General features: G+C 40.8%; 7 protein-coding genes and 1 non-coding gene across 25 annotated transcripts in view; 5 read left to right on the plus strand and 3 right to left on the minus strand.

Annotated features, from left to right (window-relative positions):
* The window catches only part of si:dkey-237i9.8 (platelet endothelial cell adhesion molecule), a 31,369-nt gene extending 14,035 nt beyond the window's left edge, over positions 1-17,334 (plus strand). Inside the window, exons 8-15 of one of the 12 annotated variants that reach the window (XM_034188062.1) lie at positions 1,581-1,859; positions 2,526-2,627; positions 2,709-2,739; positions 8,405-8,481; positions 13,256-13,345; positions 13,795-13,851; positions 15,348-15,370; positions 17,115-17,334. In XM_034188062.1, coding sequence (XP_034043953.1) covers positions 1,581-1,859; positions 2,526-2,627; positions 2,709-2,739; positions 8,405-8,481; positions 13,256-13,345; positions 13,795-13,851; positions 15,348-15,370; positions 17,115-17,234 — 779 coding nt within the window. In that variant the 3' untranslated portion in view covers positions 17,235-17,334. The other 11 variants (XM_034188063.1, XM_034188064.1, XM_034188065.1 and 8 more) reach the window with 11 other exon arrangements.
* Positions 17,335-28,412: 11,078 nt separating this feature from the next.
* On the minus strand, positions 28,413-28,531 carry LOC117527164. The gene has a single exon (XR_004565456.1). It is a non-coding gene; the product is annotated as a 5S ribosomal RNA (ribosomal RNA).
* A 7,337-nt stretch (positions 28,532-35,868) lies between these two features.
* Positions 35,869-51,504, plus strand: p4hb (prolyl 4-hydroxylase, beta polypeptide). Its single transcript, XM_034187429.1, has 11 exons — positions 35,869-36,010; positions 37,924-38,130; positions 41,026-41,159; positions 41,468-41,605; positions 44,295-44,399; positions 44,499-44,624; positions 44,751-44,951; positions 45,058-45,178; positions 47,193-47,374; positions 49,413-49,523; positions 50,796-51,504. The coding sequence occupies exons 1-11, from the start codon at positions 35,869-35,871 to the stop codon at positions 50,868-50,870; spliced, it is 1,542 nt and encodes a 513-aa protein (XP_034043320.1). The 3' UTR covers positions 50,871-51,504.
* Positions 51,505-54,464: 2,960 nt separating this feature from the next.
* ppp1r27b (protein phosphatase 1, regulatory subunit 27b) lies at positions 54,465-59,123 on the plus strand. Its single transcript, XM_034187430.1, has 3 exons — positions 54,465-54,948; positions 55,031-55,181; positions 58,958-59,123. Exons 1-3 carry the CDS (start codon positions 54,729-54,731, stop codon positions 59,079-59,081), a joined length of 495 nt encoding a protein of 164 aa, XP_034043321.1. The 5' UTR covers positions 54,465-54,728; the 3' UTR covers positions 59,082-59,123.
* Positions 59,124-61,559: 2,436 nt separating this feature from the next.
* Positions 61,560-62,751, minus strand: anapc11 (APC11 anaphase promoting complex subunit 11 homolog (yeast)). Its single transcript, XM_034187431.1, has 3 exons — positions 62,584-62,751; positions 62,398-62,512; positions 61,560-61,816 (listed from the first exon to the last, which is right to left on the minus strand). The coding sequence occupies exons 2-3, from the start codon at positions 62,504-62,506 to the stop codon at positions 61,671-61,673; spliced, it is 255 nt and encodes an 84-aa protein (XP_034043322.1). The 5' UTR covers positions 62,507-62,512; positions 62,584-62,751; the 3' UTR covers positions 61,560-61,670.
* Positions 62,752-69,245: 6,494 nt separating this feature from the next.
* LOC117525902 (rho GDP-dissociation inhibitor 1-like) lies at positions 69,246-85,910 on the plus strand. Of its 2 annotated transcripts, none has more exons than XM_034187849.1 (6): positions 69,246-69,369; positions 76,941-77,129; positions 82,958-83,041; positions 83,265-83,341; positions 83,495-83,558; positions 84,259-85,910. In XM_034187849.1, exons 2-6 carry the CDS (start codon positions 76,943-76,945, stop codon positions 84,453-84,455), a joined length of 609 nt encoding a protein of 202 aa, XP_034043740.1. In that variant the 5' UTR covers positions 69,246-69,369; positions 76,941-76,942; the 3' UTR covers positions 84,456-85,910. The 2 variants fall into 2 exon arrangements, with proteins under 2 accessions (XP_034043740.1, XP_034043741.1); XM_034187850.1 differs by lacking the exon at positions 69,246-69,369 and adding an exon at positions 76,690-76,815.
* Positions 85,911-88,561: 2,651 nt separating this feature from the next.
* Positions 88,562-120,209, minus strand: ppp1r12c (protein phosphatase 1, regulatory subunit 12C). Of its 3 annotated transcripts, none has more exons than XM_034188119.1 (20): positions 119,897-120,209; positions 109,981-110,155; positions 109,770-109,900; positions 108,954-109,072; positions 100,548-100,707; positions 100,312-100,456; positions 100,100-100,174; positions 99,787-99,866; positions 97,249-97,361; positions 97,091-97,158; positions 94,758-94,885; positions 93,889-93,976; positions 93,175-93,292; positions 92,354-92,460; positions 91,523-91,572; positions 91,220-91,265; positions 90,923-91,027; positions 90,369-90,419; positions 90,165-90,215; positions 88,562-89,519 (listed from the first exon to the last, which is right to left on the minus strand). In XM_034188119.1, the coding sequence occupies exons 1-20, from the start codon at positions 120,073-120,075 to the stop codon at positions 89,433-89,435; spliced, it is 2,076 nt and encodes a 691-aa protein (XP_034044010.1). In that variant the 5' UTR covers positions 120,076-120,209; the 3' UTR covers positions 88,562-89,432. The 3 variants fall into 3 exon arrangements, with proteins under 3 accessions (XP_034044010.1, XP_034044008.1, XP_034044009.1); XM_034188117.1 differs by having other exon boundaries at positions 90,914-91,027; positions 119,897-120,208; XM_034188118.1 differs by having other exon boundaries at positions 90,914-91,027; positions 92,354-92,454; positions 119,897-120,207.
* Positions 120,210-139,447: 19,238 nt separating this feature from the next.
* LOC117526821 (nicotinate-nucleotide pyrophosphorylase [carboxylating]-like) overlaps positions 139,448-144,179 on the plus strand; it is a 13,064-nt gene continuing 8,332 nt past the window's right edge. For 3 of the 4 annotated variants that reach the window (XM_034188892.1, XM_034188893.1, XM_034188894.1), the window contains exons 1-2: positions 139,448-139,566; positions 141,626-141,906. In XM_034188892.1, coding sequence (XP_034044783.1) covers positions 141,683-141,906 — 224 coding nt within the window. In that variant the 5' untranslated portion in view covers positions 139,448-139,566; positions 141,626-141,682. Of the gene's footprint in view, positions 139,567-141,625; positions 141,907-143,307; positions 143,611-144,179 lie in introns of those variants that run through there. The other variant, XM_034188896.1, reaches the window with a different exon arrangement.

Genomic DNA, 144,179 nt, shown 5'->3' on the forward strand with positions numbered 1-144,179 from the left:
CGTGTCAATGGGCAACATACTTTCACGCATTAACATACGTCGCATAATGTGTGACCATTTCCCCGCATGTAGTATGTATGCTTATGTACAAGTTTAATCTTCACTTTTGGTATCTGACACCTTGAGTATGGATGAGTCTGGGTTTGTTACCCGGAAGGGTTTTGAGTTTAAAAATTTGAATGAAAGCTGATTCGTATTCCCCACTGAGCACCTCAGACAACCAATAAGGGTTGCCAAATGTCATAGTCTGCAAGCAACCAGTATGTGGCAGAAAAAATACACTAAAGATTTCAACAGTATGATATTATTACATTTTTATGGCCATAAATTCACAATGTGGCTACTTTTAAATTTTTTTTTTTTTTCTGTGAAGCACAACACAGCACAAAACAGAACTGACATGGATCAAATATGAAGATATCCACCAAGTAAGGTGAAACCGTCCAGGGTTTTACTCCCTCTTTGGATATTTTTGCACCCTTACCTTTAATATTTGGGGAATTGCTTTTTTGTTCCCCACCTTAAATATTTTTTCAGCGCATGCGTCTCAAGATAATATTGTTTTGGTTTTAAAAAATTAAAACCTTTATGTTAACATTCATATCATCCAAAGTCCAATATATTCCCCTATTGTCTTTTTTTGTTTTTAAGTGTACATTATAAATTTGGCTAGAGCTAGGGATAAGGTTTAGGGTTATGGTTGGGTTAGGCTTATGATTGGGTTAGGGTTAGGGTTATGGTTGGCTTTGGATTGGGGATTAGGGTTTCAGGTTATCGTTGGGTTAGGGGTTAGGGTTATGATTGGGTTATGGTTTAGGGTTAGGGTTATGATTAAGTTAGGGTTTAAGTTAGGGGTTTATGGTCGGGTTAGGGTAGGGGTTTAAGGTTATGATTGGGGCAGGGTTCAGGGTTATGGTTGGTTTAGGATTATGGTTGGGTTTGGGTTATGGTTGGGTTAGGGTTAGTGTTTAGGGTTAGGGTTTAGGATTAGGGCTATGATTGGGTTAGGGTTTAGGGTTAGGGTTATGCTTGGATTAGGGTTTACAGTTATGGTTGGGTTAGAGTTAGGGGTTAGTGTTATGATTGGGTTAGGGTTTAAGGTCAGGGTTTAGAGTTAGGGTTATGATTAAGTTAGGGTTATGGTTGGGTTAGGGTTTAGGGATCGGGTTAGGGTTTAGGATTAAGGTTATGGTTGGGTTACGGTTAGGGTTAGTGTTTAGGATTATGGTTGGGTTAGGGTTTAGGATTAAGGTTATGGCTGGGTTAGGGTTAGTGTTTAGGGTTATGGTTGGGTTTGGGTCAAACTCTAGGGGACAGCACCATGGCCCAGTGATGAGCATCACAGCAAGAAAGTCTTCAGTTTAAGCCCAATCATACCAATTCCCCCTGTACATCTGGAGTAAAATTTGTGACAAATTAAAATGTGGATTCGTACAGTCAACAAATATACATCTGAAAGTGTCAGTCTAAATGTTTTTTTTTCTCCTGTGGAAGTCCTTATTATATTCTATTGTGTTGCCACAGTAAAGCGTCCATTTGTGTGGGAGTTATTTGTGAACAAATCAATCTGTTTGTTCCAGTTCCTCTTTCCCACGCAACTCTGACCGTTACCCCGGTTCCAGAGGATGTCACTGAGGGTCAACATCTCTTCCTGATCTGCAGTGTTAAAGGCACGCCTCCTATCACATTTAAATGGTACCGTGTTGGCCACGCCCAGCCGCTGTTCACCAGCACCTCCAGTGGCATCACCCTGGACTACCAGGTCCCCGTGTTGACAAGAGAGCACAGCGGCACCTACTACTGCGAGGCCATCAACCCCGCCATGAAGGTCGTCCGCAGCCAGTCAGTTACAGTCAACAGTACGTATCCGTGTCATGGACTCCACATATCAGCGGATCACAGTCCTCGGGACCCTCTTTGCATGTTCTCCCCGTGTTTGCGTGGGTTCCCTCCGGGTGCTCCGGCTTCCTCCCACATCCAAAGACAAGCAGGTTAGGTGGATTGGACACTTTAAATTGTCCGTTGGTGTGAATGTGTTTGTTTGTCTCTATGTGGCCCTGCGACAGACTGGCGTCTTGTGCAGAGTGTACCCCGCCTCACACCCTATGACTGTTGGGATAGGCTCCAGCTCCACATGACCCTTAATTGGAATATGTGGGTATAGAAAATGAGTGGATGATAATGATAACAGTAAAAATATAATAATAATATGCTACTGTGTTCCATTACATCATTGGAAGAGCCCAGAATTTTGTTGGGAGTTATAACTTGCACTTCTACCTGTGCCCTGTGAGTGGCATTGTCTCTCAACCCAAACTAGGGTACACCTTTACTCGAGATGGTGGCGGTAATGCACCAAACACAATTACGCCAACCCATAATACATTGTTCAGAGGAATGGTTGAAATTTTCTCCGCATGAACAATATTCCTTTAGAAACCATTCTTCTTTTGCATTGTGTTTTTGTTTGTCGCTCATAAACATCCTTTGTTCTGATGTGCATTGGCTCTGCCCTCTCTCTGTAGTCCGCTTGGCGATGTGGAAGAAAGGGCTGATTATCGCCTCCTGTCTGCTGGTGGTGGCAGTGGTGGTGCTGTTGTGCTTGCTGCGCTTCAAAGCCAAGAGAGGTAAAAACCTCCCGGTCTTCCACTCAGATGTGACAGTTTCTTCTTCCTTCTCCTCTTCTCACCTCTCCTCTTTTATTATAGGTAAAAGAGAAGCAGCGGCTGAATTGTCAGTGTGAGTTGGCTTGACTCATTGCTTCCTCTCAATCAGATCGAAATGTTCAGTTTTTGACCGTTTCTGCTTTTATTCGCAATGTGGAACAAATGTGCAATAACGTGCTTCTGAAAGGTTTTAAAGGGGTCATAATATGCTCCACCTTTCTCGTAAGCTCATATTGACAGATTGCAGTCATGCTGTTGCCTCAGTAGGCGAGCTAGTCCCCTAACAGAGTCCACAACTTACCATATTTTCTTGACTATTTGTTACACTGCGGTATTTGTCTAGTCTGTCCAAAAATGCACCATGGAGAGTTTAAAAAATCACATATATGTCACATCGCCCTGGAAGTCATATTTATTTTTGAAATGTGGTGCTACTGCTTCATGCTACTGCTTATTTTTATTCTTTATTTATTTCTAATGCAGACACCACATTAGTAAACAGAAGCAAATGGGTTAATTAAAGGTATTGTATGAGGTACAAAGAACTCAAGCATAAACTGCTTCTTGTCACTACTAAACAGATGAAAGCATCTGGTCAAAGCTAAATATGTACATGTTTACCTCATTAAATGTAATTAAACATTTTAAAACTCCTATACATTTTTAAAGCATTATAGTTAGCCATACCTTAGCCTGACTGTCCTCCTTACTCCAGGTTTGACTGTCCCACAAAGTGAAAATAAAGTGGCAAGTTTTATGGTTACTCCCCTTTTTATTCAAAAGTCTGGACTTTCAGTTTGAGAGCATGATTCATTAAGTTCACTCGTTCTTTAAGACCCTGCACATCATCCCCATTCACATTTTGTTGATTTTTGTTTTACGGGTGTTGGCATCCATCTTAATGGTGCAGTACCACCACCTGCTTCTCCAGACTGTAGATTGGATAGTACCTCATTCAGATCAGTATATAGGAGTAGCATGTTATGCATGGAGACTGTACCATCTTATGGCCATGGATGACAATGCGATATTTTTTGGCATATAGGCAGTGGTGGGCACAGATAACCAAAAAATTAACTTTGATAACAGATAATCAGATAACTGAAAAGTTATCTTTGATAAAGATAAACCGATAAACCACCCAAAAATGTATCGGAAATTACAGATAATCGATAACCGATAAATTCCAGTATTGTCTCTGGTACATTTGCAATTACTAAGAAGCTGAAATTGACTTTTAACATGATCGCTTTTGAAACCATCAAAAGCGACAAAAGACCCAAAGAGTGAGCCAGTATTTCCATGTTTGACCATGCTGCCTCCTGTAGGAAGCTGCACAGAAGAATCCTGAGAGCACCCACAAAATCAGCTCTCTACTAATCATAATGCTCCGGTCAGGCGGAGGTCTTGAAAAATAAGGTCATACTAACTTATGGTTTTGTGAAAATACTGATAGAATGGTGGCCAAGTGGTTAATGCGCTTGGTTTCAGTTCAGAAGGTTCCGGGTTCAAATCCCACCCCTGCCACATTTCTCCATGTAATGTGGAGTTGCGTCAGGAAGGGCATCCGGCGTAAAACTTGTGCCAATTCAACATGCAGGTCCACCTTGGATTTGCTGTGGCGACCCCAAGTGCAAACAAGGGAGCAGCCGAAGGGACTTACTTACTGATAGAATAACTCCATTAATGTCAGTTCTGTCATTTGTACAAAGTTAAAATATAACATATTTTAGGACTCTGAGGAAGATGTGACTCTCACATCGAAACGTCAGTCCCTTTGAACATTTTTTTTTCAGCACCTTATTAAAGACTTTTTGCACTTATTTCTGTGCTGCACCAGTTATTTCTTCTTTTTTAAAAATAACATATTTTTAATGTTGAATAATGCACTAATTCTGAGGTTTTGTAACAAACACAGACCGTAAAGCATTCTGGGTAAAAGTTCCTCTGCTAAACACTGATTGGTTCAGTCATTCATTACGTAAACCAACACGTTAATGTGACGTGTGTCGTGTGTTGGTTTAAAGATAAATGTGCTTTTGTAAAATATTCCATTTTTATTTGTAAAAACAGGCATTTTTACGGAGCCCTGGAAGTGTCATCACAAAATGTTTTGCATGTGGAGAGAATGTGCGCACGTTTTATTAGTGCCGTAAAACGTGCACTCAATATTAGTAAGTAAGTAAGTAAATTTATTTATATAGTGTCTTTCACAGACATAAATCACAAAGCACTTCACAGGTTAAAATGCAATAATAAATAATAAAAACATAGATAAAACAAAGGACAAGGTTAACAATTGGTCAGTTCTGAAAAGCCTTATCTTGACACATAAATGTTGGCTTTACACTGTGCGTGTTTTGGCCATTTTTCAGATGATTTTTCATTTGTGAGAGAATTTTTTGGACCGAGTTTCAGGTTAATCGCGCGTCCTGCATCGTGTAGTGGAGTAACAAGCTTTAACATCTCACGATCACCTCCTGCTGCTGAAGAGCTACAAGCATCCAACCGCAGAGCTGTCTTGTAATGTTTATTTGTTGTTGTTGTTTTGTTTTTAAACTTAATTTGTAAAAAAAAAAAAAAAAAAAAGCCATTTGCAAAGCCAAAAAGTTGATTTGACCACCATCTGATAACTGGGTCAAAATAAATAGAACACTGCTATCTACTGGTACCCAGACACTTGGTACTTGGGGCGAATACTACCATGAACACTACTGGTCAGTAGATGGCAGTAGCGGCTTTGAAAACTTGCCAAACAAAATTCCAGATAATCTGTGTCTGCTACATTTAAGATGCGTGGAATTTAACAAACGCAAATACAATAACGTCTATAAACCCAGAGAATATATTCACGAGAGTTTTAAGCACTGGAGTTTAATGCTGTTGTCCGTGGAGCCTGAACAGAGTGTCTGAAATGCATTTGTCCTGTCGTGAACGTCTGAGATTACCCTATGCTACCCATAATGCATTGCTGCCGGGCACAGCATGTGCTCACAAAACCTTAAAAATTAGCACATTACTTTAAAACGAAAATATATATCTGATACTTTCACTGAACCATCCCTTAGTTATGCTGCTATAGACGTAGACTGCTGGGGGGTTCCCATGATGCACTGTTTCTTTCTCTTTTTGCTCTGTATGCACCACTCTGCATTTAATCATTAGTGATCGATCTCTGCTCCCCTCCACAGCATGTCTTTTTCCTGGTTCTCTCCCTCAGCCCCAACCAGTCCCAGCAGAAGACTGCCCCTCCCTGAGCCTGGTTCTGCTGGAGGTTTCTTCCTGTTAAAAGGGAGTTTTTCCTTCCCACTGTAGCCAAGTGCTTGCTCACAGGGGGTCGTTTTGACCGTTGGGGTTTTACATAATTATTGTATGGCCTTGCCTTACAATATAAAGCGCCTTGGGGCAACTGTTTGTTGTGATTTGGCGCTATATAAAAAAAAATTGATTGATTGATTGATTATAAAACTTTAGACATGACAGTAATTTTAAATAACTTGTCCAAAATGAGTAGGTTAAAATTTGAACCATAAGTTAAAAATGTATGCCTCTGGATGACTTGGGTGATATTGCGATTATATCAGTATGGTGTTAAAGGAAATGATTTTTTTTTTTTTTTTTTTTTTTTGGGTCACCAGTTTCTGAACTGGGTCACTGGTTTCTTCTGAAAACAGCTCTCTTCTGTTTGCAGAGGGTAGAACAGTATACCTATTAGGAAACCTTTAACAGGTAGGTCTCAACTGCTTTTAAGTTTTAAAAATGTTTTCAACTGTTCAGCTTGGTTTACTACGTTATCGGTCTAAAAGTTATCAGACAGCAATTCATCGGAAGATAATTAGTCCGATGATGGTTTTTAAAGTTATCTAAAAAGATAATCCGATAATGAAAACATTATCTTCGATAATTATCTGTTATCTGATTATCAGAAGTGTGCCCACCACTGCATATAGGTCACTTCAACTTGCAAGTCACAGACCCAGCCAAATACATACAATAACAAAACCCAACATATAATCCAGAAAATACTTTTTTAGATTTCTTGGATGACCCCCAAAACACAATCACCATGTCCCCCTCCCCCGCCCAGAAAAATGGCTCTAAGCCAAATATTCAAGATGGTATCTAAAAGGGCCACCAAAATATCATGTTTTATTAATATTATTTCTGTTGTTTGTTCCTATGATGTATTTTAGTCTAAAATGGTCATTTTGCTTTTAAAACTCTGTGATTTACATTATCTAGGCACACATGTATTTATTGTGACCTAAAACTTTATTTTCATGAAATATTTCTGAAAATGAAGCCCTTTATATGTTGTTGAATGCATTTTAATGAAAAAGCATATTTTGGGGGCTATTTTGGACACCATTTTTGTTATGTGGCTTGAGGCCAGTTTTTATTTTTGGTATCATCCTGACTGTGTTTTGGGGTCATATAAAGAACTTAAAAAACTTGATTTGGTTTTGTTCTGTGGGGGTGCAATAGGGGTGTTCCTAGCTCACCTGCTAAGGGTCCAGAATCCAAAACTCACCTGTCTTGTCATCTCCTTGAACATCTGGATTTGTGTCAGGAAGAACATCAAGTGTTGGTTTTTACCAAATTAGCATGCAGATCCATACTGGATTGGTTGTGGCAACTCCACACAAAAACCAGGAGTACTTGACATTAGCAACCCAATATAGATCACTTCCAAGACATGTAGAAAGTGTATATATATATATATATATATGTATATATATGGATCACCAGGAGTCTTTTCAACAAACATTTTAGTTAAATAATAAAATAACATCCCTAAAAAGGTTTAAGGTCAGTAATCAAAAGCTAAGGCACTCTTGGCCACACCCCCTAGCCAGTCATGTGGGTGTCTTTTCCACAGTGCAGACCACCTAAGTGGATGTACCTCACATGGACTTCAGTGACATACATAATGTAAATCTAAAATAAGCTATTTCTGACCTACGACCCCTTTAAAGAATCAAGTGGGACATTTTGCATGTTTGAATATTTTTTTAAAGTACAATGTCACTTTTTTTTTTTTTTTTTTTTTTTTTTTTTTTTTTTACAATTTGTCTTTTTCAAATATTTTTTGTAATCAAGCCTCTGGGTGGTGTACTCAGCTTTGATACATGTATCTTTTGCAACAATTCCTTTTTTGAAAAATGAGTTTAGCAAGGTTATCTAACAGTGTCAGTAGGGCGGCAATTCCAGGAATTAAGAATCCTCAGTGTGCACAGAACAGCCAAGAAATACATCTGACAGCTTAATTTCATAATCATCAACACTTCATTGTGAAAACATACAGCCAACTCTCAGTCATTATATTATCATATATACTATTTTTAATAGTTCATATCAGTGCTGCATCCTTTTTTGAAGATGGCATCAGTCTGTTTCTTTACAGCAGCTGTAATGCGCCTTTATGCAGATGACATTACAATGTGCACCACCAGACGTTAGAAAGTAAATTGGAAGCAAGAAGAATTGGGAAAGGTTTTGTAAGATTGTATACTTTAAATTTTTATTTTTTGTTTTGTTATGTCTTGCACAAGGTTGACAAGGTGTGCTACAACCTCCCACTAGGAGGGAGTAGAGAGATTTTAGCTTCACCTTTTAAAGTCTGTGGTTCAAACACGCAAAATTTCCTTTAAAAAAAAGTTCTGTCTCATTTGGTGTCTGAATTTTTTTTTCTCGACTTTGCTGCTTCTCAAGTTGGCTTTATTTTCACCATTTCTTAGAAAACCTTCAAGCCCTAAATCAGATGGCTCTTTAGTGAATCTAACCTACGACACAGAGGTTTATAACGAGGCCACAGGTAGTTTACTCTTCTGGCTGTCGTCATCAGTCATACATTAACAGCCATTTGTCTGTTTTTTTTTTAGACATTTCCCTCAACAGTCACATCATGACTCACATTCCATCTACTAATACATATGCATGCAGTGGTGCGAAGTTTTTTAAACGTGTTCTCCACATCTCTCTCTGACATCATTTGCATGCACACTGAGGTTTTTATGGATTAAATGGGAACATCATAGGTTTGACCTGATTGTCACATGTTGCAAACTGCTTAGAGTCCTCGTTATCATCTTCTTCCAGACGCAGCGCCACAATATGATGGCACAGAGGGGAGAGTGACCAACGGGACGCGAGATAGTGTGGCCTCACTTCCTGCTGACAACAGCATCAGGAGCAGCTACAGTATCCCGGCTACAGTATAGAGACGCCCCTCAATGACCGGGCTGTGATTTCTGCGAACAGTCAAAAACTGTTTCCAAGAAATTTAGAAAAGCAATTTTGAGCACCAAAAAAAGGGAAATGGGAACAGAGACACTTTTTGATGTTATTCTCTCTGCAGAGGCACATTCTTGTTAAACTGGAGGGGGTGTGTTTCAACCAAATACTGTGTGAACTAGGACCCGCTGCTCCCTCTCCCCTCCTCCTGCAACCTTTTTTTTTTTGTAACTAGTAAGATGCATGGTATCATGGGCAGACCGTAAGTGTGTTGCAACGTATGCGATGCAACAGCAAAGCAGGATTTGAGTATATAGAGTTTAAAGGGGTCGTATTATCCAATGTCTCAGAAAACTTTACAACCAAGAGTGGTTCTCAATCCTGATCCTGAGGAACCCCTGTGCTACACATTTTCACCTCCCCCTGCTTCACCCGTGGCAGCTTAGCTTAATCAGGTGTTTTCCACTAATCGACATCTAATAGAGGCCAGATTTAGCTCATTAGCTGTGTGAAGACAGAAATTTAAAATGTGCAGGGCACTCCAAAAAATGTAATCTTTGGGTGCATAATTCTTTAAATGGAAAGGAAGTACAGCTTGCCATGCCCACTATTCAGGTCATGTGTCCATCTGTCCCGCAAACTGTGCACAGTGGACGTGCCTCACACAGCTAGCAGGAATCCAGATAATGGGCTTATGTCGTGACATATGTAACAAAGGTTTAGAAGGAGTTGATTCAGGCATAAATTTGTTTATAACCTGCTACTTTGTACATACAAACGCACAGCATTGTGGGACTTTGAAGATGTTGAACATTAAATCCCAATTTCATATATTTGCTAGTGGTAGCTATAAACTGTTTTTGCACAGTATGACCTCTTTAACGTAATAGATTTTATTCACTGTTAATGTTAATTATTAAGTACTGAAGATAAAGTTAAAAAAAATCCCCAGTTTCATACATAATTATGTGACTAAATGACAGTTGTGCAGATGTACACTGAATGTAGATTTTCTGTCAAATTTGGTTTAGTTGCTCTGTGTTGATTGTTTTTCTTCCTCTGAAAAGTAGGACAACAATTAGGTCACAGCTATGTTTTCTGCGTTTGCATGATTGCATGTCATGTTTATGGAGGCCAAGAGAGGCCACAACACTTCCAAATTAAGACCGCACGAGCCAGTGTATGTGCAGCAAGTGCACTGTGGATCTTTGCAGTGTGTTTATGCTTTTGCGCGTGTTGTGTGAATTTGCAGCAGGCAGATTAAACTGTTGCATGTGCACCAGGTTATATTTGTTTGTGTTCTGCTGTTTGCAAACATTCTCGCCATTTGCAAGTCATTTTTTGATGCATTTTTTAAAAATGTGTAAACATTTGCTCGTGATGCGTTAGCTTGTTCGCATTTGCTAACAGTCTTAATTTGGAAGTGTAGCCACTCACGGCCACCGTACCCCTTTGTCTGATGTGTGCGTTTATATATGAGTTTGTTTGATTTGTACATACATTTTATTACTCATCACAGGAAATGTGTGTATATATTTGTGGTTGATCTTTTTCTGATAAAATATAGAATGTAGAATAAAGACACTAGTTTTCTTTAGCAGCGTTTTAGTACCGTTCATTTTGCTGCAGCTGCATCAGGTTTAAAATGACAACAAATTAAAAATGTTGAATTGTTGTATAATGCAAAATTCCAGAGCAATTTTTTTAATGTTTAAATGAACTGGGTAATTTTAAGAAATACAGGCCAGCTAAGGTCAGAATACCACAGTAACATACATTCAGTCCACTTCCTCCAATGGAATACTGCACACCAGAGACTTCCTTAAAACTGAAACAATAGAGTCTCTGGGAAGTTTCCGATGTTGGTATGCAGCATGCTGCGGGGGGGGGATGTTAAAAATGGAGGCTTTGCAGTGGGTGGAGCTTATTTTATCTCAGGCTGGACAAGTAAGTGCAAGTAGGGGCAGTGTTAATCACACAAATGCAAGGTGATTTCATGAACTACAAATTCATTTTTGCCAGAATGTATCGGGCCTAATATTTAGCACTACTGCGTCACAATGAGAAGATTGTGGTTCACGTCTGACTCCGTCCTTTCTCTGTGGAGTTTCCATGTTCTCCTTGTGTTTTTGTGGCTTCCTTCCATGTGCTTCCAGCTTCTTCCCACTCCCCATATACTGTGTATAGTACAGTGTGTTTTTTGACAGATGCAACTTACACTGCAGAAAATAGAGGTGCACATAACTGGTGCTCATCATGCTCATGTGTGCTAAACATTGTTGATGCACAGCAGACAGCACACAGAGGGAAACACTTTTCCTATAATCTGTCATTGCTTTCCTCCTATGAAGTGCTTCCCTTGTGTTTTCTGCTGCACATCATTTATTTTTAGCATGCACAAGCACCATGAGTACCAGTTATGTGCATGCCTGCGTATATGTGCTGACCTTGCAATAGACCAATGACACTTAACTGGAATAAGGGGGTTTAGGACATGCATGGATGTATTGTGCAGCCGCTGCTGATTTATTTATGCGAATCGCTGTGTAGATAAGAGCAACAAAAAGTGTCTCTGATCTCTTTGTGATTGATGTTGGAACAATTAAGAATTCCCAAACGTACAGTCGTGCACCTGTTCAGGTACAGTATGTGAGGCGGCGCAGAGATCTGGTTTAATGTTGACGTGCCGGCTGACCTGTGCGTTTTTGTGTGTCACAGCAAGGGTGGAGCGAGTCACAGTCAGCGTGTGCAGCGAGCAGCTGCCTAATGCAGGTGAGCCAAGGTCACATGACCAAGAGAAAGTGGCCGAATGTGACTTCACATTAGTGTTTCAGTCTTCGCACTGCAACTGGAAACAGTTCCTTAAAATAGCCGTTATAACTGAGTTTGACCTTTCAAAGGTCATGTAACCAATAGATATTTGATGCATGACTTTGTTTGTGTTCCACAGTGGCCGTGTGTGTCTTTAGGCAGTTCATCCAAATATCCCGAATAGTTTACATATGCACTGGGCCAAACACTGACCCTTGGCCTGTGACCTTGACCTTATACATATTCTTCTAAAAATCACTGTGGCTTGAGTTGCATTGTTTGCGCACACACACACACACACACACAATAATTAAATGCACCATTTCATTGTTGCAGTGTCCGGTCTAAATAGCGCTGTAATCTGCATCTGTAAATCTGTTAATTCCTGGAAAACCTTTGTCTCAGGCATTGTCATATACGAGACAGAACCTAAAGAAAAGTAGCAGGGGATTTTGTTTGTTTGCTTGCTTCATTTTTAGGGTAATATGTTCTTTGTAACTTCATAATCGATCAAATTTCTGTGATAAAATAGAATAAAAGTCCTACATTTTTTGTTGCAACTGGAATGTTTGGACATTTCATACTTTTTTTTTTTTTTTTTTTGACCCATCAGCAAAACATGTTTTCCAAGGTTTCAAAATATTGCAAAACAATTTTGTAGCACTAATTAACAGTGTTGGGTTCATCCCCAGCCACACGTTCTGTTCATTCTGCAATTCCGACTTTCCTGTTGTACATTTTTGGTCATGCAGTGGTCATTCTCCCCACTGTTGCTAGCCTAACATTTTAGCTAACACTCATATGGTCAGTGCTGCATCCAGCGGGTGGCAGACATGCTGATGGGATATTACACAGGCTACAAAGTGTTGCATTTTTGATTGATCTGGTGCATCAAAGTTAAGGTGCCCTGACACTTGCATGACTTTGATCCGCGCACTTGCACACACATCATTGTGACGATCCCACCTGTGTTCCCAGCTGGATGCCATGCTTTGTTCCACTGGCTGCCACGCGTTGTGCACTGGATGCTGCGTAATTATTTTGTAGCGGATTAATCATTTTCTCTCCGAGTTAGCTGTTGAAAATGGATCTAATCGCTTCCGGAATCACAGAGGAGTGCTCCAGCTGCTGCTTTTCTCGTGCGCGCACTTAATGAGGTGGAGAATGTACTTGGAACCATCTAAAAAGGTCATTATTTGTCATGTTTATATTGTCATGGCTTGGTAAAACAGTTGCATGTTCTTTCAAAGTCATGCAAGTGTCAGGGGCCTAAATATAATGACTTCATCTTCACTATGCTTTCTTTTAATTTAGTGAGTTACCAGATGATAGTATTTGTTGTTTTTGACTTATTGATTACACAAGCTCTCTGGGATGGACTAATTCACTGACGCTACATGTTGACTGTGCTGCACTCTTACAATGCATGGAAGAAAGATGCCTCATAGTGCTTTAAAAATTTATCTCACATCCAGATTTTAGGGGAAAATCTGCACAGTGAAACAAGTCGTGCAGTGTTAGAGATTTTTGTTAATGTTCTGCAGCCAGTGAGCAGGAGGTCATCATGACGCACAACACGCCTGAGGTGGAGTACACGGAGGTGGTGCATCCTAGGCCTGCAGACCCCGCCAAAGGTGAACGTTACACACACACACACACAAAATAAACCTCCTTCCATGCTTTCTGCTTCTCAGTCACCCAGGCAGACTTTCCAACATTTTCTCCATTTAGCGTCCTCAAAAAATATCTTCCTTTGCTTTGCCAACATTCCTTTGTTGCAGATAAGATAGGCCAACACTTCCTGGGAGGGGCCTAATTACCCATAATTAAGACATCTCCAGGATTTTGCAGTGATGATTACCGTGCTGAGCACAAAAATTAAAGAGTTCATAAACAGGAAGGGTGGAGATAAATTCCAGCTGCTTTCTGATATCAGCCCCCGCTTTGCTTCAGGTCCCCGGAGGCCAGAGATGGTGATCATACAAAACGATAACTTGACATCTGATTTTGGTTAATTGTAATAAACAGTATCTGTGTTTGATGTCTGTTCACACTGCTGTTTGTTTGGTTTTGTTGTGAACAGTTCCTCTGAGGAAAGGCACGGACACGGTGTACAGTGAGCTCCAAAATTCTCCACAGGGTGAGTTTCAGGATATTTCTTCACAATCAACCCTGATGTAATGTAATGTGGGATGGACTGCAGAATGTAATCATATCCTGTTTCTACTTGCAGGAAATTTTTGTGGTTATAGTGCTCAAACGGCCCATCTGAGTCTGTCTTTCTTATTCCAAAGAATCATGATTTTTGAACACTTTTAATGGTTAGCTGGAATATTTACATGTGATTCAGACAACAGCTGAAGCAATTCAGAGGTTATAAGCCTCTTTAGTACGGTGGTCGTGAGAGGCCACATCTCTTCCAGCATTATTAAATGCAGAAAATATTTATAAATACAAAAAAAACCCTGCTTCAACAAGTGGTTACATCAACAAAAGTTTAGGAAATTGAAAAAAACACTTGCAGAGACATAACATGTAGCAATTTAATTTGATAAGGTAATACACAAAAACAAATACTTTGCGAAGCTTAACAACGCAAGTTAAGAGCTCAAAACTCAAAAAGAAGTTTCTGCCCAAAAAAACTTTAACTGACTTCTGTTCTTCCATGCTTTGCAAATAAAATAATAAAACATTGAAATATAGTTAACATAATATAAAACCATCTAAATCATAAAAAAAAGTAAATAAATAAACTTACTTGGCTCTGCTAACCAGACAGAGATCAAGAGAAAACTGCATTACAATGAACAGTCTGTCAGGTACTTTTTGTTTTGCATTTGCAAGTGTTATCTTATTTCAGAAGTGTTGGTGCACCATATGGCCTCTGCACTTTTAGAGCTCTAGTTGTTTTAAATAACATTTCTTTTGTGTTCCATTGAAACATAATACCTTAGCACTATAAACTCATCTGTTGCATAATCCGCCCCCAAAAAAGATGATTTGTGATAAAACAAGAACCAACATTAATCTTTGTATAATCTGACCTTTTTAACTTCAAAGTTCTGGTTTTATGGTTTGGAAAGTAGATAGCAGTAACGTTCACACCGCTTCCTTAAGTATAACTGTTACCATCCTTTAACTTAAAAAAAAAATCAAGGAATGAGTTTGAAAACAAAGATAAACTGCTTCAAATGTTTTCAACTCAATATTAGATGTTTTTGAACTGGTTTTAAACTGTTAAACTGGATTTAATCCAAATATGAGATAATCCGTTGACATCTTTTTCAGTTTGGTCCATTTGTTCAATACAAGTAATTTCAGTTTGTTTTTGTAGATCTGAGAGTTTTTTTTTAAGTATTTCCTAAGTGATTAATTGCTTAGTTATAAAAACTAATTGACTGATAATCAATAATAGATTGAGTTGATTAGTTTACAGTCTATCGATTAATTTGCAGTATAGCTTGTCTGTCAGTTTGAGGTAATAAATTAATCAGATGACTACTTTGCAGTAATAGATTAAGAGATTGATCATCCTGTGCTAATTGATTAATTGATCAATTAACTTGCTATAATAAAGGAGTTGTGTGAACAGACCTGCAGCTGACGTGCACAGTGAACACGTGTTTTTGTTGACAGGTGCTGCAGATCATCGCAACTGTGTGAGTAAATAAATTTGAATAATTCTGAATCTGTAAAAGTTGTAAACAGGATCAGTATTGATCGTAGTGTATTGGATGTGAGAGTGTGTAGATGAAATCATATCTGATGTATAAAAACAAACTGATGAACCGAACGGTACTTTGTGCCCAAAGGAAATCATCTGTATTTTTCGAAATTAAAGAGACATTTTTTTTTGGTACCTCCAAATTCTAGTTTTTAACCCAATGTGCTGTTTTTTGTTTTGTTTTTGAAACGGTGAATATGTAAACAGAGACTCCGCCTCCTGATGGTCTCAGTTTGAACTGAAATGTGCCCAACATCAACCTTGTCAAGAGTTTTTAGTCACGTCTTTTGACTGGTTCTCGAGTCCTCCTGCGAGACAACAAAACCCAACCTATCTGGTGGAGGAAATGTCTCAAGCCATCCTCATGTCCTGGCACGGTTACCCAGCTGGTCACTGTGACCCGCTGCAAGAAGCCAAAGGGAAACAGCCATCAGAGTTTCCACATGAGAACAAAGGCCGCAGCTTCCTGTGGTGCCATCAAATTAGCCCGTGTGAGACAGAACGCTGTCCTCCAGTACGCCTGAAACTAGCGCCGCTCCTGACCGCTGCTCGCCGTTTGTCCCTACATGGTGTCAGAGTCGAGCCGGCCAATCAGTTAAGGAGAAGAACTTGAAATAATAAGATAAGGATGTGAAGTCATGATGTAAAAATGGCGCGTTGTTTCATCAGTGCATCATCTTGATGACAGAGTCCACAGTTTGGTCTGAACGCAGCTTTGTTGTTTGTCTGCTGCCCCTCAGGAAACAAAACACCAACTCCATTTTTTTCTTCTTTCTTTTACTTGTTGCAAACTTTAAAAAAAATGTGTTGTTTTTCATGTTAAAAAAAATAATCTCCCAATGGAACAAGCAAAAATTTGATTAAAATTTCTTGAAACAAGGTCTTGAAATTATCAGGAAAACTTATTCTGAGCTAATATTAGGAACTGTTACATCTTTTACAAATAACACAGTTCCTTAAAAAAAGAAAGTTTGTTTTGGCTCAGATATGACTCAAAAGATGTTTAAAAGACTCTCATTTAAGATATATGTATTCAGTGTCTCTTACTGAATTTTTTTTTGTCTTATATTAAATGATTAGATATTTTGACTAGCAATTAAGAGAAATATAATTTGTAAGATTTTGTGTTTTTGCAGGGCAGCACTCACATGCAGGCGCTGCCACAACAATAATGTACATGGGGGATAGAAAAGCGCAGGGCACAGAGGGAGTGCTGCTTCATTCTCTGCACATGGTACTATTAATTCCGTAAAAATTTTCCTATAAAATCATTTTTAGTTACTGTGTTTTATTTAAAATGCAACTTAAGACACCTAAAATGGCATATTCTACTTAAACTCCTTGAATTAAAGCTAACAGTCTGTGCTACAAACAGATCTTGATTGTATTATTTTAACTCCATTGGGGTGGTGTCTGGAAGCAATATGACAGAACTTCTCACTGCAAATACTTATGGACCTGACAGTACATGCAGCAGACTGGTTTTTGAAACACAGTGCAATCAGAAAACGAGGAAATGGAAGTGATTTGGAATCGGATCCCAAATTGTATTGAACTTTTCACCGGTTGTCAATTTTTCCACATTTTACCAAACCCGTCGGGTTTTTGAGTTATTGCGCCTTGTATGCGAGTTGGGACGTGATGTCATGGCGTTTGATGACATATGTTTTGTGCGTCAGCAGGGTTCAGGTGAGTATGCTGAGCTCAATGGTGAACAACCTGACATCAGCCATCACAGCCAAGAGGTCAACAATGTCCAGGGGCCGCCACCACCACCACCGCCACTGCCCCGTCTCTGAATTAGTGACAAGCTTCTTTTATTTGTGCGCTGACATTCCCACTTCTCTGTCACACTGTAAATATCTTTTCCCCAATAAAACCATGTTTCTTGTTCTTACACTGAGGGCCTCATGAGTTTTCTGTGGACATTTTAACAATCTTTTTTTTTTTTTTACAAGAGAGGTCAGCTGTGTTTGTGTTGTTAGAATCCTTATTTTTGTAACCACAAAATTAATTTTTATTTTAACTTAACTACATTTATTATTATTATGATTATTATTATAACTACTGTATTTTCCAGAGTATAAGTTGCTTTTTTTAATAGTTGGAGAGGTCCTGTGACTTATATGCCAGTAAGATTTATATGCCAAAAAAAATTGCATGTTTGTTATTAATAATAAGAATTATAATTATTTATCTAAGGCTTTTCCATGAATCAAAATGTTAAACAATATAAACTCCAATAATGAAAGAATAAATGCCAATAATACAAAGTATACTGCAGTAATGCACAAAAATTTGAAATTACAGCTGATAATACAGAAAAGGTGCAACTTGTACTGCATCCAATTTATATATGTTTTTCCTCTTCAAGAGGAATTTTCTTTTACAAGTGTGACTTACACGCAAAATAAATATGGTATTCTTATTCTTCTCATTATTATCATCTAATGTATCTTAAATTTTACTTGAATTTATTGCACTTTAAATTTATAGTTGTGTGGTTACATTGTATTAGCCAGTATGTTAAATTCTAATGTTAAATATAAATTCTGTTTTGCTCGAACAATCTGACTTTCTGATTGTTGTCCACTAGATGGTGACATAATACTTTTTATTTCACACTTTTCTGAGGTTGTTTTTGGTTGTTTGTTTTGGCACATGGATTATTTTTTTCTGTCACTGTTTATGTTTACTGTGTGATGAGAAAATTTTAAAAAGTTATTTTTTAGAAAAATTGAACAAATGTGCTGCATAAATGAGCCATTTAAACAGAAACTGAAAGAAACATCCTTGAAGTGTGAAGTACCACAGGCAACATAAGACCCTTCATATAATAATTCATCACGCATGACAGAAAATTTGTCATAATGAAACAATTTCACTATTTTATTTTTTTATACTTCACTTTGAACTGTTTTTCTGAACAAGCAGCAGAAATGGAAGAACATGGCAAACCAGCTCATTTCAACCAACATGTAAGTTGAGCCACACCTGCTCCTAGTTTTCATGGAGATTGACCAACCATCTGGCAGGTCTTTCTGATATTATTACATTATTACTAAACAAAGTTCTGGTGCATCAAAGTTCACCACATTTGAATTAGTATATATATATATATATATATATATGTGTGTGTGTGTGTGTGTGTGTGTGTGTGTGATGACAACTGGTTCTATTTATGTTTACGTGTAATTTTTCTTTGTATAAGTTGCACCAGGGTATAAGTCACTTCATAAGACTTCAAAACTATTTTAAGGATAATGCCACTTAAAGTACGAGTAATTGTGTTTTACAATCATTTTAATATACCATGAAAATTCAGTAAGGGATGTCTTCTATAATATATTCCATTTCCAAGGTCGAACTATATTAGTGTATACTAAGGTATAACTTTTGCATAGGGTGGTGGACAAGTGGTTTGTGGGCTTGCTTTCAGTGCAGAAGGTTCTCGGTTCAAACCCCACCCCTGCCACATTTCTCCATGTGATGTGGAGTTGCATCAGGAAGGACATCCGGCGTAAAACGTGCCAACATGCAGCTCTATCTTGGATCTGCTGTGGCCACCCAGAGTGAATATGTGTACACACACATATATAAAGACTAAAAAACTGACTGCGTTGTGGTATTAATGTGAAAAAAAAAGAAAACCCCAACCGGGCTCACTTCTGGTTAATTTGCAGTAAGCCGATGGATGTTGCATCAGAAATAGAGGAAGGTAAAGTTGATGTGTCACTGTAATGTGCAAGGACACTGAGCAAACAAACGGCTGTGAGTGAGCTGATCACACACACACACACTGATCTAATCGTTTAGTGCAACTGATTACAGTTTGTGACCGTGTTGGCACAGCAGAAACATAAGCTGGTGACTTAGTCCATGAATAAACATTGTATTCATTATTGTGAATACATATAACCTACTCTAATTAATTAGACACAACTTCAGGTCTGGTGGCACTGCCCTGATCAAAAGGCCGTGAAGGAAGCATAATACCAGTGTACGTGTTCTGATGGTAGGAAGAATCTCACGCATGAGAAAATACAACCTCCACATAAGACGGAACTGGGAATTAGTGGAATCGAACACAGGGGGCCTCATTGGAACAAAAATTCATTTTAAAAATCCTGTCAAATGCTGTTTCTGAACCCTTTATTCAGCAACAAGTTACTCAGCTTGGTATACATTTATCCCAGACCATGATTCAGCAAAGGTGGAACAAGTGTGTTCACTTTTTTAGCGACAGACGGTTGTGTGTTGGGGGGTTTGGCTGGATGTTTTTGTGTTGTTTTCTTTTCTTTGCTTTCCCGGTGGTATGCAAACTGGTTCTTGTCTGTGGAGAAGGTGCTGGCAGAAGAGTCCTTCACCCTCATCAGCATGATTTGCAGCACCTGTGGATGATGCTCACGTGCAAACTTAAAGACTTTCAGCTGAAGCAGATAATGAGATGGCGTTCTGCATTTAAGCCATGAGTGATTCAGGCAGAATTGCCAGGAACTCGACCTTGTGACGTTCGTTTGTGAGACGCTGAGGACCGCGCCTAGGTTTGACACATCATGCCTGTGAAGGAGGACGGGTGAGGGACACATGCTGTCAGCACACATCAGAGGTGATTGATTGTCTGAGTAAGTGTTAATAGTAATTTGGTATTTTGTTACGCAGTATATTTGAACATTGATGAGAATTGTGCAGCTCGCTTCTCACTGCCGTGGCGTGCAGACTGATGATCCTCCACCTGTTGTGAGAAGCTGCTCATTTACATAAAGCTTAAATTCAGAGCTGAATGTGTTGCTGATAGTGTGTGCCTTTGAAGGATATTAGTTGTAGCTGTTGACTTACCTCACCTCTTCTATCCTTCACAGAGAGTGAGTTTGTCGTGTCCACCTGGGGGGTGTTTGGCGGTGAATGTGAGTCCAGAAGCGCCGGGTTTCGATCCCTTTGGGCGCTGGAGAGCGCGCCGTCCTTCACTCCGCCAGACAAACCCTATTTTATGTTGTACACTGAGTATTGCACAAGAGGGGAAAATAAAATTGTTTTGTTTTTGGAACCGCTTTCTGGTTATTTAGCGCTGGGTTCAGTCAGACGCAGGTCCGCTCCTCAACCCGCGTCGACACATAACACAGACATTTCAAATGTTTTCTGTTACTTGTCATCATAACATCATAGCATCACATTCAAGACTGTACAATATAAGTTCAAATTCTTAATAAAAAAGGTTACAAAATATATTTTTCTCTGTAGTATATTTTGTGCTAAAATATGGACAAAAAAAAGAAAAACGGATGGCATTGAAGTTTTCAAGTCTACCTCATTGAAAAGGGGGTGTTCACAATAATAGTAGCATCTGCTGTTGATGCTACAAACTCAAAACTATTATGTTCAAACTGCTTTTTTAGCAATCCTGTGAATCTAGTATTTAGTTGTATAACCACAGTTTTTCATGATTTCTTCACATCTGCGAGGCATTCATTTTGTTGGTTTGGAACCAAGATTTTGCATGTTTACTAGTGTGCTTGGGGTCATTGTCTTGTTGAAACACCCATTTCAAGGGCATGTCCTCGTCAGCATAAGGCAACATGACCTCTTCAAGTATTCTGACATATCCAAACTGATCCATGATACCTGGTATGTGATATGTAGGCCCAACACCATAGTAGGAGAAACATGCCCATATCATGATGCTTGCACCACCATGCTTCACTGTGAACTGTGGCTTGAATTCAGAGTTTGGGGGTCGTCTCACAAACTGTCTGCAGCCCTTGGACACAAAAACAGCATTTTTACTCTCATCAGTCCACAAAATATTCCTCCATTTCTCTTTAGGTCAGTTGATGTGTTCTTTGGCAAATTGTAACCTCTTCTGCACGTCTTTTATTTAACAGAGGGACTTTGCGGGGGATTCTTGCAAATAAATTAGCTTCACACAGGCATCTTCTAACTGTCACAGCACTTGCAGGTAACTGTCTTTGATCATCCTGGAGCTGATCAATGGGTGGGCCTTTGCCATTCTGGTTATTCTTCTATCCATTTTGATGGTTGTTTTCCGTTTTCTTCTACGCATCTCTGGTTTTTTTGTCCCATTTAAAGCATTGGAGATCATTGTAGATGAACAGCCTATAAGTTTTTCCACCTGCGTATAAGTTTTCCCCTCTCCAATCAACTTTTTAATCAAACTACGCTGTTCTTCTGAATGATGTGTTGAACGTCCCATTTTCCTCAGGCTTTCAAAGAGAAAAGCATGTTCAACAGGTGCTGGCTTCATCCTTAAATAGGGGACACCTGATTCACGCCTGTTTGTTCCACAAAATTGATGAACTCACTGACTGAATGCCACACTAGTATTACAGTGAACACCCCCTTTTCTACTTTTTTTTTTTTTTACTAATAGCCCAATTTCATAGCCTTAAGAGTGTACATATCATGAATGCTTGGTCTTGTTGGATTTGTGATGATCTACTGAATCTACTGGTACCTTGTTTCCCATGTAACAATAAGAAATATACTCAAAACCTGGATTAAACTTTTTAGTCACATAGCACTGCTTTTATTCTGAACACTACTGTATATATACGAGGTCTGTTAGAAACGTATCGGACCTTTTTACTTTTTGCAAAAACCTGATGGATTTGAATCACGTGCTTGCATGAGCCAACCTTGAACCTTCGTGCGCATGCGTGAACTTCTCACGCCTGTCGATTGCATCATTTTCTGGTAAGCAGCCTTTGTGTGAGGTGTGTGTCGTGTGCTCGGCGTCTTTTTCATTCCAAGGAAAAAGACGGAACGACTGGAGCAGCGCTGCATCAAATTTTGCCAGAAACTGGGCGACAGCCAGGTGGAAACCATTCGGATGATTCAGACGGCTTTCGGTGATGATCCTATGGGCATCACACAGATTAAGGAGCGGTACAACTGGTTTAATGATGTCCGCACAACGGTGGAGAGCGAGTCACGCTCCGGTCGGCCATCAACATGCAGAAATGACCAGATCATTTCCAAAGTGAACGCTGTGGTGATGCGGGACCATCGTGTGACTGTCCAAGAAATTGCGGAAGAGGCGGACATCAGCACTTTTTCGGCACATTCCACTGTGACAGAAGATTTGGCCCTGAAAAGAGTGGCTGTGAAATTCATGCCGATGGCTTCGGCACAAAGCTGCTGACGGCGGAGCAAAAGCGCCTTTGTGTTGAAGTCTCACAGGACATGCTGTGACATGCCCACCTCTTCCACAATTTCTCAGATAGTCACACGACTGAAAAGTCACCGAAAGCCATCTGAATCATTCGAATGGTTTCCACCTGGCTGTCGCCCAGCTTCTGGCAAAATTTGATGTGGCGCTGCTCCAGTCATTCCGTCTTTTTCCTTGGAATGAAAATCCGCCGAGCGCACGACACACACCTCACACAAAGGCGGCTTAACAGCAAATGATGCAATCGACAGGCGTGACAAAGTTCACGCATGCGCACGAAGGCTGCTTTTCTAACAGACCTCGTGTATATATATATATATGTATATATATATATATATATATATGTATATATATGTATATATATATGTATATATATATATACACACACACACACGAGGTCTAGTAGAAAAGTATCCGACCTTATTATTTTTTTCAAAAACCATATGGATTTGAATCACGTGTGATTGCGTCAGACAAGCTTGAACCCTCGTGCGCATGCGTGAGTTTTTCCACACCTGTCGGTTGCGTCATTCACCTGTGAGCAGGCTTTGAGTGAGGAGTGGTCCAGCCCCCTCGTCGGATTTTCATTGTCAGGAAATGGCGGAATGATTTGGGCTTTTTTTCCATCAGAATTTTTTCAGAAACTGTTAGAGACTGGCAGCTGGAAACCATTAGAAAAATTTTTGAAAAAAAATAATAAGGTCGGATACTTTTCTAATAGACCTCGTATATATATGGGTGATTCTTTAACTACGGGCACTATTGGCCTTGTAAATGTAATTTCCACCACAGCATTGCCTTACAATATAAAGCGCCTTGGGGCAACTGTTTGTTGTGATTTGGCACTATATACATGTGCTCTGATGTCACTGTTTATCTCCATAGAAACGACCCAAACAATCTTTCATACAAACTGTTTAAAGGGACATTACAGTGTTGTGGTGGAAATTACGGCAATAGTGTGGGACAACTACATTTTGTTTAAAAAAAATCACAACAGTTGTATGACATTGAATACCCCAATTATGTTTTGATTATTTTACTGATATGTTATTCAGAGATTTTTTAAAACATTAGAAAAAACGTTTCTTTACCATTCATTTCTATCATTGAAGATCAAAAGTCTGGGTGTGGGACAAGCACAAAACGGCAATATTTGCATATAATGATGCTGAAAAAAAGGTGAAAAAGTCATCATAGACTACTAGAACAAATTTCTTAACACACTTTCATTGTAAAGATAACTACAAAAGTGTGAAATTTCCCTTTTTCTGTTTTTCATACAATATGATCAAAGGACATAATACTGTAAGTGCCCGTAGTCTAAGAATCACCCATATACATATATATATATATATATATATATATATATATATATAAAACAAAAAAAACATGATAAACACACCTCTAAAGGAAAAAAACTGCATTACATCACCTGAGCATTAGCTCGCATGCTATGGTAGCAACCACGAATATCTCCCTCACATGACCAAATACAGAAGAAATATACAACAAGACGGGAAAGTTAAGCCACATTTAAAGAATGTAACTAAGGATGACGTTGGAACTTTTTGTATGTGCTACAAATTAGTGCAGGCAAAGGTGAAGCACTGTTTGACAACATTTCAAAAACCACAGCAACAGAGAAGACATGCTGAACACTGCCACCTGCTGGACAGTTGAGGAATGTGCATCCATATCAAATTATGAATTTCATATTTTAAAGGTCAGCCCTGGTTCTGTATGTACACAAGCATGTACACTTGTTGCGTTTATACACAATGGGGAATCGATTATGTTCTGCAATACACAGAAAGTACCCCCCCCCCCACCCAAAAAAAAGCATTATAAAAAGAAAATAGGACACACTTTTCATACAGTTATTCTATTCCATCTATCTAATGGCTGATAAAGCTGAGTACAGACTCAATTATGTATAGTGGAGTTTGTCAATAGGACGCAAACCGCACATATGACTATACAATCAGGTCCATAAGTATTTGGACAGTGACACACTTTTTGCCTCCACAAATAGTTACTAAAAAGAGACAATACTAAATGCAAAGCATGCAGCCTCAAGATTATTCAAGGTCAAATCTGATGGTATATTGTGAAAGCCCACATGTGACTTCTGATCCATGTCTAAGGGCCTCCCTCCATGGGCGTGTCTGGCACCGTTCAGCCACCAAAAAGTATCAAAGCTTGAGTGCCCTTAAAAGTGATGAGTTGTATGAACAATAATCTATATGTTTGTCCAGTTACCTATACTCCCTGAAAAAGAACCTACTGTGAATGGAAATGGCTGTAATTGATAAACAGTTAATGTGATGTTATCCTTAAAACCTTTCAGATAAAACAGCAAGAACGTCTTGATTCTTTCAATTTAGCTTCATTGTGGTGTCACTGTCCAAATACTTATGAACCAGACTTTGTGTGTGTGTGTGTGTGTGTGTGTGTGTGTGTGTGTGTGTGTGTGTGTGTAAACAGAAATAATATTTTAAGAATTGGAAATACACACTCTGACAGTGGCCTCTTTGTGTTATGATAAACTGTCTCGTATTTTCTGTTTCTGTCTCATCGTTTCAGGTTTGACTTGTACGTATACTAAAAAGAAACTTTTATCTGTGGTATGACTTCTGCATGAACTGTACTCATTGTTCTTTTATAAATGCCAGTGTGTGTGTGGGACAGAGCACACGCATAGTTTTTGCAAAAAAAAAACTAAACAAAAAACTGTATGAGGCCTCTGGTTGTCATGGCAACTGTGCTTGACTTTTGAAAAAGAAATATGTATGAGGTGAATCTTCATTTCTTGTTAAGGTTTTCTCTTCCCGGCTACAAACATTAAAATTCTATTAACGTTAAATAACATGTCGTCATCGGAGGGTTGAAAACAGAAGCGGAGCCGTGCACGCTCTCAGCCTGTTGTATTCCACGAATTCATCGTCGTTGTTAGTGAGCATCCGGAACAATTACATTTCTGCTTGTTCAGCCCTGTTCAGTGTGAAGCAAATAAAATTTTAAGCATAAAATATAAATATCTGTGTATTATATATATTGAATCTAATCTCCCACTTGCACTTTTCTAAGGTTCTTGATACAATAACTTTTTAAAGTGGTTGTTAATTTCAAAGTGAAAACAAATCTCAACATGATCAATCCCATCGTCACGTCTTCCAAAGAGGAAGCAGGGACTGGGGACTCAGAGGCGGACTCGTCCATCACCCAGGCCGAAGTCACCGAGGTGGTCAGCAACCTCTTCAGTGGCAAGGCTCCTGGGGTGGATGAAATCCGTCCGGAGTACTTAAGTCTCTGGATGTTGTGGGACTGTCTTGGTTGACACGTCTCTGCAACATTGTGTGGCAGTTGGGGACAGTACCTCTGGATTGGCAGACTGGGGTGGTGGTCCCTCTGTTTAAGAAGGGGGACCAGAGGGTGTGATCCAACTACAGGGGGATCACACTCCTCAGCCTCCCTGGTAAGGTCTATTCCAGAGTACTGGAGAGGAGAATTCGACCAATAGTCGAACCTCGAATTCAGCAGGAGCAGTGTGGTTTTCGTCCTGGTCGCGGCACACTGGAACAGCTCTACACCCTCCATTGGGTGCTCGAGGGTTCATGGGAGTTCACCCAACCAGTCCACATGTGTTTTGTGGATCTGGAAAAGGCGTTCGACCGTGTCCCTCGAGGCGCCCTGTGGAGGGTGCTCCGGGAGTACAGGGTCCGGGGTCCTTTGTTAAGAGCTATCTGGTCCCTGTACAACCGCACCAGGAGCTTGGTTCGCATTGCCGGTAGTAAGTCAAGCCTGTTTCTGGTGCACGTCAGCCTCCACAGGGGCTGCCCTTTGTCACCAGTTCTGTTCATTGCCTTTATGGACAGAATTTCTGGGCGTGGTCAGGGTGTGGGGGGGTCTGGTTTGGGAGCCACAGAATCTCGTCTCTGCTGTTTGCGGACGGTGTGGTTCTGTTGGCTTCGTCAAATCGGGGCCTTCAGCGTGCACTGGAGCGGTTTACAGCTGAGTGTGAAGCGTCTGGGATGAAAATCAGCACCTCCAAATCCGAGGCCATGGTTCTCGACCGGAAAAAGGTGCTTTGCCCTCTTCAGGTCGGTGGAGTGTCCTTGCCTCAAGTGGAGGAGTTTAAGTATCTCGGGGTCTTGTTCACGAGAGAGGGATGGATGGAGCGTGAGATCAACAGAGGGATCGGTGCAGCATCTGCAGTGATGCGGTCGCTGTATCGGACGGTCATGGTGAAGAGAGAGCTGAGCAGGGGGACAAAGCTCTCGATTTACCGATTGATCTACGTTCCGACCCTCACCTATGGTCATGAGATTTGGCTCATGACCGAAAGAACAAGATCGCGAGTACAAGCGACCGAGATGAGTTTCCTCCGCAAGGTGGCTTGTCGCTCCCTTAGAGATAGGGTGAGGAGCTCGGTCACTTGGGAGGAGCAGGGAGTCAAGTCGCTGCTCCTCCACGTCGAAAGAAGCCAGTTGAGGTGGCTTGGGCATCTTTTTCAGATGCCCCCTCGACGCCTCACTGGAGAGGTCTTCCGGGCACGTCCCATCGGGAGGAGGCCCCGGGGAAGACCCAGGGCACGCTGGAGGGACTATGTCTCACATCTGGCTTGGGAACGCCTCGGGGTTCCCCCAGAGGAGCTGGGGGAGGTGTGTGTGGATCGAGAGGTCTGGGTGGCTTTGCTTGAGCTGCTGCTCCTGCGACCTGACCTCGGATTAAGCGGAAGAAAATGGATGAATGGATGGATCAAAGCCAAATAAAATGCAAAACAATGAATTTTGCATAATTAATATCCATATCTTTTAATTAGAGCTGCAACAATTAATTAATTTGCTATAAAATAAAACTATTTTGATCATTCATTGTTTTATATCCTTTGTTTTAAATCATGACTTTCTTGATTTAAGATTTTTCAGTGTGAATATTTTCTGGCTTATTTTACCATCTGCTTTACTCCTATCTGGCAACAACTGAATAACTTTGGGTTGTGATCAAAGCAAAATATTTGAAGGTGTCATCTTGGCCTCTTAAAGCACCGAGTGACATTTTATGGACCTAACAACTAATTAACTAATTGAGAAAATAATCAAATGATTAACTGACTATGAAAATAATCATTATTAGCAGCCCCACCTACCATTTTTACAGACAGTTGTCACTAGAGACTGGATATATTGGTTGGCTGATAATATCAATATTAGCCTTTCACTATCATTATCAGTAGTGTTGTCGAGGATATGAAAACTTTAATTTACCAAAAATGTACCTTGCCAACAGAAGATGCTCCAAAGGCATTGTTTACAATGCTGTCAAGCATGACTGGAACCCCATCACCCCTTGGTCATGTTAGCTACAAGAGACAGGGGCAAAGCATTGTGATACAGTTGAAGAGATCCTTCTTTGTCTATTATAAGGTTGGAGTTGACAATTGGTGTTTGTAACGTTTTCTTTATTAAAGCATGGTTGTCATGCTACAATTTTCTCCTGTATGAATATTTAGGTTTTAGAAGCTAACTCCTATAATATTATCAAATCAAATCAATTTTATTTATATAGCACCAAATCACAACAAACAGTTGCCCCAAGGCGCTTTATATTGTAAGGCAAAGCCATACAATAATTCCGGAAAAACCCCAACGGTCAAAACGACCCCCTGTGAGCAAGCACTTGGCGACAGTGGGAAGGAAAAACTCCCTTTTAACAGGAAGAAAACCTCCAGCAGAACCAGGCTCAGGGAGGGGCAGTCTTCTGCTGGGACTGGTTGGGGCTGAGGGAGAGCTTACAGCACCTGGTATTCCCAGGCGGTCTCCCATCCAAGTACTAACCAGGCCCGACTCTGCTTAGCTTCCAAGATCAGACGAGATCGGGCGTTTTCAGAGTGGTATGGCCATAAGTTATAATTATGTAATAACTATATTTCTTATATATGTTGTTTATTACCCTTATTGTGTAAATATCACTTATATACATGATGTCCATTTTCTTGAGCCGCTTGGGTGGGTAGGGAGAGTTCCCATGGGATAAAAAAGCTTTTCAACCTAAGTGGCTCTACTCTACTCTTCTGTTCTACTCTTCTTTTTTTTTATATTTAGATATACCTTAGTATACACTAGTAGAGTTCTACCTTAGAAATGAAATGTATTATAGAAGACATACCTTACTGAATTTTCATGCATCTTATCACCAGATGTATTTTTGCTTCAGAGTTTAACATCCATAAAATGTCCAGTGAAAACTGAATCCTCCCTTGTTCATCTCCATACAACCTCGGAGCCCGTCCATGAGGAGACGAGTTTGGGCATATCCACAAAAGTTTTGCATTGTGTCAACATTTTATCCACACGGAACTGGCATTTTCGGAGCCCAAAAAAAAACCCACTACTTTTTAAAAACTGGTCCCAGAGTGGAGGTGTCGGTGTGCAAGGTTCCCGGTGTCGCAGACTGAACAGTCCCCCCTAAAAAAAATTGATCCGCCTTGCCTTCACTGTGCATACGTCATTTGCACTTGATCTATGTTGAAACTTGTGCCAAATCAACATGTAGATCGCCTGTGGCGACGTTGAGTGAAAAAACGAGGGAGCAGCCGAAGGGACTTACTATACAGGTTTGGCCTATATACTACACCATTTTCGATGGTTTCTTGTGTACTTTTTGAAAACGACAAAGTGAAAGATCATATAGGTAAAGATCTGTTTCCAAGTGGACAAGGCACCAGCTGCAAGGAGGATGAGTCTATGACGACTCCTGGAAGGAATGCCAGTCCACCACAGGTTACTTCTCCAGCCAGGGCTGGAACAAAGCAGATGAAGTGTCTTAAGATATAGTTCAAATGATCATTTTTGTGTTCATTTCAGTTTCATGTTCTTTTGTACCCTGTTGACCTGTGGAGGTACAGTGTACCTCAGTGGTGAACCTGCTTATGTAAGCCACATCTGAGTGCTGCATTCCTAAAATAACACAATGACCTGCTTTTAGGTGGTCTGGCGTACACACCTTTCTTGAGATGGATGACAAGAACGTACTAACTTTGTACTTGTTCACACCTCCGTTTTAGGGTGGGGCATTTCGTATTGAAGGAAAATGGGCAGTGGGCATGAAATTAAAAACTGTTGGACAGAAACTCTATACTTGTGATGCGCGGTGCGCTGTCTGCACATGATGGAACTTTTTTTTGCAATACAAACAAAATATTTGTCTGACATTACACTAAAATGAATTTGAATAATTAGCATTAGTTGTAAAATCTAAATCATTCTGTAAACTGAAGCAAAACCCTGACAGTTACATTTAGTCTTGAAGTTCTGGTTCCTCTAATAAGACTCACAAGGTGACGTGGCCAAACGGAGAAAGACACTTTCACAATGCATCAGCCAATAAGATTTTCTGCTATGTCACACCGAAGTGTGTCAGCAGTTACAACCTGTATGCTTTGGATTTAATAAGGATACGGTGCTTTTTGTCCTTCATAGACAAACATACAGTAATACACTCAGTGGGATGCCTATGTTGCATTGTATCTACTGTTTAGTAAAGTCTATTACAGAATAACCACACACACAATTTTCTCCGGACACAGCCGGTCTGTTACATGAGCCATTAGGAATGTGATGGAGGCTACAGGCCCTATTTTGAAAATCTGTCAAGCATGTGGGGCAACTCCATTTTGCTGCTAACGCAGTGGTGTAATCTGAGCGAAAGTAAGGCACAAAGGGTTTGAATTTTGTCACTTAATTAGTCACAAGTGTGTTTTGGAAGTAACATGATGTTAAATAGTAAAGGTGCCTTGGCTCTTACACACATTTAACCCCCGCATTGCTGCACAATTCGTGATAATGCCACCTGCTGTGTTCCCAGCTGGATGCCCTGCTTTGTGCCGCTGGATGCTGCATATATGAAATAATTATTTTGTAGCAGATTAATCATTTTCTCTCTGCTTTTGGCTGATGAAACCACCTCTAATCACTTCCGGAATCACAGAGGACCTTTATAGCAGCTTTTCTCTCGTGTGCTTCGTGAGGTGGAGAACGCATTTGGAATAGTCTAAAAGGTAATTATTTGTAATGTTTATATTGTAATAGCGTGGTAAAACAGTTGCATGTTCATTCCTTCTTATGAGAATCTGTAAAATTGTTTATGATAAATTTAACATCTCGTCATAATCGTTCAGATGAGCTGTGCTGTGATGCGGTGCGCTGACGCAATGACTCGCACTCACACTCAGTGTTTTTGAATTGCTTGCGCAATGTTCACGTGAAGTTCACGTAATTAATGCGTGATAGAGATTTTGAACATTTCAAAATTTTCTTTGCACACTTTCACGAAGCTGCGCACAGTTTACAACAGTTTCCAATGAGTTTACAATTAATTTACTCTCTGGCACGGCAGACTGCATAACAGTGCATGACTCAAATTCGTGTCAAGGCACCTTAAGAATACTTGTAAGAGCTGGGTCCACTTGAACCTGATGCACTAGTATTCCAATGGTGGACTGACTCACAAGTGAGAGGTTTTCTAAAAAGCAAAAGGATCAGCACTCAAAGCTTCAAAGCATGTGAGCAGTTCATTTACAGCAGTGCAGCAGTCATTCACCACAGCTCCCTGAGGTGATGCAGTTTAACACCTGCATCTCCTCGATAACCCATCATGCATCTGAGAGTAAAAAAGTCAGATGTGCCAGTCAGAAACTAGGAAGGCTGTGCTGTGCAACATTTAGTGCTTTGTGGAACATAGGGCCCTCTATGTTTTGTCACCTTCCCTGCATCTAACAGATCACACTTTGTCCTAATTCTTTGGTCCGTTCAGTGTGAATCTCAACAAGAACGTCACAGGTTGTGTCTGCAACAATGGAAATCAGTTTGGCTCCATGTTGCTGCTTCATGTGACTGACAAAACTTCTGCTTATTTTTGTGTTTTTCCTGTTACCATAACCTGCACCTGTTTAACCTGCCCGGCCGTATCCTGCACATTCTGGCTTAACCACCTCTCTGATCCTTATCATTCAGTCCTACAAATGCAACAAACACTAATACTGCAACACTGCAGTAATTATTGGAACCTGTTCAGTGTTGTGTTCAATCCTACTAAATTGTTGAGGGATTATTTTCTGGCTATATAATACTCAAGCAATTAGGACAGTTAATATCCCGTTGTCCAAATAACCACATTAATCAGACACTACCAGATTAAAGTTCCTTCTAAATTTCTCTATTTGAGAGAATGGATCAAGTCCTGTCTGCACCACAACTTTACTTTCCTGGTCCAGTTTTTATCCATATCAACAATATAAAATGCCTCTCAGAAAATGGAATGACTTTTTCCTACAAATCCTTTAGTAACTCCATATGAATTGTACAGAAATCCAATTAGTGTCATAGGAATTCCTATAGGATTCCTGTAAGAGGTCCTGTGGGAAGCCTATCTGGTTGGATTTATGTCCATAGAACTCATATAGGATGACTTCCAGAATTTGGAATGACTTTTCTCAAGAATCCTATTCCATAAATATCCTATAGATTGTGAAAAGCATTTCCTCAAAACCTCAAGTGGTGCAGGTAGCCAGAGATTCCTCTAGACACGGAGCACAGACACCGTGGTTCCAAATCTTACCGAATGTTGTGTAAGTGTAAATATGAATATAAATATAACAATTTATTTGCATTTTATCTTTATCAGTCAATCCCCGAAGAAACAAGATACCGGTACTTAAAAATAAGGCAAAGGTACCCAAAGTCCATGAAGATTTGACACAGTTTGCTACTTTTGAACAAAAGAAGGAAAAGTTTTGTTCTTTTCATTTTATAACATTGATGTACTGAATAAAACAGAGTTGCATAATCTCCAGTCATGACTTTTTTCTTTTCTTTTCCCCAGGCAATAGCGGATCATGAGGCACCCCAATAGTGCTGTCAGCCTAGTGGAGTTCCAGCAGAATAGACATTTTGTGATGCACTTGCAAAGGGTAAGACATTTAATGATCAAGATTCTATATTCCCAGTACATCTGCCTGCAAAATACTTCCTGGAATGGTCTGAAACCTACATGAACCACAAGACCAACAAGTATTTTGAACTTCCGTTGACACAGCGATGTCTTACTCAATGGCTCTGGTCTGCAGAAGCTTATTTGATGACATCACTCGAGTTTAGTCATTAGGCCAAGTGGTTAATGTACTTGGTTTCAGTGCAGAAGGTTCCCGGTTCAAATCCCACCCCTGCCACATTTCTCCATGTAATGTGGAGTTGCGTCAGAAAGGGCATCCAGCGTAGAACGTGTGCCAATTCAACATGAAGATCCACCTTGGATTTGCTGTGATGACCCCGAGTGCAAACAAGGGAACAGCCGAAAGGTCTTACTTACTCGAGTTTAGTCATTATTATTTGGGTATTGGGAACAAGCCCAAATAATCAAAAGCCCCCAAAACAACAAATACTGCTAAAAAATTATAATGTTGACAAGCAACCGATGAACTAGTTAGTTAGCACACATACAGACCCTGTCATACAGACTGTAGCCTTTAAATATGAAATTCACATTGATGGATGCACATCCCTGAACTGTTCAGCACGTGGCAGCACAGCATGTAATGTTTTGAGTTAGCCGCCACTAATTTGCAGTAGCAACCATCCCCAGCCACATGTTCTATTCATTCTTTAATTCTTGTTTGACTTTCCTGTTCTGTTTGTCTCATTCCGTATTATGTGAGAATCACGCTTCTCCTTGTAATTAATTGCTAGTTTAGCATGTTCTCTGCATACTTTTGAGATCTTTTAGAAATCTTGGATCTAACATGAAGGTGGAGTGCCCTGACGTGCGCATAATGTGCTCACTGTTTCAGCCGGTGGCAGACAAACTGCATGAAAACTGGTTGCAATTTTCATAGCTGGCAGACACATCTATTGGGTATTACAAAGGCAAACCAAAGTTGCTTTTGTTTTTGTTCTGGTCATCATTGCATTTTTTTTTTTATTCGTGAGTTTCAAGATTATAGCATTTATTGTTTTTGAGTTATACACTGTCTGGGATGAACAAACACTCATTGTCCATGTGCTTGAAGACAATTTCAACCTAATCAGTTCCATTTAAAGAGACTGAACGACACTTCCAATTTAACTTCAGTATATCATGGCCTACACAAAGATCTGTGGTGGCCATAGCCAGGTAGGGGTCAACGGAAGATTATGCAAGCAAAAATGCTTGTCGTATTGAAATAACCATGTTGTTTGTCTGCTCATAAATATTCTACAAAGGCATAACTTGGACTCTGTGTGACTGAATGTTACAGAGTTATGGGGTAAAAACAGCAACAACAGTTCAACTCTTCTAGTCAGTGAAATTACCATTGGACATTCCGACCTCTAGCATGGGGAAAAATGCCTTGAACGCACTATCGGGCCAGGATTTTTGCTTGGAAACATGTAAGGAAATTGAGCAACCTGTGGTATCCAAGTTGACGTCACAGCCACGGCAGCAGCGTTTGTGACGAGTGAGACAACAATGGTACTAATGATGAAAATTCATCTTTAACATGATTTTTTAAAACAAGACATTACTGCTATACATAATACAGTATATTCACATTCTGTGTACAATTAATTAACATCACCACACATCAGCAAAAACGTTTGATGATTTCACTGCGCCCAAAAGGGGGAGGGTCCACTGGTCCTCCTAACTTCATTTTTGATGGTGTATATTACAATCCCAAACCGATTTTAAAGTTCACAAATAAATGTAATACTTTCAAGTAGCTAACAAACTAGATCCAGTTTTGTTCAATTTACAAAAATTAAACATATGATTCTGCTGATATACACCATTAATCACCTTTCATTGGACTGTTGTCTATAAATCTGTTGAATTGAAAATAAACAAATAATGGTAATTCACCTTCTGTGTTTTTTTAAACTGTCACACTTTTGTAACATTACTTCACCTACTTTAATGCAACATATAGCCTACCATAAGTGTAAAAACAACTTCATCATGCTCTCCTTAATACTAGGACTAGTGGGAAGTTCCTGGTCAAAAGATAAGATTAGCCTAGCTCTACTGTAATAGGCTAAGTAGTTGATCCATATTTGTCTCCGAGGTAACCTCATGAATGCACTTTTTCTGGAAGTAGTGATGTTTTTTAATGACTGGTGTTTCCAACCATCCGAGGGTTCTGAACGCAGCATTAATTTTTGACTCTTGTACAAACTGAAACTGACCCCTGTCACCATTTTTGCCATTTTTACCCCATAACTCAACAACATTCAGTTACAGATAGTACAAACTATACCTTTTAGGAATATTTATGATCATACAAATAATGTGGCATACTTTAATATGCTTGGAGTATCTTTAAATTTTTACCCTTGTTTAATCCTTCGTTGGCTGCTACATGGCTACAAATACACCATACATTTTGGTGCAGACCACCAGGGCATACTGGGGATGAATTCTAAGTACTGACTCGGCTCCCTTCGTTCATATTAAAGAGCCGTTCAAAAGAATCGTCTCGTTCGCGAACGTCACAACACTAATTGTTTTGGGACCGACAACCCGCTTTGCTCATGGAGAACTTTATTGACAATTCAAATATAATAATATAAAAGACATACACAAAATACACAGTAAACCATAAAGAAAGTGGGGGAAAACAAATTGAAAAAAGAACAAGTGGTTACATATACTCTAGGGGTTTTCGTTAAGTTTACAGTCTTAAAAAAGTTATATATATTTGTATCCAATTTTCTTCTTCATAAATTTAAGTGATTGAAAGAATAGACAACGTTGGTTTGGTCTTAATGCATTTGTTTTTGCGAATGAAAAACTTACCCATCATTAAAGAAACATTCAAAACTGAATCTCGTAGTCTATATAAGACATTCTTTGTCCAGATGAGACAGATGAACACCAGAAACAAAAATCCTCCCACTCGTTCGCTTATAAGAGGAATACCTGGCAACACGGTTCCCGCGGCCCTTTCACTTCCGGGTGCACTCCGCAGCGGTCCAGTCACATTTCAACACGAACTGCTTACGACTTGATAAATGCGCGTGCGCAGGGCCGCTGACCCCTCCGGTTTCTTCGTGCAGTGCCACGTTAGTAGCAGCTACTCACCAACGATAAAAGAAAAGAAGAAAGAAAATTGCAATTTTTTTTTTAAGGAATCAAAAATTAACTGAACCGCAGTTAACCGCGTCCGCAGTTCTCGTTTTTCCACTTTACGTCTATATTCGACGGCGGCTATGTTGAAGTTTTTCTTGCTGTTTTGCGCGCTAGCTGCGTCCAGCTGGGCTGACATCGCTGAGGAAGACGATGTCCTGGTGCTGAAGAAAAGTAACTTTGATGAGGCTTTGAAAGCTCATCCCAACATCCTGGTCGAGTTTTGTAAGTAACCGATAGCAAAATAAACCAGCAGTGTAAGCGCTCGCATGCTAAGTGGCTTGTTAGCAAATATTAGCGTTAAAGTTTGACACGTCTCCTGCCGTGAGTAGGAAATGTATGGTTATTTCACTATCTTTTAACTTGCTCTGCAAACTGAAATAAGGAGAACATGTTCGCTGTAGTTTCCCTTACTTTTCGCACTTTCATTCACACTCTTCTTTTTAGCCGCTAGCATTTCGCTGCCCTTGTCTTACGTTGCCTTCAGGACAGTCGGACTTTGCGGGCTTGACGACTTTAATTGTCACAACGTGTTGACACCTTTCTAAAGGTTTCCTAAAAGCGTTTATGAACGTGCATTACGTGTTCTCACTCGTTTCAATTGGCCGATGTGGTTATGTGGCGTGGACTTTCACTTCCAGTGAGACATGCCCAGATTTGCATTTATCGCCACTAATTTCAGTGTAATTTCCGTTGTGAAATTGTTGGTTGTCTGCGATTTGTCAACTCATTTTTAATGCCCCCGTAGGCCCACCCATCCCGCTGTACTTCTGTCAAATTGTCTTGCGTGACGCATCTGCAGTCCAGTCAGAGATGGCTCCAGGAAAACCTCTGCGATTAATTCATTTGTGGGAGGGATCAGGATTGCATGTTTTCCCACGTATTTCACAGCTGGGCGGGATCTGTGTGGAGTAGGTTGACGTGTACTTTACAAACGTTCAACTGTGCTTTTAGTGAGTGGAGTACAAGGAAGTTTTGTCCTTGGTAACTTTTGCAATGCAGGTCGTGGTTTGTCTTTGTTGCATCCAGCCTGAAAACTACAGTTGGACTTGACGTCTCTCAAAGTTCCCACCCATACATGCAGGTTTGCATGTTTGAACCCACAGGCTACAATTGGCTGACATCAACCCAAACAGTTCTCTACCTTCCACACTGCCTTTACTTTTCACACTTGTCATGACTCAAGATGGTAGTATAATCAGAAATCAGTCATTACAAACACATGAAGTTTTTTTGGAAACTATGATTTTGGGGTGAATACAGTTTAAAGTGTTGTGCCATGATTTTTTTTTTTTAAAAGGAGTTATGCTCTGCACAAACATCTTGACGGACTGGGAATGCTGCTAGCTGGAAGTTGTGATCACGTGACTTCAGTTTGGTGCCCCTTTTCTTCCTGTTTTTCTTTTTAACTCTTGTAGGTTTGGTTAGGAAAACTAGTTGCATTAGGACACATTTTTCTGTGAGGTATGAAAGTAACTGACATGACCAATATGTGGTCACATGACAATCAGGGAAACTGACTGGTGTCACAGCAGCCAGAAAAGGGTCTGCTGTTTTGTTTCTTTTCCCCACTAAACCAGGTAATGGGGATCCTGTGCCAGCTTAATATGACCTCAAATGTCCTAATTATACCATTTTCAAATATGTAGTCTTTCACTATCTTCATGCCTCTTCTGTTTTGTGTGCTGAACCTATGGAGCGGTTTATAAAATGAAACTGGTCTGGTTGAGTTCAGTTGAGGCTTACAAAGTTTGACTCAAGACTGTTTGTTTGCTCCCAGAAGTCTACAGTGTGAGAATTCCTATCTCTGATGTTAACTCTGACACTTTCATAGATGCCTTCAAATAATTCATTAATTCATGTAATCACTGTTAAACAACAAAAGTATCAATGCTCTTTTTGTTTCATTCAAGATGGTAGTCATGGACTTTCTCTATTGACTGTTCATGAGATTTTGCAGAATGCTTCTTGGTTCTTAATAGTACTGCCTCCCATTGTTTTTGGGGGAAGTTAGTGGTTAAAAAGCATGTGCCATTTGTAGACCACTTTTTAAAACAATTATAGCTATTTCTTCTTGTGCTTCCCCACACTGTCAGTTAATGAATATCTGAGGTTAACATTTGCTGGTATTCCTGCAGATGCTCCGTGGTGCGGCCACTGCAAGGCCCTCGCTCCTGAGTATGCCAAGGCTGCCGGCATGCTGAAGGCTGAGGGTTCAGATATTCGTCTGGCTAAGGTGGATGCCACAGAGGAGACTGAGCTTGCCCAAGAATTTGGCGTTCGGGGATACCCCACTATAAAGTTCTTCAAAGGTGGGGAGAAGACCTCACCAAAAGAGTACTCTGGTAAGCATGGGTGTTTGCCGCCTTTTTGCAGACATGCTTGTAGAATAAAAGCTGACCTAAAAGTTGGGATGCTGCCTTTATGGAAGCAAACATTAATGGAAAGCTGCTCTCGTGGTCTGACTTGGAGGGAGGGCAAGTCACAATATATTAAGCTGACATCCAAAATAAATCTGGAGTTCCCTTATGCACAGTCAAAATAAGGTAAATGTGAGGAAGCACTTTATAAGGAGCCTCATCTCACTTATTCACTGTTTGCATAAGATGGAACAAGTGCTGTAAAAAGGCAGTTATTTACATTTGTATGAAGTGCAAAGGGTAAAAAATATACATTTGGATCATGTCATCTGAAGTAAAAATACTGTATGGGGAAACTCCTGTCCTTAATTCACCTCTCAGTGAGATACTATAGCTCACTGGTCAGTCGCCCTGCCCCTGGAGATCACCTGCCCTGCATGTTTTCCATGTGTACCTGAGGCAGCCACAGCTGAGTAAAGTCTGATTCCCAGATCGTGACCAGCTGAGCACACATGACTTGGTGAGCAGCAGCTGAAGGAGATTTGAAAACATGCAGGGTTGGTGACCCCTGCTGGAGCTGTTGTGGTGACTGTGAAATGCTTAAGTATCTCAGCACTACAGCGTAAAGGATTAAAAACTGTCAATTTTCTTTAAAAGATTGTCTACATTTCCTGTTTCGGATGACAGTCTGCTAAATAGTAAAATAACTGCTTGTTTGTAGGTTTTGTAAACAAGAGCGTCTTTTTTCCTTGCTTGATAGCTTTGTGGTAGTTGGGCCGTGTTTTTTTTTTTTTACCCTCTTCTGTCTATCATTTCATGAAATCTTGTGGTTTGCTCCCATATACATTTGAGTTGAGCAGTGCTCATAACCAGCTGTTGTTACCCTGTCAGTTGCTAATTGGAAAATAGTATAGCTGTGTGACAGAAAATGAAAAGTTGATGGATTTCAGAATTAGTAGCATCATTAGAAAGCTTTTGAAAATACTTCTCAAACACCAAGCTTATCTGGATGTGACAAGTATTAAGGGGATTATGCTAATTTGAAGCTTGCCAAATTAGCCCGATTTTGGTCACCTTCAGCTTGACCAGTTACCGTTGCAGCTAATTCAAAAACTCACTTGGTAGATGATAGATTTTTTGCACAAATTTCACTCAAATATTGACAACATACAGAATGATACATCAAACTCTGAAGCCGTATTTTACTTACCTTTAGAAGAAAAGGGGTGTTTTGTAAGCTATCCCAGTCAATGCAAAATTTTGAAATGAAACTCAGAGAAAATGGCACCTCCAAATCGATAGAAAATCATCATGCTGGCAGTAACATTGAGATTGCCCCAACACCCTGAAAAGAGCTTCCAAAAACGTATGCATTCAGTGGATAGGTTTACACTGAGCAAAATCCAAAACCAGGCTGCTGCCCAAGTTCAGCATCGCTGAAGTGGGGAATTAGCACATAGCTAATCAGTAGGTCATTTTTAAGCCTGCCATCTGAATTTGTTAGAAATTAATGAAGGAATGAATGATCTGTTGGCATCACTGTTATCTTACTGTTGGAGCTAATCTTGTGCATGTAGATAAATGTCTTTTCATGATCACCCAGCCCTGTTGTTAACACACTGGTTTTTGTTATTGCTGTCTAAAAAAAACAGCAAGATGATGTAATAAAGTAGCTTTGACATTTTGTGTTTCATCCTTGTAATTTGATGTGCACAGAACTCAGCCAGTTAGCATTCAGTAATGTGGCTGAAAAGTGTTGTGGATTGAACCTCTTCTACACATTCTACTTGTGCTGATGCTGAGCTCGGCTTCTCAGCTTTGCAGTGAGATGTGCAGTTCGTCACATTGCTTACCTCTGAATGCCAAGGGCCACGACTCTGTTTCAGGAGGGGAGAGAAGCATATTGGTTTTATGGTTGTTTTGCTGTCGGAGTACTCTATTGCAATTACCAGTTGCTACACAAATATTACCTTAACGATGTGCAATGGCTGACTGGTGTATGTTTAAGTCCACATGGTTGGTTCGCCACATCCACCACACTAGCGAGCTGACTTGGGGTCCTAGATGACAGCCACCCAGGTAGATAACAGTCAGATTCCTTAGTCTTTCCAGTTGCTGCAGGCTTCAACACTCTATTTAAGAAAGCATGTCAGATAGCTAAAATAGTTCACAGGTGCTATTTTAATGTCTCAAAATGTCACATTGTCCACATGGATCAGTCTTCTAATATGGTCCAATAAGGGTGAGGTGTGTTGGGGGTGGGGGGACTAGTCCTTGATTGGGCAAAGCCGCATCATTTTTGAAACACCCCGTATTCTCATCACTTTAATCGGTCAAGAGTGCTGATCCCATGCAAAATGACACTTCTGAAGTGAATGTCCTGTCAAAGAAAGATGGCTTTTACCTTCTGTTTCTATGAAAATTTTAGGTAAAATGCAGTCTTACTCTAAATGTTGTGACACTTGTAGGCTTTTTGATTGGCTTTGCTTCCTCCTCTCAAGGTTTAAAGTGGACAGGCAAGTGTCCATTAACTGAAGTCTTGAACTCTTAGTTTTTGTCCCTACTTTAGACAGAGTTCAAAATACAATAAATTCACATAACTGTTTGTACAGGGCGTGTGGCTCCACCAGCCCAGTCTGACCACAGTGAAGGCAGCGCAGATTTAGTAAAACATCAGCTTCCCTGAAGCATTGCTGTTTAGAAGTTGTTGGCGTAGGCACTGTTTCAGGCAATGTGTTGGCATTTAGAGTCCATGGGCATTTGTTTTGATATGTCCACTTGGTTCATATGTCCATTAAGATGATCAAAGTACAATCTTCAACCTGAGGGGTTTGACAAAGAAACTGAAAGTACGTAAGTTAACCTTGTTTTGTTTTGCAGCTGGGAGACAGGCTGACGATATTGTTGGCTGGTTGAAGAAGCGCACGGGCCCAGCAGTGGCAGTCCTGTCAGAGGTCACAGAGGCAGAGTCTTTGATTGCTAACAATGAGGTTGTGGTCCTTGGCTTCTTTAAGGTGAGATGATCTCAATAGTAAGATTTTAATTGTGTGTTAAAACATTGCTTTTGCTGAAACTGGATAAACACTTGTGGTCAGGTTTTTGGAGGGTTGATTTGATGCGGACCATCTTATATGTACATGTCTCTAAATGCACATGTAATTAATGGTGTGAGACGGTCTTAAGTTAACCGAGTACATTTTGATCATACTTTTTACTATTCAGATAAGGGGGATCTTTGAACCATAAAGCTTTACTGTAGTAAAGGCATGAACAATGACCTGCATGGTGCTTTATCTTCATAAATGCTTTTTTGTGTCTGCAGGATGGAAATTCTGATGATGCCAAGGCCTTTGAGAGTGCAGCTGAAGCTACAGATGAAATTCCCTTTGCCATGACATCTGAAGATGCTGTTTACTCGAAGTTTGAGGTGTCCAAGGATGGTATTGTCCTCTTCAAGAAGGTGACTTTCCCATTCTGGTGCTTTTACACTGCAGGAACTTAAACCGTTTATTTTTGTAGAGTTGCAGCTAATTGGACCTTCCAGGTATTTGCCAGGATTTCAACAATTGATTAAACGCAACAATTCTGCCAATATAAATAAATGTACAAGACATAGTTGGATATATCGCTGTAAAGAGGTATTGCTGTATTGGTTGAATTGAAGTCTTGGCATTAAATTTCTGGAGGGACTGACAAATGATTTTCTTAATCTAGTGATCGCCATAATCTAAGTGATCATTTTCTCAGTTTCTCTAAAACCGTGGAAAATGTTGGTAATTATCAGAGCCTAGGATAGCTTTCATATACGATTTCAATTTTTCAATTTATTTTCATTTATATAGTGCCAAATCACAACCAAGTTGCCTCAAGATGCTTTACACAAGTAAGGTCTAACCTTACCAACCCCTAGAGCAAGCACACAGGTGACAGTGGTAAGGAAAAACTCCCTGATTTGAGGAAGAAACCTCAAGCAGACCAGACTCAAAGGGGTGACCCTCTGCTTAGGCCATGCTACCGACAAAATAGACAATACAGGAAATTTTAGATTTTGTGAATCCATGCTGGTGCACAAGACGGGAGGCGTGCAGAAGAAAGCATCCACTCCCATCTCTGGATGGAGCCGCACCTTAAACAGAGAAACAGAATCAGGTGGCAGAAAAACAACAAATACAATATAATTTATCAGCATTTAACAAGAAAAACAGAGGCCACTAGCCCAAAGCTTCACTAAAAGACCCAGACTTTAGATAAAGTTAAGGCTGTGGCCCGCTCTGTTTACTAATGAAATTAATTTAAAAGGGTAGAAAGCATAGTAACATACTATGCGAGTATGCTAGCCATACAAAAGGGAAAATGAGTGCTTAAGTCTGGACTTCAGTCTCCACAGAATCTGACTGTTTTGATACCTTTTGTTTCATAGCCTACAGATATTCAGTTAACTGTCTGAAAAGGGTAAAGCGACTAGTAAAACCACTTTTTTTAAGAAGCTGAAATAAAAAATTTGGATTTTTTTTTCTCAAAATAACACAATGATTGAGATTAGAAATATATTTGCCATTTAACCCCTTCTAAGCCTGTATATTCCATCGATGGGAAATTTCACTTTTTATTTGAGATACTGACAATCCAAAATGAGGCAGATGGTCGGATTAATTGCTGCTTAATCGATGAAGCTTTGCAGGTGTAGTTTGTTGACATGTTAAATGTCAAAGCACCCAGTTGTGTACGACAGCTTAAAATCTAGACTACTTGAGCAACCAGAATTGTTTTTGATCTACACCTTGTTAATGCAACTCAGCTGACCTGATTCGTCAACAGTATCCACTTGCACTATTTTTGGCTCTTGGCCTTTCATTCACTCAGGCCTTTGAATGCTGTTTGTGTTCCCGACTTTGGGCAACTCTTAGACATTATGCTGTGGAAATGGTTGTCATACGCTGTTCCAGTAGTGGATGTCATTACAATAAGGGTGCTGGTTACTAGCAGATGACTGTTAGCATGGTCCTTGCTTTCAAGTACACAATTCCACTTGTTATGCCACTTGGTGTTTACTGAAATCTTCCCATTATTTTCACATTTTGAGCAGTTTTTTATGACAAACCACTAAGAAAGCAGCAATGTGGATGTTTTAATGAATGATTGTTTTGCAACCTAGACAAACTGGCATTTCTGTCCTCTGCTAGTGATATCTGTTTACATCTTAAATGCAAATTCAGTCACCTGCCGTATTGGCTACTTGCCTCCAGTCAAAGCACATCATGTCAAGAGTGACATTTGTTAAACAGCTGCTGCTGTTGTTAAATGTTGTTGTTTAATGCTGTAGATTGGTTTGAGTTTTGACGGCTTAGCCTGTGCCGACAGGGCCACTGGTATATCCTCAACCAAATGTCTCTCCCCTGTTGTATGCCAGTAACAGCTGCTTGGCACAGCTGTACCAGTGCTGTTAACACCCATTAAGTCAGGTTGGCGTGCTTGCTCTTTCCTCTGGATGTTTGGAAGGGATTTCAAAGTAGTTTGATAAATGTGGTGTTGACAGGTAGGTTAGGTCAAACAACAACTGTGTTGGTAATATTTTTGGGATATGCCAAAAGTGGCATTGTGTACCTTCAAATGCCTATTTAAGACCAGACAAATCTCAGGTATTGTTTGATTGGGACAGAAAAAAATGGAAGGTGAAATAAATGTCATGGATAGATTAGAATGATAGACTTTGTGGTTACATTTCTGTTGCAACTGAAAAGTATTCTCTAGTTTGTCTACTTGGCTACTGCAAGCTTTTCTAGCATCTGCAGACTTCTACGGAAGCTTCACTCATGGTTGGGTTTTGGGGGGGGGGGGGGGGGGGGTGTCACACTGTCACTGTACTCTGTTGTGGTTGTACAGATCTTTCAAGTGGCCAGATTTTTATACAGCTTGCCATCCTTATTACTAAATTCAAATCTCTCCCGAACTTTAAATATTTAGATGGAATGGTATGACCAGTTTGGTTTTGATCTTTGAATTTTAGAAGAGTTTGAGGATGCAAAAGTCACATGATTCATTCAATAAATTCATAACCTTAAAAACAGGCTGACAGGTTCACAGTAAATTTAACACATACCCCTAATAGTACTTTTTCTCCCCCCCGCAATGTCTCCTTGTTTATTCAGTTTGATGAGGGCCGCAATACATTTGATGGAGAGGTGACCAGAGACAACATCCTGGCTTTTGTGAGGGCCAACCAACTTCCTCTGGTCATTGAATTCACTGAGCAGGTAACTCTTAAACTTCACGTGCTTGTTTAATTTCACTGCTTGCAAGTTGAAGCTCATAGTGATGTCTACATGTCAATCTTGTGCCTTTCTCTTGTTCAGACTGCCCCTAAAATATTTGGTGGGGAAATCAAGTCCCACATCCTTATGTTTTTGCCTAAAGCTGCATCAGACTTCCAGGAGAAAATGGACCATTTTAAGAAAGCAGCAGGTGGCTTCAAAGGTCAGGTAAGTCAACTGTCAAGAGGCCAATCAGCAAACTTATTGGTTCTTCAGTTTTCTACACTGCTTGATAAGTGAGTCATTATTCTCATTTGTGTAAAGCTTATGGATTGATACTGTCTTCCTCTCCAGATCCTCTTCATTTTCATCGACAGTGATGTGGATGACAACCAGCGCATCCTAGAGTTCTTTGGGCTGAAGAAAGAAGAGTGTCCTGCCATCCGTCTCATCACTCTAGAAGATGAAATGACAAAGTACAAACCTGAGAGTGATGTCATTACAGCAGAGAGTATCACTGAATTTTGCAAACTTTTCACAGAAGGAAAACTCAAGGTGAGATGTCTGTTCTGTTTGCAAGTTTTGTTTTTTTTAATATATATATAAAGAATCCCACTGCAACAGTTTTAAAAAGCTGATGGCTTCACCTTCTTCCCCACAGGCCCACCTCATGAGCCAGGACATCCCCGATGACTGGGACAAAAACCCTGTTGCAGTTCTGGTTGGCAAGAACTTTGAGGAGGTCGCCTTTGATCCAAAAAAGAATGTCTTTGTGGAATTTTGTGAGTCTTCTAGTTGTCAAGCAGTTGCATTGTTCTTGTATGCTGCAAATCTGTATTTTGTCCCACATTTTAATGAAACATAACATGAACTCTGGTTTGATGTGATACATGTGGTTGCATCTTTAAACTGTAAAAGGTTTCTACTCTGTTGCTCATACAGTTGGGTCCATAAATAGGTGGACAGTGAGACTACTTGCAGTTTTGCATCTGTGCACAAACCCAATAGTTTACACAGAGAAAGATGTGCAGAATAGGCTTGGGTATCAAGAACCGGTTCTTTTCAAGAATCATTAAGAAATGATTCGATCCAGACACAAATAGCTTTTTTGCTCAACGATTCCCTTATCAGTCCTTCAGAGCAGCCATTGTTTTTGAGGGTGCTCTCAGGAAAACGGTCATTTCTCTACGTTGATTGCAGACCCTGCAGCGGGTCTGTAATCAACTGCTTCTGCAGCGCGACTTCGCTTTGAAGCTTGAACCAACGAAGCAATACTGTGATCCACTATTTCATTGGTTCTCTGATTTGATGCTTTTCAGAAGCGGGGAGTCTGCTTCTTAACCCCTCTTGAAGCCTTTTAACGATGTCACTGACTTGGACTCTTGTTGTGTTGCAGGCATGAAATGAGAATCATCCTCCGTTCCATTTGTACTGCTCCAAACACTGCGCTGCTCTCTGCCGAGTCAAGTTAGAGTCCGGTCAGAATTAACTTCAAAGCAAATCACTACTTTAAGTCAAATGACACCTTTTCAAACACACACAACAAACTAGAATCGACCCAAATGTTTTTTTTTTCCCTTCAAAAATGAGACGTCCTGCGTTCTTTATGAATTACATTGATGCTGACGTGCAGCACAGCCAGCTCAGCTCAGAAGTATGAAGTGACATTCATACCATTGTCTGAAAGGAAATGGTTTTGACAAAATAACATTTAGTTTTTCTGTTTGTCAAAAGATCAAGGATCCACCATGTAGATTTTAAGTCCAGAGATCAAGGATCCAATGATTTCATATGTATTTGCTTTAAGACTCACTAAAATGTTGACATGGAAAACCTGTGAAGCCTATTTTCAGAACACAGAAAATTCACAGGAGGTATTGAAAAAGGGAATCAATAAGGAATCAGATCAATAAGCGAAATTGGTAATGGCATTGATACTGATCAAATCTTGTCGATACCCATCCCTAGTGCAGAAGCAATTAGGGGGATATTTGACCACCAGGTCACCCAGTAGTAATAAAATTAAACCCAAGAAGTGAGAGAACACCTTAAACAGTAGCATGGGGCCAAGCACTGCCATGGGGCAATGCCCAGGTGGAACGGCAATGAAAGCGGCCATGCAGTCCTGCCAGCACGAGCAGACCTGTGTGCAAGGACTGGCCTCTGGCCTGCAGGAGAGTTGCTACCCATGAGGATCCTGAGACTGATTCTGCAGGGAGACGGAATGTACTATAAGAGACAGTGAGCCATGCTTCTCTGGTGTCAGTCCTGGGGGAGAGAGAAGCACATTCCCCACCACGTTGGATTGTTCCAACAGTCCACGTCTGTCACACACATGCCATCAGCCCATACTCTGACTCTCCAAATGCAAAATGACTTGTTACACTTTGAATCTACTTTAATGCCAACCTCCCTGTTGTTGTATCTTCAACCTGATTTTTAACTTAAAATTTCAGGGCAGTGGAGCTGGAAGTCCAAGGTGTTGCTTCCACTCATAAATCATGCAGGAAGTGGATTGCACATTTGAGCTAAAGCTTCATTTAATCATTCCTTTAAATCAGGTGCAATTTGCATCTGTTACTTTGATATTACACAACTGTGTACCTAACATTCACCAATGTGGCTGATTAGAGTAAAATAAAGCAGCAGTTTTAATTGTATACAGTAGTACTCACTGGAACCACATGACTCTTTTTGCCAATACTTCAGTATTTGGTTGTATAATCATAAACCCTACATGCACTTTATCTTCAAATTCCAAGACATTCAGCATTTAACTGCACTCTGCCTTTCCAGATGCACCTTGGTGTGGCCACTGCAAGCAGCTAGCTCCCATCTGGGAAAAGCTTGGTGAGAAATACAAGGACAGCGATGACATCATTGTGGCCAAGATGGACTCCACAGCCAATGAGATTGAAACGGTCAAAGTCCACAGCTTTCCTACTCTAAAGTTCTTCCCTGCAGGAGAAGAGCGCAAGGTGATGAAATACTGAAGCTTGCCAGTTTTTGAAGTCCTGATTATGGATAAAGACTTGTTTAATGTTGAGCCTTCCACTAAATTATCAGAATCTGATAATTGGACTTGGATAATATTGAAGCTAGCGGCCTTAGAGCTTATGAAGTCGATGTGCAACATACACCCATTTGTGTGACTATTTTGATCAGGTGTAGATGGCTGCGCAACAGGAATTTGTCTTGAAATACTGCAAGCTGGGATCCTTTCAGGGGCATGTTAAGGCCAACAGGCAAATTATGAGTTTGGGTGGTCTGGGCTGGTATCTCTCAAGCTTAACTAGGTTTTTCCCAGTAGCTGTCACTTGTCCACTTGGTGGGTGGGGGGGCCCTGTGTGCCTGAATCCATGTAACGCATCAGGATGTTCAAGAGTGCTGCAGGGGTGCTGGAGTTGGTGGGTGAGCTGAGGTAGTGCTACTCTGGGTCTCACTGCAAGATGTATTTGAAGATTAATTTTCTTGTTAAAAAAAAAACCTTTGCAGGAGTGTGGGCAATATATGGGTTTAAACTCTGTAGCCTCATTTTAATACAGTAATGATGCATAATAGAGCTTGACCGATATATCGGCCAGCCGAAATTATCGGCCGATATAAGCCCTTTTTAAAGTACTCACTATCGGCCGAAATTTTGCCGATAGAACGCCGATAATTTCTCAAACAGAACAGTTACTGAAATGTTTGTCGGCAATGTAAAATGTCCTTGCACCACTTGTCCAGTAGATGGAGCTCTGACTCCATTCAACTGAGAGCTGCTTACACCCCTGCTTAAATGTGTTCATCACCGGCCCCCATAGTTTGCCATCACATTGCACTGATCGGCTGACAAAAGCATACAGCTAAGTTTATAAGGATCTATATCCTTATCCTGAACATATATAAGTTGCAGCAACAAGAGGTACAAGATCAGATGTATTTCACAAATCTTTTTAAGGATATGTATTTGCCAATTTCACAAAGGTTTAATTCTTGATTGCATTTTTTTAACTTAAATTCTTCTGTTACAAAGTTAATCAATATGAGGACAAAGCTTCAGCTTTTAGCTCATACCTTTTTTGTTAAGGCTCCAAAAAAGAACGTTTTATTCATTTAAAAAAAAAACAAAAAAACAGCTGACTTATCGGCTATCGGCAAATCAGCTGATTTATCGATTATCTACATTTTTTATCCAAATATCGGCATCGGCCTCAAAAAATCCATATCGGTCGGGCTCTAATGCATAATGGGAAACGGCTTGTTAAAGGCCTGTTTCACTCCTGCACTTCTGCACGTGTTGCTTCTGACTAGCGGTGTCACAGAACTGATGCAAAGATAAAGTGCTGAATTTGGGCACACAGAACTTTATGCTGCGCAAACAGTTTGAAACCATCTGGTTTCTTCTGGTCTTCTCTGCTGTGCTTGTGCCTGTGTGCTCCTGCCCTGGTGGTAGACAGGACAAGCAGAGGGAATGCAAAGATGGCTCAGCAGAGCAGGAAAAATCTGAATGCCCAGTTATGTTTAAAAGCATTTAGATACCCAGTCTTTAAACTATACTACAATGTGGTGTTTTAACCATATGCCGTCCACGACTACTTGGCACTTGAGTACAGTCTACGTGCATAAATCAAAGTAGGGGAGTCTTCTCGTATCCTTGGCGATTCTCTTTTTAGTAACAGTGACCGTCTGTGAGGGGGGGTGAGCCTAGTGACCTAATAAGACTACGTTATGTTGGTGTCTGGTTCTTAACGATTCCTCTGAGATTATTTCACTCGGCCAACACCTGTCGCTCAAGTCCTGTTGACAGTTCACTGGTGTATATAGCCTAGCGATTCATAGCAAGTCTACGGTTCTTCTCCTGACCCTACTTTTGTTACATGTATGTAAAATTCAGCTGGTAGCTAAAACTGAATGAAGTGCTGTGAACGAACGCAGTTTGAGACCAAATTTCAGCAACATGCTTTCTGTACAATTTAACTTATGTTTTTGCACACTTAAAGGTTTTTTTTTCACCTCAATTCTCAACAATAGGTAATTGACTACAATGGAGAGAGAACACTGGAAGGATTCACAAAGTTTCTGGAGAGTGGCGGCACAGAGGGTGGCGCCCCTGCTGGGCAAGATGAGGATATTGACTCAGATGTAAGTGGAAGTGGTGTAACTGCATAGTTGTAGCAAAAGAAGTCTGTTAATTATGAGCTGCTTAAGGCTGTGGTCAATTCAGACTAGCCATTGCAGAATTAGTCAAATGATTTTGGCACTTTGTTTGGGATACCCTGCACCTCTTTAAATTTTTAAACACCTGATTTCACAACTTATTTTTTGCTGGCTTGTTCTGCATACACTTTGAGGTTTTCATACTCTTGAATTAAACAGCCTGAAGGTCAAAATCAGATGGAGAAAGTGTCTGTCATCTACAATGCACTGTTTTGAAGATGTATTTGGCATCATGACTGTCGCTTCATAAAATGGAAAGCTTCAACTGCTGTGACTTTAGACTGTAACCTTAAAACTTAACTGACCACTTTTATTAAAGTATTCTGAAACTTAGAGGAGCAGCTCAAACACAAAAGTACTGTATTAGAGGCAAATTTAGAAAAATACTTGCCTTTGTAGTTTTAAAATTTGTGCATAGTCAGTATTTGTTGGTAGGACTGTAAATGCCTGATTGCATCCAGCACACTCCAGCAGATTTGGATATCGGGCCCCCTCTGGGCCTGCAGCCACAATGCCCCAAACCACTTCCAGCTCATGCCCACTGCAGCTGTTGTGACCTCTTACTAGCTTCTTACCTTAAGACAGAAGTAGCACTTGACATTTAACGTGACCTTTTTCTTATCTTCCATCTTTTCCAGTCACCCATCTTCAGACAAAACTGATCTGCATGCTGAGTCATGGTTGAAAAGTGTTTCTGAAACGTGCCAAAACTTGCCAATGTCTGTGTGCAAATCGTGTCTTCGAGTTGTGTAACACACTTGAAGCCTATTGGGACAGATCACTGGGAAGTTCTAATCATGAAAATGGTCTTGGAGAGCTGCATTTTTTTTTTTTTTTTTTTTTTTTTTTTTTTTCTCCCTTTGGCAAGTCATTGGGATCAAAGGTCAAAATTGACCCCAAAAGGTCAGCCAGTGGGGTCAGTCATGTCTCCCTCTTTGTTGGCTGAGATGATTTCTACCAAATTTTGAAAATGAAGGTTGACTGAACCTACACTGGGGGGGAAAAAAATCATTTTGGAGCGAGTCAAGGAATGTAATTTTTCAGTCAAACTCGGGTTGGAAAAAGTAGCTCACCCTTGTATGGATTACAGAATCCTGTGGCAAGGTCAGCAATTTAGGTGATGCTCCAGGTAATTGGGGACAAATGTCAGATTTCTGTAGCAGTATCTGTCTTGACCTTTGGCTGTCTTCTGTTCAGGATTTGGGTGACATGGACATGGAAGGTGAAGATGATTCTGATGGTGAGGGTGGCGATGACCATGACGAGTTATAAGAGGTGGCAAAGGAGAGAAGAGATGAGTCCCACCCCATCACTTCCAACAAGTTGCCATCACAAACTTCACTTCCTCATTGAACATTAATACTTCTTACTTACTCACCTCTCTGTCAGACTGGTCTTGTCCCAACTGGGTGGGACTCAGTGGAACAGCACCACCTCTGTGGGAAGACCTCAATGCCTTCTCGACAAAGCTCCACATCAACTGTTTGCCTTTATCTTCTGAACCAAATGTGTGTGTGTGTGTGTTGGGGGGGGGGTGGCATTGGCATTGACATCCAGTTTTAAAAATGTTTACGAACCTGAAGGTTTTGCTCCCCTTCTGTCAAAAACCCTGGTCATTGGGTGTGATTATATTGTTTTGGGGAGAGATCAGTGTTCTTCTCCCTGTAAATGTAGAGGACCACAGTTTAAAGGACTGACTTCTCAGGGGCCAAGGTGCCATTCTGTATGTTGGGGTTTTTTGTCTTGATTAAAACACCTAATGGGCTCATGTGGTGCTGCACAGAAGGCCCTCCCCAGTCTAATCTGAAACGAATATTTTTGTTGGTGGGGCATTCCTTTTTTTTTTTTCCTTCTTCTCCTGTATTCATTCCCTTCTCAAACTTCAGCACTGCTACTGACCATTTTCTAAAAAGAACAAATGTAAACTTTTTGGAGAATCTTATTTAATGTCCGCAATTTTTTTTTTTTTTTGTTCAGGATTTTCTTTTTTAAATCTTACCACTGTGCCCGGCTGTAGCCAGCTGGCCTCCTTGGGGCATAGTTGGCCATCTGACACTCTCTGACTTGGATATGTGGAGTTGCTCAACATTGTGCTGCACTAATGTTCATGGAGACTATAGTGTGCAGAATGGTACCGGGGGAGCACTGTAAAACGTGTTTTTGAGGGTTGGTCTCAGAAGTGTCAGTTAAGTGGGGAGGGAACAGTTGCATCACCCCAGCCCTCAAGTGCACTGTACCTCCTAGATCCCTTTGGCCCTACCCAACATCCTTGTTGCCACAGTGGTGTTTTTATGTGCGTGTGTTGTGTGGGTGTGATGTTTGCTGTGAGATTGTCTGTATGTGTGGCAAGTTGGAGTGGTTCATGTATTCAGCTCGTCTGTGAATGGAGGGGGGTGGGGCACAGCTTTGAATATGTGATGGGTTTGACGGCTGTACAGCAGGGGGTTGACAAAGCATTCCATCATGTCAAAGTTGATGTGGAAACATGAAACGGTGGTCAATAAACAAGTATAAAAACAGTATATGCATCTTGATTTATAGTGCATCTTTACATTTTCAGTTTTTTTTTAAGTAAACCTCAATCTTTAATGGCTTATTTCCATCCATTCAGATGTACTGGGAACACTGCACATATTACAAATGAAAACATGAAAACTTTTTATATATCACTAATTGTGAAGAAAAAGGAACATTAGTGTCTGGGTTTTTCTTTGTGGAGGGAATAAATAGGTGGCCTTTAAGGATGAAGGCAGCAAATGGACTTGCAGATTGTAATATATTTATTTCTGAAAATCTGAGTAATATGGGTTCCAGATGTTGTTCAGAAGAACAGTGAACTTTGCTTAAAAAGTTGATTGTAGAGGAAAATGTATAAAGTTTGTCAGATGATGCCCTAAAACTGAATTCAAGATAGAGTACATGACTGAAGTATGGAGCAAACATGATATGGAGATGTTTGCCATATTATGGTGTTGGGTATATTTATTGCATTCCAGGGTTCATGGATCAGTTTGAATATATTAAAATACTTGGAAGAGGTCATGTTTACTTCATGCTGAAGAGGAAATGCTCTTGAAATTGGTATTTGAGCAAGACAACCAAAATGTACCAGGAAGCGAGCAGCATCTTGGTTCCAGACCAACAAGGTTAATGTTATGGAGTGGCCAACCCAATCTCTGGACTTTAATCCAATAGAAACTTGTGGGGTAACATCAAAAAATGCTGTTTCTGAGGAAAAAATGAGAAATGCAGAGGAATTGTGGGATGTACATAGTCCAATGTCCTGGGTAGGAAAACCTGTTCACAGGTGCCAAAAGTTAGTCGACTCCATGCAGCATACATGTAAAGCAGTTCTGGGACATGCCCGTATATAGAGGGGGTTCAACCGAACCACCCCCCCCCCCCCCCCCCCCCCCCAAGAATTCTGAATTTTTTTCTGATCTGGATATCAATGTTAGGTATTTTCATTGATAATAAGCAACAAGCACTAACTGTTACACAGCTATTATCACACACCCTCAAGTTTCAATTTCCTCTGCTAGAGTAATCCCTTAAGTGATGAAAGGGGAAACTGCTAGATAAACTTTTCCCATGGGGGTTGAGAACTTTCCCTATCCTCCTCTGATATCAGATTAGTAGGCTTGTAAATACCCATGTAGACACACAATTACACTTGTCTGGTTTGTAAAAACATGTTTGTATGTATAAGCTGAGAAATAAAGGGAGCTTCTCCTTCCTGTTGCAAATACTGTAAAGGTGCAAATATTTGCGTGGATTATGCGAATTTAGCGAGTTAAACAAGGTCGCCAAATTAAATACCGCTATTTTAATACATAACGTACATATACGTACATATAATGTAAACGCGAATATTAATACCGCTAAATACGAGGTCTGTTAGAAAACTATCCGACCTTTTTATTTTTTGCAAAAACTATATGGATTTGAATTGTGCGCTTGCATCAGCCAAGCTTGAACCTTCGTGTGCATGCATGAGTTTTTTCACGCCTGTCGGTTGCGAATGACGCAACCGACAGGCAGGTATAAAATTTGCATTAATGTTATCTTGGTTCTTCCTGGGTGGTTCTTATGGCAACTGATCCAATCCCAAGCAAGGACTATTTGTATATAAAAATATATTTCCTAAAATGATACATTTTGGGTTTCAAATGAAATTCATGTAGCTTTTTACCCCTCGAAATCCTCATAAAGCTTCTGCTTCGGGGGGCTTTGCCCCCCTGAGCCCCCACGAGGGTGTTGCCCCTCGACTCCACCGGGGACCCTGCAGCCCACTGGACTCCCAACTCAAGGATTTGAACCCCCCCTTTCACATTCCTATATATGGCCCTGTGGGAAACACTGGTTATACAACTAAATATTAGTTCAGTGTTTCACAGGAAAGATGAATCTACAAGCATTTTTCAGTTTATATAGTAAATGTTTCCTCCCACATCCAAGGACCTGCAGGCTACGTGACCTGGTGTGAATGTGTTTGTCTATGTGTGGACCTGCATCAGACTGGCTTCCTGTCCAGAATGTACCCTGCCTCATGCCCTATGACCACTGGGATAGGCTCCAGCCCCCCGTGAGCCTTAATTGGAGTAAGCGGTTGAAGGTGAGTATGGGTATGTACTTGCGTAGTTCCACACATGTACTCTACCAGTTGGTTTGGCTGTTTAAAAAGTTGCTGAGTTGTGGGGGGGGGAGGTCCGTGACAGTCCAGAGTGACTCAATGACACTAAGTGGTGCAGACAGTTGTCATAAATCTTAACTTGACCTGGTGTTTATGAGATGCATCCTTTTTCCTCCTCAGTTGATGTAACTGCTGCTTGAGCGAAGTGAAGATGTCACGTACTGCCCGCTCTTTGTGTCTGAAGAGGCGTTCTCCTGGGGGAGGAACGTGACAAGAGGGTTGGTCATTTACAGAGGCTCTCCACTGGTTTGGCAAGGTGTTGGTGCCCTAAAATAGGCCGCCGTGGGGTATAAGAGATGCACCAGCTGTCCCGGACTCCAGACTGTCAACTCTACTGGAGATACGCAGAGAGACACAAGTCAGTGTAGATTACTTCTGCTGGAGGAAGTATCACTGGAGTAGACCACCTATTTTTCTGCAACAACCGGCAACTGATCATGAAATGCTGCAGCGGCCCCGTGCCCCAGATCAAGGGAGCTTTGACCCATAGCTGCCTAGGCTCTGTAAACTGCAAAAATGCTTCTCTGAAGTGCTTTCGCAGTGTCCACTTCCCCAACGACATTTTATTCCAGGAGTACGTGAGACACGGCGAGCTGGAGCGGATTGGACGATTCATCCGAACCAGTCGAGTCAGACTGGATACCATCTATCCCTCTGGTAAGATCCAGTCACATGCAACCTGAAATTCCTCTGCAGTTAAAAGTTGCAGCTGGTGTCTCTCATGATCTTGTCGCTGCAGGAATGGCAGCCATCCACGAAGCCATCCTGACCGGGAACCTGGAGTGTGTCAAGCTGCTGGTCAAATATGGAGCAGACATCAATCAGAGAGATGAGGAGGGGTGGACTCCCATCCACATGGCCTGCAGCGACGGCTTCCCACACATTGCACGGTAAGCTTCAGTACAGATCCCCCTCCCCTCCCTCAGTAAGGGAAGTAAAGAATCTGGGATTTAGGGAATGCAGTGTTGTAAAACCATGCAATAGTTTAGCCAAAAATAACTGCAAAGATAAATTCAAATGTTAGCCTTTGTAATGCTTAGCAGTTGACAATTTAGAACCTTTTTTTGTTCGTTTTTGCAGTAATTCTCTCACCTGATTTTTGCAGTGCTGTAATACAGCATCATCCTTCAATATACAAATAATGAATGTTTATGAGTTCAATGGTACGAATATTTCATGAGGTGAAACCTGGAACATACCATTCAACGAGGCGAAGCCAAGTTGAATGGTATGTTCCAGCTTTCACCTCATGAAATATTTGTTCCATTGAAAAAAATGTAAACATTCTTTATTTGTTTTATACGAGTATAATGACTAAAATAGATCCTTGTCATTTGATATTTCATTAATTTATAAACAACAGAAAAGAGATTTACATTTTGGTGTTCCACTGTAACATGTAGTCCACTTATGCTGTGCACTGACTTCAGACTTCCATTGGAAAGAAAAAAAAAGACTTTGTAGTTCCTCAGTCCAGCCAAAAATCACATCAGCGATTCATGTGAACAGGTCTTTATACATCCAGACGGCTTACAGTGTAGTGGATTTTGTGTGCATGTGTGTATGTTACAAGCAGCGTCAGTTAGCTCAATCAAGTCATCGTGTCGTTGTCCCCCGCACGCAACCGGGTCGGTCAACTGTGTACGTCCTCAGTGCAGCAAAAAAAAAATCACGTCAGAAATGAGTCCAACATTTCTTTCTCCCTGCTAACAGCCTCCAGACAGCACAGTGGATTTGTTTTGTGTGCGCGCATGCGCATGTGTGCACATTTGCAATCACTTGCGCACGTGCAGGAGGATGTGCGGGCATGTGCAATCACGTGTGCATGTGTGTGCAGAGTGCAGTGGTACCAAACGTATGGAACCAAATTTGCACGTTAAATGCAATGCAACACAAATGGGATGAATTAACCCATGTCATGTGACATACAAAGCACCAATCAAATGACAAGGATCCACTCAGCCGTTATATAAAAGCAGTTATTGAAGTCCTTAAAAACAGTGCAGTGTTCACATTACTCACTGAAGTGACCAGACACAAATATTTTTTTTCCCCTGGATACTTGAGATTTGTGATCGTGACCTGAAGCCAGTCTGACAATTATTTTCACACCCTTACGAAAAGAAAATATATTTACCAATATATTTTCTTTAATATATTGAAATATATTTCAATACATTATTACCTCCAATACATTATATATTGTAAATACATGGATTAATATATTGTTGATACATAAATTACACACCATATTATATATTCACAAAATATATTGAAATATATTGTAAAATATACAAATGATTGCCGCTTTCCATATATTACAATATTTAGCATGAATATATAATATATGTGTTTATATATCCCAAAATATATGTAATTTTATGTTTATAAATATCAGCCATCATGTATTGCAATTTATATGGGCAAATGTATTGGTATTTTATGTAAAAATATATTGTCACATATATGTTCAATATATGGTAAATGTATTATACATGTGTGGAAAATTATATGGAAACATACATTAAATATATGTTAATATATATACACAATATATGGTGGAATATATTGTAAATATATGTAACATTATATAGAAACACATGAAATATATGTACATTTATAATGTTTAATATATGGTACAATACATTTTAAATATATGTTAAATAATATGGAGAACACCCTGCACTTCTTGTATGAATACAAACATGTATACGATAATTAACACAAACTCATGGGTATCCATCAAATTCACCTTTATTTTCTTTTGAGGCACAAATCCTCAGGATGTTGAGGTAGATTTTACCAGTACAAACTTTGAACATGTTCAGAGACTCAGCTGAAACAAACTTCCACAGTGCAACATGCTGGTATTCAAAATTTAAATTAAAGCAACTTAAAACGTTCAGCAACACTTATGAAATTGAACAATATATATATATATATATATATACAACCTTTCACCGTGCAACACATACTGGTATAAAAATAACAAACTTTCAGCAACAGTTTTATATAATTGAACAATACATATATATATATATATATATATATATATATATATATATATATAAGGTCTGTGAGAAAAGTATCTGAAATTATTTTTTTTTTTAAAAACCATATGGATTTGAATCACATGTGATTACATCAGCCAAGCTTGAACCCTCGTGGGCATGCGAGAGTTTTTTCACGCCTGTCGGTGACGTCATTCGCCTGTGAGTACGCCTTGTGGAAGGAGTGGTCCAGCCCCCTCATCGGAATTCCTTTGTCTGAGAAGTTGCTGAGAGACTGGCGCTGTGCTTGATCAAAATTTTTTCAAGAACTGTGAGGCACATCCGACTGGACACCATTCAAGAAATTCAGCTGGTTTTCTCAGGAAAAACACCTCCGTTGGAAGCCTTAAGGATAAGTTGGAACATGCCCTGCTGTTAAACAATTTCTCAGATACTCACTCAACTGAAAGCCACCAAAAGCCGCCTGGATTTTACAAATGGTTATCAACACGGAGGTGTTTTTCCTGTGGCGGGTGCGCCGCACCGGCTGCGAGCCGACACGCCAATCCGTCCGCACGTCTTTCATTAAAAGAATCTCCTTTAACAGTGGAATGTCCGGATAAACTGCTGATTCCGACCTCTTCTGAAAGTTCTCTGTTCTCTCATGACATCCTGGGTCAACAGAGGCTTAAATTTGGAGGTTTTCAGCTTGAAACAGGATGACGACGTCGCCTCGGAGCGCTGCGCAACGTCCCGCTCCGTGGGAAGTTCTTACAGCGTTAGAAACAATCCAAAATCTCTCATCAGCCGTTAAAATTTACACAGAAAACCAGCTGAATTTCTCGAATGGTGTCCAGTCGGATGTGCCTCACAGTTCTTGAAAAAATTTTGATCAAGCACAGCGCCAGTCTCTCAGCAACTTCTCAGACAATGAAAATCCGACGAGGGGGCTGGACCACTCCTCCCACAAGGCATGCTCACAGGCGAATGACGTCACCGACAGGCGTGAAAAAACTCATGCATGCGCAAGAGGGTTCAAGCTTGGCTGATGTAATCACACGTGATTCAAATCCATATAGTTTTAAAAAAAAATAAAACTGTCGGTTTCTTTTCTAATAGACCTCGTATATACACACATAACCATATATGGCACAATATATATTGCCGTATATTGATGCAAATAAAGTCAGACTATTACATGTAAAAATATAGTGGCCTCTTTGGTCTTGATTGCAATATATATTTTTATATTTACCAATATATACACATATATGGTCTACGCATATATTGCAATATATTCAAAAATATAAATGCAGAATCTCATATATGGAAATATATTGATAAATGTATTGCATGATATTCTCTAATATACTGCAATATATTTTTGTTTCATAAGGGCAGCTACATGAGATCAAACATAAAGCAGATCTACAAATGCATACAAGTGGCAAAACTGGGTGAGGGGCTGATATGTATTTTTATAGCTGTTATATAAAGGTGACTGTTACAAGATCCTTGTAAACTTCTTTAGCTCATCAGCTTCTATTTTTAATGTGTTTAGGGGGAACACCTTCTTACTTCTACATCACAAATACAACATGCTGCTCGATCGGCTGCATGTGACAGAAACTCTACCAGTGTAACAAACTAGCGGTATTTGTTCTCTTGTGTTCCAGGTACCTTCTGTCACTGGGCGCCGATTGTGAGGCTGAGAATGACTGTGGTGAGAAGCCAGCTGACCTCATTGACCCAGAGAACAAGGAGCTGCTGGAGCTTTTCGGGCTGGTTGCTAATGACTGAGAACACCTGGCTTTTAATGCCACAAACTAAATCCTCACAACCCAGTCATTCAGCTCAGGCTCAGCCAACCCAGTCATCCAGCTGTTCTGCAGTGGCCGACAGCAGAGGCTCAGCCACTCCATGTTCTGAGTTTGGGAGCTACCTCATCTCGAGAAGTCAAGAAGTCCGGATTGTGTTCAGGAAGGAGGTCTGGCTACCGCCAATGTGAACGTTAGCTGGTGTTGGTTTGACTCATTGCAAGACTCAGCTTTGATGCTTTCTGTCATGAAACAAGCTGAGACACTTGTTTGGATGCTGAGTCAGTTTTGTTTGACATGTTGCTGGAGTTGTTACGTTCAGCTCCCTGTGTGACGAGGCTGGTAATTAGTAATTACTACTAAATAACGCTTGTTTGCTGTCTTACTTTTTCCCATTTTTTAAAAAATGAATGTAGGTGCAATTTGCACAACCAAAATTGTGAGTTTTAGAACTGACTTTGTACTTTTTCACATTTATAAAATAAATAAATCTTTTAATTTATTTGCATGTATTTACTTTGTTTCACCGTGATCAGGACGATCATCGTCCATGGACGGAGTTCACAACTTCTATGACTGTTGTTTAGATGGTTCATTTCAATTCAAAGCAACCTTGTAATTTCAAAAAAAGCCACCCTTCTTTGAAGGTCATTCTAAGTTGAGTAATTGTTGGATTCTTTGCAAATACAATACGCATACTTTGCAGATGTTGCAGGATTTTAATTCAGTGCTTTTCAATCAACCAACAATAGTAGGAAAGGCAGTAAATGATGGAAAACAAATCTACTGTATATACAGTAGGACGTTGACCCATGGAGAACCAGGGGTTCTAGATGGTGGTCCTTTTTACTACGTATGGAGGACAGCTGACTTTTGGGGAAAATCTGCTCCCAGTTATGCTACATTTTTCAAGTATGTAATAGAGAACAATTTATTGGCTTTTATGAAAGCTTTTATTGAAGGTTTAATCTGTTTTCAGTTGTGTTCAATTTTCTAAAATGAATTTTTGTCATCAAAATGCTTTTCTGTTTCTCTGTGTCGCTCCAAAACGATTAGGTCAAATGGACTTGTACCTACTAAGGATTATTCTTGCGGCAAAGAAAGCCATCACTAAGTGTTGGCTCAAAAAAGACATTCCTTCAGTGTCTCTCCTAATACAAATTGTGACACACATAAGAACAATGGAACTTATAACATTCCGCCTTCACCTACAACAACACAAAGAAAAGTACTGGAAAAGATGGGACTGTTTTGTACAATCCATGGACACTGACAATGTTGACGAACTATAAAAAATATATTCTTTTTGTTTGTACTCCTGTGCCTGCCCACGTTTGTTGTTTATGTATGCCATAAAACTTCTTTAAAAAAAAAAAGAAAAAAAAAAAAAAGAAAAAAAAAAAAAAAGAAAAATGCTTTTCTGAAGCTACTTAACCAGTACACTTCATGTAAAGAAATTAGGAATAACTGAAGTTTTATATTTGCACTGTGAGTGTTCACATTAGATCAAATGTCTTTCTTTTTTGGCCTGTGTGAGACCATCGATTTCTATTTAATCAATCAATCAATCAACTTTTTTCTTATATAGCGCCAAATCACAACAAACAGTTGCCCCAAGGCGCTCCATATTGTAAGGCAAGGCCATACAATAATTATGAAAAACCCCAACGGTCAAAACGACCCCCTATGAGCAAGCACTTGGCAACAGTGCATTAGATGGAGGACCGGGGTGATCTGCTCATTCGTTGGCTGTTGCCAGAGTGCTGCCATTTTGGTTAGCCTCTAACAAGCAGGCATGATCATTTTTTTTTTTATAGTTTTTGAGAGTCTCACGATCAATCTGCATTTTATGTGCTATTACATTTATTCAAACCAATTCCCACATGTGTACAGCCAATATTTGGCAAAACAAATACAGAGAAGGAACATACTCACTTATGAAAAGTCACTCCACAATCCTTTGTCAGCTTGTTGCAGCACAAAATGGTATTTTCACATCCTTTTATCCCAAGTTTAACTAAGCGAATCATCAATTCCTATTTAATCTAATACTTATTGCCTGGCAACAGCCCATGGGCCGTGTCTGCCATCTGGCGGTTGATGGTTGAGACATAATTCTGCTGTTTTGTCTGGGGTATGTTAATTTAGGGTTTGGGGTCACATCTATACAGAAAACATACAGATTTGAATCTACTGTCCGGGATGTTAGAGGATGGACAGATTAATGAAATCTGTCATGTCTGCAGCAACCTCACAGGCTTTAATTTTGAAATACAGGCTCTTATTGTGGAAGTGCAACATAAACAGGCTTGAATAAAAAAGAGACTTATTTTTCAAAAAAAAAAAATTGGTTCAATCACCTTACTGTTTGCACCACATGAATCCTCATGAAAAAATGCATAAGTATGCCAAAGGACAAAAGTCAGCTCTTTGTGGATTTCAATTGATGCTCCGGACAGGCAAACACACAGAGGCCACTTGCCTTTTATTATACAGATATGCAACTTAAAAAAAAAAAAAAACTGCAGCTGGGTTAAAAGTCCATGTAAAGCCAGCCTTTGAGTCAAACGGCTCATTCTTTAAATTTCCACTCCTGTCGGCACATGGGGCACTGCTGCTGGACCTGCTGTGAGTTCAGCCACTTCAGGATGCAGTGCATGTGGAAACAGTGTGAGCACTGACCCCAGACCAGCGGGCAGTCATCACCAGGCACTTTACCTGCAAAACATTTTCATTTTATCACTCACAAATTCTGAGCAGCATATCTTTTCTTTTTCATGCACATTTATATTGGTGTGCACTTACAAGATGATTCCCCGAGAAAAAACAAAACAAAACCCTAAACTGTTAGTGCCAAAAACAAATAGAGCATGACCCTGGTTGGCACATAACACTGAATGCTGTGTGACTGTGGATGGGATCAGCTGCAAATGAAGAGCCCTATTTGAGCTCAATAAAGTTGTCTGAATCCCCAGCTTCAACAAGTTAAATCAGATGAATTTAAATGATTTTAAAGGAACAAAAATACTGAATGATAGGGTACTGGGCTGGTGTTTAACTACCTCATTCATATACACATAATCCTAACTATTCATTCAAGCATAACTCATACAGGATAACGTAAACAAAACTATATAATTTTTTCATGGAATTGAGTACTTGGAGAAATGTATTGAAGTATACATTCAATTTTAATTTAGCTGGTCTGACAGATGATGGACGATCCAGACGGGATAATGTTGTGGCGCCCCCTATCGGGAGGAGCCATGAGGAGAAAGTAAAGAACTGGTTTCACTCACACTCAGGACAGCAGCCGTTAAAAGCTGTCCTACAGATTCCACAGTTGTCATCATTTGCCACCCACAGCCAGGAAGCCACTCCGTTCCACTGCCGGATTTTAACCTTCATCCTCGCCTGAGGAGCACAAACGTTAGCATAGCAGCTAACAACTCATTTCTGTGGTCACACGCATTAGATTTACCAACCGTTCCGCGACAAAAGATGATACGTTCCGTGAAGGTTGACGATAACGCCAGCTGACGTATTTAACCTACAAAAACTACAACGTGAAGTTTGACTGGTAAGTGCAAATTCTATTTTTATTAGCTGCTACAGCAACATTTTATAAGACTACTTCTATTCGCGATCGGCAAAGAGGCGTAAAAGTCTATTACCGCCATCTAGTGACTGGAAGGTGAAGCGGCGTCAACTGACAGCAGCTAAGACTTTTTTTTTTAAACTACACTGCCATCTGCTGGAAGGGGGCACAGGCGTGCAGGCGGTTCATGTGTGATGGATGTTTGTGCAATACTCAAAAACAATGCTGTTATCTTGTAAGCCACCAAATTAAAAGAGCATATAATGAGGATGAAGTGATTACAGGGTTACTGAATTTGATGCACTCAGTCAATCGAATTAGCTTGAAAAAGCTAATTTATTTATTTTATCTAATATCACATAGATGTGATTGCCACCTACTGGATGGTTAGCAGCTACTGGATGGATTGTGGAAAATACAAATCACTGTGGTTGAACTTATATTCAAGACTCAATACATATTTTTATCTTCAGATATTTTTATTGTCATTGTGCAGTTGCCTGAACAATGAAATTGTTGAAAGCAACTTCTGTAAGGTGCATAAGTAAAAAACAAACAAACTAAATAAATAAAGTAACCAAAGATGCAAACAATCAAACAAACAAAAGGCATGTATTTTATTGCACATCGAGTTAAAGTGTATTTGCATTCATGTCAGTTATATTAAAGGTGCTTATTAAGAGATCTAACAGCCAACAGGAAGAAAATATTTCTGAGTCTGTTGGTTTTAGTCTCAATGATCCTGTAACTCCTACCAATGGGCAGGTGGTGAGTCGGATGGTAGTGATCTTTGATAATTGCTTTATCTTTTGAGAGGCACCGGGAGCTTGCAATGGTATCCAAGGACGGAAGTGGAGAGCTGATCACCTTTTCTGCAGTTCTTTTCACCCTCTGCAGTCTCTCCCTGTCAGCCACTATGCAGTCAGCATACCACACAGAAATGGTATGCACCAGCACACTCTCAACTGTGGCGTGGTAAAAAGTCACAATTAGGTTTGACTGCAGTTTGCTCCATCTAAAGACCCTCAGGAAGTGGAGACATCGCTGAACCTTAATGAGGGCAGCCACAGTCACAGACTGCTCCTTCCCAAGTGCAGAACCAACAGACTGAAAGACTACTTTGTCCCTCAGACCATCAGACTGTACAACTGTTTCCTTGGGGGGAGAAAGAATAACAGGGAGACAGGGAACAGGAAAGAGAGGAACAGTAGTAACCAGTAAACTAGTAGCAAGTAGTATTTCTGGTATTTATTTTTGTATTTACATTTTGAAAATTGTTTTTTACTTGTACTTTTCATACTCTGTGTGCTTCTTACCCTGTGTGCTGCTATACAATGCTGCTGGAACCTCTAGTTTCCTGAAGGAGTCTTCCCAAGGGATTAATAAAATTCAATCTAATCTAATCTAATTTAATCTATTTGGTGACCACGAGAGATGCTCAGTGAGTTGAGTCCCCAGTCCCCACGAACCTAAAGGTGGAAACCCTCTCAACAAAGTCTCCTTTTATGCGAAAAGGTCCATGACCACTTTCTCATTTTTTTCTTTGTTTGTTTACTTGTGTTTGTGTGTTTGTTTGTGTTAAGAGTCAGACAGATGTGGTTTGTCTGCCACCTGCTGAGCACTGGATGCATCATATGCTCAGCGGTGCGCACTGCCCGCCTGCACCAGTTTATTCACATTAGTGTCAGCTAACTATTTGCAGGGGTGGTGGCCAAGTGGTTAATGCGCTTGGTTTCAGTTCAGAAGGTTCAAATCCCACCCCTGCCACATTTCTCCATGTAACGTGGAGTTGCATCAGGAAGGGCATCCGGCGTAAAACCTGTGCCAATTCAACATGCAGATCCACCTTGGATTTGCTGTGGCGACTCCGAGTGCAAACAAGGGAGCAGCTGAAGGGACTTACAGTGTCAGCTAGCTATTTACGACAGCAACTGCAGGGAGAAATATAATGCCCACTGCACGTGGAAATAAAATACTTGCCCAAATATACAACAGAATGGGAAAGTAAAACTGGAAATACCTAAACAATAGATAGAAGGTGTGGCTGGGGATGATACAAATATTCATCAGTACTGCAAATTAGTGACAGCAAACTGAAAACACTAACTGTTGACTACCACTGTTTGTAAAACATTGCAACAGCCGAGTTTTGGAGATTGAGTTCATATCAAAGCGTACCCACCCTGTGTGAGCGGGCACATTGGCAACAGGAGTATGGAAAAACACCTTTTGGGGTTTTAAATTTTAATTTATTTATTAATGTATAGGAAAAAAACCTCAGTCAGACCATACTACGAGAGGTGAACATCTGCTCTGGCTATTCTACCAATAAAATAATTGACAAATAAAACAAGCTACAACAATCAACCAGCTACTCAGAAAGTCCAGCGTTTGCATTAATCAAGTGTCCAAACAGTCAGGCATTAAAGATCATGGATGCATGAAGCGGAACACAGTTGTGGGATATTTCGATTCTGCTTCATATGAAAAGGAACACACTGGCACCCGCTGGACAGTGCAGGAATGTGCACCCATGTCAATTTATGAATTTCATATTTCAAGGCTGGAGTCAGTACAGAATTTGTGTGTGTGCACGAGCATATATGTTTACTTGTTACCCGATGGCCAACATATGGCCATCGGGTATTGCGAAGACCTGGAGTCCGTCTGTCTGTCTGTCCGTCCGTCTGCCTGTGTATAGCATAAGTCCAATCCTGTTACTGCCACAGTCTTCAAATTCACAGGGAACATGCTTGGGACACAGACTTTGGACAAGTTCAAAGATGGCTAACCTTGACATATTGTAAGAGGCATTTTGAAAGGTTAAAAAGTCACATTCTGTTTGAATCTGTTCTGCTTTGTTTTTGAGTGGTGGGGGATGACAGCCAATCAGAGTAGAGCGAGCTGCATCGTGACATCAGTGGCTGGTCTCTTCAAAACCGCTTTTCTTCGTGTTTAAATGCATGTCTCTCATATATTATGTAAAAGCTTGTGAGAAATAAACACTTCTAATACAAAAACGCCATTTTTGGAACCTAATAACACCTCTGAACTTATTTCGTGGACGTTAGCACGGTAGCCTCACAGGCTGGTAGGTAGGTGCAAAACTCTGTTTTGTTTGTTTGTATAAATATATCCTCCTTGTCATATATTACAAATGGACTGCATTTATATAGCACTTTATATTTACATATGTTTTTACATACTATGTAAAAGATAGCAAGAAATAAACACTTCTAAAACTGAAAGCGCTCTTTTTGTAACCTGATAACACATTTTGTGGCATTAGCGTGCACGCTAACTTCCGCTAACTCAAAGCTAACTTCCTATGGAGTTAAATTTGTTTCATTAATACCAACAAATGCACAGATGGTATCCACAAATATTCCTTGATTTGCATAACTTCCGCTTTTGTCAAAAGCTCATGCACACACACACACACACACACACACACACACAAAGCCTCCTGCAGACGCTGTTAAAATGTAAATATTGTTTTTGATTGATTGATTAATAGAGGGGCTTCATTGAACATGTACAAATTGTATGTAAGATAACTGGATCTTAATAATTAATTAAACAACTAATTAATTAATTAAACAACTGCAAATTAGAAAGAAGACAAGGCTCATATTAGTGCAGCAGATAAGTGAATATTTACTGAGGGATCCTTCAAATGATGATGCAAGCACCAAATTTGGCACACATACTCCTTAGACATTACTCTTTTAAAAATGCCGGGTGTACCCACGTGAACTTTCAATAGGCGGCCAAGAAGGGGTCAATTGAAGTATTACACAGGGGTCAAAATTTAAAAATGCTCCAATCATATTGAAAGGTATTCCATATTATTTGTCTGATCATAAAGATTCCAAAAAGGTATAGTTTGGACTATCTGTGAATGAATATTCCGGAGTTATGGGGTAAAAACAGCAAGAACAGTGACAAAGGTCAGTTTTAATTTGTACAGGGGTCAAAAGTTAAAGTTGCTCCAGTTTTGGTAAAAAGTGATGCAAATTATTAGTTGGGTGAATACGGTTTTAAAAAGGAATAGTTTGCATCATGTATCATGCTTAGTTATCATGTTAATAACTCACAAACTCACAGCTTAAAGCAGATAACCCGTAAGTTGGAGAGGAAATGGCGTCTCACTAATTTAGAAGATCTTCACTTAGCCTGGAAAAAGAGTCTGTTGCTCTATAAAAAAAGCCCTCCGTAACATATCGTTATCTTTGGCTGCTTTCAGTGATGCCGGTATTTGGTTAGACTCTTTCTCTCCGATTGTTCTGAGTTATTTTCATTAGTTACTTCCTGCAAACCATCAACATGTTTATTAGACCCCATTCCTACCAGGCTGCTCAAGGAAGCCCTACCATTAATTAATGCTTCGATCTTAAATATGATCAATCTATCTTTATTAGTTGGCTATGTACCACAGGCTTTTAAGGTGGCAGTAATTAAACCATTACTTAAAAAGCCATCACTTGACCCAGCTATCTTAGCTAATTATAGGCCAATCTCCAACCTTCCTTTTCTCTCAAAAATTCTTGAAAGGGTAGTTGTAAAACAGCTAACTGATCATCTGCAGAGGAATGGTCTATTTGAAGAGTTTCAGTCAGGTTTTAGAATTCATCATAGTACAGAAACAGCATTAGTGAAGGTTACAAATGATCTTCTTTTGGCCTCAGACAGTGGGCTCATCTCTGTGCTTGTCCTGTTAGACTTCAGTGCTGCTTTTGATACTGTTGACCATAAAATTTTATTACAGAGATTAGAGCATGCCATAGGTATTAAAGGCACTGCGCTGCGGTGGTTTGAATCATATTTATCTAATAGATTACAATTTGTTCATGTAAATGGGGAATCTTCTTCACAGACTGTGGTTAATTATGGAGTTCCACAAGGTTCTGTGCTAGGACCAATTTTATTCACTTTATATATGCTTCCCTTATGCAGTATTATTAGACAGCATTGCTTAAATTTTCATTGTTACGCAGATGATACCCAGCTTTATCTATCCATGAAGCCAGAGGACACAGACCAATTAGCTAAACTGCAGGATTGTCTTACAGACATAAAGACATGGATGACCTCTAATTTCCTACTTTTAAACTCACATAAAACTGAAGTTATTGTACTTGCCCCCACAAATCTTAGAAACATGGTGTCTAACCAGATCCTTACTCTGGATGGCATTACTCTGACCTCTAGTAATACTGTGAGAAATCAAGGAGTCATTTTTGATCAGGATATGTCCTTCAATGCGCATATTAAGCAAATATGTAGGACTGCTTTTTTGCATTTGCGCAATATCTCTAAAATTAGAAAGGTCTTGTCTCAGAGTGATGCTGAAAAACTAATTCATGCATTTATTTCCTCTAGGCTGGACTATTGTAATTCATTATTATCAGGTTGTCCTAAAAGTTCCCTGACAAGCCTTCAGTTAATTCAAAATGCTGCAGCTAGAGTACTGATGGGGACTAGAAGGAGAGAGCATATTTCACTCATATTGGTCTCTCTTCATTGGCTTCCTGTTAATTCTAGAATAGAGTTTAAAATTCTTCTTCTTACTTATAAAGTTTTGAATAATCAGGTCCCATCTTATCTTAGGGACCTCTTAGTACCATATCACCCCAATAGAGCGCTTCGCTCTCAGACTGCAGGCTTACTTGTAGTTCCTAGGGTTTTTAAGAGTAGAATGGGAGGCAGAGCTTTCAGCTTTCTGGCTCCTCTCCTGTGGAACCAGCTCCCAATTCGGATCAGGGAGACAGACACCCTCTCTACTTTTAAGATTAGGCTTAAAACTTTCCTTTTTGCTAAAGCTTATAGTTAGGGCTGGATCAGGTGACCCTGAACCATCCCTTAGTTGTGCTGCTATAGACTTAGACTGCTGGGGGGTTCCCATGATGCACTGAGTGTTTCTTTCTCTTTTTGCTCTGTATGCACCACTCTGCATTTAATCATTAGTTATTGATCTCTGCACCCCTCCACAGCATGTCTTTTTCCTGGTTCTCTCCCTCAGCCCCAACCAGTCCCAGCAGAAGACTGCCCCTCCCTGAGCCTGGTTCTGCTGGAGGTTTCTTCCTGTTAAAAGGGAGTTTTTCCTTCCCACTGTCGCCAAGTGCTTGCTCACAGGGGTTCGTTTTGACTGTTGGGGTTTTTCCGTAATTATTGTATGGCCTTGCCTTACAATATAAAGCGCCTTGGGGCAACTGTTTGTTGTGATTTGGCGCTATATAAATAAAATTGATTTTATATATATATATATATGGCAAGGAATTACATATTCTATAGTTTTGTAAGTTATTTGTGCTTATTTCAGGCTAGGTTTAATTAAATTGTTATTGAAACAAGCAAAATTGCAAAATTGCATAATTCTAATAACAACAACAACAACAACGATAATAATAATAATGATGATAGTAATAATAATGATGATGATAATAATAATAATAATAATAATTTTGTATACTCGTTCCCAGTTGGTGGCGATAATGCACTTGATCCTACCAGAAGAAAAAGAAGAAGATGCGCTCGTCGCTTGCGTGCGCGCTCTTGCATCCGCGTCCACGCGGGCGGCGCTGTTTCTTGTGCGCCATATTTGCACGGGAGCGCGCACACAGCGACAAGAGCACTTTCTGTAGAAGCACTGGAAGTCACTGCTGTTTTTCAGGTGAGACACGTCTTTAATTATAAGGACAATTGAAAAGCTTAGCTCTGTCGGCACTTTAACGGGCCCATGTGAGAGCAAATATTCAGAGTTTGACGGGTGTCTTGCGTTAAAAACGGGCTGTGGTGTGGTTAGCTCGGCTGGTTAGCCAAAGCTAACGGTTTTGGCACTTTGTCCCACCCAGCGTCGTGAAACACCCTCGGTCTCTTTCGGATAAAGTGGAACTCTTTGTTTAAACAAATATATATTTTAAATGCCTACTTTAAAAACAAATAACTACTTCACTGTACCCGTGCTGTCTTGTTGTAAAAAAGCGGTAATTTTATGTGGTTAGCCTGCTAACATGATCATGACGTTTTTCTTTAGCTACATCTTAATTATTCACGGTTTCTGGAGTTTTATTGCTTTTAATTACGAGGTCACTTTTATTTTATTTTTTTTATTTTTATTTTTTTACTAATATAGCAAAAGTGCAGTTGCCAGGAACATTGCACCTTTTTGCACCAGTAAAACATGATATTCTATCAATAAATAAGGTAAGTTACCTTATAGAGGGTTTTCATGTGACGTATCAGTCACGTCATTTTGTGGCCATTCTGGATTACGATGCAGTGGCCCCCTGTGATACGCTACGTGTATTTGGTGAACAATTGCAGAAGCTTCAGCGTCGATGTGAAGAAGCCTAACGGCACCGTGGCGCTGAGAGAGATCCGCCGCTACCAGAAATCCATTGCTTTATTATAATATTATTATATATTATAATTTTATTTGGCAATAAAATTATATAAGAATACATAAAAATACCGCTGAGGATAACACAAGAACGCTTCCAATACGGATGCTTATTTACATTGTGGTCCTCGAGCACTGAGCTGTTGATCGCAAGCTGCCCTTACAGCGTCTGGTGAGAGAAATTGCTCAGGACTTCAAGACGACCTCCGCTTTCCTTTCAGAGTTCCACTGTGATGCTCTGCAGGAGGCCGGCGAGGCTGACCTGGTCAGCAGCTTCCTAGTTCACAATATCACAGTGTGACACTGTCGGCCAGTTCATTACATCAACACTAAATTCACTATCTGGTATAAGATACGGATCCACTGAACCAACTGCTACACATCTATCACGATAATTAGCTTTATCTCGAGGATTTAAAGCATCGTAATAACCGTACATTCTCTCCATTTTTCTACCAGCCTCCTTGTAATCCAGAATGGAGACAGCACCTGTCCTGCAGCAAATCGGTCACGTGATTGAAAACCCTCTGTTCATTGATTTACATATAATATTATGTATATAACACATTACATATGCTAATGACATTAGTGTTTATTTTGGTACGTTTTGTTTGGTTGTATGAAGTAATCTTTGAAGATGATCATAATGGACAACATATCGTGATATGTGGAATAATTTATGGCAAAGGCTGTTTGCCCAGCCATTGGGCAGATAAGTCATACATTGAACATTACACACCCAACCGTTGGGCAGATAAATATAATGTTTTACCTTATTCGCCCAACTGTGATCGTGTATTTGATACATTTTGTGCATCTAAAGTACGTTTTTACACTACTTTTTTAAGGCTCTATTGCGATATAAGCGCCATATGTTTGACACATTTAATGGCGCCGTCTTTAATTACTGTGAAAAAAACACTGCAATGGATGAAAGCAGACAAACTTCATGAGCATTTTGAACGGAAGCCCGTTAACGAGGACAAAACAGTTTTTATGAACAAAATGCTGCTTGTTGCCTGCAAGATGTGTTAGTTTGACACAGTTCCCTGGGTGTGATGAGCCAAGCAGAACCGCTTTAGATCACAGCCTCTCCGCGGCCGGCGAACCCTCCCGCAGCCGGCGAAAAAATATCTGCCCTTTTTCCCTGCGTTGAAACCAACTAATGTGAAAGGTTTTTGTGTATCTGTGATGGGGGTGAAGATGTGGAATGAGTCTCCTATTGAGATCAAAACGTGTGGTACTCTGGCATGTTTTAAGCGACTCTGCAAGAAAGTAATTGTTTCTAAATATTGTAGTGAGATCGTTGTGAAGTGACTGTATGTATATATACGAGGTCTGTGATAAAACTAACGTACCTTTTTATTTTTTTCAAAAACTATATGGATTTGAATCACGTGCGATTACATTAGACAACCTTGAACCCTCGTGCGCATGCGTAGAGTTTTTTCACGCCTGTCGGTTACGTCATTCGCCTGTGGGCTGGCTTTGAGTGAGGAGTGGTCCACCCCTCCCGTTGGAATCTCTTTCTCTGAGAACTTCCTGAGAGACTGGCGCTTTGCTTGATCAAAATTTTTTTTGAAAGACTGTGAGGCACATCGAAGTGGACATCATTTGAGAAATTCAGCTGGTTTTCTGTGAAAATTTTAACGGCTGATGAGAGATTATGGACTGTTGCTGTCACTTTAAGGACTGCCCACGGAGCGGAACGTCGCGACGTGCCCTCAGCCGCCGCTGTCTGCCTGTTTCGAGCTGAAAGCTTCCAAATTATCGTGACAGAACAGAGAACTTTCAGAAGAGGTCGGGATCAGCAGTTTATCTGGACATTCCACTGTTAAAGGAGATTTTGTAATGAAAGAAAGTGCGGACGGATTCGCGCGTCGGGACGCAGCCGGCGCGGCACAGGAAAAACACCTCCGTGTTGATAACCATTTGTAAAAACCAGGCGGCTTTTGATGGCTTTCAGTTGAGTGAGTATCTGAGAAATTGTTTAACAGCTGGACATGTTCCAACTTGTCCTTAAGGCTTCCAACGGAGGTGTTTTTCCTGTGGCGCGCCCGGCTGCGTCCCGACGCGTGGACCCGTCCGCACTTTCTTTCATTACAAAATCTCCTTTAACAGTGGAATGTCCAGATAAACTGCTGATCCCGACCTCTTCTGAAAGTTCTCTGTTCTGTCACGACATCCTGGGTCAACAGAGGCTTAAATTTGGAAGCTTTCAGCTCGAAAAAGGCAGACAGCAGCGGCTCAGGGCACGTCGCGACGTCCCGCTCCGTGGGCAGTCCTTAAAGCGACATCAACAGTCCATAATCTCTCATCAGCCGTTAAAATTTTCACAGAAAACCAGCTGAATTTCTCAAATGGTGTCCACTTCGATGTGCCTCACAGTCTTTGAAAAAATTTTGATCAAGCAAAGCGTCAGTCTCTCAGGAAGTTCTCAGAGATTCCGACGGGAGGGGTGGACCACTCCTCACTCAAAACCAGCCCACAGGCGAATGACGTAACCGACAGGCGTGAAAAAACTCTCGCATGCCCACGAGGGTTCAAGCTTGTCTCATGTAATCGCACGTGATTCAAATCCATATAGTTTTTGAAAAAAATAAAAAGGTCCGATACTTTTCTAACAGACCTCGTATAGATATATGGATGTGTGTGTGTGTGTGTGTGTATATATATATATATGTGTATATATATGTGTGTATATATATATATATATATATATATATATATATATATATATATATATATATAATGTGTGTCTGGGTGTATCTATGAATTTAATTAGTGAGTGTATTTATTGAATTTGTGGAACAAGGGGTGGGTCTTGATAAGTTATGCTTCTATCCACCCCCTTTCGGTCACATGGATTTTGATTTTGGACAGTTTTGGAATGTTGTATTTTTTCTGTTTAGTTGTCTTGTGTTTGCAAATATTGTATTTCTTTTTTTATTTAACCATGTGTGTCGAAATAAAATAAAAATTAAATTCAATTTAAACCGGAAGTGAACTTATAAGCACGCTCGTTGGTCGGTTGTGCTGCTCGCGTATTTATTTTGTTGAACCAACGGTTGGGTGTATTAGCCACTCCGATAATTTATATGGTGCATAGTCAACTCGCCCACTCCCAAATAGTCTTTTATCTCGTCCTGATATCCACTCTTACCTTTTTGCTGATTTCTGCTCAAAAATGAGCACCAATCATTTTTAGCATAACTCAGGACAGTCAGTGAATGAATAAAATTATATTCACGCAATGATTTTTGTGATGTGTCGTTTTTGGCGAGTAATCGAAACTAGTGTGTGACTTTGCGCTCGGCTGTAGTAACCAGCGAACTAGTCCAGTTCTACACATTTGATTCCTCACATGAATTTCTTTCATTAATGGTGGGAACACACCCTGCCCCCAACCCCTTTCATTTGACTCTTATAGCAACAAATCACTGCAACTCTGCCTCAAAACACGTGGGTAAAGTCTAACCTTACCAATCTGTCCACGTTTAGGGGGACAAAGACTTGTTTGCGTGGCCCTGCAATCCCTTAGAGTACAGATCCACTTTTGATGACATTTTAAATACATTTTTGTGCATGCTACTCCTGATGATGATAATGATGATGATAACAGTGAATGTATTTTTAACAACTACATAGCTTTGTATGTAAACAGTCGTTGTCCACTTCCATACTTCCGAGTTATACGACTGTCAGTAAACATCTATACCCACTCTCACATTTGTGTTGCTGGAATCTTTCAGTTGTTCATCCACAGTCAATAAACAGGTAAGCATACACATCGCTAACAAGAACGGCTGGTAGCCGTTTCAAGTCCCGTGTCCACATTACAGCTCTCCTGTTGAGATCATGAACAGAGCTGTCCATCGCTTACTCTCTGGCTCTTTGTGGTCACACTTCTCCAAAATCGGATAAAGTTGTTCAGCTTTCTCCCCGAGACTGAACTGCTGCCGGTGTAGTTTTCCGCTGTAGGGAACACCCCTCACAGTGAGAATTTTTTTTCAGCTGTGAGACTTTCATATTCATGAAATTTTTGTGCTCTTTCATGATGACAGACTTGGAGATAATGTGTGCAAAAGTAACAGTAAACAGGCATTTAAAATTTGATTTCTGTGTTCAGCATGCTACATATTTTTTTTTTCATGGTACTGAATTTGGATTGCTTGTGATTGTTACAGTATAGATTGTTGTGTCACAACATTAAATGTTGACATTTTATATATAAAGTCCTAGCTTATACCTAACCCTCTGAGCCCCAGAATCTCTTGAGGGGCTTGTTCCCGATGTAAGCAGAAGAACAAGTCCCTTGTCGATCACCAAATTGTAATGGCTGCGTAGACCAGCGTTTCTGAAAGGACAGGAAGCTAAGGTAATCCATCAACCGCATAAATAATTCCTTCAAATGTGATTTGCTATTCGGGCCCTCTCTGCTCAGATTACTCCTGATCGCGTGAGATCTCAGAAGGTTAAATAAATAAATAAAATGCCAGCGTTTACCTTCAGTGTACTCTTTGCATGCATTCCACTGAAGGCTGCTCGTTTGGACAGCTAAGAGGAGAAATCTGGGAAGAATGCTCACAACACTTCACATCGAGGCAGCTTGAAGATTGTTACCTAACAAAACAAACTTTCATCACAATATTTCAAGACCTATATTTAAAAGATGACACGTTTTTATAACTCAAGAAATTTAACTACATTCTTCTGTCCAACTTGTCTTCACTATTTTTTTCATGACTGTAAATTGTATATCTTCCAAGTTTTTGGCCCATTGAGTGGAAAAGACATTTGAAGACCCTGTGGGTTTTGGAAATATGTTGTTGTGGGGTGACTTAAACATTTTTATAGATTGAAAAATGAGTGTTTAAAAATGAGCATATTTTTTCAACAATTATCAGTTGCAGCCCTGTGCTAGATGTTGACAAGATTATAACTGTGATCAAGCCACAGTCTATACACACATACTGTGTAATTTTTTTGCTGTGACTTCAGTGACATGCACTATAGTTCCTGCATTTGACAGTGACCTACGTAGTTGTTCATCAGGGATTCCCTTTGTAATATTGATTGCATGCCAAGTGATGTGCTGTCACACACTAATGCTGTATTCACATGTTGATGGTATAAAAACTGTGATACTGTTTGTTTATTGCAGCAGAAATACTGTTGTCTGCAGTAGGAAATGGATGATGCTAACGATGATAATGTTGCCATTTTTCAGATAATGAGATGCACAATTTATGTAACTGAAAGATGCAGCAGTGCGCTTTGCACAATGTTATTACCCTGTTCACTGCTGGAATTTGCTTCACATCTTTTATGTGGGCTTCTTGGTTTTTGGGGATATACAACAAAAAAAGCTGGTCTTTCGACTATATTTCCTTGACTTTTGTCCAAACTATCTCTAAATATGTAGCCAAGTAATATTCCCACGAAGCTTGAAGGAAATGTCTAGTTGTTTTTGAATGATATTGTTTGCTGTTCATTCTGTATAAATATATTTACTGGTGGTGTTGTGGTCTTTTTAATTTTTTTTATTATTATTGTTGTCACTCCCCCCCCCCCCCCCCCAAAAAAAAAGACGGAAGCCGTTAACTTGAACCCTATATTGAACTTACTGAAGATACCTTATTTTATGTAAGTTGGTAATAGTTACTTCTATCTATTAATGTTTTTTCTAATACGAAGGCAGACTGATAAAATTCTGTGACTTTTTTTGTTTTTGGCCGTGTGCTGCAGATATCCTCAGAAAATTGTAATTGGAGCACACTGGATGAGTCTGTAGTGCTGTGAGTAGAATGGCCTTCATAGAAAGGCTTATTCTTTCTCCATAAACAAAGCTTTTTCCTGCTTTTGTTTGGCATTTTTCAGCAGTCTTCTTCCCGCTGGCAGGAGAAGCTTCCTTAGAAGGGAACGGCCCTGCCTTGGAGAAATGCAGAATGAGCAAGATTATTATGAACAAAAGTATATAAAGATTATTTGCAATTGAAATGATGATTCTTTGCCTTGGTACCCGCTCACAAACCACCTCATATAACGGCTAATATTTTGACCTGTGTTTGTCGGTGATCACCTTTGTCAACTCTGATAACAATGGCTCCAGGTCTCCAAATGAAATGTGATGAGTGACACAGTTGGCTGAGGGTACTTTTACTATTTTCATTCAGTATTTATTTCCCAATATAAACTGAGTCTAAAATCATCCCCTCATTGCAATGCAGACCTCTCAAAATATTTCACACATGGAACATCTTATCCAAGGATTTATTGCATTATTTGAACATTGTAGAAAATCGTATGTTTTTATTGTACATGAAAATGACAAAATGAATTGAATTAATGCACTGAAACAAATGACAAAAAAGAATATCTGCATGGTAATTTTTTTCCCCATCTGTCTGACTTGGAGAACCTCTGGTTCTTTGAAGGGTTAGTCCCTCTCTTAAAATTAATTTTTTGTTTTGTTGTTGTGTGCACGATGCCTCATTGGAGTCCGAGTAGTGATGCTTTTTCAGGGAAGTGTGATGATGTCAACACAGTGATTCGGTCATCAGCAGCATCCTTTTAAAGAGTTACTGCTGCTGCTTTTCAGCAGAGTCACACAGACCGGAGCAGCTTCAGTGGAACGCTGGGTGCCGTACATCAGCATTCCTCATACGCATTACTGTGGTCATCTGCTTGTTTAAGGCTGTCGTCTCTGAGAGGCAGGTGCAGAAGTCCAGGAATTACCTCCTGCATACTGTACTGCTGGATTTTTTTTTTTTTTTTTTTTTTTTATACCCTTGCTTTTCTGTTCTAACCCTTCATGTGGTAATTTTTCTTCTCTTCCCCAGACATGGCTGAGGATGACGTGACTCAAGAGCAGCTAGAAGCCATTGCCGCAGAAAATGAGGAGGCTGACATTGTGAGTTACAAGCCACCTGCTCAAAAAACCCTGAAAGAGATTCACGAGCTGGATAAAGATGATGAGAGCCTACGCAAGTATAAGGAGTCCCTGCTCGGGTGTCCCCCTGCTCAGGACGGTAATACATCATTTGTATGTGGAAAAGAGTGATGCTGAAGGGAAGCAGAAGTTAGAGAAATATCTCACTCTGACACTGGCATTAAATACAGTTTTAGGGAGAGGTGATGGTCTAGTGGTTAAGGCGTTGGGCTTGAGACCAGAAGATCCTCAGTTCAAATCCCAGCCTGACTGGAAAATCACTAAGGGCTTTTGGGCAAGGTCTTTAATCCCCTATTGCTCCTGGTGTGTAGTGAGCGCCTTGTGTGGCAGCACCCTGACAATGGGGTGAATGTGAGGCTTTATTGTAAAGCGCTTTGAGCGTCTGATGCAAATGGAAAAGCGCTATATAAATGCAGTCCCTTTACCATATAGCCAAGGGATATGTAAACTTATGTCCGCAACTGGATACAGTGAATATATAATTATAAAACCCAAAATCTACAGGACCGTGAAATCAAAATATATTCAAATCTGAGAAAAATCTCAGTATATTATGAAAGAATAGAAAATGTTAGATGTAATGATAGAACAAACCACTGCAAGTTTTGGATCAAATGGATGCTCATCACGTCTGCTGGTCATCCCACCAATAGTCAAAAATGGGAAAACAATACTGGAATGATTGTATTTAATCATATGGAGGAGAACTGGGGAATTTCCTCTTTGATTCTGGCGTCAATACACACAAAAACCTGCTATTTTACTGGGAACCTGCTCGACACCTCTTGTCTTTTGAGCCATGGCTCATTGTTATCATTGGACTCTGTATATTGTTGCTTTGCTACAACATTTCTGTCTCTTCATATTTGACAATTCCTTATGTTACTATGACCAAAGCACTTAGTCACCCCACTGAGTCTGGTCTGCTTCAGGTTTCTTCCAGTAATTAATGCAAAAACATCTGAGGGAGTTTCTCCTAACCACTATTACCAGTGTGCTTGCACAGGGTTAGGTTTAAACCTCATGTGTGTAGTGCCTTGGGGCAACATATGTGGAGCTGTGTAAATTCAATTGAAAGGCAAAAGTGAAAGTTACGTGACGTGCTCAATATTTACGAAATCCCACCATAATCCTGCAAAGCTTGACCATTGGCTAACAAAACCCCTGCATTTGAAATTATAATTTTTCCCAATGAATGGGTATACAGTGCATCCAGAAAGTATTCACAGCACTTCATTTTTCTACATTTTGATTTTATGTTGTAACATAACAAATTGGATGAAATTTTTTTTCCTCAAAATTCTCCACACAATTCCCCATAATGACGATGTGAATTTTTTTTTTTGAAAATTTATGAAAAACAAAAAAAAATAATGAATCATGTACATAAGTATTCAGCCTTTGCCATGAAGCTCAGAATTGAGCTCAGGTGCCTCCTGCTTCCACTGATCATCCTTGAGATGTTTCTACAGCTTAATTGAATCCACCTGGGATAAGTCAGTTGACTGGACGTGATTTGGAAAGACACACACACCTGTGTACCTATAAGGTCCCACAGTTGACATTGCATGTCAGAGCACAAACCAAGCATGAAGTCAAAGGAATTGTCTGTAGACCTCTGAGACAGGACTGTCTCGAGGCACAAATCTGGGGAGGGCATTTCTGCTGTTTTGAAGGTCCCAATGAGCACAGTGGCCTGCATCATCCGTAAATGGGAGAAGTTCAGATCCACCAGGACTCCTCCTAGAGCTGGCCGCCCGCCTAAACTGAGCAGTCGGGGGAGAAGGATCTTAGTCAGGGAGGTGACCAAGAACGTAACGGTGACTCTGTCAGAGCTCCAGCATTCCTCTATGGAGAGAGGAGAAACTTCCAGAAGGACAACCATCTCTGTAGCAATCCACCAATCAGGCCTGTATGGTAGAGTGGCCAGACAGAAGCCACTCCTTAGTAAAAGGCACATGGCAGCCCACCTGAAGGACTCAGACCATGAGAAACAAAATTCGCTGGTCTGATGAGACAAGGATTGAACTCTGTAACGTGAATTCCAGGCATCATGTTTGGATGAAACCAGGCACCATCCCTTCAGTGAAGTATGGTGGTGGCAGCATCATGTTGTGGGGATGATTTGGCCCATCAGGCCTATATTACTGTTGGGGAAACACTGGAAGCTACTTTCTGTATGAGAGGAGTGTATTTGGGTTGGCATGTCTAGTTTTATAGTCTTGGTCAGGATGACCCAGAATAAACTAGGTTGTTTTCCTCTGGACCCCCTCAAGCATTTACATTATATTTAGATGCATCACTCCAGAGGGGTGTACCATTTTCTAGGTTGCGTCTGACCGGTGCAGTATACAGGGTTTTTGATATTTATAGACATTGATGTATTTGACATGATCGTCCCAAACAAGGCGAGAGATTCAAGCCCTAAATTTTGTAGCAGACCTCGGAGAATATACTTAATGGGAGTTTCTGAAACATCCATTTTCAGTATTGGGAATTATAAGTACACTACCAAAACTAAACAGTTTTTCCATACAAAATAGCCTGAAATTTAAATTTGGATCATTTTTAAAGATCTACATTTGGAAAATTTGGATAGTTCTTTGCTCTAGTAAATGGATCATACAGTTGCAATTTGAAAATTTACACGTAGATATAATCACTTCTGTTAAATGTATAATTCCTCAAGGGGGCATCATGATGGAAACTTACATCTAAGTTGTAAAAACGTGTTTGTTTCCATATAAATAAAAGGTCCAGTTTGTAATGTGCTGAATTTTCTCAACAGGTTGTTGGGTTTGTTAAATTCTTTGTTATTGCTAGTGTTATGTATGATACTCCAACCAAATGGACCTTTTGGAAGATGTTTGTTTTATAACTGAAAATAATACATACGTAACAGAGAAATTTACAGAGAAAATGAAATCGGAGGCAAACTGTCAAATCAGGTTAACTTGAATTTAGAAATTTTGGGGAAAATTTGACTTTTCTAAATTTTGACCAAATGTTGCATGTAGGTTACTCTAGAGAACAAGTCATACATTTAGTTTAATTTTGGGAAACAGTCTTGAATATGCCTGTACATTCTGCATGTCTATTTAAACTAATTGTGTGACTTTTTCTAACATGTTTTTCTGCATTTTAATTCACAAAAAAGCTTGATTTGGAATGCGAGCAGAAATGCTGTTGCCCCCATTGCTCAGGTTATAATTAATGGACTTTAATTGTGAAACAAGAAATGCAAGTTAAGAAAACTGCTTTTGAATTGCCACATTTTATTTTGTGGCTGAAAAAAAATACATTCGTGTTTGCCCTTAGTTTAAATAAATACTGCATTAAGGTGCCACTCAAAAAGTTTCTAATTTTTATTGTCCCACCCCAAAATTTGTTCATAATGTGAAAAGAAAAAAACTGACAAAATTTGGATGTATTATAATAGTATTCACTGGTAACTCAACAGCATCAAAGTTTTGTAATTTTTGGAAAAATTTGGACATGATGAATAACAGTTGTTTTAACAAACATAAGAATATTGTAGAAATACTTAAAATGAAGACTAGCACAGCCGATCTGCTCTGTCAGCCTGATCCCATCAGATCTCCGAAGCTATGCAGTGTGGGGCCTGGTTAGTACTTGGATGGGAGACCTCTTTGGAACACCAGCGGCTGTGTGTATTTCTCCAAGGTTACACTGGAATTGCGTCAGGAATGGCATCCGGCGAACAACTTGTGGCAAATACCGATGTGGATCTGGCTGTATCCGCTGTGGCGACCCCAAACAAAATGGGAGCAGCCGAATGGACAACAACTTAAAATTAAGACTAGCAGCTGCTAGTAGTTAACTTCAGAACTTAATAAGTGCTTTTTGAAAGAAAACAGATAACACAAAAAATGATTAATAATGTCACAATGCACTGTCCAGAGAATCACTTTACTGCAGCTTTAGCAATAGCTTCATTTGTCCTCTTGTAGCTGTCCAACTCACACAGTAGCTGCAGATCATTTTGTGGAGCAAATGACATGCATGTGATGCTATGAACTTTACATCTAGTCTGCTTCCAGACTGGTCAGTTGAGCCCCGATTATATTATGTGATTATAGGAAACACTTCAGTTCACTGAGTTACCAGTAAATAGCCATATATCTGAATAAAGCTTGTAACAGTTAATATGCTTCATAAAAGGAAAAAAAAACAAAAAAACTAGGGGGTGGGGCCTTGAAAAAGTTACAAAAAATGTTTGGCTGTAATGAGTGGCACCCTAAATACAAGAGAAGACAGGCCCAATACCAGAGAGAAATGCACAGAGTGCAACATAGTCGAGACATGGGAAGATGAAATTCTACAAAAATCCATCTAAAAGAAATGCCCAAATGAAATGAGGGATCCAGACTGTATGTGGTACTGCAGTACAAGTCACATCCATAGTGTTATCTGGAGTCCTGTCTGCCCGTCTTTTTGATTGTCTAAAATCAAAGTTGAATGTCAGATTTCTGGAGACTCCCACTGGGCAGCGTGTGGCACATTGCTGCTGAGTTGTTTCTGCAATGGCAATACTGTCACATGCTGTAAAGCAAGTCTGTTGTGATGCGTCAGCAGAGCAGCTAACAGCATGTGAAGTCCAACGGTATGAGTTCCAAGAGAACGTGTGCTACTTATAGTATTACCTCGGTGATACTGCCTGCTGTGCTTTTCTGAACAGAGAACATTTCATAGTGAGTGAAAAGGCGGCTGCGGCAGTGAAACTTCACAGAAAAGGGAGTTTGACTGGCTTCAACTTAAAAACAAAACCATGAATCAGTCAAACAAAATGTTGTTTGTGATTAAATTCACAGCGATTAAACTGTAAAACAAACAGAGACACGAGTCAGCAAAGTTTCTTCCTTCTGTCGTTCTGTGGCTGCATGAGTGTGTGCGCGCGCGCGTCAGACTGCTTAATGTGGGGTTCGCAATCCACATGTGGCTTAACTTTCCTTTGTCTCGGCGATTGACAAGCTCTCTGGAATGAATAAATTACTGTTTCATGATACCATGATATCATGAATTACTGTTAAGTAAATTAAATATAAGTGGTTTGTTGTTGTTATGTTGAAACTTCATTATTTTAGAATGTTAATTTTCTATAAACTATGCTTTTAAATGAAATTGCATGTAATTTCACATGTGCAAGCCGTGTGCTTTCATTGGCTGAGAAGAAATTCTGTTCATGGCGCAGTGTATTGCGAAAAATGTATATAGGGGTTTAATATAAATTAATTTTTGCAACTGACTGCAGAAATTCATCCCCCCCCTCCCCCAGCACATTTGGATTCAGTATGTCAAAATCTATATCAAATGGCCTTTATTTTTGTTTTTAATTCATTTTCTGAACAAAACAATGGGGGGGAGGGGGACATTACTCGCCTAGTAATGTCAGTTTAAATCTAACAGGAGCTGGATTTAAACTCTGGTCTATAGTTTATATGCTGATTATAACTCTTTATGTAGTGCTGATACGGACATATGCTTTTGTATCTGATTTGCTTTGGGACAGTTCATCCAGAGCCAACTTTTTTTTTTTTTTTTAGAAGAAGCATTGTCGTTGCAGTTTTTTTTTTTTTTTTACATTCACAAATGTGGCATCTTTATGGATCAACACAATTGATCAATATCTCAACTCAGCTTCCTGCTGACTGATTCGATCGCTTCGGTGTGCTGGTTTGTGCAGTATTGAAAGTTGATGTGATGACGTTATTGTTTGACAGGGTCTAGACGTGTATAGTTTTTGTGTGGACTCTGTGCGTGGCTGTAATTGTGTCAGATGTTTGCAGTGTAGTTGAGTTTTATGAGATGACGCTTGCATCATGTGTCACCGGGATCGGCGGTTCACAAACGGACTAAATCATACTTTTATGTTTACTTCTGTTTCAGATTCCTCTGCGCCAAATGTCACTCTGACTCGGTTGGCTCTGATCTGTGAAAGTGCACCAAATCCTCTGGGCTTTGATCTGCAAGGTGAATCCCTGTTACATTGAATTCATCCTGCACATTTGACTTTTGATGATTTTAAAGTATATTTGGATGTAATTAATCTCGTTTTGATGTTTGGGGAAACGAAAGCTTGATTATTTGGATGTGGCTCGTTTGTTTTCCTTCCCACATACAAAATGTGTTGTGTCTAATTATGTCACGATGGCAACATTCACTTAATGAACTCAATATTGACACGTGTCAACAGGAGATGTGGAAAAACTAAAGGACGAGTCGATTGTTCTGAAGGAAGGAGTTGAATACAGAATAAAGATCAACTTTAAGGTGAGAATTGTTTGAGCTAGAGAAGAAAGTAATATTCACTTTATCTTAAAGAGCAGCTTTGGTGGAACAGGTTTTCTTCTGGATTCAAAGATATTTGATCCAAATAGACAAGAGAGCTCATTAAATATCACCTCGGTCATATTTCATCTTCAGGTGAACAAGGAGATTGTTTCTGGTCTGCGGTATTTACAGCAAACCACCAGGAAAGGAGTGAGGGGTGAGTCTGCTTTATTCTACCTTGTTCCTTTTGTCTTTCTACACCACAGCTGTGCAGAATTTAACTTTACTTATATATATTATAAAAAAAAAAAAGTCTTGAATTTGAGTTGACTGGATGCAGAATTGCAGTAACCATTCAAAATTTCTGAATTGTGCACAGCCCTGATGATGCATAGTCAAATAAGTAAAGTGGATTTTTTTTTTTTTTTTTGTAAGTGTTCTGGACAATTGTTAAAACATGAGGCCACCTGCAGAATGTTCCACATGAGCTGGACTCCAGCCGCTGTAGAAATACTCATGCACCTATAAACCACTGTGGGTGAGAGTTGAGACCAGTGTGGAGCTTAAGTGTCTTCATGTAGCAATGCACAGTCACATGCTCAAAAATGATAAGGACGTTACAAATTGTTGAGACGTTCTCAACTGTTGATTTGTTGTTGAATGTATTTTAAGCTACATGGCATGTTTTGTTTTGTTTTTAACACATGAAAATTCAGTAAGGTATATCTTAGATTATACATTCCAAATCTAAGGTAGAACTCTACTAGTGTATACTAAGGTATACCTAAAAAAAAAAATAGAGCCACTTAGGTGCCTGGTCTTGAGAACCAGGGATGGTTGGTTGTAATTATTAACATGTAATTATTGTTTTCTGACTGATTTCATTTTTTTTTTCTTTTTTTTTTTTACTGTGACAGTTGATAACTCAAAGTACATGGTAGGCAGTTATGGGCCGCGTGACAGTGAATATGAATACTTGACCCCGGTGGAAGAAGCTCCTAAAGGCCGTCTTGCCCGTGGAACCTACATGATCAAATCCAAGTTTACTGATGACGATGATCACGATCATTTGTCCTGGACGTGGAACCTCAAAATCACAAAAGACTGGAACTAAAAGAGGCCTTTGTGTTTGTGAGGCGGGTAAGGGTAGTGATTCCCCCGCCTCCTACATTCCTCACCACATCCCTGTCCATCACACTTTCTTTGATTCCCATCATGCCTTCTCGCTGTCCTAAATTCTGGCATCATTCCCTCTGTCAGCATCAGATTCCCATCCGTCCATCGTCCCGCTTCCTTTGCTCTCATTGGTTGCACACGTGTCTCCTTCCATTCACCAACCTGCATGCCGTTTTTACTCAAGACACACACTGAGCTGTGCCATGTAGCACCTTACTCCCTCACTCCACGTGCTTTCCTTTGTCCTGGCTTTGTGCTGCTTGAAGAGATTAGTTGCGCCTCCCACCTATCCAGAATGTCTTCCCCTCTCAGTATGAAGTACACGTGGAAAAGCAACTGTACAATCAGCCTTTGTAACTTGTCATGTGACAATATTCACGTCACTCTTATTAACTAGCTGCTGTGGTTGTTGTGTACCCCACCGCATCCACCTACCTACACTACGTTTCTGTTTCTTGCTGTTGATTGATATTTACCACGATCTGCCTTGTCAAAACAGTTCAGAGCTGCTCCCTTCTCTAAATGTACTCACCCAGTCGCTGTAAGTGCAGACATGGGGCCAAACACATAAAAATTGCCTTATGTATTGACTGGTGGGTGTCTGGTTGTTTTGTGTGGACAGCAGTGCCACAGAATCGATATGCCTTTGAGCGAATCAGGGTCTTACAGTGGATTCAAACCAAAACCATCACATAGTCCTGGTGGAATCCAGAGTGCTATTCCCCCCCCCCCCCCCCCCCCCCCAAAAAAAAAAATTAGCATTCCTGCAGCGACTCATTACTGAATGTTGAGAAATGGATTGTACTTACTGCTATCTTGTAGCCATCAGGCCTTACTGCTGACTAAAAGTCATTTAGAGTAAAATGTTAATCAACATTGATATTTCTCTTTCATTCCCCTTTGCCTTAATCTGCATTGTCCCTCCGTAATGTACCCTTGCACAGTCAGATCGCTTCATGAGTCATATTCCACAGTCGTGGAAATTCACGTTGTGGGCTAGTGGAGTAGAAGCAGAAAGCACAGGTGGCAGTCTGATCCCAGACACTTCCACGGTGCCTGGTCTCCACCATAACCACGGGCTGGTAGTGTGATCACCTCAAACCAGCGGTAGCCTTTACCCAGAGACCCACGCAAAAAAATAAAATGAGGGCCATCTCGCGGTGCAACAGATGAGCATTTGCTCTTTAGTGACAGTTTCTAAAAATGCATGAAGTTGAAATCAACTTGTACTGTAGCAGAACTTACGGATATTAACCACACCACGATAATGAAAGCGATGTATTCCTGTTCCATGCATTCCGTACACTGTACAGTTTCTATGAAAACACTGGCATGCTGGTGGGGTTGTATATTCATTTATGATTGCTGTTCATCAATAAACATTTCACTCAACTTGGCCTGTTTTCTTTTTGTGACTACGGGACTGACATCTCTAATTCAGTGGTTGCCTCACACATGCAACAAAAAATGATGCAATAGTTTAACACACGTAATCAATGTCACTGCAATATTGCTGATAACAGCTTGTGATTATGAACGTGATTTTTGTTTGTATCCTACTACCACCAACTGTGTGCAGGATGGTTTGTGGTTTACATTTTCAAACCTCCGATGGGTGTGCAGCAATGACTTTCACATGTAGAAGATTACCTACAACAGGCAACTTGTGGTTATTTACAGTATGTTTACCCCAAATAAATGTAGCCTTTTTGATGTGTGAGAGGAAACGTGAGGAGTTTGGTGTGAATTTAGTTTGTAAAAAAATCCACAAGTCTCACTCATGGTGCCTGTTTAAACTGAACAACATTCTGGTGTCCTTCAGCTGAGAATGTAAACATCACCTCACCTATTCTTTGGAGTAATCCTGCTAACAGACCAAAACAAACTTTCACCTTTCCTCGAACAACTGAAAACTGACACTTGTCTGTCACCTGCTCTCCCCAGTGTATGGTGGCTGAGAGAGGTCACAACACTTTCAAATGAAAACACCAACTAATACAGGAAATACAAAAACCCCTGCATCAATTCTACAAGTATTTGGATTAAAAATATTTTTCAAACTGAAAGAATCCTTGCAAACAATTTGAGTTGAGCTGCTGCCAGTTCACACAACTCATGTCCAAACGAAAGTACAAACAAGACAAAGACGTTTCTGGAGTTTTACTTCTACTGTTCAATGCATTGCAAATAAAATAGTAGACGGAAAGTCCTCCGGGCAGGAAGTTGTTGAGTGCTCTTATTTGCATCATGTTTTTCTGTGTTGTGTGAATTTACAAAAGACGTGTTACAGAATTAAACAGTTGCATGAGCGGTAGGTTCTGTTCTGTATTTGCTAAATGCTCTCTGCTACGATACAAATATACGTGGGAGAGATTCCAAACACCTGCAGCCTGACAGGATAAGTGCTCAAGAGACTGACGGAAATATAAACTTAGATGTTCCTAAACCACTAATGTCCTGCGTGGAGTGACTGTGGCATTGTAAGGATAGTTTTGTAAAAATGACATTCAGAGGGTAATTGGCCATAACTTGTCTTACTGTCTTATGGAAGTATCAATACAAATATACCAATTTGAAAACAAATTTAAGTGCCCCTTCACACACAGTGCGAATAAGTACAAATCGGGGAAAATCATGGCAAAACAGCTTGTATAAGTGAACCACACAAACATCGAGCTGACGGTATCATGCATGTGATGGTATTGCGCACGTGGTGTCGTCGTGCGAGCAGGAACACAGTGCAAGTAGTTGCACCACATCGCGCTGCTGATGTGGAGAATAATAAAATAAAAAGCAGCTGTATAATTAGTGAATATCACTGGGGTGATTATAAATAATACATAAAAGAGGATGCAATACAGAACTGCCGTGTCAAAACAGTTCAGAACAAACAAATAACCCTGGTTAAATTAAAAATAAAAAAAAATGCCACTCACGGGATTCGAACCTGTGAGGTCTGATTACCAGATGGAAACTCTGCCACTGCATTACAATCACTGTCTTGTAACAGGAGTGTGAAATGGCTAAAATCAACAAGCAGATAAACATTTAAAAAAAAAAAAAGGGAAAAAAGTGCAGTGATAACTGACCAAATGGCATTTGTTAGGGCATATTTCTGCTACTATGTGACAAAGTGGCGTATTTGTCGAACTGTTGGCTTGTCATCGCCTGCTGTGTGTCCACATGAACTGACGGTCCGTTCCAGCTGGAAGAGCCTGTCAATGTGCGTGCGCTCCAGCCCGTCGCAAAAGCGATATGTTTTTATATATTTCAACGTGAGGACAGCAAACATACATACGCGTGTCCATCAAAACACGGTGCGTGTTCTGCAGTTGTGACGTCCAGAGTTGTAAACAGGTGCCATGGCCCCTGTCCATTCAGGGCACAGACGAAGGTGTCACTCTGTGATCAGACGAAGCACCTCGCCTGCTGGGGGTGTGTGAACTACACGCATGCACGTGTCGTATCGATTAATCTCCACCTGCCTAATGCAGACGTGTTGTGGGGGGAGCCGACACTGTGGCACGCTACATGTGCATTTGACAGCTTCACAGTCATGGGGACACTTAGATAAGTTTCACTCCCAGCTCAACTGATCATCTGCTGACTGGTGGTGTGCTAATAGTACAAATAGCAACACATTTTCTAAGTGCCAAATGAGTGGTGTTAGATGTGTCACCTGAAATTTGTCCAACACCTACCACGAGAGGGTTCGAACGCGCTCTCACAGCCACACTCTGGTGTGCGCAAATAGTTGTAGCAACATGTGTTGCTACGATTCCTGCTTCATGCGCAATGCGACCAAATTTGCACTATGTGCGAAGGGGCCCTAAAGTATGATTTGCGTTACTTTGCCAATGTGACTAAAAGTTGTGAAGGCTGAATTGTTCAGAAGCTGCAACTCAATTACCAGTGATTCAAGATAAGGTCATAGTTTAAACATGTACACTGTGTTCAGATGTCTGGAATTTTATGGCTGGATCAGTCAACAACACTACACAGTTTAAAAAACAAAACACCCATCATTCATGAAGTCAGCAACAGTTCTGCTTACAATGTGTTTTATATTAGACAGTGTAGGTTTGTCAAAACAATACAAATATTAAAATGTATATCAAAAGGCACGGAATCAAAATACAAATTAACATGCTTATTCAAAAACTTAAGTGAACATTCGAGAGAAACCACCTCGCCTGTTCAGTACTAACAGGTGCCCATCTCAGGGTCAGGAGGTCGGTATTCACAATAAGGTCCAGTTCAGATGGGGAAACCGTTCTACTCACAGTACTAAAGACAGTGCATACATTCTCCACGACTGCTTGAAAGCTCTGATGGGTTTGTAACAAACATTTGAAATCCCTCTGAACACCCAATACTGTCCTTTTTACTATGAAGACGTATGGAATAAATACATATTAAGAGGAACGGGGAGGAAACATGCAGATTTGGTCCGACTCTGAGCTACAACACACTGCGTCAGCCCCGCTTACCCTGAGAGAAACACTGACCATTTGTTTTTCCCAAAACTGGCTGCTTTTTGGCACGTTAAGTTTACAGTCTTTTCTAGACCCCCCTACTCCCCCCTCAGGTGCATGGCTAGTAACTTGTATAGGAACAGCTGCTGGGTAAAAACAGCTGAATAAAAAAGTAATAATAATATTACAAAAATGTGTCATATGAGCATAAAATCAGTCCACAGAAGGTGCTGTTCAGTTTGTCGTACAGTAGATCTGCCAAAACAAAGAAGCCCAAAACACAAAATAACCCTGAAAACAAAGAGTTCCAGTTTCTGTTCAACAAGTTGTTGGTCCTAAAGAGAAAGGTGCTTTATGCTGTCGTCTCTGTTCCCACTTTGATGGGCAAATGAAAAATTCTTTAATATTTTTAATATCCATATCTATATATATTTTAATTTTCACCTTGAAAGTTTGCTAATGACACGAATGAGGGCAGCGTTCTCGTCCTTGAGTCTCTGGTTGTCTGCTCTGAGGTCCCCAAGAACCTACAAACAAAATCATACGACTGCTTAAAATTTTTTTTTGCTCTTCAGAATTTAATGTGACTATCACAGTATGTGTAGCTCATCTGCCATTAAGAACCTATGAATACAAAAAGTTTTTTTTTGTTGTTTTTTTACATTTTGGCTTTTTATGCTGATTCTATGAGGAACACTATGATCATATATGATGATAGATGATAAAATAAATGTGGTAAATTGTATTTTAAATTTCAGACTGAAATTTCCCTATGACAGAAACACTGTTTCCATGCAGCTGTTGTAAATAAGTTGCAGTTATTCTGTCACATCTTGAAAACAAGAGCAAGCTGAGATTTCTGACGTCCACCAATCCGGATCTGGATTACCTCCAAAATTCAGTGGCTTCTTCCATGCCCTAATTTCTATCTGTGGTGAAAATTTGGTGAGAATCCTTTTTTTAAGTATCAAGTGAAATCTTGATCCAGAATTTGGATCACCTCCAAAATTTAATGGAGTTTTCCATGCCCGTAATATCTATCTGTGGTGATAATTTTGTCAAAATCCATACAGTAGTTTTGACATAGTCCTGCTAACAGACAGACAAATCAATAAACGCAGATGATTTTATTACGTCCTTGGCGGACATAATAAATAAATAAATACCTGTACCTTCAGGTCATCCTCCAGTTCTGTTGCTTTCCGCTGGAGGGTCAACTTCTCCTGTCAAACAGCCACACACAAACAAAGGTTCATCTGTGGTTAATTCATAAATCAAAGGTGTTCGAGTCTTAGACAAACATGTCAACCTCAGCACAAGAGTTAATGCGACGAGTGTTTCCTGTTCTGGTTGGTGGAGTGTAACATAAAACTCACAAATCTCTCCAGCTCCAGCAGGGCCGGTCTGTCGGTGCTGCTGTCGTGACTCTAACACACACAAAAAGCAGTATTACCAAATTCACATTTCTAAAGTACTCAGTTTAAAAAGGACCTACACTATGCAAAAATCAGTACAACTTGTGGTTAATTCCAATAATAAAACGGGTTAGCGTTCCACAATTCTACCTCTGCATGAAGAGCATCATCTCCTTAGACCTCAAACAGCTTGTTTTAGAATTATGACGTGCGTCCTGTTCACTCTAAAGGCTTTCTGTTTAAAGTAGCAGCCATAGAAATAGTCTGAAAAATTAAATTGCTTTGGTGGATAAGCTTAAATTGGATATCTGTTAAGAAACTGGCTGATTTGTGCATTTGTTAGCTTTCTGTAGAAGCATACAATACGACCCCTTTAATTGAAGCTGTGATTTCATTCAAATGTTAAAGCAGTCCGTTTGACAGCATTTGCTTGCTGTGAGTCATAGCAGCATCCGTCTCTGTTCATAATGCCACACAGACTCAAAAGGTCAGACGCAGCAGCAAACCTGCCCAACCTGTTGCAGCCTCTCCAGCTCCAATTTGTTCTGGTTGAGCAGCAGCTCCATCTCCTGCAGCTTGTCCTTGAGACTGAGGTTCTCCTGCAGCACCTTGAAGTAAAGCTGAACACAAACACACAATGCATTTCAGACACAAGGGTGAAGAGAAATGCTTTGTGGGTGCAGCTGGAGAGAACGTGTTTCAGGCTGCAGAGCCTGCTGGTTTCTCTGCTCTGGCCAGAGGCAGGCAGCCAACATTCCTCAGATCTTACTTTTATTTGCCCCTCAGGTCTGTGCGGTGGGTTCAGTACGTACCATCCTGTAGTCAGATGATGAGTCCTCCTGGTCCTGTTGCTTCTCACTGCAGAAACACAAGAGTCTTTTAAAGAATTCTTTAACCGCTGGTGAAAAACAATCAACAATTTACGCAACGTCTCCTGGAAAATATCACTACTTTGGATTTTCTAGCAGGCCACCAAAAAAAAAGGATTACCTCTGTATTTATCTTAAACACTTTGACATTCTTTGATGTTACACATTTTGTTGAAATGTATCAAATGACAAAAATCCCATCTGTGTTCAAGTAAATGTTCTCTGAAGAACATAACCAACACTCACTTTGATGTGTTGTTATTTGTGTCATCCAAGTCGGCATCCTCATCTTCATTCTGTCGAGATTGGGGGGGGGGGGGGTGTCAGATCATCTGTGACTTGCTGAGACAACGCTGTGCAGCTCGTACTAATTGCCACATCACTTACAAAGGTTTTAATAAATGCATTTTAAAGTATTGAGTTTTTTTTTTTTAAGCTAAACTCTAACGGGTTTCAGACAAATATGCTCTTGACTGACTGGCTGGTGATTTCTATTTGGTAATAAACTCAATCTGCACTAACCCACGGCACCCTGGCCAAATGATGAAGGCTTTCACAAAGTACAGTTCAGTGATTTTGACAGTTTGACCCCCGCTTCCCATAAAAAAAAAAAAAAAAAATCAGTTTCTTGAGGTGACGAAACACACACATACCGTTTGAAGACCATCAGGTAATAGGAAAGAATGACTGCACTCAGAAGAATTTTACAAAGCATGCTGTAGTGGCTTTGACCTTTTGACCCCAAAGCCAGTAGGCTTCTTGGGATCAATATACTGAACACACACACACACACACACACATCACGTTTGGTGACAATCAGGCCAGTACAACTGAAGTAACCTCCCTCACAAGTGAAATGTCACCTGGCTGCCAGCCCACACATAGTGATGTCTGGCCCACTGGCTGCACTGTGGGGAAAATCAGCACACCTAAAAAGAGTGACGTGTTTGTCAGTTTGAACAGTGAAGAAAAGGTTGGGCTCTTCTCCTTGCCATCACACTTTCATGGTTTTAGCTATAAAACAAATCGCTCCTCTGGTCTTTGGCCTTGAACTCCTTTGTTTTTTGTTGTCCTAACCTCTCCTCCTGGTTGGACGATGCATCTCTCTCTCCTCCCCCTCCTCCTGTCCTTTACACCCAGACGCTTCTCTCCCTCTGGCTCCACCTGCTGTTCTGGATCTGTATCTAAAAGAACAAGGAGTCAGCAGGAACAACCACTTCAAAGCACCCAGATGTGATGAATTATAAACGAACGGGTCAGTGAACGCAACTCTTCAACACAGCGGACAACACCATTTATGCCATTTCACACCAGCAGGAAGCACCAAATGTTTGCCAGAACCACTCGACACCAGAGAGACTGATAGAAGCCTTTGCTCAATGACAGTTCTGTTTACAAATGCAAAGAAAAATGAGCTGCTTAAAAAAAATCCAGCCCACAGACTCGGACAGTTCATCCCTCTCATTGGTGACATCACCAGATACTAATAATGTGACCAATCACAGCTGGAGAATCAGAACTGGAAACATGAACTAATTTCAGTTTGGAGGCGTTGCGCACAAAAGAGACAAAAAAAAAAAAAAAAAAAAAAAAAAAAAGCTTTTGCATAATATTGCAACTTTTACTTAAATCCATAATCTGTCCATGTCGCATGCCAATGCGACTCGGCGTGAAGGAATTCCTACTGAAGTGTAATCTGGTTCCAGTGACTCAGTGATCAGAGATTAGATTGGACAGGCGGAGAATTTCTGGATTAAAGTTTTGGCTGATTAAGTTATCGGTTCTGCCAACAAAACAAGGCTTTGGATGTGTCCGTTCGTGGCAAGTCACATCTTATGGACAAATTGGTAGATTTTTGTATTTGTGAAGCTTTAGTTTGTAGTTTAAAGGGTACTCACCCCTTTCAGCAGGTGTGAGGGCGATGATGGGGCTGACAGACTGGATGCTGCGCGGCAGCTGGTCAGCGGCTTTAGAAATCGACTTCTCCGCTTCTTTCAGGTCCGTCAGAGTCACACCCTGTAAACACAGAACATCAGCGTCAGAGCTCACGAGATATCTGACTGCGAGACACGATCGCTGTCAGCCTGGTTTGAGTCGAGTTTCAAGTGCCCAAGTCACTCAAGAAGAGTCAGAGTTGAGTCTCTATTACAGTATTAAAGTTAATCAAGCCGTTAACATCTTTTGCAAAAAATACAAGTCTTGAGTCCTCGTCTCCAACTTTCAACTTCAAATGCAGTCAATCTTAGATTCTGAGTCAGTAAACACAAGTCAGTCTCGCAGTCTTACTACAGCTATCAACATCTTTTGCTAATATTTTTATTAATTATTAATTTAAAAAAAGAAGAAGGAAAAAAAAAATCAGTCATCTCCAACTTTTAACTTTGAATGCAGCCAGCAGTGCTCCAAGTCAAGTCCCAAATTCAAACAATCAGAACTTGAGTCACAGTCCAAGATTCGAGTACCACAAGTCTGGAATACAGTGCTGAAAAGGGTTTAAAAGTAAACGATGTCAAAGTGTAGAATGGTGATTTGGGGTTACTAAATATTTAGTTCTGAATGGAAGAAAAACATGTATGAATGACTTTAAAGGTGCAGTCAAACTCAAGAACTACCTGTGTGGAACGCCGAGACTGGCGCATCAACCGAGAGCGAGCTTTTCTTTGAGACTCGGACTCTTCGTCTCTGACTGGAGCCTGAAACCTGAACAAAGGCATAAAGATTGAAAAATGCTGAAAAGCACATTCATGAAAAAAAAAAGTTGTTCGACATCTTCATGACATGAAAGGCCATCAATTACAAAGGAAGCCAATAATCCAAAATTGGCAACAAAAATAATATTTTTTATGACAAATTTTGAATAATAGCTCTCTGTGGTTGGACAGTCTTGCAGGTCGAGATAAGGGACAGTTTTCTTAAAAGGTGAACAACGTCACATTTCTGTCTGATGCCTCAAATTCCATTTTTACTTGAGGCCAAAATACGGCTATTGGGTATTGCAAAGGGCTTCCTTTCGTCGGTCTGTGCTCAGCATAAATCCAGTCCGTTTACTGCCAGGGTCATCAAATTCACAAGGAACATTCTTGGGACACAGACCTTGGACAAGTTCAAAGATGGCCAACCTTGACCTATTTTAAGAGGCCAAAAGGTCACATTCTGTTTCCTATTTTTATGCTCTTCCTGCTGAGGGTATTTTAGCTTTGTGTTATATTTTATTTTTTGTAGATGTGACCTGGAGGATCTGTTGGAGCTTTAGAACAAACCTTTGTTAAATCCTCAGTATTCATTTGGGCATCCTTCCAAAATAATATAAAGGCTGTACGAGGGTTTTCTTAATGTATTTATTTTTTGGTAATAGACTGTACACTTTCTTGTGGTGCCATGATGGCTTTTGGAGGTGGCTTTTCAGGAGGAGCCCGACTTGTGGAGACCACATTCTGTGCTCCGTATGTCCTGGCTGAATTAGTCTGTGTTGCATTCTTACTTGCGCCTGTCAGTACTCGGGGCGTTCGGACTCTCTGCTGCAGCGTCCCTCGTCTGAGGTGTGGGCGAGACTCTCGCTGTGCGACTCGCTTTGTCCTGCTCCTTCTCCTCATCTTTCTCCTCTGGTGTCTGAATCACACAAAAGGGGCAATAAATAAATAAATGGAGGCAGCATCACAATGCTGTAATCATGTTGCCTACTGATATTAATAGTAATTCACACGTCTATTTTTGTTGGTTAGACTATTAGTGATTGGTGAAATGATCAATATGAATGGAATTAAACACCTTCTTGTTTCCTAGCAGACAGAATCACGGAGTAAAGTCAGGGCCGTTTGGAGTAATTGTTCTGAAATTGAGAACTTGGGCACGTGACATACAGTGAGGAAAATAAGTATTTGAACACCCTGCGATTTTGCAAGTTCTCCTACTTAGAAATCATGGAGGGGTCTGAAATTTTCATCGTAGGTGCATGTCCACTGTGAGAGACATAATAAAAAAATAAAAAAAAAAATTCAGAAATCACAATGTATGATTTTTTTTAAATAATTTATTTGTATGTTACTGCTGCAAATAAGTATTTGAACACCTGTGAAAATCAATGTTAATATTTGGTACAGTAGCCTTTGTTTGCAATTACAGAGGTCAAATGTTTCCTGTAGTTTTTCACCAGGTTTTCACACACTGCAGCAGGGATTTTAGTCCACTCATCCATACAGATCTTCTCCAAATCTTTCAGGTTTGGAGTTTCAGCTCCCTCCAAAGTTTTTCTATTGTGTTCAGGTCTGGAGACTGGCCAGGCCACTCCAACACCTTGAAATGCTTCTTACGGAGCCCCTCCTTAGTTGCCCTGGCTGTGTGTTTGGGGTCATTGTCATGCTGGAAGACCCAGCCATGACCCATCTTCAATGCTCTTACTGAGGGAAGGAGGTGGTTTGCCAAAATCTCGCAATACATCACCCCATCCATCCTCCCTTCAATACGGTGCAGTCGTCCTGTCCCCTTTGCAGAAGAGCACCCCCAGAGTATGATGTTTCCACCCCCCATGCTTCATGGTTGGGATGGTTTTCTTGGGGTTGTTCTCATCCTCCAAACATGGTAAGTGGAGTTGATTCCAAAAAGCTCTATTCTGGTCTCATCTGACCACATGACATTCTCCCATGCCTCCTCTGGATCATCCAGATGGTCACTGGTGAACTTCAAACAGGCCTGGACATGTGCTGGCTTGAGCAGGGGGACCTTGCTGCCCTGCAGGATTTTAAACCATGACAGCATCATGTGTTACTAATGTAATCTTTGTGACTGTGGTCCCAGCTCTCTTCAGGTCATTGACCAGGTCCTCCTGTGTAGTTCTGAGCTTTCTCAGAATCATCCTTAACTCACAAAGTGAGATCTTGCATGGAATCCCAGACCGAGGGAGATCGACAGTCATCTTGTGTTTCTTCAACTTTCTAATAAATAATCATAACAGTTGTTGTCTTCTACCAAGCTGCTTGCCTGTTGTCCTGTAGTCCATCCCAGCCTTGTGCAGGTCTACAGTTTTGTCCCTGGTGTCCTTAGACAGCTCTTGGTCTTGGCTATGGTGGACAGGTTGGAGTGTGACTGATTGAGTGTGTGAAAAGGTGTCTTTTATACAGGTACATGCAGAGTGCAGAATGAGAGGGCTTCTTAAAGAAAAATTAACAGGTCCGAGTGAGCCAGAATTATTGCTGTTTGGTAGGTGTTCAAATACTTATTTGCAGCAGTAACATACAAATAAATTATTTAAAAAATCATACATTGTGATTTCCGGATTTTTTTTTATTATGTCTCTCACAGTGGACGTGCACCTAAGAAGAAAATTTCAGACCCCTCCGTGATTTCTAAGTGGGAGAACTTGCAAAATCGCAGGGTGTTCAAATACTTATTTTCCTCACTGTATCTTCACAAAACCTTACTGTTGTGGAGCACTTATTAAATTTTGGTGCATTTTATAACATCATCATTGTAAGATTTTACTTAATTATTTTTGGCTTTGGCGGAAGAACACATTCTAAAGAGTTGCCTTCTAGATTTCATTTATATAATAAATAAAATAAATATAAATAAGAGAGAGAGAAACACATTTTGACCAATCATAGTAACACAAAGCACAAGTGGGCGTGCCTCCATCAACTGCACTCAAGTAGAAATTGTGTCCATTTTCTGTCAACTACATTTCACATCATAACGTATTCAACAGATACATTTGCAACACCCATAAAGTCATAAAAATGTGATATATTAAAAAAAGAAAACAAGAAAGTCAAGCAATTAATGATTTTTCCAGAGAAAGATGCAGCAGATCAGTTTTACCTTGTCCGCAGGACTGATTGTGGATGTTGTCACACTCTCTGTGTCTGGACTGGACACCGTTGAGCTTTCTGGGGTACAACAAGAAATTTGGAATTTGTGGATTTGACTGACTCACCCAGATTTCTCAGACTAACATGATAACACAGTAACTAGTTTACCAGGGCTGCTGTCTTTCTCCTCACTCAGCTCCAGGCCTCCTGAGATGCCCCTTTCTTTAGACTGGTCTGGAATGTTCAGCTTTTCTTTACTGCTCATCCTGCATACCGAGCTCCTGGAAAAAAAAAAAACAACAAAAAAAAACAAAAACACAGACACACGTGGACAAACGTTAGCGCCGACAGACGTCTTTGCAGGAAACTTATCAGCTCTCCTGCACTAACATGACGGGAAATATTCAGTTATTTTTCCAAGTGTCCATAAAACCGACTTGAAGTAGGCAGAGAAAACTTTACTTGGGATACTTAAGAATGTAATACAGCAGAATACTGATGAATAAATAAACCTACTCATATTTAAAAATAAAGAAATAAAAATTAATTCTCAGAGTGCTTAACTAATCCTTGGCAGTTACTGCATTTGTGAGAAATCCTTTCTTTAAAATTTTGGAACTTACTACATGAGTGTGAACAGGGTGGCCATACACCCAAAAAAGAAAAGAACAGAAAAAAAAATTAGTTTTGATCAGTTTATTTCCTCCACTGTGGCACTCATTAAATAGTCCTTCTAGAAATTTAAAAATATCACCTGCAGTACGAGTTGCAAGTAATAATAAAATGCAAGAATACATCAACAACTACACTATACGTACACTCAACAAAAATATAAACGCAACACTTCTGGTTTTGATCCCGTTTTGTATGAGATGAACTCAACACATACACAATATCACCATTTCCCTCAAATATTGCTCACAAACCAGTCTAAATCTGTGATAGTGAGCACTTCTCCTTTGCTGAGATAATCCATCCCACCTCACAGGTGTGCCATATCAAGATGCTGATTAGACACCATGATTAGTGCACAGGTGTGCCTTAGACTGCCCACAATAAAAGGCCACTCTGAAAGGTGCAGTTTTGTTTTATTGTTGGGGGGGGGGATACCAGTCAGTGTCTGGTGTGACCACCATTTGCTTCATGCAGTGCAACACATCTCCTTCGCATAGAGTTGATCAGGTTGTCAATTGTGGCCTGTGGAATGTTGGTCCACTCCTCTTCAATGGCTGTGCGAAGTTGCTGGATATTGGCAGGAACTGGTACACACTGTCATATACGCCGGTCCAGAGCATCCCAAACATGCTCAATGGGTGACATGTCCGGTGAGTATGCCGGCCATGCAAGAACTGGGACATTTTCAGCTTCCAAGAATTGTGTACAGATCCTTGCAACATGGGGCCGTGCATTATCCTGCTGCAACATGAGGTGATGTTCTTGGATGTATGGCACAACAATGGGCCTCAGGATCTCGTCACGGTATCTCTGTGCATTCAAAATGCCATCAATAAAATGCACCTGTGTTCTTTGTCCATAACAGACGCCTGCCCATACCATAACCCCACCGCCACCACCATGGGCCACTCGATCCACAACATTGACATCAGAAAACCGCTCACCCACACGACGCCACACACGCTGTCTGCCATCTGCCCTGGACAGTGTGAACCGGGATTCATCCGTGAAGAGAACACCTCTCCAACGTGCCAAACGCCAGCGAATGTGAGCATGTGCCCACTCAAGTCGGTTATGACGACGAACTGGAGTCAGGTCGAGACCCTGATGAGGACGACGAGCATGCAGATGAGCTTCCCTGAGACGGTTTCTGACAGTTTGTGCAGAAATTCTTTGGTTATGCAAACCGATTGTTTCAGCAGCTGTCCGAGTGGCTGGTCTCAGACGATCTTGGAGGTGAACATGCTGGATGTGGAGGTCCTGGGCTGGTGTGGTTACACGTGGTCTGCGGTTGTGAGGCTGGTTGGATGTACTGCCAAATTCTCTGAAACGCCTTTGGAGACGGCTTATGGTAGAGAAATGAACATTCAATACACGAGCAACAGCTCTGGTTGACATTCCTGCTGTCAGCATGCCAATTGCACGCTCCCTCAAATCTTGCGACATCTGTGGCATTGTGCTGTGTGATAAAACTGCACCTTTCAGAGTGGCCTTTTATTGTGGGCGGTCTAAGGCACACCTGTGCACTAATCATCTCAGCAAAGGAGAAGTGCTCACTATCACAGATTTAGACTGGTTTGTGAACAATATTTGAGGGAAATGGTGATATTGTGTATGTGGAAAAAAGTTTTAGATCTTTGAGTTCATCTCATACAAAATGGGAGCAAAACCAAAAGTGTTGTTTATATTTCTGTTGAGTATAGTTACGGTTTGTAAAAACCTGGTTTGAGTTCATTTTGGAGCTCAACAGACATCTATTTTCCTCTGAAGCAATTTTGTTTTTTTAACTGGATTTCTTTCACATGATGCAATTGCCAATAGTGGGTATAGCACTCAGACGACTGCAACAATATTTTAATATAGTTCCTTGTACTTGCATTAATGGTAAATGTCCACCAGGTGGCGATATTGCTCCATTTCAAGAACCTTTGGATGTGATAATGACCAAAGGTTATTATGTGTTATTTACAGCCTCATATAATAATATGAGGCTGTAAAACGTGAACGTGTCCATTAAAGAGGAATACCAACCGTCGCTTTTTGTTTTGGGCGTTGGCACTCGTGGAGCCTTGTTGGTTTTGCCTGTCAATCATGGACTGCTCGTTACGCCACTGCAGACACACCAATAGGTCAGTTATTTACTTGTGTCATACACAATGTAATAAAACAGAGAGAAAGTCACAGTCTGGCCCTCAAGTATTTGGACAGTGACTGTTTTTGCAAGTTTTCCTCTGTACAACCACCATAAATAAAGGAAAAAAGAAAGAAATTCATATGTAATTATGGAGGTCACTGTCCAAATATCTGTGGTCATGCCTGTAAATACTTGAAATGACAATCTCACATTGGCTTGTTTCTGTGATAATTCTTTCAGAAGTTCCTCAACACTTTCATCAGCTACATCAAACGGTGTCTCGCCCTAAGAAAGCCACAGAAGGAGAACTTTAACAAAGAGGAACAAAGTCAGAAAACCAACTGCAAACTCCGTTATCATGCACATCGGTCCAGTGTGGATGAAGTCAATGAGTCTATGATGCAGCAGTTTGTGGGCTTCACCGCATTGCTGCAGGCACCCATGTTGCACAGATGTTCAGCCAGAACACGACAGGCCTCGCCCTGACCCCAGTGCGCCGCCGCATGGAGGGGTGTCCAGCCATCAAAATCCATGCTCGACACATCCAGCCCACACTGACAGAGGATCCTGAAACCAAAGGTGTTTGTTCTCTCACTGACCAGCTGTAGACACATGAATGCATCATTTAAAGATGGCAACGCACTAGCTTGTTCCTTACTTGATGGCCTCCAGGTAGCCTTTGGCTGCAGCCACATGCAGCGGCGTGGCCCCGGTCCTGGGGTGTCGTACATCTGAAGGCGGGCCCTCAGTCAGCCAGGTCCTGGCGTCTCTCATGATCTGTTCCTCCTCCAGCCTCTTAGCTGCCTCTAAGTCCAAGCCTGAGCAAAAACCATGTCAAACAAACATCCATTGTGATGCTCACTCACTCAGAAAGAGGAAGCTTAATTTTCATTCCTGTGTTTACAGTTTGACACGATTCATCTTCTGACTCAGAGACACGACTATTTCCAAACTACATGTGCACTCCAGTGATTAGCATTAGCTGGACTGAAGCCATCTGTCCAAGAAGAAAGTTCTCAAATGTGACTGCATCTTTGGCCATGACTCCATGAAGAAGGAAGTGAAAGAAGCAGCCTTGGGAACAGAGGCTGATATACATGGTTGGATGTTTACATACACTCATGGGCATGAATGGCATGGTAATTTTGGGTTTTTAATGATTCTTTGAACTGTTCTTTTGTCATGGTGGAAGCAAACATCATTGATGACTTAAAAAAAAAACAATTGGGTCCACAAGTTTTAATTTATTTTGGATTGTCTCTAATCCACACAGGATCAAAATAATACAACCCCTGGCAAAAATTATGGAATCACCGGCCTCAGAGGATGTTCATTCAGTTGTTTAATTTTGTAGAAAAAAAGCAGATCACAGACATGACACAAAGCTAAAGTCATTTCAAATGGCAACTTTCTGGCTTTAAGAAACACTATAAGAAATCAAGAAAAAAAGATTGTGGCAGTCAGTAATGGTTACTTTTTTAGACCAAGCAGAGGAAAAAAATATGGAATCACTCAATTCTGAGGAATAAATTATGGAATCACCCTGTAAATTTTCATCCCCAAAACTAACACCTGCATCATATCAGATCTGCTCGTTAGTCTGCATCTAAAAAAGAGTGATCACACCTTGGAGAGCTGTTGCACCAAGTGGACTGACATGAATCATGGCTCCAACACGAGAGATGTCAATTGAAACAAAGGAGAGGATTATCAAACTCTTAAAAGAGGGTAAATCATCATGCAATGTTGCAAAATCAATCAATCAATTTTTTTATATAGCGCCAAATCACAACAAACAGTTGCCCCAAGGCGCTTTATATTGTAAGGCAAGGCCATACAATAATTATGTAAAACCCCAACGGTCAAAACGACCCCCTGTGAGCAAGCACTTGGCTACAGTGGGAAGGAAAAACTCCCTTTTAACAGGAAGAAACCTCCAGCAGAACCAGGCTCAGGAAGGGGCAGTCTTCTGCTGGGACTGGTTGGGGCTGAGGGAGAGAACCAGGAAAAAGACATGCTGTGGAGGGGAGCAGAGATCGATCACTAATGATTAAATGCAGAGTGGTGCATACAGAGCAAAAAGAGAAAGAAACACTCAGTGCATCATGAGAACCCCCCAGCAGTCTAAATCTATAGCAGCATAACTAAGGGATGGTTCAGGGTCACCTGATCCAGCCCTAACTATAAGCTTTAGCAAAAAGGAAAGTTTTAAGCCTAATCTTAAAAGTAGAGAGGGTGTCTGTCTCCCTGATCTGAATTGGGAGCTGGTTCCACAGGAGAGGAGCCTGAAAGCTGAAGGCTCTGCCTCCCATTCTACTCTTACAAACCCTAGGAACTACAAGTAAGCCTGCAGTCTGAGAGCGAAGCGCTCTATTGGGGTGATATGGTACTACGAGGTCCCTAAGATAAGATGGGACCTGATTATTCAAAACCTTATAAGTAAGAAGAAGAATTTTAAATTCTATTCTAGAATTAACAGGAAGCCAATGAAGAGAGGCCAATATGGGTGACATATGCTCTCTCCTTCTAGTCCCTGTCAGTACTCTAGCTGCAGCATTTTGAATTAACTGAAGGCTTTTTAGGGAACTTTTAGGACAACCTGATAATAATGAATTACAATAGTCCAGCCTAGAGGAAATAAATGCATGAATTAGTTTTTCAGCATCACTCTGAGACAAGACCTTTCTGATTTTAGAGATATTGCGTAAATGCAAAAAAGCAGTCCTACATATTTGTTTAATATGCGCTTTGAATGACATATCCTGATCAAAAATGACTCCAAGATTTCTCACAGTATTACTAGAGGTCAGGGTAATGCCATCCAGAGTAAGGATCTGGTTAGACACCATGTTTCTAAGATTTGTGGGGCCAAGTACAATAACTTCAGTTTTATCTGAGTTTAAAAGCAGGAAATTAGAGGTCATCCATGTCTTTATGTCTGTAAGACAATCCTGCAGTTTAGCTAATTGGTGTGTGTCCTCTGGCTTCATGGATAGATAAAGCTGGGTATCATCTGCGTAACAATGAAAATTTAAGCAATACCGTCTAATAATACTGCCTAAGGGAAGCATGTATAAAGTGAATAAAATTGGTCCTAGCACAGAACCTTGTGGAACTCCATAATTAACTTTAGTCTGTGAAGAAGATTCCCCATTTACATGAACAAATTGTAATCTATTAGACAAATATGATTCAAACCACCGCAGCGCAGTGCTTTTAATACCTATGGCATGCTCTAATCTCTGTAATAAAATTTTATGGTCAACAGTATCAAAAGCAGCACTGAGGTCTAACAGAACAAGCACAGAGATGAGTCCACTGTCCGAGGCCATAAGAAGATCATTTGTAACCTTCACTAATGCTGTTTCTGTACTATGATGAATTCTAAAACCTGACTGAAACTCTTCAAATAGACCATTCCTCTGCAGATGATCAGTTAGCTGTTTTACAACTACCCTTTCAAGAATTTTTGAGAGAAAAGGAAGGTTGGAGATTGGCCTATAATTAGCTAAGATAGCTGGGTCAAGTGATGGCTTTTTAAGTAATGGTTTAATTACTGCCACCTTAAAAGCCTGTGGTACATAGCCAACTAACAAAGATAGATTGATGAATATGTAAGATCGAAGCATTAAATAATGGTAGGGCTTCCTTGAGCAGCCTGGTAGGAATGGGGTCTAATAAACATGTTGATGGTTTGGATGAAGTAACTAATGAAAATAACTCAGACAGAACAATCGGAGAGAAAGAGTCTAACCAAATACCGGCATCACTGAAAGCAGCCAAAGATAACGATACGTCTTTGGGATGGTTATGAGTAATTTTTTCTCTAATAGTTAAAATTTTGTTAGCAAAGAAAGTCATGAAGTCATTACTAGTTAAAGTTAATGGAATACTCAGCTCAATAGAGCTCTGACTCTTTGTCAGCCTGGCTACAGTGCTGAAAAGAAACCTGGGGTTGTTCTTATTTTCTTCAATTAGTGATGAGTAGAAAGATGTCCTAGCTTTACGGAGGGCTTTTTTATAGAGCAACAGACTCTTTTTCCAGGCTAAGTGAAGATCTTCTAAATTAGTGAGACGCCATTTCCTCTCCAACTTACGGGTTATCTGCTTTAAGCTACGAGTTTGTGAGTTATACCACGGAGTCAGGCACTTCTGATTTAAAACTCTCTTTTTTAGAGGAGCTACAGCATCCAAAGTTGTCTTCAATGAGGATGTAAAACTATTGACGAGATACTCTATCTCACTTACAGAGTTTAGGTAGCTACTCTGCACTGTGTTGGTATATGGCATTAGAGAACATAAAGAAGGAATCATATCCTTAAACCTAGTTACAGCGCTTTCTGAAAGACTTCTAGTGTAATGAAACTTATTCCCCACTGCTGGGTAGTCCATCAGAGTAAATGTAAATGTTATTAAGAAATGATCAGACAGAAGGGAGTTTTCAGGGAATGCTGTTAAGTCTTCTATTTCCATACCATAAGTCAGAACAAGATCTAAGATATGATTAAAGTGGTGGGTGGACTCATTTACTTTTTGAGCAAAGCCAATAGAGTCTAATAATAGATTAAATGCAGTGTTAAGGCTGTCATTCTCAGCATCTGTGTGGATGTTAAAATCGCCCACTATAATTATCTTATCTGAGCTAAGCACTAAGAAAAAAGGTCTGAAAATTCACAGAGAAACTCACAGTAACGACCAGGTGGACGATAGATAATAACAAATAAAACTGGTTTTTGGGACTTCCAATTTGGATGGACAAGACTAAGAGTCAAGCTTTCAAATGAATTAAAGCTCTGTCTGGGTTTTTGATTCATTAATAAGCTGGAATGGAAGATTGCTGATAATCCTCCGCCCCGGCCCGTGCTACGAGCATTCTGACAGTTAGTGTGACTCGGGGGTGTTGACTCATTTAAACTAACATATTCATCCTGCTGTAACCAGGTTTCTGTAAGGCAGAATAAATCAATATGTTGATCAATTATTATATCATTTACCAACAGGGACTTAGAGACTTAGAAGAGAGAGACCTAATGTTTAATAGACCACATTTAACTGTTTTAGTCTGTGGTGCAGTTGAAGGTGCTATATTAAAAGATGTTGGTTGTTCACAGTCAGCTGTGTCTAAACTCTGGACCAAATACAAACAACATGGGAAGGTTGTTAAAGGCAAACATACTGGTAGACCAAGGAAGACATCAAAGCGTCAAGACAGAAAACTTAAAGCAATATGTCTCAAAAATCAAAAAATGCACAACAAAACAAATGAGGAACGAATGGGAGGAAACTGGAGTCAACGTCTGTCACCGAACTGTAAGAAACCTCCTAAAGGAAATGGGATTTACATACAGAAAAGCTAAACGAAAGCCATCATTAACACCTAAACAGAAAAAAAAACAAGGTTACAATGGGCTAAGGAAAAGCAATCGTGGACTGTGGATGACTGGATGAAAGTCATATTCAGTGATGAATCTCGAATCTGCATTGGGCAAGGTGATGATGCTGGAACTTTTGTTTGGTGCTGTTCCAATGGGATTTATAAAGATGACTGCCTGCAGAGAACATGTAAATTTCCACAGTCATTGATGATATGGGGCTGCATGTCAGGTAAAGGCACTGGGGAGATGGCTGTCATTACATCATCAATAAATGCACAAGTTTACGTTGATATTTTGGACAATTGAAAGGATGTTTGGGGATGATGAAATCATTTTTCAAGATGATAATGCATCTTGCCATAGAGCAAAAACTGTGAAAACATTCCTTGCAAAAAGACACATAGGGTCAATGTCAACGAGCAGATGTGATTTGATGCAGCTGTTAGTTTTGGGGATGAAAATTTACAGGGTGATTCCATAATTTGTTCCTCAGAATTGAGTGATTCCATATTTTTTTCCTCTGCTTGGTCTAAAAAAGTAACAGTTACTGACTGCCACAATCTTTTTTCTTGATTTCTTATAGTGTTTATTAAAGCCAGAAAGTTGCCATTTGAAATGACTTTAGTTTTGTGTCATGTCTGTGATCTGCTTTTTTTCTACAAAATTAAACAACTGAATAAACATCCTCCGAAGCCGGTGATTCCATAATTTTGCCAGGGGTTGTAGATACAGGCTCAAATATATACATACACACATTCACTTAAATCTTTTAATAAGTGGTGCTGAAGGTTCTGTTTAACATGACAAGGTCGAGGCTTAATAACTCCTCATTAGTGATTATCGACAACAACTGGTGGTTTCTCTTTGCCAACATAAAAAAAGATGTTTGACAGCACTCTTTGGACTGACCAATATTCAGAACAATGGGAAAGTCCCAGGAACTCTGAAGTTCTGAGAAGAACTGTAGATTTAAACAAGATGGGAAAGTCTCCTGGAGCCATTTCTAAACAACTGCAGATTCAAAGACGATCCGTTCAGACACCTGTACGCAAGTACAAGTTGGGCAGATGTGTCACCACTTTGCCAAGGTCTGGAAGAAGACCAAAACTGTCACCCCAATACGACAGGAAATTGGCTATGATGTTCCAGAACAACCTAGGAAGACTTAAGCCTCCCACAAACTGGAAACTGCTGGAACACCAGCATCACTGCCCAAAATGAAGCGAGTTTTACATCAGCATGGATTGAGAAAGTGCTGATCAAGAAAGAAGCCACTGCTCCAAAATCAACACCTTCAAGCAAGACTGAAATTTACATAAAAAGGAGAACGTTTTACGGTCAGATGAGACAAAGATTGAGCTATTTGGCCACAATGACAAGAAGTATGTTTGGAGGAGGAAAGGTGATGCTTTCAAACCTAAGAACGCTACACCAACTGTCAAGCAAGGTAGTGGTAGCATCATGTTCTCCTCAAATCACCAGCTAGATGGGTCAGACTTTGCCACAATTAGGTGTTCCAACAGGACAATGATCCCAAACACATAATGAAACTGGTTCTGTGTTGGAAAAAGCAGGAATCTGGAATGGCCTTCCCAAAGCCCTAAGCCTCAACCCTATTGAAAATTTGTGGACTGTGCTTAAAAGTCAGGTCCGTGTCAGGAAACCAGCTTGATGGCTACCAAAATGTGTCTGGTCGAGGTGCAGCTCGCGAAAGGACATTTAACCAAATATTAGTGGGGGTGTATTCATAAATTTGAGCCTGTATGGATAATTTAGATTGTGTGTGGATTAGAGAAGATGCAAAATAAATTGAAACTTGTGCACCTAATTTTTGCTTTTTAAAGTCATTAATGATGTGTACTGTACAATAATTCCATGCTGACAAAAGAACAGTTCAAGACATTATTAAGAGCTCCAAATTACCATGATATTCATTTCATGCCCATGATGAGTGTATGTAAACTTCCTACCACAACTGTATGTAGGTGTGTAAGGCGCACTGGTTAAGAGCTTATAACAGCATGGGTTCTGCAACGTGCTTGAACAGTTCAATCTCCTTTCTTCCTGTCGTGCACTGCAGGCATCACCACTGCAAAATCTGACATTTACCACATCCATCCTGACATCAAACAGATTAAAACCAAGACCATGTTGCACATTATGGCATGCACTGAATCTGACTCCGCCCTGACCAGGCAGATTAAAACTGCCAGTCCTGATCTTTGGTCATCCTTTTCATTCACAAGTGTCTCCGAGGACCCGAGTGCCTGCAGTATCCATTGCTGATGTAATATTTTGTGCCTAGCGTATTTGCCAAGTCTGTGTTTCGTTTGGCAGAAGTTGGGCTGAGAGAACCATTTCCAAGGAAAACATTCACATCCTAGTGTTAGATCATATGAGCATTGTTACAGCAGTGTGTGCATGCAGAAGTCACACTGCACAACATGCAATGTTACCAAAAGCAAATCAAACACACCACGCTTCAACTTTTTTGACACCTGATACATAAGAATGAAACAAGCAGGTGTCACCTTCCATAACTACTCTACAAGAGAAGTGCATCTGATACAACCATTTTCTCCAACTTTGTTTTTTTATAAAGTTTGTTAATATGAAGTGACATGCAGATTCTGTATGTCAAGTTAACACCAAGCTGTCACAAACTTCCCGTGCTTGCCTGTCTGTACCAGTCAGAAGTAAATTCTAGGCAAACTGAAATCAAATAGTAGAAGGTTGTTTATTAATTTGCTTGGATGCAAAATGCCCTGAGTTGATTTTTTTTTTTTTCCTGGTCAGCAGCAGTGTATGTTTAGGACTTTTATTGTGAAAGGACAGAAGAGAAGAAGTACATCTTTGCATTGTATTTCACTGAGAAGAAAAAACCTCTACACCTGTCCTGAAAATGAGTGAGGAAGAGAAGAAATACATTAAATGATTAATAGAGAAGATATGCTTTGCAAAAACAAGAATAACACCAGCTGTATGGAATCAGGCATAGAAAGAATTCTGTTCATTTTCTTTGCAGATGCATTATGACCACAAAAAGCACCCTCATCATTCCAGAATTATTCATTCTTTTCAAAAAGAACTATTCAAATATTTTGCAGCCCTAAACAGTATGCAAGCAAATTATCAACTGCAAACTCAAACATGTGACTACAACTAAGAAATCAAGAAGCACTGTTTGAATATCAGTGAAAATTGACATAAATTAAATGTTAATAAAAATGCAGAAATTCCACCTACACTCTTTAATAATTTGTTTTCTATTACGGCAAAATGAAAGTGTTCAAAAAGATGCTGATTTTTTTGTCATTTTTGTGTCAGAACAGTAAACCCAATATAGATGAAAATTGATTGTTATCTTCCTGCTGTTTCTGGCAAACTTTTATATTTCACTCAACGCACACAAACGTCTTGTGTTATAATTCAGGATTTATCGACACGGAAGGGGCAGGAGTGGTGAACAAGTGGTTAGTGCGGAAGGTTCAGTTCTTGGTTCAAACCCCACTCCTGCCACATTCCTCCACGTATTGTGGCATGGTGTCAGGTAGGGCATCCGGTGTAAAATTTGTGCCAATTCAACATGCAGATCCGAGGCGACTCCGAGAGCAAACAAGAGAGCAGCCGAAGGGTCTTGCTGTTCATTGACACAGAAGCTAAGCAAATGTTAATTAAATGCCACTCACCTTGTTTGAGCGCGTGCTGCTGCAGAAGAGCTTCGGTGGCCTCATCCAGAGCAATGTCGACAGGAACGTCACCATCACAGTTCACAGCAGAGAGAGACGCCCCCTGCTGAACGAGGAAGCTAACGCAACAAAATAGGACACAAACAGACAAACTGGTTCAAATACAATTACACCATAAAAAAAGAAGTCAGAGTGTGTAATCCTACATTAAAAGACTTTGGTGTTCATTATAAAAAAAAGGCAATAAAAGGCCACAATATGTTAAGAATAATAATTAAAAAAGTGTGAGCAGGCTGATGACAACGCAGCACCAATCCAAAACCAGCAAGAGGAGACAAAAACAAAACCTTTGACTGTTCAATCATCACAACTTTACGAGCACCGAGCGAGTCCTTAAAAAGAAGATCTATGAAAATTAGACAAAGCAACAATCAAAAGTCGCTATTCACAGTCTCTCCAATCACAGCCACTGAAGCCTCTGATGCCTTTTAAGTCAAAAGAGCTATCGGGCTGGGGTGACTTCACTCAGACGATACAGTAAGAACTCTTGAGTTATTCAGTGACTTTGAAATTTTCCAACACGTCCAAAGCAAAACGCTACATGAACTGCTGTAACGCTGTAGATCTGCCAGCTGCTATAAAATTTGCATATGCAGTATACATTTCACACTGATGAAAAAGCTATGCAAAAGTTCCTAAAGACTACGTAAATGAGTGCGAGTATAACTGTTACACAACACACACACGCCACAGTCTGCATGTTTTGTTGTTGCATTGCTATAAGATAAAAAAAAAAAAAGAAAGCACGTTGCTCACTCTGCAATATCAGGATAGCCACAGGAGGCAGCGACATGCAGCGCAGTCCATCCCTCGTTGTCAATCTGGTTCACGTTGGCACCGTGCTCCAAAAGAAAGGAGACCATCTCCATGCTGCCATCGATGCAGGCCTTTGGAGGAACAAGAATTTATTTAATAAATACCAGTGCCAACACTTAAAAACAAAGTTCAGGATGAGAGCGTCCATTACCTGATGGAGAGCAGTAATACCGTCAGCATTGGAACAGTTGATAATATCCGACAAATCCTCCCCGTTCCTCCTTGTGGTTTCTGTAGCCTCCTTAAGCATCACCTTGGCTTCTTCTGTGTCGCCACTGGCACAGGCAGCCAAGAACTCTGCAGCCCTGTCAAACCTTACGATTTTCCTAAAAACAAACACCACCGCAGGTTACAACTGTAGATGGCACTCCATCAAGGCTGCTTTTTCACAGAAGGAACAGACCGAATGGAAACCACCAGGTCTGGATCTGTACATCTTCTGGACAATCAATCAGTCATTCAACACACAGGCTCTCCAGGCTTGTCTCCCCGATAAAACCATGACCTGCAATACTTAAAAAACCCTGTCACCATCTAATATCAGAAAAAGTGATCATTCCTGAATCATTTAGATTAGGCAGACAATTTATGGGGTTTTTCCTCAAAACAACATCCAATAATTTTGCCAAGTCTCATAAAGTTTTCTGCAGACACTAATACAGTTAATTAACATGTAATTACTTGATGCAGCCCACTGTTGCTGTTGTTCAGGCACACAGGGGTTTTGACAATAGTTTGTTACTGTTCAGTAAATATCCAGTATCTGAGTCAGCAATGACTGATGTTTATTTATGATCACATACTGTTTGTTGCTACGACGAAACAGGTGATATTTGTCTGTTGATGTGATTATGCAAACATTTCTGAACTGATTTATTTTAAACATGATGTAAGGAAGGAGGGCGATCTAAAATAGGTAGTGTTAATTTTTAAACTCATCACAGAAGGTTCAGTTTCACCCGTGTCTGGTTGTTTGTTACCAGAATTACTCTCAACACATCTCTAGCTATTTTCATGAATCTTGGTGAAGGAGTGAGTCAAGATAAAAACCCACAAAAACTAACATTTTCAAAGCTAAAATCATTTTTCACATTTTGACTGCAATCAGTTATGTGTGTTGTCATACGTTTACCCAATATTTTATGATGTACCATATTTTCAGGAAGCTCGTATAATGACTGTTTATATAGAACTTTTCATGAATTGAAACACTAAACAAAATAAACTAATAAAAGAATCAATGCCAATAACAAAAATACAAGAAAATTCCAAATTAAAGAGGTGAGAATACAAAAAAAGGTGCAACTTATACACCAGCATGACTTTTATATGGGTTTTTCCTCTTTAAGAGGAATTTATTAACAGGTACGACTTATTCTCTGGGAAAATACAGAAAACACAACAGTTGTGTATATTCATCACTTTGTATATTTTAATTAAAGCAGTGTGTCTGAGTTCCCAGGCTTGCTTATTGGTAATGACACATAACAGAACAGGCCACACCTGCCAAACATCCATTGTGAAAGTGCAAAAAGCATGTGTCATGTCCTTTAACTTGAAAAACAAAGACTAAAACAATAAATGAAGGTTACATGAGGAACTAAACCCTCAATATCTAATTCGAAGTCTGTTACTCACTGAACTACAGAACTGCTGAAATGGAAATTTTCACCTTGTACTGACAAATTAAAAAAAACACACAAAATCGACAGGGGTGTGCAAGATTTCTGCACAGCTCGGTCTGTAATCAATATGTTGCACACTCTATGCAAAGGTGGAAAAACTATGGAATTGGAGCCAAACCATACCGGAATTCTACTACTGTGCTAAACTTCCAGACGTAAGCAAAGCTGCTGAAGGGATCCCGACCAACTCTTCAAATGTCCAGACTTTTTATGCAGGGAAATTCAAATCAAATCAATTTTATTTATATAGCGCCAAATCACAACAAACAGTTGCCCCAAGGCGCTTCATATTGTAAGGCAAAAGCCATACAATAATTACAGAAAAACCCCAACGGTCAAAACAGCCCCCTGTGAGCAAGCACTTGGCGACAGTGGGAAGGAAAAACTCCCTTTTAACAGGAAGAAACCTCCAGCAGAACCAGGCTCAGGGAGGGGCAGTCTTCTGCTGGAACTGGTTGGGGCTGAGGGGAGAGAATCAGGAAAAAGACATGCTGTGGAAGAGAGCAGAGATCAATCACTAATGATTAAATGCAGAGTGGTGCATACAGAGTAAAAAGAGAAAGAAACACTCAGTGCATCATGGGAACCCCCCAGCAGTCTAAGTCTATAGCAGCACAACTAAGGGATGGTTCAGGGTCACCTGATCCAGCCCTAACTATAAGCTTTAGCAAAAAGGAAAGTTTTAAGCCTAATCTTAAAAGTAGAGAGGGTGTCTGTCTCCCTGATCCGAATTGGGAGCTGGTTCCACAGGAGAGGAGCCTGAAAGCTGAAGGCTCTGCCTCCCATTCTACTCTTAAAAACCCTAGGAACTACAAGTAAGCCTGCAGTCTGAGAGCGAAGCGCTCTATTTGGGTGATATGGTACTATTAGGTCCCTAAGATAAGATGGGACCTGATTATTCAAAACCTTATAAGTAAGAAGAAGAATTTTAAATTCTATTCTAGAATTAACAGGAAGCCAATGAAGAGAGGCCAATATGGGTGAAATATGCTCTCTCCTTCTAGTCCCTGTCAGTACTCTAGCTGCAGCATTTTGAATTAACTGAAGGCTTTTCAGGGAACTTTTAGGACAACCTGATCATAATGAATTACAATAGTCCAGCCTAGAGGAAATAAATGCATGAATTAGTTTTTCAGCATCACTCTGAGACAAGACCTTTCTAATTTTAGAGATATTGCGCAAATGCAAAAAAAGCAGTCCTACATATTTGCTTAATATGCGCATTGAAGGACATATCCTGATCAAAAATGACTCCAAGATTTCTCACAGTATTACTAGAGGTCAGGGTAATGCCATCCAGAGTAAGGATCTGGTTAGACACCATGTTTCTAAGATTTGTGGGGCCAATACAATAACTTCAGTTTTATCTGAGTTTAAAAGCAGGAAATTAGAGGTCATCCATGTCTTTATGTCTGTAAGACATTCCTGCAGTTTAACTAATTGGTGTGTGTCCTCTGGCTTCATGGATAGATAAAGCTGGGTATCATCTGCGTAACAATGAAAATTTAAGCAATGCTTTCTAATAATACTGCCTAAGGGAAGCATGTATAAAGTGAATAAAATTGGTCCTAGCACAGAACCTTGTGGAACGCCATAATTAACCACAGTCTGTGAAGAAGACTCCCCATTTACATGAACAAATTGTAAAATATTAGATAAATATGATTCAAACCACAGCAGCGCAGTGCCTTTAATACCTATGGCATGCTCTAATTTCTGTAATAAAATTTTATGGTCAACAGTATCAAAAGCAGCACTGAGGTTTAACAGGACAACCACAGAGATGAGTCCACTGTCTGAGGCCATAAGAAGATCATTTGTAACCTTCACTAATGCTGTTTCTGTACTATGATGAATTCTAAAACCTGACTGAAACTCTTCAAATAGACCATTCCTCTGCAGATGATCAGTTAGCTGTTTTACAACTACCCTTTCAAGAATTTTTGAGAGAAAAGGAAGGTTGAGATTGGCCTATAATTAGCTAAGATAGCTGGGTCAAGTGATGGCTTTTTAAGTAATGGTTTAATTACTGCCACCTTAAAAGCCTGTGGTACATAGCCAACTAATAAAGATAGATTGGTCATATTTAAGATCGAAGCATTAATTAATGGTAAGGCTTCCTTGAGCAGCCTGGTAGGAATGGGGTCTAATAGACATGTTGATGGTTTGGAGGAAGTAACTAATGAAAATAACTCAGACAGAACAATCGGAGAGAAAGAGTCTAACCAAATACCGGCATCACTGAAAGCAGCCAAAGATAACGACATGTCTTTGGGATGGTTATGAGTAATTTTTTCTTTAATAGTTAAAATTTTATTAGCAAAGAAAGTCATGAAGTAATTACTAGTTAAAGTTAAAGGAATACTCAGCTCAATAGAGCTCTGACTCTTTGTCAGCCTGGCTACAGTGCTGAAAAGAAACCTGGGGTTGTTCTTATTTTCTTCAATTAGTGATGTGTCGTAAGATGTCCTAGCTTTACGGATGGCTTTTTTATAGAGCAACAGACTCTTTTTTCAGGCTAAGTGAAGATCTTCTAAATTAGTGAGACGCCATTTCCTCTCCAACTTACGGGTTATCTGCTTTAAGCTGCGAGTTTGTGAGTTATACCACGGAGTCAGGCACTTCTGATTTAAGGCTCTCTTTTTCAGAGGAGCTACAGCATCCAAAGTTGTGCTCAATGAGGATGTAAAACTATTGATGAGATAATCTATCTCACTCACAGAGTTTAGGTAGCTACTCTGCACTGTGTTGGTATATGGCATTGGAGAACATAACAAAGAAGGAATCATATCCGTAAACCTAGTTACAGCGCTTTCCAAAAGACTTCTACTGTAATGAAACTTATTCCCCACTGCTGGGTAGTCCATTAAAGTAAATGTTATTAAGAAATGATCAGACAGAAGGGGGTTTTCAGGGAATACTGTTAAGTCTTCAATTTCCATACCATAAGTCAGAACAAGATCTAAAGTATGGTCAAAGTGGTGGGTGGACTCATTTACATTTTGAGCAAAGCCAATTGAGTCTACAACCCCTGGCAATAATTATGGAATCACCGGCCTCGGAGGATGTTCATTCAGTTGTTTAATTTTGTAGAAAAGAAGCAGATCACAGACATGACACAAAACTAAAGTCATTTCAAATGGCAACTTTCTGGCTTTAAGAAACACTATAAGAAATCAAGAAAAAAAAATTGTGGCAGTCAGTAACGTTAACTTTTTTAGACCAAGCAGAGGGAAAAAAATATGGACTCACTCAATTCTGAGGAATAAATTATGGAATCACCCTGTAAATTTTCATCCCCAAAACTAACACCTGCATCAAATCAGATCTGCTCATTAGTCTGCATCTAAAAAGGAGTGATCACAGCTTGGAGAGCTGTTGCACCGAGTGGACTGACATGAATCATGGCTCCAACATGAGAGATGTCAATTGAAACAAAGGAGAGGATTATCAAACTCTTAAAAGAGGGTAAATCATCACGCAATGTTGCAAAAGATGTTGGTTGTTCACAGTCAGCTGTGTCTAAACTCTGGACCAAATGTAAACAACATGGGAAGGTTGTTAAAGGCAAACATACTGGTAGACCAAGGAAGACATCAAAGCGTCAAGACAGAAAACTTAAAGCAATATGTCTCAAAAATCGAAAATGCACCACAAAACAAATGAGGAACAAATGGGAGGAAACTGGATTCAACGGCTGACCGAACTGTAAGAAACCGCCTAAAGGAAATGGGATTTACATACAGAAAAGCAAAACGAAAGCCATCATTAACACCTAAACAGAAAAAGCAAGGTTACAATGGGCTAAGGAAAAGCAATCGTGGACTGTGGATGACTGGATGAAAGTCATATTCAGTGATGAATCTCAAATCTGCATTGGGCAAGGTGATGATGCTGGAACTTTTGTTTGGTACCGTTCCAATGAGATTTATAAAGATGACTGCCTGAAGAGAACATGTAAATTTCCACAGTCATTGATGATATGGAGCTGCATGTCAGGTAAAGGCACTGGGGAGATAGCTGTCATTACATCATCAATAAATGCACAAGTTTACGTTGATATTTTGGACACTTTTCTTATCCCATCAATTGAAAGGATGTTTGGGGATGATGAAATCATTTTTCAAGATGATAATGCATCTTGCCATAGAGCAAAAACTGTGAAAACATTCCTTGCAAAAAGACACATAGGGTCAATGTCATGGCCTGCAAATAGTCTTCAAAAATCTTTGGTGGAAGTTGAAGAAAATGGTCCATGACAAGGCTCCAACCTGCAACGCTGATCTGGCAAAAGCAATCAAAGAAAGTTGGAGCCAGACTGATGAAGAGTACTGTTTGTCACTCATTAAGTCCATGCCTCAGAGACTGCAAGCTGTTATAAAAGCCAGAGGTGGTGCAACAAAGTAATAGTGATGTGTTGGAGCGTTCTTTTGTTTTTCATGATTCCATAATTTTTTCCTCAGAATTGAGTGATTCCATATTTTTTTTCCCTCTGCTTGGTCTAAAAAAGTAACAGTTACTGACTGCCACTATTTTTTTCCTGATTTCTTACTAGTGTTTCATAAAGCCAGAAAGTTGCCATTTGAAATGACTTTAGTTTTGTGTCATGTCTGTGATCTGCTTTTTTTCTACAAAATTAAACAACTGAATGAACATCCTCCGAGGCCGGTGATTCCATAATTTTTGCCAGGGGTTGTAATAATAGATTAAATGCAGTGTTGGGGCTGTCATTCTCAGCATCTATGTGGATGTAAAATCGCCCACTATAATGATCTTATCTGAGCTAAGCACTAAGTCAGACAAAAGGTCTGAAAATTCACAGAGAAACTCACAGTAACGACCAGGTAGACGATAGATAACAACAAATAAAATCGGTTTTTGGGACTTCCAATTTGGATGGACAAGACTAAGAGTCAAGCTTTCAAATGAATTAAAGCTCTGTCTGGGTTTTTGATTAATTAATAAGCTGGAGTGGAAGATTGCTGCTAATCCTCCTCCTCGGCCCGTGCTACGAGCATTCTGACAGTTAGTGCGACTCGGGGGTGTTGACTCATTTAAACTAACATATTCATCCTGCTGTAACCAGGTTTCTGTAAGGCAGAATAAATCAATATGTTGATCAATTATTATATCATTTACTAATAGGGACTTAGAAGAGAGAGACCTAATGTTTAATAAACCACATTTAACTGTTTTAGTCTGTGGTGCAGTTGAAGGTGCTATATTATTTTTTCTTTTTGAATTTTTATGCTTAAATAGATTTTTACTGGTTTTTGGTGGTCTGGGAGCAGGCACCGTCTCTACAGGGATGGGGTATTGGGGGGATGGCAGGGGGAGAGAAGCTGCAGAGAGGTGTGTAAGACTATAACTCTGCTTCCTGGTCCCAACCCTGGATAGTCACAGTTTGGAGGGTTTAATAAAATTGGCCAGATTTCTAGAGATGAGAGCTGTTCCATCCAAAGTGGGATGGATGCCGTCTCTCCTAACAAGACCAGCACAAATTAAACTCCAACCCTGAACCTAACTCTAAAACATTTAAGACAAAATAACTAAGGATCACATCAGTGTGTAGAGCCTCATTCCAAAACTGGCAGTCCACTTCGGGAGTGGAAAATCCTCTGATTTTGTCCACCATTGCAAGCATATTAAGAGACATGCAGATTTGGAAAAGAAGACAGATGCAGTGTGTGTGTTTGGGGTCTTTTTTTTGTTCAAAATGGCTATATCTGTACATAGCTGGATTAATAATATAAAATTGTATTTGACGTAGCATAGCCGTGTTATAGGGGCTACGGTTATGGGTTTAAGTTATCGGTTCGGTTTAAGGTTTCACCCCTGGTACGTAGGATAACTTTACACTGTCTGACTTCTGAGAAACAGCCCCGGTGTCATCGACTGAACAGTCGCCACTAAAAATCGGTCCACCCTGCCTTCACAGCGCATGCATCATTTCGGAGTGTCAGCAGTGACTCACCGATTATCGCCTTGTTTCTGCTCAAAACTAACTTTAGAATGATTTAAGAGGTTTACTTTGTCATCTAAAGGTCAATAATCACATTATTCCCTTTGATCGCTTTGGGTGTAGAGACTCAGACATGCTACTCTGGTGCTCTGATCGGTCTGCCGTCTTTTATTATGAAATAATGCAGAATTTATATGGAAATGATTGTTGTACAAAAGCTTCAGATATCTGTTGCTGAGCTAGATGATGACTGGATTGCAAGTTTAAGCAGAAACGAGGCGATAATCAGTGAAACACTGCTGACGCTCTGAAATGACGCATGCACAGTGAAGGCAAGGCAGACCGATTTTTAAGGGGGACCGTTCGGTCCCGTATAAAATGCATGTATGACAGCCAACATACTACAAGTACAAACATTCTGAACTCAGAGAAAGTGAGTAATTTCAGCCCTATGTACAACCCCTGGCAAAAAATTATGGAATCACTGGCCTCAGAGGATGTTCATTCAGTTGTTTAATTTTGTAGAAAAAAAAAGCAGATCACAGACATGACCCAAAACTAAAGTCATATCAAATGGCAACTTTCTGGCTTTAAGAAACACAAAAATCAGGAAAAAAAAAATGTGGCAGTCAGTAACGGTTACTTTTTTAGACCAAGCAGAGGGAAAAAAATATGGAATCACTCAATTCTGAGGAAAAAATTATGGAATCATGAAAAACAAAATAACGCTCCAACACATCACTAGTATTTTGTTTCACCACCTCAATGGTGGTGAAGTACAGTACTCTTCATCAATCTGGCTCCAACTTTCTCTGATTGCTGTTGCCAAATCAGCTTTGCAGGTTGGAGCCTTGTCATGGACCATTTTCTTCAACTTCCACCAAAGATTTTCAATTGGATTAAGATCCGGACTATTTGCAGGCCATGACATTGACCCTATGTGTCTTTTTGCAAGGAATGTTGGAATGTTTTCACAGTTTTTGCTCTATGGCAAGATGCATTATCATCTTGAAAAATGATTTCATCATCCCCAAACATCCTTTCAATTGATGGGATAAGTGTCCAAAATATCAACGTAAACTTGTGCATTTATTGATGATGTAATGACAGCCATCTCCCCAGTGCCTTTACCTGACATGCAGCCCCATATCATCAATGACTGTGGAAATTTACATGTTCTCTTCAGGCAGTCATCTTTATAAATCTCATCGGAACGGCACCAAACAAAAGTTCCAGCATCATCACCTTGCCCAATGCAGATTCGAGATTCATCACTGAATACGACTTTCATCCAGTCATCCACAGTCCAAGATTGCTTTTCCTTAGCCCATTGTAACCTTGTTTTTTTTCTGTTTAGGTGTTAACGATGGCTTTCGTTTAGCTTTTCTGTATGTAAATCCCATTTCCTTTAGGTGGTTTCTTACAGTTTGGTCACAGACGTTGACTCCAGTTTCCTCCCATTCGTTCCTCATTTGTTTTGTTGTGCATTTTCGATTTTTGAGACATATTGCTTTAAGTTTTCTGTCTTGACGCTTTGATGTCTTCCTTGGTCTACTAGTATGTTTGCCTTTAACAACCTTCCCATGTTGTTTGTATTTGGTCCAGAGTTTAGACACAACTGACTGAACAACCAACATCTTTTGCAACATTGCGTGATGATTTACCCTCTTTTAAGAGTTTGATAATCCTCTCCTTTGTTTCAATTGACATCTCTCGTGTTGGAGCCATGATTCATGTCAGTCCACTTGGTGCAACAGCTCTCCAAGGTGTGATCACTCCTTTTTAGATGCAGACTAATGAGCAGATCTGATTTGATGCAGATGTTAGTTTTGGGGATGAAATTTACTGCCACAATTTTTTTTCCTGATTTCTTATAGTGTTTGTTAAAGCCAGAGAGTTGCCATTTGAAATGACTTTAGTTTTGTGTCATGTCTGTGATCTGCTTTTTTTTCTACAAAATTAAACAACTGAATGAACATCCTCCGAGGCCGGTGATTCCATAATTATTGCCAGGGGTTGTATGTACAGATAGAAAACAAAAGGTACATAACCTGAATCACATGATCCAGACTGACCAATCAGATGTGCTGCACACAAATAGAATTTTACAGATATGACTAACACTAAGCATGAATAATCCCTGACTTCTCTTGTTGTCACTTGCTTGTTTTTGGGAGCGGAGGTGCAGATAAAGGAATATTTAATAAATTCATCTTTTGATATTAAGAATCCAAGAGTAAATGTTGGGCTTTGGCCAAAGTATCCCCTCTACTGAGTGCTTGAGCAGCTGATGCTAACACACTTGGCAAATGTCACACAAATATTTTTCCAGACTTCATAATTATTAAAGTCACCGCTGGCGTTTTTAAAGCAGCCACGCTGTTATCTCGACTTTGCGGCCCTTTCCTCGGTTTTCTCACCGTCTTTTGGGGAGTTCGCTGCTGTGGTTCTTCTCGCCGCTCTCGGCCTCCGATTCTCCGGCTTCGTCCTCGTCTTCGCACGGCCGCCTCCGCCGGGGAACATCCGACGAAAGGTCCGTGTAGGAACCGGACCAGCGCTTCAGCTGGTCCCGCCGCTTCGCCCTCGCCGAGTCTCCCATTTGTTTACGCGAGGACGACCGCCTTTTTAAAAATAAAACCTACAAAGAGAGGGGAAGACACACCCTCCATGTGTACGCTTTCACTTCCTGGTTCTCTTTCTCTGAAAGCAGCACAAATCTGGATGGAGTGCTGGCCGCCAGCCGCCATGTTGGCACTCCCTTGGTACTTGATGGCCAATATTTTAAATAATAGCGTTCTATATATTTGCAAGAACTGTAAGGCCACGTTTCTGGGAATTGCACAGAGAAATTACACAGCTTTAATGTGATAACTAGGCAATTTTTTTTTTACATGTTAAAGGGGTTTTTACTTATTCAAAGCATTGGCAGCATGATCTTACTGGTTAGCACTGTTGCCTCATAGCTAGAAGGTCTCGAGTTCGATTCTCACCTGTGGCCTTTCTGTGTGGAGTTTGCATGTTTGCGTGGGTTTCCTCTCACATTTAAAGACATGCAGGTTAGGTGAACTGCAAACTTTATAATTCTCCAGGTCTCCCTTGCAAAAGAGATCTTGATCTCAAGGGGACTAACCTGGTTGAAGCAATAAAAAAATAACCATACCATTTAAAAGCTTATTACATTGCCAAACCAACCACATAATCATTTGAAACTTATTTAACTTTTCTACCTAGTGCAAAATAAATTTATTTTGCATGGTGGTATTATTTGTTTAAAAGCAAAGGAAAGAAGATGAAGCTTCCAGCTCCTCCCCAGGAGTTGGATACCACGTGTCTCGGCCACACGTCTCGGACACTCGAGTGAAGAGAGGGGCAGAGCTGTCGACCGATCACCACCTGGTGGCGAGTTGGATCCGCTGGGAGGGGAGGAAGCCGGTCAGACCTGGCAGGCCCAAACGTATCGTGAGGGTCTGCTGGGAACGACTGGCGGAACGCTCTGTCAGTGAGTTCTTCATCTCCCACCACCGGGAGAACTTCTCCCAGATCACGGGGGAGGTTGGAGAGATGGAGTCGAGTGGACCATGTTCTCCACCTTCATTGTTGATGCGGCCGCTCGTAGCTGTGGTCGCAAGGTCTCTGGTGCCTGTCACGGGGGCAATCCCCGAACCCGGTGGTGGACACCGAAAGTAAGGGATGCTGTCAAGCTGAAGAAGGAGTCCTACTTATCTTTGTTGGTAGGTGGGACCCCAGAGGCAGCTGACAGATACCGGCAGGCCAAGCGTGCCACAGCCCGTGCGGTCGCAGAGGCAAAAACTCGGGTCTGGGAGGAGTTTGGGGAGGCCATGGAGGAGGACTATTGGTCGGCCTCGAAGAGATTCTGGCAAACCGTCCGACGCCTCAGGAGGCAGAAGCAGCTCTCCACCAGCACTGTTTACGGTGTGGGTGGGGAGCTGTTGACCCTGACTGGGGATGTTGTCGGGCGGTGGAAGGAGTACTTTGAGGATCTCCTCAATCCCATCGTCACGTCTTCCGAAGAGGAAGCAGAGACTGGGGACTCAGAGGCGGACTCATCCATTACCCAGGCCGAAGTCACTGAGGTGGTCAGAAAGCTCCTCGGTGGCAAGGCTCCTGGGGTGGATGAAATCCGTCCTGAGTACCTAAAGTCTCTGGATGTTGTGGGACTGTCTTGGCTGACACGCCTCTGCAGCACTGCGTGACGATCGTGGACAGTGCCTCTGGATTGGCAGACTGAGGTGGTGGTCCCTCTGTTTAAGAAGGGGGCCCGGAGTGTGTGTTCCAACTATAGGGGGATCACACTCTTCAGCCTCCCCGGTAAGGTCTATTCCAGGGTACTGGAGAGGAGAATTCGACCGATGGTCGAACCTCAGATTCAGGAAGAGCAGTGTGGTTTTCGTCCTGGTCGCGGCACACTGGACCAGCTCTACATGCTCCATCGGGTGCTCGAGGGTTCATGGGAGTTCGCCCAACCAGTCCATATGTGTTTTGTGGATCGGGAGAAGGCATTCGACCGTGTCCCTCGGGGCACCCTGTGGGGAGTGCTCCGGGAGTACGGGGTCCGGGGTCCTTTGCTAAGGGCTATCCGGTCCCTGTACCACCGCAGCAGGAGCTTGGTTCACATTGCCGGTAGTAAGTCAAACCTGTTTCCAGTGCACGTTGGCCTCCGCCAGGGCTGCCCTTTGTCACCGGTTCTGTTCATTATTTTTATGGACAGAATTTCTAGGCACAGCCAGGGTGTAGAGGGGGTCTGGTTTGGGAACCACAGAATCTCGTCTCTGCTGTTTGCGGACGATGTGGTTCTGTTGGCTTCGTCAAATCAGGACCTTCAGCATGCACTGGGGTGGTTTGCAGCCGAGTGTGAAGCGTCCGGGATGAAAATCAGTACCTCCAAATCCGAGGCCATGGTTCTCGACCGGAAAAAGGTGCTTTGCCCTCTTCAGGTCGGTGGAGTGTCCTTGCCTCTAGTGGAGGAGTTTAAGTATCTCGGGGTCTTGTTCACGAGTGAGGGACGGATGTAGCGTGAGATTGATAGACGGATCGGTGCAGCATCTGCAGTGATGCGGTCGCTGTATCGGACCGTCGTGGTGAAGAGAGAGCTGAGTAGGGGAGCAAAGGTCTCGATTTACCGATCGATCTACGTTCCGACCCTCACCTATGGTCATGAGATTTGGCTCATGACTGAAAGAACAAGATCACGAGTACAAGCGGTCCAGATGAGTTTCCTCCGCAGGGTGGCTCGGTGCTCCCTTAGAGATAGGGTGAGGAGCTCGGTCACTCAGGAGGAGCTCGGAGTCGAGCTGCTGCTCCTCCATGTCAAAAGGAGTCAGTTGAGGTGGCTCGGGCATCTTTTCCGGATGCCCCGACGCCTCGCTGGAGAGGTGTTCCGGGCACGTCCCATTGGGAGGAGGCCCCGGGGAAGACCCAGGACATGCTGGAGGGAATACATCTCTTGGCTTGCTTGGGAATGCCTTGGGGTTCCCCCGGAGGAGCTGGGGGAGGTGTGTGTGGATCGGGAGGTCTGGGCGGCTTTGCTTGAGCTGCTGCCCCCGCGACCCGACTCCGGATAAAGCGGAAGAAAATGGATGGATGGATGGATGGATGGAAAGAAGATAAGGCTTGCAGAAGCTGTGTGACATACACTCATCTTCCAGTGCATGTTTTCTGTAATTCTGTGTCATCTCAAGAAAAATAAAGCAGCACTGATGTTCCTCCTTTCACAGGCACATCAGATCCTCCTTCAGATAGCCCCGTTCCTCTCTAATGGTCTATGGATGAGACCAAAATGATGATGGATGACCAGATGTTCCAGGGTTAGGATCTACCCATGAGGAAGCAGACAGCCATATAATATTCCACATGCTTTACAGTGGAGAAATGTTGGGTGCAAGTGGGACCATAATCCATGCCAGTGACACTGGTGTAGTAGTTTTGTGCATCTAGTACCTGTTCATGACATTAACAGGTCAGTAGGAAAGGACAAGTGTCTCCTGTTGCCTTGTTTTTCATGCTTTTTCAGGAAAATAGAATTCATCTTTCCTCCAAAGACTTGGAGACAAAGAAACTGTGGACATCTCTGGCACTGATCATTTGACCACTGCAAACCCACGAAGGACATTTGCAGGGGATCCAGACTAGCAGACTGTGATTTGCTTGTTGTGAGTCTCGAGTTACATATGCATCTAGCGCCAATAAGCGTAGTACTTTGCCTGTTTTGAGGATGTGAATTTATTTATTTTTTCTGGAAAGTCTGGGCTGCTTTGAAGCCATCCCTGCCACAACTTGAGCAACACAATAATAATCACCAAGTCGTCTCATATTCCAAAACCAGGCTCTATTGGCTTCACTTCATGTTTGTCTGCTGCATGGAAACAACACAATAAAACCTCTCTCCATGACCAAGAGTGCATTTCCTGCTGACCTTGAGACATGTGTTATGTGTCTGTGCAAAAGATGTGCAGGAAACTGTGCATGAATCAAGAACAATGTCCTTTGTTACAGTGGTTGCTGCTGTCAAAGGAAGGTTCCTACATGCGCAAAAGCTTTGTATGATGACTCAAAGGAGAGTGATTTGGAATAAACATAAATGTATCAAGTTATTCAAGTTTCAAAAACAAGTTAGTGTTATTTTGAAATTCGTGTGTCTCAAAAATCAGAATTTTTGTTCATAATCACTGCCCCCCTGGTGGCCACAGTCGCATCCAACATGCCCAATGTCAACTTTGTTGTTTGGTCTTACTGTGGTGACCTCAAGGTCAAGGTAACTTTATTTGTAACCAAAAATAGATTTGGTTTACGGTGAAGTGAGTCGCCTTCCTCCACACACACACACACACACACACACACACACACACACACACACACACACACACACACACACACACACACACACACACACACACACACACACACACACACACACACACACAAAACAGTGCCTCATCCTAAAAGGCAGGGATCAGTGCCTGAAGAAAAAAGAAAAGAAAAAAAAAAGATCGTAGCAAATAAAAAACAGGATAAGAACAAATAAATAAATAAAAGCTATACAAAGAACGATACCAAAAGAGTGAATTCTATTTAATACTTGCTAGGTTCCGTTGATCACTCTGATGGCTGCAGGACCAAAGCAATATCTTTATATCCCTTGGTTTTACAGACCAGCAATTTATATCTGCAGCCTGATGGAAGAAGCTGAAATTCACTATGTCATGAGTGGGAGTTGTCCTCTGTAAATGTCTGACATATACAGTGCATCAGGAAAGTATTTACAGCACTTAACTTTTCAACAGTTTTTTTTTTATGTTACAGCCTTATTCCAAAATGGAGTAAATTCATTTTTTCCCTCAAAATTGTACATACAACACCTCATAGCAATATGAAAAAAGTTTGTTTTTTTTCTAAATTTGTTAAAACTAAAGAAAAAAAAAATCACATTTACACCTTTGCTCAATACTTTGTTGATGCACCTTTGGCAGCAATTACAGCCTCAAGTCTTCTTGAATATGCCACAAGCTTGGTGCACCTATCTTTGGGCAGTTTTGCTTATTCTACTTTCCAGCACCTCTCAAGCTCCATCAGCCATTTTCAGATCTCTCCAGAGATGTTCAATCAGATTCAGGTCTGGGCTCTGACTGGGTCACTCAAGGACATTCACAGACTTGTCCTGAAGCCACTCCTTTGATATCTTGGCTGTGTGTTTGGGGTCAGTGTCTTGCTGAAAGATAAACCGTTGCCCCAGTCTGAGGTCAAGAGTGCTCTGGAGCAGGTTTTCATCCGGGATGTCTCTGTACATTTCTGCATTCATCTTTCCCTCAATCCTGACTAGTCTCCCAGTTCCTGCAGCTGAAATACATCCCCACAGCATGATACTGCCACCACCATGCTTCACTGTAGGGATGGTGCCTGGTTTCCTCCAAACATGATGCCTGGCATTCACACCAAAGAGTTCAATCTTTGTCTCATCAGACAAAGAATTTTGTTTCTCATGGTCTGAGAGTCCTTTGGGTGCCTTTTGGCAAACTCCAGGCGAGCTGCCATGTGCCTTTTACTAAGGAGTGGCTTCTATCTGGCCACTCTACCATATAGGCCTGATTGGTGGATTGCTGCAGAGATTGCTGTCCTTTTGGATGGTTATTGGTCACCTCCCTGACTCAGGCCCTTTTCCCCCCAGTCGCTCAGTTTAGATGGGCAGCCAGCTCTTGGAAGAGTTTTAGTGGATCTGAACTTCTTCCATTTACGGATGATGCAGGCCACTGTGCTCATTGGGACCTTCAAAGCAGCAGAAATGTTTCTGTACCCTTACCCAGATTTGTGCTTTGAGAGAATCCTGTCTCGGAGGTCTACAGTCAATTCCTTTGACTTCATGCTTGGTTTGTGCTCTGACGTGCACTGTCAACTGTAGGACCTTATATGTAGACAGGTGTGTGTCTTTCAAAATGATGTCCAATCAACTGAATTTAACCCACGTGGACTCCAGTTAAGCTGTAGAAACATCTCACTGATCATCAGTGGAAGCAGGGTGCACCTGAGTTCAATTTTTTGCTTCATGGCAAAGGCTGTGAATACTTACGTACATGTGATTTCTCAGTTTTTTTATTTGTAATAAATTTGCAAAAACAAACCAAAAAAAAACTTTTTCACATTGTCATTATGGGGTACTGTGTGCAGAATTTTCATGAAAAAAAAAAAGAATTTCCTCCATTTTGGAATAAGGCTGTAACGTAACAAAATGTGGAAAAAGTGAAGTGCTGTGAATACTTTCCAGATGCACCATATCTACCCTCTTACACTCTGGGCCAGATTTCTCACAGTCATTGCCATTGTCTTTGTGAACAAAGGTCTAAGTGCTCTTTGGATCAAAGTCCAACAAATCTTTACTTTTGACACCACCACTAAAGTCAAACACTGTGGGCTTTCTGTCCTTTACTTTGCTGAAGTCTTTTTGTGGGCACTGTTAATAACTTGAAACATGTGGCTGTCATTTCATAAATTTTATTAAAGCTGTCTTAAGAGATCACCTAAAGGTCACTGGATAATTCAATCACAAGTATAATCAAATTGGAAAAGCATCTGCTTCGATTTGCTGCTCACTGAAGTAGGATGATTGTCATTGAATAAATTCATTATTTTATATATCAAATAAAATAAAATCAATTTTATTTATATAGCGCCAAATCACAACAAACAGTTGCCCCAAGGCGCCCTATATTGTAAGGCAAGGCCATACAATAATTACGGAAAAACCCCAACGGTCAAAACGACCCCCTGTGAGCAAGCACTTGGCAACAGTGGGAAGGAAAAACTCCCTTTTAACAGGAAGAAACCTCCAGAAGAACCAGGCTCAGGGAAGGGCAGTCTTCTGCTGGGACTGGTTGGGGCTGAGGGAGAGAACCAGGAAAAAGACGTGCTATGGAGGGGAGCAGAGATCAATCACTAATGATTAAATGCAGAGTGGTGCATACAGAGCAAAAAGAGAAAGAAACACTCAGTGCATCATGGGAACCCCCCAGCAGTCTAAGTCTATAGCAGCATAACTAAGGGATGGTTCAGGGTCACCTGATCCAGCCCTAACTATAAGTTTTAGCAAATGTTTTAAGCCTAATCTTAAAAGTAGAGAGGGTGTCTGTCTCCCTGATCTGAATTGGGAGCTGGTTCCACAGGAGAGGAGCCTGAAAGCTGAAGGCTCTGCCTCCCATTCTACTCTTACAAACCCTAGGAACTACAAGTAAGCCTGCAGTCTGAGAGTGAAGCGCTCTATTTGGGTGATATGGTACTATGAGGTCCCTAAGATAAGATGGGACCTGATTATTCAAAACCTTATAAGTAAGAAGAAGAATTTTAAATTCTATTCTAGAATTAACAGGAAGCCAATGAAGAGAGGCCAATATGGGTGAGATATGCTCTCTCCTTCTAGTCCCTGTTAGCACTCTAGCTGCAGCATTTTGAATTAACTGAAGGCTTTTCAGGGAACTTTTAGGACAACCTGATAATAATGAATTACAATAGTCCAGCCTAGAGGAAATAAATGCATGAATTAGTTTTTCAGCATCACTCTGAGACAAGACCTTTCTAATTTTAGAGATATTGCGCAAATGCAAAAAAGCAGTCCTACATATTTGTTTAATATGCGCACTGAATGACAAGAGATTGAAGCATTAATTAATGGTAGGGCTTCCTTGAGCAGCCTGGTAGGAATGGGGTCTAATAGACATGTTGATGGTTTGGAGGAAGTAACTAATGAAAATAACTCAGACAGAACAATCGGAGAGAAAGAATCTAACCAAATACCGGCATCACTGAAAGCAGCCAAAGATAACGATACGTCTTTGGGATGGTTATGAGTAATTTTTTCTCTAATAGTTAAAATTTTATTAGCAAAGAAAGTCATGAAGTCATTACTAGTTAAAGTTAAAGGAATACTCGGCTCAATAGAGCTCTGACTCTTTGTCAGCCTGGCTACAGTGCTGAAAAGAAACCTGGGGTTGTTCTTATTTTCTTCAATTAGTGATGAGTAGTAAGATGTCCTAGCTTTACGGAGGGCTTTTTTTTTATAGTGCAACAGACTCTTTTTCCAGGCTAAGTGAAGATCTTCTAAATTAGTGAGACGCCATTTCCTCTCCAACTTACGGGTTATCTGCTTTAAGCTGCGAGTTTGTGAGTTATACCACGGAGTCAGGCACTTCTGATTTAAAGCTCTTTTTCAGAGGACCTACAGCATCCAAAGTTGTCTTCAATGAGGATGTAAAACTATTGACGAGATACTCTATCTCACTTACAGAGTTTAGGTAGCTACTCTGCACTGTGTTGGTATATGGCATTAGAGAACATGAAGAAGGAATCATATCCTTAAACCTAGTTACAGCGCTTTCTGAAAGACTTCTAGTGTAATGAAACTTATTCCCCACTGCTGGGTAGTCCATCAGAGTAAATGTAAATGTTATTAAGAAATGATCAGACAAAAGGGAGTTTTCAGGGAATACTGTTAAGTCTTCAATTTCCATACCATAAGTCAGAACAAGATCTAAGATATGATTAAAGTGGTGGGTGGACTCATTTACATTTTGAGCAAAGCCAATTGAGTCTAATAATAGATTAAATGCAGTGTTGAGGCTGTCATTCTCAGCATCTGTGTGGATGTTAAAATCGCCCACTATAATTATCTTATCTGAGCTAAGCACTAAGTCAGACAAAAGGTCTGAAAATTCACATAGAAACTCACAGTAACGACCAGGTGGACGATAGATAATAACAAATAAAACTGGTTTTTGGGACTTCCAATTTGGATGGACAAGACTAAGAGTCAAGCTTTCAAATGAATTAAAGCTCTGTCTGGGTTTTTGATTAATTAATAAGCTGGAATGGAAGATTGCTGCTAATCCTCCGCCTCGGCCTGTGCTACGAGCATTCTGACAGTTAGTGTGACTCGGGGGTGTTGACTCATTTAAACTAACATATTCATCCTGCTGTAACCAGGTTTCTGTAAGGCAGAATAAATCAATATGTTGATCAATTATTATATCATTTACCAACAGGGACTTAGAAGAGAGAGACCTAATGTTTAATAGACCACATTTAACTGTTTTAGTCTGTGGTGCAGTTGAAGGTGCTATATTATTTTTTCTTTTTGAATTTTTATGCTTAAATAGATTTTTGCTGGTTATTGGTGGTCTGGGAGCAGGCACCGTCTCTACGGGGATGGGGTAATGAGGGGATGGCAGGGGGAGAGAAGCTGCAGAGAGGTGTGTAAGACTACAACTCTGCTTCCTGGTCCCAACCCTGGATAGTCACGGTTTGGAGGATTTAAGAAAATTGGCCAGATTTCTAGAAATGAGAGCTGCTCCATCCAAAGTGGGATGGATGCCGTCTCTCCTAACAAGACCAGGTTTTCCCCAGAAGCTTTGCCAATTATCTCTGAAGCCCACCTCATTTTTTGGACACCATTCAGACAGCCAGCAATTCAGGGAGAACATGCGGCTAAACATGTCACTCCCGGTCTGATTGGGGAGGGGCCCAGAGAAAACTACAGAGTCCGACATTGTTTTTGCAAAGTTACACACCGATTTAATGTTAATTTTAGTGACCTCCGATTGGCGTAACCGGGTGTCATTACTGCCGACGTGAATTACAATCTTACCAAATTTACGCTTAGCCTTAGCCAGCAGTTTCAAATTTCCTTCAATGTCGCCTGCTCTGGCCCCCGGAAGACAATTGACTATGGTTGCTGGTGTCGCTAACTTCACATTTCGCAAAACAGAGTCGCCAATAACCAGAGTTTGATCCTCGGCGGGTGTGTCTTGAGTGGGGAAAAACGGTTAGAATTGTGAACGGGTTGGTGGTGTACACGGGGCTTCTGTTTAGAACTACGCTTCCTCCTCACAGTCACCCAGTCGGGCTGCTTTCCCGGCTGCTCGGGATCTGCCAGGGGGTAACTAACGGCGGCTAAGCTACCTTGGTCCGCACCGACTACAGGGGCCTGGCTAGCTGTAGAATTTTCCAAGGTGCGGAGCCGAGTCTCCAATTTGCCCAGCCTGGCCTCCAAAGCTATGAATAAGCTACACTTATTACAAGTACCGTTACTGCTAAAGGAGGCCGAGGAATAACTAATCATTTCACACCCAGAGCAGAAAAGTGCGGGAGAGACAGGAGAAGCTGCCATGCTAAATCGGCTAAGAGCTAATAGCTACGCTAAGCTAGCGGATTCCTAAAAACACGCAAAGTGAATAATGTGTAAATAATTTAGAGGTGATTCAGCAGGAGTGCTTTAGTTAAGGCACGTAAAGATTACACTGGGAAACAAATCGTAATCTAGATAACTAGATCAATCTAACTGCGCAGATTAAACAGCTAACAGATACAGAAAAACACCGCTGTGCTCCGGAACAGGAAGTGATACAATACCGCAGTGAGAGCCAACCACCAATAGAGGCAAGCAAGAGAGCTTAATCTGTGTAATCCCCATAAAAATCGTCCCTCAAAGCCATTTGAATTTTCCGAATGGTTACCACCTGGAGGTCTCTCACAGTTTCTGGAAAAAACTGATGCAGCAAAGCTCCAAATCGTTCAGACATTTATTCGCAATAAAAATCCGACGAGAGGGGTGGATCACTGCTCACACAAAGCTTGCTCACAGGGGAATGACGCAACCGACAGGCATGAAAAAACTCACGTATGCGCACGAAGGTTCAAGCTTGGCTGATGCAATCACACGTGATTCAAATCCATATGGGTTTTGAAAAAAAATAATAAGGTTGGATACTTTTCTAACAGACCTCGTATATTAAACAGCTTTATTCATGTAATCTTATCAAACACATACAAATATGTATAAAAACTCTTATTAAAGAATAATGAACATATAACTATTTCCATAACTGTCTCTGATCTTTGTACATGTGCTACTAGTATGCATAATATCCCAAATGTGTCACATTATATATTTAATGCCATATAGCTCTGTCTCCACAAATATACATGAATTGTGGGTGGCCATCTTACTACACATATGTCTATGTATTAGTGAATGTCCTGTGAATGTCAGTGTTCAGTCTTCATCATCAGAGTCAGTGTCAGTCACATAAGTGTTCTGAGTATTGATGCAGTCGGTGCAGCCACAAGCATCTGTGCATGGCAAGACATTTTTTTGGCATGAACACCTGCCCCCTGCACAGTGATCTTTTCTGCAGTAGCAACAGATGAGTTGCAAAAGGGCCTGTGGTGCAGGTTCCTGATCCATCCAGTGGATCGAGATGTGACCGTCAACCACATCCCAACCATGGCCGTTTGGACTGGGTGTTTGAGCAATCGCATCCAGAGACCGACGCCAAATACATGCTTGATAATTGGCTCATGCAACATGGTACCTTAGTGCATCTTTGGTGGGTGGCAGATGAGAGGTTTGAGCATTTTTGCTGCAGAAGAGTTTGTACCTGACGCTGTCCGTGTCCTCTCCCTTGTGCCCATACAAGGAGCAGACAAACCGAGCACATCCTTTTAGGTGCTCATCATCATCATTGAATGAGTTGCCAACCATTTTCATGGCATTGCACAGATCTGTATCTGACTCCACCAGCTGGAATGCCTGTTTCTTGCCTTTGCCTACAAATGAGCTGGTGCTATCACACCCTGTCAAGGCATGCATTCCTGGTAATGCTTCACACAAGTCCTCACCAAGTGATTGTCCAATGGCACTAATGTCAACGTACCTTTGCCTCTGCTTTGTTCCTGTACAGAAGAGGATCCTAGCATCTATTTGGCTGCTGAAAGTACAGGTTAGCACAGCAACATCTGTATCTGGGGACTTGATTACAATGCATTCATGTACACCTGATGCTGCATGGTTTGCATGAAGCAGAATTCTTGTGTCAGCTTCTTCTTGCTGTGTACACAGTTCATCCACTCTGCTGCAGACCAGGCCATTTTCCCCTGCTACACGCTTGTGACACTCTGAACCATGAGCGATGTAAAGTTCACCAAATCCTGCAAACCTTGGGAGGTAGTGTGGTTGCTGCCACTCCTGTACTAAGAAGCTTGCCAAGTTTGTCTTGTTGTTACCATCACTCAGGTATTTCTTCCACTGCGTGGGACACTTCTGATTGCCATCCTGGATAGTGATCTGAATGGTACCTCCTGCACCTCGCTTTGCTCTCTCAGTATTCTTTATGGAGACTTCAGGATACTGATCCATTATCAGGTCTGTCCTGGTCCTCTCCTGGGACATGGTCACCTTCAATAGCTGGAAGATATGGCTGGCCAGTTCACTAAATGTCCTTGGAACAGCTTTCAGGGATTGCAGCATGGCCATCCCATCGATGATCCAAACGGCAGATGCTGGAACATCTTCAACTGGTTCCACCTTCCCTTCCAGTATATGCAGCAGTGTGGCCTTTACTGTCTTTGTAGGGGCACCATCAGGAGTGGCAAGGCACCATGGCAAAGGCCCAAGTGGATACTTGAAAACTGGCAAACAAGCCTCTGTCAGCCTTGATAATGACTTCATTTGCTGCTGATTTGGCTCTTTTGGACTTGACCAAATGTCTGCAGGCCTGATTTTAGCAGTGGAGCAAAGAAGTCGACTTCATTTGTTTGCAATCTTTTCTCCACACTGCAAGGAGTTGGTCATCTGTTATGCTGTCATCAGCTTTTACAGCAGATGCAATGTTGATGAGTGGCTCACTGGTATCCCGGGGTTTGAAAGGGTTCATCCAGGCCTCAGTTATGTCCATGACTTTGTGTACATCATCTTCATCCTTTCTACATGCGTGGCATGCTGCTGTCTTTGTGGTGCTTTCTCTCAGCATCATATAGACCTGCCATTTCTCTACAGGTCTGCAGGATTTTGGCTCTGTCATGGGCTGTAAAGATCCAACGTTGGACTGCTCCCTGGTTGAGGCGGATGCCGACAATGTCACCTTTGGTCTTGGAGTCCCTGTTCAGAGTTTGTTCAATTGTATGGTCAACAGGCACTTGAGCAAATGCACTGTTGGAGCTGCGTTGAACTGCAAAATGCCCATCTTCAAGTAAGGCACTGGCATTGGGGTGGGTCTGTGGCAGCAGCATCATCTCACACCAGTAGACTGACAGGTACTGAGCATAGTTGGTCTTGTTGTATGCAAAGACCCATGGCAGCATCTCATGGATGGAGCTCAGGTGCAGACTCCAGATCCCCTCTCGTGTTGCTCATATGAATCTCAGCAACAGACAGACCAAATCTATCTAATCTATACAAATTTTTGCTTAAACTAAAGGTGCCTGAAATCTGAAATAGTACAAAAACATAACAATGAAAATAAATAATGAAAAATAGTTATTTTAGGAATTAATGATTATTCTAGACTTTTAGCACTGAAAGAATGAAAAATTGGGCACAAAACAGCAGAAAAATTACATTTTTCAATAGATAAATGGAAAAATATATGAGTTTAATGGCTTAATTAAATCATTACATCCTTTATGGTGGCTATCCAACCATTCTGAAAAACCTGGAACTACAAAACATGTTTTTTAGCTGGCTTGATATAAAGACATGAAATCGGCTTTTTTGACTGACCCCTCGCTTACAAAATGCTGTTGTCAAAATTTCCTGCCGGGTTGTGGGAACGACAAGTGAAAATGTTTTCCCATATGACCCAGGAACATGCTGAAACCATCAAACTAAAGTTACAGGGGGGGGTGCAACCAACTCCTTAATTAGGGCCTTATTTTGATTTGGCCCACGGACTAACCTGTTTTCAGCATCTGTACATCCAGAGTACAGACCCGTACACAAAATTATATTTGTATGTAGCACTGATTGGTCAATCCAGGTCACATGATGATGACTGTGTACCTCTTTGCTTGTTTTTCATTTGGGCTGAAATGACCTTTTAAAGTAACTTTGTGCTGTTCAAAAATAGTTGTAATTATAATTATCTTGCTTTTTAACTTTACTGCAGTAACTTAATAGTTGAAGCGCCCGCCCCCAAGCAAAAAAAAAAAAGAAAAAAAAAATCTAACAAGCAGGGATTCAAACCCAACACCAGTGTTTCGCAAACTTTTTTTTCAAACCACTAGAGGCCGCTAATGGACTACTTTTTGAGAAACCAAAATCCCAATATTAACCGCTGCGCTATGTACAAATATAATTTGGAATGAATACGGTTATGTACAAATAATCAGTTTGAGCTTTAAACATTTTGTAAAGAGACGCACTGTTTTACAAAGTACAGCTCCCACAACTCAGACGACTAGAGAATAGAGGTGGTCAGATCGATCCTAATATCGATAATATCGATACCAACGCTGGTATTGATATTGAACGATCCTCATGTAAAAAGATCAAGCTTTTTTTCTCTCCCGCACGCACTGACTGCTGTGCACGTAGATTCATCAAAGTCTACTCTCTCTCTGTAAGAGCAGCGCTGCACTGTGTCACACAACACGGAGTAGAGCACCCTCCCCCCTCTGGTCTTTTGTTGTTGCAAAAATGTTGATTGTGATAATAAAGTATTTTGTTGTCACGTACAATGTTTGGCGAAATTCTATCCTAGGTCTTTTGGATCCTTTGGATCTCTGAAGCTTAAATATGAAAAAGTATCGAGATCAGTATCAATATTATTAATATTATAATAGCTTAGCGCAGCTACTACCTCTTAGCCGGTTTAGCATGGCGGCTTCTGTCTCTCCCGCACTTCTCTGCTCTGGGTGTGAAATGTTTAGTTATTCCTTGTCTCCTTTAGCAGTAATGGTACTTGTAATAAGTGTAGCTTATTCGTAGCTTTGGAGGCCAGGCTGGGCGAATTGGAGACTCGGCTCCGCACTTTGGAAAATCTGACAGCTAGCCAGGCCCCTGTAGTTGGTGCGGACCAAGGTACCTTAGCCGCCGTTAGTTCCCCTCCAGCAGATCCCGAGCAGCCGGGAAAGCAGGCCGACTGGGTGACTGTGAGGAGGAAGCGTAGTTCTAAACAGAAGCCCCGTGTACACCACCAACCCGTTCACATCTCTAACCGTTTTTCCCCACTCGGCGACACGCCCGCCGAGGAACAAACTCTGGTTATTGGCAACTCTGTTTTGAGAAATGTGAAGTTAGCGACACCAGCAACCATAGTCAATTGTCTTCCGGGGGCCAGAGCAGGCGACACTGAAGGAAATTTGAAACTGCTGGCTAAGGCTAAGCGTAAATTTGGTAAGACTGTAATTCACGTCGGCAGTAATGACACACGGTTACGCCAATCGAAGGTCACTAAAATTAACACTGAATCGGTGTGTAACTTTGCAAAAACAATGTCGGACTCTGTAGTTTTCTCTGGGCCCCTCCCCAATCGGACCGGGAGTGACATGTTCTCCTTGAATTGCTGGCTGTCTGAGTGGTGTCCAAAAAATGAGGTGGGCTTCATAGATAATTGGCAAAGCTTCTGGGGAAAACCTGGTCTTGTTAGGAGAGACGGCATCCATCCCACTTTGGATGGAGCAGCTCTCATCTCTAGAAATCTGGCCAATTTTATTAAATCCTCCAAACCGTGACTACCCAGGGTTGGGACCAGGAAACAGAGTTGTAGTCTTACACACCTCTCTGCAGCTTCTCTCCCCCTGCCATCCCCTCATTACCCCATCCCTGTAGAGACGGTGCCTGCTCCCAGACCAACAATAACCAGCAAAAATCTATTTAAGCATAAAAATTCAAAAAGAAAAAACAATATAGCACCTTCAACTGCACCACAGACTAAAACAGTTAAATGTGGTCTATTAAACATTAGGTCTCTCTGTTCTAAGTCCCTGTTAGTAAATGATATAATAATTGATCAACATATTGATTTATTCTGCCTTACAGAAACCTGGTTACAGCAGGATGAATATGTTAGTTTAAATGAGTCAACACCCCCGAGTCACACTAACTGCCTGAACGCTTGTAGCACGGGCCGAGGCGGAGGATTAGCAGCAATCTTCCACTCCAGCTTATTAATTAATCAAAAACCCAGACAGAGCTTTAATTCATTTGAAAGCTTGACTCTTAGTCTTGTCCATCCAAATTGGAAGTCCCAAAAACCAGTTTTATTTGTTGTCATCTATCGTCCACCTGGTCATTACTATGAGTTTCTCTGTGAATTTTCAGACCTTTTGTCTGACTTAGTGCTTAGCTCAGATAAGATAATTATAGTGGGCGATTTTAACATCCACACAGATGCTGGGAATGACAGTCTCAACACTGCATTTAATCTATTGTTAGACTCGATTGGCTTTGCTCAAAATGTAAATGAGTCCACCCACCACTTTAATCATATCTTAGATCTTGTTCTGACTTATGGTATGGAAATTGAAGACTTAACAGTATTCCCTGAAAACCCCTTTCTGTCAGATCATTTCTTAATAACATTTACATTTACTCTGATGGACTACCCAGCAGTGGGGAATAAGTTTCATTATACTAGAAGTCTTTCAGAAAGCGCTGTAACTAGGTTTAAGGATATGATTCCTTCTTTATATTCTCCAATGCCATATACCAACACAGGGCAGAGTAGCTACCTAAAACTCTGTGAGTGAGATAGATTATCTCGTCAGTAGTTTTACATCCTCATTGAGGACAAGTTTGGATGCTGTAGCTCCTCTGAAAAAGAGAGCCTTAAATCAGAAATGCCTGACTCCGTGGTATAACTCACAAACTCGCAGCTTAAAGCAGATAACCCATACGTTGGAGAGGAAATGGCGTCTCACTAATTTAGAAGATCTTCACTTAGCCTGGAAAAAGAGTCTGTTGCTCTATAAAAAAGCCCTCCGTAAAGCTAGGACATCTTACTACTCATCACTTATTGAAGAAAATAAGAACAACCCCAGGTTTCTTTTCAGCACTGTAGCCAGGCTGACAGAGAGTCAGAGCTCTATTGAGCCGAGTATTCCTTTAACTTTAACTAGTAATGACTTAATGACTTTCTTTGCTAATAAAATTTTAACTATTAGAGAAAAAATTACTCATAACCATCCCAAAGACATATCGTTATCTTTGGCTGCTTTCAGTGATGCCAGTATTTGGTTAGACTCTTTCTCTCTGATTGTTCTGTCTGAGTTATTTTCATTAGTTACTTCCTCCAAACCATCAACATGTCTATTAGACCCCATTCCTACCAGGCTGCTCAAGGAAGCCCTACCATTATTTAATGCTTCGATCTTAAATATGATCAATCTATCTTTATTAGCTGGCTATGTACCACAGGCTTTTAAGGTGGCAGTAATTAAACCATTACTTAAAAAGCCATCACTTGACCCAGCTATCTTAGCTAATTATAGGCCAATCTCCAACCTTCCTTTTCTCTCAAAAATTCTTGAAAGGGTAGTTGTAAAACAGCTAACTGATCATCTGCAGAGGAATGGTCTATTTGAAGAGTTTCAATCAGGTTTTAGAATTCATCATAGTACAGAAACAGCATTAGTGAAGGTTACAAATGATCTTCTTTTGGCCTCAGACAGTGGACTCATCTCTGCGCTTGTTCTGTTAGACCTCAGTGCAGCTTTTGATACTGTTGACCATAAAATTTTATTACAGAGATTAGAGCATGCCATAGGTAGTAAAGGCACTGCGCTGCGGTGGTTTGAATCATATTTATCTAATAGATTACAATTTGTTCATGTAAATGGGGAATCTTCTTCACAGACTAAGGTTAATTATGGAGTTCCACAAGGTTCTGTGCTAGGACCAATTTTATTCACTTTATACATGCTTCCCTTAGGCAGTATTATTAGACAGCATTGCTTAAATTTTCATTGTTACGCAGATGATACCCAGCTTTATCTATCCATGAAGCCAGAGGACACACACCAATTAGCTAAACTGCAGGATTGTCTTACAGACATAAAGACATGGATGACCTCTAATTTCCTGCTTTTAAACTCAGATAAAACTGAAGTTATTGTACTTGGCCCCACAAATCTTAGAAACATGGTGTCTAACCAGATCCTTACTCTGGATGGCATTACCCTGACCTCTAGTAATACTGTGAGAAATCTTGGAGTCATTTTTGATCAGGATATGTCCTTCAATGCGCATATTAAGCAAATATGTAGGACTGCTTTTTTGCATTTGCGCAATATCTCTAAAATTAGAAAGGTCTTGTCTCAGAGTGATGCTGAAAAACTAATTCATGCATTTATTTCCTCTAGGCTGGACTATTGTAATTCATTATTATCAGGTTGTCCTAAAAGTTCCCTGAAAAGCCTTCAGTTAATTCAAAATGCTGCAGCTAGAGTACTGACAGGGACTAGAAGGAGAGAGCATATTTCACCCATATTGGCCTCTCTTCATTGGCTTCCTGTTAATTCTAGAATAGAATTTAAAATTCTTCTTCTTACTTATAAGGTTTTGAATAATCATGTCCCATCTTATCTTAGGGACCTCATAGTACCATATCACCCCAATAGAGTGCTTCACTCTCAGACTGCAGGCTTACTTGTAGTTCCTAGGGTTTGTAAGAGTAGAATGGGAGGCAGAGCCTTCAGCTTTCAGGCTCCTCTCCTGTGGAACCAGCTCCCAATTCAGATCAGGGAGACAGACACCCTCTCTACTTTTAAGATTAGGCTTAAAACCTTCCTTTTTGCTAAAACTTATAGTTAGGGCTGGATCAGGTGACCCTGAACCATCCCTTAGTTATGCTGCTATAGATTTAGACTGCTGGGGGGTTCTCATGATGCACTGAGTGTTTCTTTCTCTTTTTGCTCTGTATGCACCACTCTGCATTTAATCATTAGTGATTGATCTCTGCTCCCTTCCACAGCATGTCTTTTTCCTGGTTCTCTCCCTCAGCCCCAACCAGTCCCAGCAGAAGACTGCCCCTCCCTGAGCCTGGTTCTGCTGGAGGTTTCTTCCTGTTAAAAGGGAGTTTTTCCTTCCCACTGTCGCCAAGTGCTTGCTCACAGGGGGTCGTTTTGACCGTTGGGGTTTTTCGTAATTGTATGGCTTTGCCTTACAATATAAAGCGCCTTGGGGCAACTGTTTGTTGTGATTTGGCGCTATATAAATAAAATTGATTTGATTTGATTTGAATATTGGCGATACTGGGCCTGTATTTACTTGGTATTGGATCAATACCAAAATTCCTGGTATCACCCACCTCTAACAGGAGGTGACCTTTTAACCTTTGCTTAAAGTCCGCTGAATGAGTGGGCGTGTCCACGTCGCGTCTGGCGCCAAAGCGGAAGACAACAAACCAGAGGAGAAGAACGAAAATGTCCAACTGGAGAGACAACGAGATTCGGGAACTTTTGTCAATCAGGGCCGACGCTGAAATCGTTAGGCAGATCAAAGGAACGGCGAGAGATTCGATCGTTTACGACCAGATCACGAACTGGCTCCGCGATCGCGGCGTCATCCGAGCCAAGTCCCAAATCAACAACAAACTCAAAGCGCTGAAGCGCCAGTACCATCAGATCGTGGAGCAGAACGGCCGCAGAGGGGATGAGCGCAGAAGCTGGTGTTATTTCAGCCTGTGTGAGGCTATCTGGGGAACCTCCAGTCACTCCACGAACCTCACGGCTTCGGACGGAACCAGCGACACTGAAGATCAAAGCCCAGCCCACGAAACCGACGTGTCCGTCAACAACTCGCTTCTGAGCCCAGGTATTAAAGATCATGTCCCCGCACCACTCATGTCATAACGACTAACCCAGCTGGCCGGCTGCATCACTAACTAACCTGTTAACCTGCAGTTGGTGTCTGGTGACAGTGAGATGAAGCAGCGTTCACGTGTCGAGGCTTCAATTAAAGGTTCATGACTCGAGCCTCATTTAACAGCTCCTTTGACACTACTGACATCTAGTGGTCATTTGATTGTAGCGCTCCTCTTAATCTTGTATACCACAAAAGATTGTTTAAATGTGAAATATATATATATATATGAAGTACAGTTTAAAAAGTGACCGTTGTGAACACTTTAATGTGCATTACAACAAAATAGTAAGTGTAATTTTTGCAGTAAAAATAAATATCTGAATGACTGGAAACAGACAGTGTTTGTGTTCAGAAAATGGAAGGGGATTGCTAGGATTTTATTTATTTCTTATTCTTCTTTTTCTCTCGGCTGCTCCCGTTAGGGGGTGCCACAGCAGATCAGTCGTTTCCATCTCACCCTGTCCTCTGTATCTTCCTCTGTCACACCAACCACCTGCATGTCCTCCCTCAGCACATTCATAAACCTCCTCTTTGGTCTCCCTCTTCTCCTCCTGCCTGGTGGCTCCATCCTCAGCATCCTTCTCCCTATATACCCTGGGTCCCTCCTCTTTACATGTCAAAACCATCTCAATCTTGCCTCTCTGACTTTGTCTCCAAACCGTCCCACCTGAGCTGTTCCTCTGATATGTTCATCTCTAATCTTGTCCATTCTCGTCACTCGCAAAGAGAATCTCAACATCTTCAGCTCTGCCTTCTGTCTTTTTGTTAGTGCCACCGTCTCTAAGCCATACAACATGTCCCTGGCAGCTGCCTGTGCTTCCCAAAATGCATTGCGGTGCCAGCAGAGATCCGCTGTCTCACAGCGCATGTAAACAATGGCAAAGCGAGGATGTGGATAGCGTTAATTTAGTGAGTTCACGGGCAATTATGATGATTATACGCTTTCCCAAGTTGAGAGGGTTATCTAGAGGAGGTGGAGCACCTGTGATGGACTTCTGCTGTGCCCAGGTGTCTTATTGTCCACACTTCACGAGATGCCTTTACACTGTGAGTGCTGAGCTCCTGACACCAGAACTCTGCTGAAACCGACCTCTTGCGTGAGTCACGGACCGCCAGACGGCGCAAGATTCACAACTGCGAAACAGAATTGCCTCTTAACCAAAAATAAACAACAGAAAATAACACAACACCTTCAACCACAACAGACACCTCACATTCGACAAATAAAGAGTACTTTAGTCAGCAGAGGAAATGGTTACATTGTCTCCACAAGAATGTACTTAGTTCTGTTGTACTGGAATGTCCCCGGACTCTGTGCTGAGTTTGAACCTGAGCACGCACAGTTCCGTTTTCATAAACCTTGATGGCTGTGGTCTGATGTTGACTACACGCGGGTTGAAGTGAAGGATGCAGCAGTTTAGGGTGCATGTGCATATTAGCGGTGGAACAGTCCACCTCCATCATGATGAGGGATGGAAATCAAGAACCTGTTTCAGATTTGTCAGACTCGTACGCCTCAGATTTTACCAGTTCGCCTCAACAACGCCGGCATGTTCTTACGACTGTCCCATGTTTCAAAAACTGGTGTCAGGTGTGATGTCAGACTCTCCTTCCAACAACAACACTGATACCTAGCGATACAGCTCAATGTGACCAGCTTAATCTTACAGCCTCTAGTTAGCCTGGTTAATACTGTGGTACAAAATGGCTTCAGGACTATGTTGTACATTTTAATGATGGGACAATTTAAAATTTAAGTTCCCCTTCAGTAATTGAACAGTAGAATTGCAGGTGTTTCACTGTACGGTTAGTGACTCTACCAGCTTTTTTCTTTTAGCCATGGCAACAGTGTGCCTACAGATTTTAGTATTTTTATCATCACTGTCAAACCTCATAATGTCCAAACATAATGCCAAATAGTTTTCAAACTATGAGATGTTTTCCGCCAGGTGGCTCAAAGTAAATGACTCTCCCATGGTTTAAGAAGACTTTACGTTCTTGCTGTTAGAGTCGTGGTGTGATTCTCCACCTAAGGCCAAGCGAAGGAAGAAGGGTGTCGGCAGACATGAGGGACCTGTTCAGAGAGATGGACAAGGACTTCAACAAGCGAGAACGCCTTCGACTGTTGGAGGAGCGGGAGTATGAGGAGCATGCACGGAGGGAGGCGCGGGTGGAGAAGATACAGGAGGTGGCCGTTCTTCAGGACATGACGTCTCTCCTGCGACAAATGGTCCAGTGTTTGCCTGCCACGCAGCCTCAGTACATGCACTCAGCGCACACTTCCTGCAGGTCAGTGAAGCGCCTTGGTGGGCTGCAGCACATGAAATGGAACACAAATCAAGAAACGTGTAACCAGTTTCTTTAGTCGTGGAGAAAATAACCTCCTATTATGTGCAACTTCAGATAATGTGCAGAATTCATCATAGTGCAATGGATAGGCAAACTGATTGTGCATTTTGTGACTAAAGCACAAAATTTGGCACACATATTCTAAATTAATAGCTGACCTCATGACCTACAGGGGTCATTGAAGAATTACACAAGGGTCAAAATTTAAAAATGTTCCAGTCTTATTGAAAGGTATATCATATTATTTGTCTGATCATAATGATTCCAAAAAGGTATAGTTTAGACTATCCTTGACTAAATGTTCTCGAGTTATGGGGTAAAAACAGCAAAAACAATGACAAAGTTACATTTCAGTTTGTGCAGGGGTCAGAAGTTAAAGTTGCACTAATTTTGGCAATAAAGTGATGCAAATTATTGGTTGAGCCAATAGCATTAATAAATGGAATAGTTTTGTCTGTGCTGAATGTTTGATCTCCAAAGTAAAGGTCACATTGGAACAACTTTAACTTTTGACACTTGTACAAACTGAAATGGACCTTTGTCATCATTTTTGCCGTTTTTACCCCATAACTCCACAACATTTAATCAAGAATAGTCTAAACTAGTCTAAACCTTTCAGTATGATTGGAACATTTTAAATTTTTGATCCCTGTGTAATTCTTCATTGACCCCTGTAGATCATGAGAGATCAGCTCCAGGATACCTCCACATCTGAAAATAAGTATTAGTTCATTTAGAATATATGTGCCAAATTTCATGCTTTAGTCACAGAATGAACAACTGTTAAGAAAATTTTAGCTAAGGTGCCACTACGTGAGAAAATGGTTTTAAAGTTTGTGAGACTACAAAGTGTCATATCCTCGGTCTAAAAATAGCTCCACGCCTGAATGCTGCACATGCGCAGTGACGACACTTCCCGTCACTGTGAGACTGATGAACTATTGTGCAGAAATAATAGTTGCGGTGTCGGAAAACGCCCAAACAGGTTAATAATAAAGTGCAGTGAATCTAAAGCTGAAGACGCCGTGAGAAATAACAACAACAAAGATCTTAGATTTTGGTTTAAAGGTGAAATTTGCACAAAAACCTCAACACACAGCTCATAAATCGACACCAGTGTAAAGTGGGAGGTGCAGTAATGTGTGCAGAGTATGACGAAAAGCATTTAGCTCATTACTTTTTATGTATAAAAATGTACTCATCCACTTTCTTGCATTCATTCATTTTTGTGGCGGCAGCAGACAGCGCAACTGTAACTAAACTTTGCAACGTGTCGGGTACAGTCTGCAGAAACTTTATCTTTAAAATGTGTTTTTTCAAAAGCGTGATCTGGTGCAACAATCTGAGGTGTTGCAACAACCGTTATTGCCAACATTCTAACAAGAATAAAGGTCAAATTCCAAGCATGCTTTTCCTGCAGCTTCGGAGCCAAACACCAACATTCAGTCTGAACCTCAGCAGAAGAGAGACGGAAGAACATAAGCGACACTGCTGACACTGCAATGGCAAACTTTGATAATTCTACAAGATCTGTTGGAGCTGTGAGGCACTGCAAAAATCTATTTGGTAATAAAATCCATCTGTAGGAAATAAACCATAGAAAGGAGTTTTTGCTGACTGCTGTTGCCAGTGCGCCTGGTTTGGGTGAGTACAGTTGGACCTTAGCACTTTGGGGCGACTGGTCAAGCAGAGTCATATGTTCGTGAATTGAGCACATCAGCTGTCACAATCCAGCATCAAAATTGAACAATGTATCCTAACAAAGTTGGTCAATGTTGATTTTTGCTGGGCGTGTCCATGGCGAGCTGTAACCTACTTTTTAAGAATACATACATTTGAGGCCTACGTACATACAAATGTATCTGCTTTCAACAGTAATTTGTCCTGAAGTGGACCATGTTAGAGTTGTGTGACGTATGTCACAGAAGCCCATATTTCGACCTCCTGTGTGTGCTTTAAGACACACCCACACAGTCTGCTCCTCCTTTGTAAAGAGGCGTGGCAAGCTGCAGCTCCTTTTCATTTAAAGTGGCAGTTACAGAAACAAGTCATTTATCAGAAATCTGATGAGGAATGAATTCATTTTTGGTTACAAACTTTTTTTTTTAAAGTACCTCTAAGATTTGATCAAATTACTTCTCTAAAGTACTACAAATACTTGAAGGCTCAAGTATTCATAGTTTAATGATTCCCATTTTTTCTAATTTTATTCT

This window comes from Thalassophryne amazonica, chromosome 15 (genome assembly GCF_902500255.1).
Source record: "Thalassophryne amazonica chromosome 15, fThaAma1.1, whole genome shotgun sequence".
Classification (NCBI taxonomy): Eukaryota; Metazoa; Chordata; class Actinopteri; order Batrachoidiformes; family Batrachoididae; genus Thalassophryne; species Thalassophryne amazonica.

Excerpts from the sequence above, each read along its gene's own strand:
- anapc11 (XM_034187431.1), bottom strand. The coding sequence starts at position 62,506 with ATGAAGGTTAAAATCCGGCAGTGGAACGGAGTGGCTTCCTGGCTGTGG. Across the intron at positions 61,817-62,397 it reads TAACGGCTGCTGTCCTGAGT|GTAAAGTGCCTGGTGATGAC; the intron begins GTGAGTGAAACC and ends AATGTTTTGCAG.
- ppp1r12c (XM_034188117.1), bottom strand. The coding sequence starts at position 120,075 with ATGGGAGACTCGGCGAGGGCGAAGCGGCGGGACCAGCTGAAGCGCTGG. Across the intron at positions 93,977-94,757 it reads CCGAGTACTGACAGGCGCAA|GTTTCAGGCTCCAGTCAGAG; the intron begins GTAAGAATGCAA and ends GCCTTTGTTCAG. Across the intron at positions 93,293-93,888 it reads AGTCTCGGCGTTCCACACAG|GGTGTGACTCTGACGGACCT; the intron begins GTAGTTCTTGAG and ends CTGTGTTTACAG.
- ppp1r27b (XM_034187430.1), top strand. The coding sequence starts at position 54,729 with ATGAAATGCTGCAGCGGCCCCGTGCCCCAGATCAAGGGAGCTTTGACC. Across the intron at positions 54,949-55,030 it reads GGATACCATCTATCCCTCTG|GAATGGCAGCCATCCACGAA; the intron begins GTAAGATCCAGT and ends TTGTCGCTGCAG. Across the intron at positions 55,182-58,957 it reads GGCTTCCCACACATTGCACG|GTACCTTCTGTCACTGGGCG; the intron begins GTAAGCTTCAGT and ends CTTGTGTTCCAG.
- p4hb (XM_034187429.1), top strand. The coding sequence starts at position 35,869 with ATGTTGAAGTTTTTCTTGCTGTTTTGCGCGCTAGCTGCGTCCAGCTGG. Across the intron at positions 44,952-45,057 it reads TCACAGAAGGAAAACTCAAG|GCCCACCTCATGAGCCAGGA; the intron begins GTGAGATGTCTG and ends TCTTCCCCACAG. Across the intron at positions 45,179-47,192 it reads GAATGTCTTTGTGGAATTTT|ATGCACCTTGGTGTGGCCAC; the intron begins GTGAGTCTTCTA and ends CTGCCTTTCCAG.
- LOC117525902 (XM_034187849.1), top strand. The coding sequence starts at position 76,943 with ATGGCTGAGGATGACGTGACTCAAGAGCAGCTAGAAGCCATTGCCGCA. Across the intron at positions 77,130-82,957 it reads GTGTCCCCCTGCTCAGGACG|ATTCCTCTGCGCCAAATGTC; the intron begins GTAATACATCAT and ends CTTCTGTTTCAG. Across the intron at positions 83,559-84,258 it reads CACCAGGAAAGGAGTGAGGG|TTGATAACTCAAAGTACATG; the intron begins GTGAGTCTGCTT and ends TTACTGTGACAG.